The sequence below is a fragment of the Zea mays genome, chromosome 4 (assembly GCF_902167145.1).
Source record: "Zea mays cultivar B73 chromosome 4, Zm-B73-REFERENCE-NAM-5.0, whole genome shotgun sequence".
Classification (NCBI taxonomy): Eukaryota; Viridiplantae; Streptophyta; class Magnoliopsida; order Poales; family Poaceae; genus Zea; species Zea mays.
The window spans coordinates 50,092,739-50,236,917 of record NC_050099.1 but is presented as its reverse complement, the minus strand read 5'-3'; the positions used below and the strand labels follow the sequence as shown (position 1 = coordinate 50,236,917).

The following is a 144,179-nucleotide window of genomic DNA, read 5'->3' as shown; positions in this document are numbered from 1 at the left end:
GAGCTAAGTGGAACTAGAGCACATAACGACTAGTTATGCGTATACCCGTAATACGCCTCGAGTATACCTTTAACCACTGCGAGACCTTCCCTCTTCTCTTTCCAGCCATGGTAAATGCAATATCGTATGTCATACTCTATGCGTATTTAATCTATTTGTTCTCTTGTATGGTGTACTGTTTGTTTCCTAATTCGAATGGATGGATGTATGTATGTTTGCACTCGCATAGAGAACGATCCGGTTGAGGAGCCCGAAGAACTCGCAGGAGAAGCCCCTGAGCAGCAATCGGTTGGTGGAGGCAAGTGTCCCTTGACCTATCTCTGTCCTATACATACTTTAATTCACCTCCTGAATTACACATTTATACCTAAGGATTGATTAGCTTTTGTTATCCATGTCCTTGTTTACCTATTTGGGTTGGATTATTATTGCTTAATCTTATGCTATTGCTCAACTCTAATCAATGAACATGATGAGAATTATCAATGATACACTGTTTTCCCTTCTTTTATTATGATGTTATACTTGTGGTCTTCAAGGGGGCTCGAGCGGTTTCTCGAGTGCCTCTCCGTAAGGACCTGTTCGTTGGATGACCGCCCGGGAAAACAGTGCAACCATGAGGGTGGAATGGGGTGCCCTTAGCTGAATAATTAGAGGATCCAGGGTGTAGTTCGCTTCGCCGTCGTGCCGTCAATGGGGCTCGGTGTATGCGGCTCGCTCTGCCAAGGTTGATTTGTCCCTTGGGGAGGAGTGCGGTACATTTAGGAAACCTAACGGGTGGCTACAACCACGGGGAATCTTTGTAAAGGCTACGTAGTGAGACCCTGCCTACTCACCTTGGGAGTGTTCAAGGGTCCATACAACCCGAGGCAAAAAGGGAATCACGGCTTGTGGGTAAAGTGCACAACCTCTACAGAGTGTTTGAAAACTGATATATCAGTCGTGCTCGCGGTTATGAGCGGCCAAGGGAGCTCCAGTGATTAGTGGTACTTGATTAGAGATGTTCGGATTACAGATGGTGTTGAGAATGTTGGTTTTGGTATTAACTCTGGTAATGGTAAGTGGTACTCTTTCCGTTTGGAAAGGAGTACGTTTGGGTTAATAACGTGGGTTAATTCTAAAACTTGGCTTTCTCTACTAGTAATAATAATCTGACCAACTAAAAGCAACTGCTTGACTTACCCCCACATAAAGCTAGCCCACTACAGCCAAACAGGATACTTGCTGAGTATGTTGATGTGTACTCACCCTTGCTCTACACACCAACCCCCCATCCCCAAGTTGTCAGCATTGCAATCACTGCTCACGAGAAGATGAAGTCGTGGAAGGAGACTTCCAGGAATTCCAAGACTACGACGAGTTCTAGGCATGGGTTAGCGGTAAACCCCCAGTCGGCTGCCTGTGAAGGCCGCGTTTATCTATGTTTTGTTTTCGCACTTTGATTATTGTAAAGTCTATGTGGATGTCTCAGACATATGATGTAATCGACTACTATTTCCCTTTTTTAATACTATTTGAGCACTGTGTGATGATGTCCATGTTATGTAACTGCTGTGTACGTGAATTGCTGATCCTGGCACGTACAAGGTTCGCATTCGGTTTGCCTTCTAAAACCGAGTGTGACATAGGTGGTATCAAAGTCGTGCTGACTGTAGGACCACTAACCTAGAGTAGAATGGTCGTTCTAAGGGTTATAGACCTCTGTCCGTGCCTTGACTTTGGTATCCCTTCAAAAGTTGGTCATGTCGACCAAAACTATGTTCTACTATATATTATACCTTGCTGAAAATTGTGTTTTATTCTAATCCTTCATTTATTTATGGTTCATTACTTGTTGGTCATACTAGTTCTGTTCTCACTCTTTTGCTTGCGGTGTCTTTTGTAGATGGCTCGTCTTAGACACACCGCACGGAAGTCTGTCATCCCCTTCTTAACTTCCCGTCTCGCGGAGCGTCCGCTTCGCCGTCCCGTGGCCAGTCAGTCCAGTCACTTGGAGAGGCTGCACCACCGCCTGCATGAGGAGCAGGAACGTCGACGACAGGAGCAGCAGGGCTCTTCTTTCTCGCTCCAGCAGGAGATAGAGTCTGTGAGGAGCTGCTCCCCTGTGCTTCCCGTGGAGGCGCCCCCTGCACCACCACTGGGCGCCCCAGCATCTGGAGTAGCTGCTGGAGGAGACCCAGACGACGAAGGTGGCGACAGCAACTCGAGCCACGACACTGACTTTTTTGCTGACCAGGAGCCGGAAGGATGGGTTGCTCGACCCATCGCTCGCGACGCTGCTCGCGGGTGTCACTTCCACGATGCACTCGACACCCTGCTACGTCGTGCACTTGACCGGCGTACTTGGTCTATCGAGTATCGTTGTGTGGTCTACCATCATAGTCGCGGGGTCTACCCGGACCGCTGGGAGGTGACCTGCTTGGTGCGCCGTCCAGAGAACAATCTCTGGGGTGCTGAGGTCTGCTCGGAGCACTATTCCATCTCTGAGCGGGACTCAGCTGAGGCGGCCATGCAAGATGCCGCACGGCGTGCGCTTTCGCACTACTGCTCAGTGCTCGGTGGGGTAGCTGACGGTCTCAACCTGAAGTGTTACCCCTGCCGTCCATCTGGCAGCACAGGAGGCGTGATTGTTTCACCTGTTGGTGAGGACAATCCTAGGTTGAGCAGCACAGTCAACCTAGCCGCCGTGCTAAACACGGAGCTGGACCATGCGCTAGACGAGCTGAGTAGGGCTCGTGCTGAGATCACCCAGCTCCGTGCTGAGCGCGTGGAACGTCGTCACCTGGATGATGGTTCCCCCGCTCCCGTCGGGACTCAGCACCCGTATCGCTCACCTCGGCGTGGACACCAGTCTTATGGCAATCCCGACTGCAAGACCAAGATAGACTTAGAACCATAGATCATCGGAGTCGGATCTTGTAATTAATACGAAATATATACGTAGAAGCTACAGTCTTAGCGTTAGTCTCGCTTTTAGTTAGTCTTAGTTAGACAGGGTAGTTTGCTATATCCTGTGCATTTATGTTTGTCATGATGAACTATGTTTGATTTGGATCTTTGTAATGACTGTCACTAGAGTGTGGGTATCCCCTGTATTTTGGTTTACCTGTTATGTTAATGGAGTTAGTTATCTAGTTGGGAAGCCTTTTATTCCACTTTCCTCTTTATCTGAGAAGCTGTGTTGGTCTGTGTTGGAGGTCAGTGAAGATGCTCATCTGTTCAGTGTTATGGAGAATTCTATACTCTTTTCTTATGCTGCAAGATTTGCAAGATCAGTTCTGATGTGTGGTTGCATTCTGCAGATGTCAGAAAACAGGCGCAGAGGAGGAAGGCGTGCTCAGCAGGATGAGGTACCCCAGCAACAGCAGCTGCCGCCCCCGCCCCTGATGTCCATCGAGCAGATGTTTCTGATGCAGACCCAGGCAGTCCAAGCCATCGGTCAGACTCTGGCCGCCATTCAGCAGCAGCAGCAGGCACCACCTCAACCTTAGATGCCTCAGATGCCCAGGGACAAGCGTGTTGAATTCATGAGAGGTCATCCCCCAACGTTTGCTCATTCTTTTGACCCCATGGATGCTGAAGACTAGCTGCGCACTGTGGAGCGAGAGTTGCATACTGCTCAGTGCGATGACAGGGAGAAAGTTCTGTATGGCCCCCGTCTGTTGAGAGGAGCAGCCCAGTCCTGGTGGGAGTCTTATCTCGCCACTCATGCCAACCCCGACACCATCACCTGGGAAGAGTTCAGAGGTAGCTTTCGTCAGTACCATGTTCCTGCAGGTCTGATGACAGTGAAGAAGGAGGAGTTCCTGGCCCTCAAGCAAGGGTCATTGTCTGTCAGTGAGTACCGAGACAGGTTTCTTCAGTTGTCTCGCTATGCTCCTGAAGATGTCAACACCGACGCCAAGAGACAGTACCGTTTCCTGAGAGGCTTGGTTGACCCTCTACAGTATCAGCTGATCAATCATACCTTCCCGACATTCCAGCACCTGATCGACAGAGCAATCATGACAGAAAGGAAGCGTAAGGAGATGGAGGATCGCAAGCGCAAGATCAGTGGACCCTAGCCTAGAAGCAGCAATCGTCCTCGTTTCTCAAGCAACCTGAAAGGGAATTAGTCTTACACCTAGTTCCTAAATAATTTTGGTGGTTGAATTGCCCAACACAAATAATTGGACTAACTAGTTTGCTCTAGTGTATAAGTTTTACAGGTGTAAAAGGTTCACACTTAGCCAATAAAAAGATCAAATATAGGATTCAACAAAGGAGCAAAGGGTCAACCGAAGGCACCTCTGGTCTGGGGCACCGGACTGTCCGGTGTACACCGGACAGTGTCTGGTGCACCATCGGACAATGTCCGGTGCACCAGAGGACTCCAACTCTAACTTGCCACCTTCGGGAATTTCCAGAGGCGCTCCGCTATAATTCACCGGACTGTCCGGTGTACACCGGACAGTGTCCGGTGCTCCAAGGATGAGCCGCCTCAGGAACTCGCCAGCCTCAGGAAAACACAGCGGCTGCTCCGCTATAATTCACCGGACATGTCCGGTGTACACCAGACTGTCCGGTGAACCAGCAGAGCAACGGCTACTTCGCGCCAACGGTCACCTGCAGGCGCATTCAATGCGCGCCAGAAGCGCGCAGAAGTCAGGCACGCGCGCGCTGGCACACCGGACATTGAACAGTACATGTCCGGTGTGCACCGGACATCCAGGCGGGCCCAGAAGTCAGAAGCTCCAACGGTCGGAATCCAACGACATTAGTGACGTGGCTGGCGCACCGGACTGTCCGGTGCACCATACGACAGACAGCCTCCACCAACGGTCAAGTTTGGTGGTTGGGGCTATAAATACCCCAACCACCCCCACATTCAAGTCATCCAAGTTTTCCAGCTTCCAACCACTATACAAGAGCTAGCATTCATTGCAAAGCACACCAAAAGAGATCAAATCCTCTCCAAACTCCACACAAAGCCTTAGTGACTAGAGAGAGTGATTTGTAGTGTTCATTTGAGCTCTTGCGCTTGGATCGCTTCTTTTCTTCCGCATTCTTTCTTGTGATCAAACACTCACTTGTAATTGAGGCAAGAGACACCAATTGTGTGGTGGTCCTTGCAGGAAGTTTGATTCCCAAAGTGATTTGAGAAGAGAAGCTCACTCGGTCCGAGGGACCGTTTGAGAGAGGGAAGGGTTGAAAGAGACCCGGCCTTTGTGGCCTCCTCAACAGGGAGTAGGTTTGCGAGAACCGAACCTCGGTAAAACAAATCCGCGTGTCTCACTTCATTATTCGCTTGTGATTTGTTTTCACGCCCTCTCTCGGACTCGTTCTTATTTCTAACGCTAACCCGGCTTGTAGTTGTGTTTATATTTGTAAATTTCAGTTTCGCCCTATTCACCCCCCCTCTAGGCGACTATCAATTGGTATCAGAACCCGGTGCTTCATTAGAGCCTAACCGCTCGAAGTGATGTCGGGAGATCACGCCAAGAAGGAGATGGAGACCGGCGAAAAGCCCACTACAAGCCATGGGAGCACTTCATCGGAAGAGTCCCGCACCAAGAGAAAGGAGAAGAAGATCTCCTCCAAAGGGAAGGAGAAGAAGTCTTCTTCACACCAAAAGGAGAAGAAGGAGAAATCCTCTTCTCACAAGACGCGTCGGAGTGGGGACAAGAAAAAGAGGATGAGGAAAGTGGTCTACTACGAGACCGATTCTTCATCGCCATCCACCTCCGGCTCCGACGCGGCATCCGTCACTTCTAAGCGCCAAGAGCGCAAGAAGTATAGTAAGATTCCCCTACGCTACCCTCGCATTTCCAAACATACACCTTTGCTTTCCGTCCAATTAGGCAAACCACCAACATTTGATGGTGAAGATTACGCTAGGTGGAGTGATTTAATGCGATTTCATCTAACCTCACTCCACAAAAGCATATGGGATGTTGTTGAGTTTGGTGCACAGGTACCATCCGTAGGGGATGAAGACTATGATGAGGATGAGGTGGCCCAAATCGAGCACTTCAACTCTCAAGCAACAACAATACTCCTCGCCTCTCTAAGTAGAGAGGAGTATAACAAAGTGCAAGGGTTGAAGAGCGCCAAGGAGGTTTGGGATGTGCTCAAAACCGCACACGAAGGAGATGAGCTCACAAAGATCACCAAGCGGGAGACGATCGAGGGGGAGCTCGGTCGGTTCTGGCTTCGCAAAGGGGAGGAGCCACAAAACATGTACAATCGGCTCAAGACCTTGGTGAATCAAGTGCGCAACCTCGGGAGCAAAAAGTGGGATGACCACGAGGTGGTTAAGGTTATTCTAAGATCTCTTATTTTCCTTAACCCTACTCAAGTTCAATTAATCCGTGGCAACCCAAGATATACACTAATGACCCCCGAGGAAGTAATCGGGAATTTTGTAAGTTTTGAGTGCATGATCGAAGGCTCGAGGAAGATCAACGAGCTTGATGATCCCTCCACATCCGAAGCTCAACCTGTCGCATTCAAGGCGACGGAGGAAAATAAGGAGGAGTCTACACCAAGTAGACAACCAATCGACGCCTCCAAACTCGACAATGAGGAAATGGCGCTCGTCATCAAGAGCTTCCGCCAAATCCTCAAACAAAGGAGGGGGAAAGACTACAAATCCCGCTCCAAGAAGGTTTGCTACAAGTGTGGTAAGTCCGGTCACTTTATTGCCAAATGTCCATTATCAAGTGACAGTGATAGGGATAACGACAAGAAGGGCAAGAGGAGAGAAAAGAAGAGGTACCACAAGAAGAAGGGCGGCGATGCCCACGTGTGCCGCGAATGGGACTCCGACGAGAGCTCCACCGACTCCTCCGACGACGAGGACGCCGCCAACATCGCCGTCACCAAGGGTCTCCTCTTCCCCAACGTCGGCCACAAATGCCTCATGGCAAAGGACGGCAAAAATAAGAAGGTTAAATCTAAATCCTCCACTAGATATGAATTCTCTAGTGATGAAAATGTTAGTGATGAGGAAGATAACTTGCGCTCTCTTTTTGCCAACCTTAACATGGAACAAAAGGAAAAATTAAATGAATTAATTAGTGCTATTCATGAAAAGGATGACCTTTTGGATTCTCAAGAGGACTTCCTAATTAAGGAAAATAAGAAACATGTTAAGGTTAAAAATGCTTATGCTCTAGAAATTGAGAAATGTGAAAAATTATCTAGTGAGCTAAGCACTTGCCATGAGACAATAGGCAACCTTAGAAATGAAAATGCTAATTTGTTAGCTAAGGTTGATTCTCATGTTTGTAATGTTTCAATTACCAATTCTAGAAATAATGATGATGATTTACTTGCTAGAATTGAAGAATTGAACATTTCTCTTACTAGCCTTAGAATTGAAAATGAAAAATTGCTTGCTAAGGCTAAAGATTTTGATGTTTGCAATGCTACTCTTTCCGACCTTAGAACTAAGAATGACATGTTACATGCTAAGGTTGTAGAATTAAAATCGTGCAAACCCTCTACATCTATTGTTGAGCATGTATCTATTTGTACTAGATGTAGAGATGTTGATATTAATGCTATTCATGATCACATGTATTTAATTAAACAACAAAATGATCATATAGCAAAATTAGATGCTAAAATTGCCGAGCATAACTTAGAAAATGAGAAATTTAAATTTGCTAGAAGTATGCTCTATAGTGGGAGACGCCCTGGCATCAAGGATGGCATTGGCTTCCAAAGGGGAGACAATGTCAAACTTAATGCCCCTCCTAAAAGATTGTCTAACTTTGTTAAGGGCAAGGCTCCCATGCCTCAGGATAACGAGGGTTACATTTTATACCCTGTCGGTTATCCCGAGGACAAAATTAGGAGAATTCACTCTAGGAAGTCTCACTCTGGCCCTAACCATGCTTTTATGTATAAGAGTGAGACATCTAGCTCTAGGCAACCAACCCGTGCTAAGTTGCCTAAGAAGAAAACTCCTAGTGCTTCAAATGAACATAGCCTTTCATTTAAAACTTTTGATGCATCTTATGTTTTGACTAACAAATCCGGCAAGGTAGTTGCCAAATATGTTGGGGGCAAGCACAAGGGGTCAAAGACTTGTGTTTGGGTACCCAAAGTTCTTGTATCTAATGCCAAAGGACCCAAAACCATTTGGGTACCTAAAGTCAAGAACTAAACTTATTTTGTAGGTTTACGCATCCGGGGGCTCAAGTTGGATCATCGACAGCGGGTGCACAAACCACATGACAGGGGAGAAGAAGATGTTCTCCTCCTACGAGAAAAACCAAGATCCCCAACGAGCGATCACATTCGGGGATGGAAACCAAGGTTTGGTCAAAGGATTGGGTAAAATTGCTATATCTCCTGACCATTCTATTTCCAATGTTTTTCTTGTAGATTCTTTAGATTACAATTTGCTTTCGGTATCTCAATTATGCAAAATGGGCTACAACTGTCTTTTTACTGATGTAGGTGTTACTGTCTTTAGAAGAAGTGATGATTCAATAGCATTTAAGGGTGTGTTAGAGGGTCAACTATACTTAGTAGATTTTGATAGAGCTGAACTCGACACATGCTTAATTGCTAAGACTAACATGGGTTGGCTCTGGCACCGCCGACTAGCCCATGTTGGGATGAAGAATCTTCATAAGCTTCTAAAGGGAGAGCACATTTTAGGACTAACAAATGTTCATTTTGAGAAAGACAGGATTTGCAGCGCATGCCAGGCAGGAAAGCAAGTTGGTGCCCATCATCCACATAAGAACATCATGACGACCGACAGGCCGCTTGAGCTACTCCACATGGATTTATTCGGCCCGATTGCTTACATAAGCATCGGCGGGAGTAAGTATTGTCTTGTAATAGTGGATGATTATTCTCGCTTCACTTGGGTGTTCTTTTTGCAGGAAAAATCACAAACCCAAGAGACCTTAAAGGGATTCTTGAGACGGGCTCAAATTGAGTTTGGCTTAAGGATCAAGAAAATAAGAAGCGACAACGGGACAGAGTTCAAGAACTCTCAAATCGAAGGCTTCCTTGAGGAGGAGGGCATCAAGCATGAGTTCTCCTCTCCCTACACACCACAACAAAATGGTGTAGTGGAGAGGAAGAATCGAACTCTATTGGACATGGCAAGGACCATGCTTGATGAGTACAAGACTTCGGATCGGTTTTGGGCCGAGGCGGTCAACACCGCCTGCTACGCCATCAACCGGTTATATCTACACCGAATCCTCAAGAAGACATCATACGAACTCCTAACCGGTAAAAAGCCCAACATTTCATATTTTAGAGTCTTTGGTAGCAAATGCTTCATTCTTATTAAAAGAGGTAGAAAATCTAAATTTGCTCCTAAGACTGTAGAAGGCTTTTTACTAGGATATGATTCAAACACAAGGGCATATAGAGTATTTAACAAGTCCACTGGACAAGTTGAAGTTTCTTGTGACGTTGTGTTTGATGAGACTAACGGCTCTCAAGTAGAGCAAGTTGATCTTGATGAGATAGGTATTGAAGAGGCTCTGTGCATCGCACTAAGGAACATGTCCATTGGGGATGTGTGTCCTAAGGAATCCGAAGAGCCTCCAAATGCACAAGATCAACCATCCTCCTCCACGCAAGCATCTCCACCAACTCAAAATGAGGATGAAGCTCAAATTGATGAAATAGAAGATCAAGCAAATGAGCCACCTCAAGATGACGGCAATGATCAAGGGGGAGATGCAAATGATCAAGACAAGGAGGATGAAGAACAAAGGCCGCCACATCCAAGAGTCCACCAAACAATCCAACGAGATCACCCCGTCGACACCATCCTCGGCGACATTCATAAGGGGGTAACTACTAGATCTCGTGTTGCACATTTTTGTGAGCATTACTCTTTTGTTTCCTCTATTGAGCCACACAGGATAGAGGAAGCACTCCAAGATTCGGATTGGGTGGTGGCAATGCAAGAGGAGCTCAACAACTTCACTAGAAATGAGGTATGGCATTTAGTTCCACGTCCTAATCAAAATGTTGTAGGAACCAAATGGGTCTTCCGCAACAAGCAAGATGAGCATGGTGTGGTGACAAGGAACAAAGCTCGACTTGTGGCCAAGGGATACTCTCAAGTCGAAGGTTTGGATTTCGGTGAAACCTATGCACCCGTAGCTAGGCTTGAGTCAATTCGCATATTATTGGCCTATGCTACTTACCATGGCTTTAAGCTTTATCAAATGGACGTGAAAAGTGCCTTCCTCAATGGACCAATCAAGGAAGAGGTCTATGTTGAGCAACCTCCCGGCTTTGAAGATAGTGAGTACCCTAACCATGTTTATAAACTCTCTAAGGCGCTTTATGGGCTCAAGCAAGCCCCAAGAGCATGGTATGAATGCCTTAGAGATTTCCTTATTGCTAATGGCTTCAAAGTCGAAAAGGCCGATCCTACACTCTTTACCAAAACACTTGAAAATGATTTGTTTGTATGCCAAATTTATGTTGATGATATTATATTTGGGTCTACTAACGAATCTACATGTGAAGAGTTTAGTAGGATCATGACACAAAAATTCGAGATGTCTATGATGGGGGAGTTGAAGTACTTCTTAGGATTTCAAGTGAAGCAACTCCAAGAGGGCACCTTCATTAGCCAAACGAAGTATACTCAAGACATTCTAAACAAGTTTGGGATGAAGGATGCCAAGCCCATATAGACACCCATGGGAACTAATGGGCATCTCGACCTCGACACGGGAGGTAAGTCCGTGGATCAAAAGGTATAATGGTCGATGATAGGTTCTTTACTCTATTTATGTGCATCTCGACCGGATATTATGCTTTCTGTATGCATGTGTGCAAGATTCCAAGCCGACCCTAAGGAAGCTCACCTTACGGCCGTAAAACGAATCATGAAATTGCTAACTTGCACACATAGCTCATTTGTATACCTTTGATCATGTCTCTTTCATATGCTATGACTAATATGTTCTTCAAGTCTATTTCAAACCAAGTCATAGGTGTATTGAAAGGAAATTGGAGTCTTCGGCGAAGACAAAGGCTTCCACTCCGTAACTCATCCCTCGCCGTCGCTCCGAGCCACTCTCCATCTTTGGGGGAGAAAGCAAAAGAACTTCATCTTTGGTATAATCTTCACTCATTTATTTATGACCAAAGGGAGAAAGTAGTTCATAAGGGCTCTAATGATTCCGTTTTTTGTGATTCATGCCAAAGGGGGAGAAAGTATGAGCCCAAAGCAAAAGAACCGCACCACCACCCACCAATTTCAAAAACTTAGTTTTTCAAATAGTATTTTCAATTGGTATCCTATTGTGTTCAAAAGGGGGAGAAAGTAGTATTTCAAAAATGATATATCAAAACCCTCTTGAACACTAAGAGGAGGATCTCATTTAGGGGGAGTTTTGTTTAGTCAAAGGAAAAGCATTTGAAACAGGGGGAGAAAATTTCAAATCTTGAAAATGCTTTACAAAATCTTATTCATTTACCTTTGATTATTTGCAAAAGAACTTTGAAAAGGATTTACAAAAGAGTTTGCAAAAACAAAACATGTGGTGAAAGCGTGGTCCAAAATGTTAAAAACAAAGGAATGATCCATGCATATCTTGTAAGTATTTATATTGGCTCAATTCCAAGCAACCTTTGCACCTACATTATGCAAACTAGTTCAATTATGCATTTCTATACTTGCTTTGGTTTGTGTTGGCATCAATCACCAAAAAGGGGGAGATTGAAAGGGAATTAGGCTTACACCTAGTTCCTAAATAATTTTGGTGGTTGAATTGCCCAACACAAATAATTGGACTAACTAGTTTGCTCTAGTGTATAAGTTTTACAGATGTAAAAGGTTCACACTTAGCCAATAAAAAGATCAAATATAGGATTCAACAAAGGAGCAAAGGGTCAACCGAAGGCACCTCTGGTCTGGGGCACCGGACTGTCCGGTGTACACCGGACAGTGTCCGGTGCACCACCGGACAATGTCCGGTGCACCAGAGGACTCCAACTCTAACTTGCCACCTTCGGGAATTTCCAGAGGCGCTCCTCTATAATTCACCGGACTGTCCGGTGTACACCGGACAGTGTCCGGTGCTCCAAGGATGAGCCGCCTCAGGAACTCGCCAGCCTCGGGAAAACGCAGCGGCTGCTCCGCTATAATTCACCGGACATGTCCGGTGTACACCGGACTGTCCGGTGAACCAGCAGAGCAACGGCTACTTCGCGCCAACGGTCACCTGCAGGCGCATTCAATGCGCGCCAGAAGCGCGCAGAAGTCAGGCACGCGCGCGCTGGCACACCGGACATTGAACAGTACATGTCCGGTGTGCACCGGACATCCAGGCGGGCCCAAAAGTCAGAAGCTCCAACGGTCGGAATCCAACGGCATTAGTGACGTGGCTGGCGCACCGGACATGTCCGGTGTGCACCGGACTGTCCGGTGCACCATACGACAGACAGCCTCCACCAACGGTCAAGTTTGGTGGTTGGGGCTATAAATACCCCAACCACCCCCACATTCAAGTCATCCAAGTTTTCCAGCTTCCAACCACTATACAAGAGCTAGCATTCATTGCAAAGCACACCAAAAGAGATCAAATCCTCTCCAAACTCCACACAAAGCCTTAGTGACTAGAGAGAGTGATTTGTAGTGTTCATTTGAGCTCTTGCGCTTGGATCGCTTCTTTTCTTCCGCATTCTTTCTTGTGATCAAACACTCACTTGTAATTGAGGCAAGAGACACCAATTGTGTGGTGGTCCTTGCGGGAAGTTTGATTCCCAAAGTGATTTGAGAAGAGAAGCTCACTCGGTCTGAGGGACCGTTTGAGAGAGGGAAGGGTTGAAAGAGACCCGGCCTTTGTGGCCTCCTCAACGGGGAGTAGGTTTGCGAGAACCGAACCTCGTGTTGGGGGCCTTCGTCCTCCGAAGGTCCTCAAAAACATGATTTGACAATGTTTTCCAAGTGGATTATGTGAACAGGTACCTTCGGACTCAGAATTACGAACATGAAGTGCGGTCAGGACGAAGCCTGAACCAGACGAAGGACGGGCTGATTACCAAGCTCCACGAAGGATGGTGCACAGCCGAAGCTGTGCGCAGGGAAGCTTCGTCGCGATAGCAGAGAGGGGAACCGACTTAAAGATGAAAAGACTACGTGGACCTTGTCAGATTTCCATAAGTCATTGACAAATGTAATGGACATAAATGTAATTTTACGTGGGCTGCGTCCCGCGTCTATAAATAGATGAACAGTATTCCCGTACTGTTCACACTGACTTGGCATTTGCTTTTGCGTCACGCTTGTACTTTTTATCTTCTCTCAGGACCGAAGGTACATTTGTAATTTGAAATCATTTCTATTTTTCCATGTTAATAAAATAGAAATGATTCTATGATGATGCTTATATTATATTTCATGCTTTATATGAATCCTTCGTCATTACTTGTTATGTTTACGAAGGTATGTCTCTTATGACCTTCGTCCGAAACTCATTATTTCCCGAAGGGACATAATGCTTCGAAGGACGAAGGACTTTAACACTTAACACTTTTTATGTTGCCTTGTTCTTAACTCTTAGCATTTGAGAACAAGTCCCCAACATTGGCGCCCACCTCCGGTGAACTCACTTCCATTTCCTGAGCTTTTCGACACCTTCGGCAAGCATCAGCTTCGTCATGCCGCCGAAGAAGGCTTCAGCACCAGGGGCTGGCACGCTGCACTCTCGGACTCGTTCTTATTTCTAACGCTAACCCGGCTTGTAGTTGTGTTTATATTTGTAAATTTCAGTTTCGCCCTATTCACCCCCCCTCTAGGCGACTATCACAACCAACCTCAGCAGTTCAGGCAGAACCAGCGTCCACCCCAGCATCAGCAGTTCCAAAGGCAGTATCCTCAGCACCAGTATCAGAATCGCCAGAACAATCAGTCAGGAGGAGGTCAGTTCCAGAGGCAGAATAAGCAGGCACCTCGTCTTCCTGCCCTAGCAAACCAGCAGAACAGTCAGGCAGCACCAGCTCAGGATGGAAACAGGGCATGTTTCCACTGTGGAGAGCAAGGCCATTGGGTGATGCAATGTCCGAAGAAGGCAGCCCAGCAGCAGTCAGGCCCCAATGCCCCAGCAAAGCAGAATGTGTCTCAGCCTGGAGCAGGCAATCGCTCTCAGCCGCGTTATAATCATGGGAGACTGAACCACTTGGAGGCTGAAGCAGTTCAGGAGACCCCCGGCATGATAGTAGGTATGTTTCCAGTCGACTCCCATATTGCAGAAGTGTTATTTGATACTGGAGCAACGCATTCATTCATTACTGCATCATGGGTAAAAGCACATAATCTCCCAATAACTGCCATGTCAACCCCCATTCAAATTGACTCATCCGGTGGTAGAATTCGAGCCGATAGCATTTGTTTGAATGTAAGTGTGGAAATAAGGGGGATAGCGCTTCCCGCTAACCTCATAGTAATGGGTACTCAGGGAATAGATGTCATCCTAGGGATGAATTGGCTAGATAAGTATCAGACAGTTATCAGTTGTGATAAGAGGACAGTCAAGTTGGTGTCCCCGCTAGGAGAGGAAGTGGTGACCAAATTAGTCCCGCCTGAACTAAAGAAAGGAAGTTGTTATCAGATAGCTGTCGATAGCAGTGAAGCAGACCCAATTGAGAGTATCAAGGTTGTGTCCGGGTTCCCTGATGTGTTTCCAAAGGACCTACCGGGTATGCCACCAGAGCGGAAAGTTGAGTTTGCTATAGAGCTTCTTCCTGGAACCGCCCCCATATTTAAGAGAGCTTACAGAGTATCTGGACCGGAGTTGGTTGAGCTTAAGAAGCAGATTGATGAGTTGTCAGAGAAAGGTTACATTCGGCCAAGCACCTCGCCTTGGGCCTCCCCTGTCCTATTTGTGGAGAAGAAAGATGGCACCAAAAGGATGTGCATCGATTATCGAGCTCTGAATGAGCTCACTGTTGGGGACTTGTTCTCAAATACTATGAATCAAGAACAAGGCAACATAAAATGTTAAATATCAAAGCCCTTCGTCCTTCGGATCATTATTTCCTTTCGAATATAATGAATCTAGGACGAAGGTCATGGAGGTCATACCTTCATGATCATGATAAAAAATGGAGAACATTCATACAAAGTACAGAAAGTAACATAATTTTCGTAAACATTATTATTAATCTATTTCCATTTATATTACTTGTGTAAACAATAGTAAATTACAAATGTACCTTCGGCTTGAAGGAATGAGAATACAGGTGTGACGCAAAAGTGAATGCCAAGTCAGCGTGAACAGTACGGGAATACTGTTCACCTATTTATAGGCACGGGTCGCAGCCCATGCAAAATTACATTAATACCCTTTACATTTATCAATAAGTCTATAGTAATTCTTCGAGGTCTAATTTGGCTTTTCATCTTTAAGTCGGTTTCCCTTTCCTGTCGTTATGCCGAAGCTCTTCTGCACATAGCTTCATGATTGTCTTATCCTTCGTCGTGATCGCCGTCCCAGTCAAGCTTCGTCTTAACCATGTTCTTGTATACTCGCAATCTGACTTCAACGGTACTTGTTCACATATTTCTCTTGGAAAACATAGTCAAATTACGTTTTTGAGGACCTTCGGAAGCCGAAGGCCCCCAATAGTAGCCCCTCGCAATATTAATTTGCTGTAAAGATAAATTTATATTGCGATATGGACGAAGGCTATGAGTCGAAGGTCCGAAAAAACACCTTCCTTTTGCTAAAATAGCAACAGTCATTGACAAGCGGGACCCTCCAGTTTTCGACATACTGGATGTATAAATAAGGGCTCACCACAAGTTATTTGGCACGCTCTCTTGCCATCTGTTTTACCTGCTCAAATAGCTTTCTGCCCACAAATATTTGACTGCCTCCCTAGTTTTAAGCTTCGGAGCCGAGAGGCAGGATTTCCGAAGGGATGTCTGAGGAAAAGAAAGTTGCTGCCGGGGTGAAGCTGAGCCTTTCTGAGGAGAAAAATCTGGGCTTCATTGAATCAATAGCAAAAACAAATACAGAGAAAATTAGTAGGGAGATTTTGGAAGGCTTATCTGAAGATACTGGTGAAAGTGATAGTTATGATGCAGACAACGGGGGTGAGGATTCCGAAGATCGACCATGGCGACCAAGCCATTCAGTCTTCGGAAAATCAACTATTGGGCAAAGTCACCTTGAAAACATGAGGGGAAGATATTTTCGAGATATGTCCATCATGAGGGCAGATGACGGAGAGAGGACTGTGCCGACTCCCGAAGATAATGAAGTCGTGATCTTCCGAAGCTTTTTTAAAGCTGGGCTACGATTCCCTATAAGCAGGTTTGTGGTAGAAGTTCTGAAAATATATCAGGTTTACCCTCATCAACTTACCCCTGAAGCAATAATAAGAATGGGAGTCTTCATCTGGGCCGTGAAGAGCCAGGGCCTAGAGCCATGTGCGAAAAGCTTTTGCAATATACATGAGTTATTATATGAGACGAAGCCCTGGGGTAAAGAGCAATATCATAACAACTTTGGTTGTTACAGCTTCGGTGCTCGCTCTGGATCAAGCTGTCTCGTGCCAACCTTTCGGAAGAGATGGCCCGGGGAATGGATGAAGGAATGGTTCTATGTAAAAAATGATTTGAAGGTTCGAGAAGATATTAAGGATATCATCATGTGCCCTATCTGGCAGCGCTTCGGACTCCGGAAACCGAAGGTAGAAATGGATGAAGCAGCCAAAGAATGCCAACGAACCTTCAGCGTAGTCTGCTCTTTTATTGGGACAAGGGATTTAATACAAGAACACATTGCCTTCAGAGTGTGGCCACTTGCAGATAACTGGGAAATGCTGAAAGAAACTGTTAAAGAAACTGACGAAGGTGGGCTAGTCAGGCTGAAGTATGCATTCAAGTACGGAGACAAGTTCGTTGAACCAGATGATGATTGGTTAAAGAGCATTGAGACTGTAAGTGATGAATTGCTTGGGGTATATTCGAAGGCCGAAGACACTGCATTGTCAGCGGCCTTCGGAGGCCGAAAAAAGAAAAGACTCAACCGAGTATTTGATGCAATTGGTTTTGTCTACCCCGACTACCGCTATCCAGCGTGGGGGCAAAAAAGAAAAGGCACAACTTCTGCGAAAGAAACTGCTTCAGCCGCTCCTAGCGAGCTAGCGCCGAAGAGGAAAAGGGTAAAGGTTCTCACACACCGGTCACACTATATTGAACCAGCCACAGTGCCTGAGTTCGCCGGTGAGACCTCTTCGGCCACCGAAGCTAAAGAACCAACCCTGCTGCCAGAAATCTAAGAGTTGGCCAAAATGCCAGTAACAGAAAAGATGGAAGACCAAAGACTGAAGAAGCAAAAACATCAGCTGAGAGATTAAAAATATCAGAAATTTTAAGTCCTTCAGAAGAAATTGAAGTAGCAAAAATTAAAAAGGGGCCAACAGTGACCCCGAAAAGAAAAAGAATGGTTAATGTGTTAGATGTTTTGGAGACGATTAAATCTTCGAGCATAACTCCAAAGAAGACTGCTGAAACTTCTAAAGCGTCTGTCGAAGCATCTGTTGCTGAAGCTTCGAAGCAACAGACTGGAACTGAAGCCGGGCCTTCAGAGCCAACCAAGGTAAAACCTTTGGAAACAGAAGAAACAAAAATTGCAAAGGCAACTGAAAAAATGAAAATGTCAGAGCCAATTTTGGTTGAAGAAATTGATACTACTGCCCCCGAAGCACCTTCCAAAATATACGATTATATTGTGCGACACGCTTCGGGGAAAAAATTATCCGAAGAAGAAGTTTTTGAAGCTAATCACTATGCCAAAGAATTGAAATATCCGAAGGGGGCACTAGTGTTCAATGGGACAAACGAAGATGACTTCCTATACTGCCTCCCAGACAACAAAGAATTATCCGTCTGTCGGGAGATGGCTAGAAGTATGGGGTTTCCAAAGCTTGAAGCTGGAATCTGTGCTATGACGAAGGACGATCTTGCAGATAGTCTTGCATATAATAGCCTGAAGGTATGAGAACTGCGTGTTTGGAAATTTTATAATTTGCAAATCATTCTTTTGTTCTTATACCAACTCTTTTTACATATAGGGTTTAATACTAAGCCACGCGTTGAGAGCGCAAAAGAATGCCGAAGACGAGAGCTATGATATTGCTTTCAACAACCTACGATCAGAGGTTATTAAGCTGAGAAACGAAGCTCTGGAAAAGGATAAAATTCTGCTTACATTGGTGGACAAGATAAAAGAGGACGAAGCTGCCTCAAAGGCCCAGGCTGAAGCCCAAAAAAGCGAAATTAAAGATCTTCAGAAACAGCTAGCTAGAGCTAAAGAAGAACGTATACTTGAAGAGACAAAACGAGAGCTTAGTGATCAATGGGCCAATCATTTAGAAATAAATGTTAAAGAGCTTCGTGCATCCCAAAGAAGATGCTATGTTAAATCCATAGAGTGTGCTAAGAAGATAAAATCTAGCTTTGCCAACGTTGGCGCATTCTCTAGTGAAGAGAATTTCTCAAGGGGCAATCCTGAAGGTCCGATTGAATGGATCAGTCACGAAGGTGAGGCCTTCGAGGAAATCCTGAATAGCCGCGGAGACATATGTGCTTTTTCGGGTGCTAGAGGAATTGCTACTATTTTGGAGAGGAAAGGTTGCGAGTATGTGAAATCTTTAGCGCAGTCCGAAGCTACTTTGTCCTTGGAAGACATTAAAGACCCCTCAGCCGAAGCGAGCATGGTCGGCGGAAAATTTTTCACCGATATTTGGGACAACGGCGGACGAGAAATGGCTCAAGAAATTATTCAAAAGAGCGAAAAAGGCATCCACGATGCTAGAAAAATAGCAGAGGCTGCTGAGAAAAGTACAGAGCCCGAAGGGCAAATAGGTACTAATTAGTGATAATTGGCTCTTCGCTGTAATCTTTTGATTTTGAACTTGTTCATGGCTTGTAATAATATATTTGTACCTTGTCTTTTCTCAGAACCTGCTGAGCTAGCTCCAAGCCCTCAGACAAAGGGGGATGACGAAATTAGATAAATGGCAGAAGCCATCATGGATAGAGTTGTTGATCAACTTTTAAATGAAGTTGCAGAAGTAGTCTTAAAAGAAGATTAAATGCTACTGTAAAAACATTTAGTTTGTAATGTTTGTCGAAAATCGTGTAACATTGTGTAACATATTAGCTGTTTATAATTCTATTTTTGACGATGCATGAAACATCATACACATACCATTTTTGAGCCTTCGGCGAAAAAACACCTTCCCTTCATTTCATGCTTCGTAAAAATCAATAAACAATCCTTGTAAAATCAATAACCAATAGATCCTTTCATTTCAGTAATTGACGAAGGTATAACTCTTCAGCGGCTATTTCCTGTGCCTTGTCAGTAATTCTTTAAAACAATCTTCGGCCATCAATATCAAAACCCTCCCTTCTTGCATTGTTGATGCACTATGATGTATGATGTTATGCTATGTGAATGATGTAATGATGTAATGTTGTGCAAAATGATATTTGCCGAAGATTGATGAAATCAGCGGTTATTTTTCGCTGTAAGCCTCCCTTAGGAGCTTCTTCGCCTTTTACTTTCAGCAGAATCAGCGCTTATTTTTCGCTGTAAGCCTCCCTTAGGAGCTTCTTCGCCTTTTACTTTCAGCGGAATCAGCGTTTATTTTTCGCTGTAAGCCTCCCTTAGGAGCTTCTTCGCCTTTTACTTTCAGCGGAATCAGCGCTTATTTTTCGCTGTAGGCTCAGAAAACTTACACTGCGCTCCCTTAGGAACGGCTTTTTGTTGCTTCGAATAAATTGTACTTTGTTCCTTAGAACAAGTTTTTGATAACTTTGAAAATCCTCCTTGCCAACATAAATTCTCATGCTTCAGCAGCTTAGGCCTATGGAGAAGATATATTTTTATTACAGAAAAAGCGAAACTATTACAAAAAATTGAAATGCGATGAAAGACACTAAAACTACCCTTAATTGTTCCTTATTAAAAAGAAAGTAATAGTGAATATGAAAATGCAAAAGAGCTGCTGCTGAGGTAGGATATTTGTCAGTAAATGTGCTTCGACTCTGGCACAGTGCTATTGACTGTGCGAGCTTCGGACTCCTCTCTGAAGTCCCGCTGAAGGTTAATGCGCTGACTCCCTTCTGGCTGCTGACCTCTTTGTGTTGGTGGTGGCGGTGGAGGCTGCTGCCAAGATGCCTGGGGTTGGCTTGCCGAAGCAACAGAAGCTGGAGGGTGGTTGCCTACATATTCTGGAATATAAGGCGAATGAAACGAAGCAGTATGCATGACCTGCTTCGGCTGACTTTGTTGCGCTGCTGCTTATGCTATCTCCTTCTGCTTCTAGATGGTAACGTGGCACATCCTGGTGGTATGGCCCTTGTCTTCACCACAGAATAGGCAGTAAATTTTTCTTGGCTGATCTCCAAACCTTCCCCCGAAGCCCCTGGCGCCTCTGCCCCTTGGCGCTGACGGCCGAAAAGAATTTTGTTGCTGCCCCGAAGCTTGTGAAGAGTATTGTGGCCTTTGCTGCTGGCTCCCTCGATCATCACTTTGAGTAGAGTTATGAATTGACCTAACGTGCCTCGGGTGAAATCTTCCTCCGAAGCCCCTGGTCATTTCAGAGAACCTGAATGCTTCCTCCCTTCTTTGGTGGAAGTCATTGTCAGCTCGAATATACTCGTCCATCTTTTGGAGCAGCTTCTCCAAAGTTTGTGGTGGCTTCCTGGCAAAGTATTGCGCTAAAGGTCCCGGTCGAAGCCCCTTAATCATGGCCTCAATGACAATTTCATTGGGCACTATTGGCGCTTGTGCCCTCAGACGCAGAAACCTTCGGACATACGCCTGAAGGTATTCTTCGTGGTCCTGGGTACACTGGAATAGAGCCTGAGCGGTGACTGGCTTTGTCTGAAACCCTTGGAAGCTGGTTATCAACATATCCTTCAGCTTTTGCCATGAGGTGATTGTCCCTGGCCGAAGAGAAGAGTACCAAGTCTGAGCGACACTCTTGACGGCCATGACAAAATACTTTGCCATGACTGCTGTATTGCCACCATACGAAGATATGGTTGCCTCATAGCTCATCAAGAATTGCTTCGGGTCTGAATGACCGTCATACATGGGGAGCTGAGGTGGCTTGTATGACTGGGGCCATGGTGTAGCCTGTAATTCTGTTGACAAAGGAGAAGCATCATCAAAAGCAAAATTTCCATGATGGAAATCTTCATACCAGTCTTCCTCATTGTAGAAACCCTCCTGATGGAGCTCTCTGCGCTGAGGCCTTCGGCTCTGGTCATCTTGAACAAGATGATGAACCTCTTCCGACGCTTCATCTATCTGCCTCTGAAGGTCAGATAGACGATCCATCTTCTCCTTCTTCCGTTGAATCTGTTGCTGAAGCATTTCCAGGTTTTGGATTTCCTGGTCCAAGTCATCCTCCGGAAGTGTTGGACTAGTAGCCTTCCTCTTTTGACTTCGGGCCTCCCTGAGAGAAAGGACGTCCTGATTGGGATCCAGCGGCTGTAGAGTACCAGCCCCTGTCGCTGAAGCTTTCTTCGGCGGCATGACGAAGGTGATGCTTGCCGAAGGTGTTCAAGGCTCAAAAAATGGAAGTGAGTTCACCGGAGGTGGGCGCCAATGTTGGGGACTTGTTCTCAAATACTATGAATCAAGAACAAGGCAACATAAAATGTTAAATATCAAAGCCCTTCGTCCTTCGGATCATTATTTCCTTTCGAATATAATGAATCTAGGACGAAGGTCATGGAGGTCATACCTTCATGATCATGATAAAAAATGGAGAACATTCATACAAAGTACAGAAAGTAACATAATTTTCGTAAACATTATTATTAATCTATTTCCATTTATATTACTTGTGTAAACAATAGTAAATTACAAATGTACCTTCGGCTTGAAGGAATGAGAATACAGGCGTGACGGAAAAGTGAATGCCAAGTCAGCGTGAACAGTACGGGAATAGTGTTCACCTATTTATAGGCACGGGTCGCAGCCCATGCAAAATTACATTAATACCCTTTACATTTATCAATAAGTCTATAGTAATTCTTCGAGGTCTAATTTGGCTTTTCATCTTTAAGTCGGTTTCCCTTTCCCGTCGTTATGCCGAAGCTCTTCTGCACATAGCTTCGTGATTGTCTTATCCTTCGTCGTGATCGTCGTCCCAGTCAAGCTTCGTCTTAACCATGTTCTTGTATACTCGCAATCTGACTTCGACGGTACCTGTTCACATATTTCTCTTGGAAAACATAGTCAAATTACGTTTTTGAGGACCTTCGGAAGCCGAAGGCCCCCAACAGTCACCATCAAGAACAAGTACCCTTTGCCCAGAATAGAGGATCTGTTCGACCAGTTGAAAGGAGCTAGTGTGTTCTCCAAGATAGATCTGAGGTCAGGTTATCATCAACTCAGGATCCGACCTTCAGACATTCCAAAGACGGCATTCATTACTAAGTATGGGTTGTATGAGTTCACTGTGATGTCTTTCGGTCTAACCAATGCACCAGCCTTCTTCATGAACTTGATGAACAGTGTATTCATGGATTATCTTGATAAGTTTGTGGTGGTATTTATTGATGACATTCTGATATACTCTCAAAGTTAAGAAGATCATGCAGATCATTTGAGGATGGTATTGCAGAGATTGCGAGAGCACCAGCTGTATGCAAAGTTGAGCAAGTGCAAGTTCTGGATCAGCGAAGTTCTGTTCCTGGGTCATATAATCAACAAAGAAGGATTGGCTGTAGATCCGAAGAAAGTGGCAGACATTTTGAACTGGAAAGCGCCAACAGATACCCGAGGAATCAAGAGCTTCATTGGAATGGCCGGATATTATCGGCGATTCATTGAAGGGTTTTCGAAGATTGCGAAGTCAATGACAGCTTTGTTAGGCAACAAAGTTGAGTTCAAGTGGACCCAGAAATGTCAAGAGGCCTTTGAAGCGCTGAAAGAGAAGTTGACTACAGCGCCTGTCTTAGTCTTACCCGATGTGCACAAGCCCTTCTCGGTGTATTGCGATGCTTGTTACACGGGTTTGGGGTGTGTGTTGATGCAAGAGGGAAGAGTTGTAGCTTACTCGTCCCGACAGCTGAAGGTTCATGAGAAGAATTACCCAATCCATGACCTAGAGTTGGCAGTAGTGGTTCACGCATTGAAGACCTGGAGGCACTATCTGTATGGACAGAAATGTGATGTTTACACAGACCACAAGAGTCTGAAGTACATATTCACTCAGTCAGAGCTGAATATGAGGCAACGAAGATGGTTAGAGTTGATCAAAGACTATGAATTGGAGATTCACTACCATCCAGGCAAAGCGAACGTAGTGGCAGATGCTTTGAGCAGGAAGAGTCAAGTCAATCTTATGGTCGCTCGTCCGATGCCTTATGAGTTGGCCAAGGAGTTTGACAGGTTGAGTCTCGGATTTCTGAATAATTCGCGAGGAGTCACAATTGAGTTGTAACCTACCCTGGAGCGAGAAATCAAAGAAGCACAGAAGAATGATGAGAAGATCAGTGAGATCCGGCGACTGATTCTAGACGGCAGAGGCAAAGATTTTCGAGAGGATGCAGAAGGTGTGATATGGTTCAAAGACCGCTTGTGTGTTTCCAATGTCCAATCTATTCGAGAATTGATTCTCAAGGAAGCTCATGAGACAGCCTACTCGATGCACCCTGGTAGTGAGAAGATGTATCAGGATCTAAAGAAGAAATTCTGGTGGCATGGAATGAAGAGGGAAATCGCAGAGCATGTGGCTATGTGTGATAGTTGTCGGCGGATCAAGGCAGAGCACCAGAGACCCGCTGGATTGTTGCAACCGTTGCAAATTCCTCAGTGGAAATGGGATGAAATCGGTATGGACTTCATAGTCGGATTGCCTCGCACTCGAGCCGGCTACGATTCCATTCGGGTAGTAGTGGACCGCTTAACCAAGTCAGCCCACTTCATACCTGTCAAGACCAACTACAGCAGTGCAGTATTGGCAGAGTTGTACATGTCTCGGATCGTTTGTCTTCATGGTGTGCCAAAGAAGATAGTGTCAGACCGAGGAACGCAGTTCACCTCTCATTTCTGGCAGCAGTTGCATGAAGCCTTGGGCACACATCTGAATTTCAGTTCTGCCTATCATCCGCAGACAGATGGTCAGACCGAAAGAACCAATCAAATTCGTGAAGACATGTTGAGAGCCCGTGCGTTGCAAGATCAGTCCGGATAGGACAAGAGATTACCTTATGCAGAGTTCTCCTATAACAACAATTACCAGGCCAGCTTGAAGATGTCACCATTTCAGGCGCTTCATGGGAGGAGTTGTAGAACTCCATTGCAATGGGATCAGCCTGGTGAAAAGCAAGTGTTCGGGCCAGACATTCTGCTTGAAGCCGAAGAGAACATCAAGATGGTTCGAGAGAATCTGAAGGTAGCGCAATCAAGGCAGCGAAGCTACACAGACACAAGAAGAAGAGATCTGAGTTTCGAAGTCGGTGACTTCGTCTATTTGAAAGTGTCACCGATCAGAGGAGTCAGAAGATTTGGAGTCAAAGGCAAGCTAGCACCCCGCTACATTGGTCCATATCAGATTCTCGCAAGACGTGGAGAAGTGGCCTATCAGCTCAGCCTGCCAGAAAATTTGTCTGCTGTGCATGATGTCTTTCACGTGTCTCAGTTGAAGAAGTGTCTGCGTGTGCCAGAAGAGCAGTTGCCAGTTGAAGGTCTTGAAGTCCAGGAGGACCTAACCTACATTGAGAAGCCAACGCAAATCCTTGAGACTGCAGACTCACTCGAAGGAAGACCATCATAATGTGCAAAGTCAGATGGAATCATCACTCTAAGGAAGAAGCAACCTGGGAGCGCGAAGATGATCTGATGGCTAAGTACCCTGAGCTCTTTGCTAGCCAACCCTGAATCTCGAGGGCGAGATTCTTTTAAGGGGGATAGGTTTGTAACGCCCCGAATTTTGGAGTTAAATCTTTTCTTTTCTTCACTCACCAAATTTGGGTGTTACTCTTTCCTTTTTCCCTTTTCCCCTCGCTAAGCCTTGATCTTTTCCAAAGTTATAGCGGGACTCGGCTTGGGATCTCGTGTAAAGCAAAACCCTAAAATACTTTATTTTAGTTTGATGCACCATGTCGAACCATACATTTATTTTTTGATTGATTGAAATTGTGAAAGCATTCATCTAGAAAATAGACTTTAGAAAAAGGAAAATCCTTTTCTTTTCTCTCCCCCCCTCTCCTCCCCTTTTTGGCCCAACCCGCCCCCTCCCCTAGCGCGCGGCCCAGCCAGCCGCCCCAGCCGGCCCCCCACGCTCCCCGCGCCGCGCCCGCCGCGCATGCGGTTGGAAACCCCCCCCCCCCCCCCCCCCCCGCGGGCCCCACCTGTCACCCTCTTCCCCCTCCCCAAGCCCCTCTCTCCTCCCCTGCCTGACCCACCCCGCTCCCCTGCTCCGCTCACCGAACCACCGCCGCCGGAGCTCGCCCCCGCACGGTAAGTTCCTCCCCCTCATCTCTCTTCTCCCATCCCTCCTTTTTCCCGCCCGCGGCAGCCCCCGGCCCCGGCTCCCCCTCTCTCGCGGTGTCCCGGCGGCGCTCGGCCGCGGCGCGCCCGCGCGGCCCCTGCTGCGGCCCCGACGTGGCTCGGCCTCGCCCCGCCCCGGCGTTCCGGTGCAGCCCCGGCCCCGGCTCACCCTTTCACCCCCGCGTCTCGGCCTCGGCCGGCCGGCCATGGCGCAGCGACCTGCGGCCCGGCGTCCCGGCATGGCGCCCTCCCCCGGCGTCCCCGGCCCCGTCCCCGCCCTTGGCGCCCGCGGCCATGCCGTGGCGGCCCGGCGTGGCCCCGTCCCCTTCCTCGCCGTGGCGGCCTGGCGCGGCCCCAGCTCGCCGGCGCGCGGCCGTGGCGCCCCCCTCCCCCCGACGACCCCGCGCGGTCCCCTGTCCCGGCCACGGTGCGGTCCGCCCTCGGTATGGCCCCTACGCAGCGCGGCCCCGGCCCGGCACGGCTTCGGCTCGCGCGGACGCGGTGCCCCTACGTGGCGCGGCCCTGCTGCCTGCTTGTGGCGCGCAGCGTGGCGCGTGCGCGACTCGTTCACGACGCGTCAGCGCGGCCTTGCGCGCGCGTGCTCGCGTGGTGCACGGTGCTTTGGCGTGGCTCGCCGTGCCCTCGGCGCGACGCGTAGCGCTCTGCCACGTTCGCGACGCGCTCGTCTACCCCCTCCCTAGACGTGCCCGTCTACCCCCCCCTGTGTTTTCCATGCGCGTGATCGCGTTATTTATTTAATAAATGGAAACTCAATTTAGAAATCGGTTACGTTAGTTAATTCATGTAGATAATCATCTACCTTATCTAATATCGATCAACTGAAAATGGTCATGATTCGAGTAGTGCATGTGGCTAATCCTTTTTGTTAGAGCTAAGTGGAACTAGAGCACATAACGACTAGTTATGCATATACCCGTAATACGCCTCGAGTATACCTTTAACCACTGCGAGACCTTCCCTCTTCTCTTTCCAGCCATGGTAAATGCAATATCGTATGTCATACTCTATGCGTATTTAATCTATTTGTTCTCTTGTATAGTGTACTGTTTGTTTCCTAATTCGAATGGATGGATGTATGTATGTTTGCGCTCGCATAGAGAACGATCCGGTTGAGGAGCCCGAAGAACTCACAAGAGAAGCCCCTGAGCGGCAATCGGTTGGTGGAGGCAAGTGTCCCTTGACCTATCTCTGTCCTATACATACTTTAATTCACCTCCCGCATTACACATTTATACCTAAGGATTGACTAGCTTTTGTTATCCATGTCCTTGTTTACCTATCTGGGTTGGATTATTATTGCTTAATCTTATGCTATTGCTCAACTCTAATCAATGAACATGATGAGAATTATCAATGATACGCTGTTTTCCCTTCTTTTATTATGATGTTATACTTGTGGTCTTCAAGGGGGCTCGAGCGGTTTCTCGAGTGCCTCTCCGTAAGGACCTGTTCATTGGATGACCGCCCGGGAAAACAGTGCAACCATGAGGGTGGAATGGGGTGCCCTTAGCTGAATAATTAGAGGATCCGGGGTGTAGTTCGCTTCGCCGTTGTGCCGTCAATGGGGCTCGGTGTATGCGGCTCGCTCTGCCAAGGTTGATTTGTCCCTTGGGGAGGAGTGCGGTACATTTAGGAAACCTAACGGGCGGCTACAGCCCCGGGGAATCTTTGTAAAGGCTACGTAGTGAGACCCTGCCTACTCACCTTGGGAGTGTTCAAGGGTCCGTACAACCCGAGGCAAAAAGGGAATCACGGCTTGTGGGTAAAGTGCACAACCTCTGCAGAGTGTTTGAAAACTGATATATCAGCCGTGCTCGCAGTTATGAGCGGCCAAGGGAGCTCCAGTGATTAGTGGTACTTGATCAGAGATGTTCGGATTACATATGGTCTTGAGAATGTTGGTTTTGGTATTAACTCTGGTAATGGTAAGTGGTACTCTTTCTGTTTGGAAAGGAGTACGTTTGGGTTAATAACGTGGGTTAATTCTAAAACTTGTCTTTCTCTACTAGTAATAATAATCTGACCAACTAAAAGCAACTGCTTGACTTACCCCCACATAAAGCTAGCCCACTACAGCCAAACAGGATACTTGCTGAGTATGTTGATGTGTACTCACCCTTGCTCTACACACCAACCAACCCCATCCCCAGGTTGTCAGCATTGCAACCACTGCTCAGGAGAAGATGAAGCCGTGGAAGGAGACTTCCAGGAATTCCAAGACTACGACGAGTTCTAGGCGTGGGTTAGCGACAAACCCCCAGTCGGCTGCCTGTGAAGGCCGCGTTTATCTATGTTTCATTTTCGCACTTTGATTATTGTAAAGTCTATGTGGATGTCTCAGACATATGATGTAATCGACTACTATTTCCCTTTTTTAATACTATTTGAGCACTGTGTGATGATGTCCATGTTATGTAACTGTTGTGTACGTGAATTGCTGATCCTGGCACGTACATGGTTCGCATTCGGTTTGCCTTCTAAAACCGGGTGTGACAATCTTCAAGTTCAATTATCATGTGAGGAGTCCAGGCTGCTCATAACCGTGAGCACGGCTGATATATCAGTTTTACACTCTGCATAGGTGGCGCATCTTACCCATAAGTCACGATTCCCTTCTAGCACGGGTTAGCTAGACCTGTATTCACTTCCGAGGTGAATGGCTAGGGTCTTCCTACGAGGCTTTTCCCTAGAGTCCTCATTATGCAAATGCTGGAAATGGTCAAACTACATAGAGTACACCTAACGTAACCAACTTATAGACCAGTCTGCAGGGTAAAGCTTTGGGAACTATGCCCGTATCCATTTTGCCTGAGCCAGAACTATAAGCGCTTGCCAGATGCCCTCGTTCCGGTCGACCACGACCAGCACCCAACATAAGACTTCCCTAGTTATTTAGCTAAGGGCGTCCCATACCACCCTCATGGTAGAACTATTTTCCCGGGTGGTCACTCCATGTTCCAATTAAATCATATGATCTTGCTTAATCGTCGGATTAGCAACAATAATGTAAACTTACCATTTGGAACATTAATATCACAAACAGGAGTGACTGCATAAAGTTAAGTTGTAGAAATAGCATTGCTACGAAGCTAAAGTATAATACCCAAGTTTGATCAAGGAATATGGTAGAAAAGGTTAGGTGTATCCGAATAGGTAACCCATCAAATTATGCATATATATCCAAGAGTAAACTTTCTTAAATGTATTGTTGGAGGTCTTCTTCTTCGTCGAAGGTCCTCCAAGCAAAAACACCTTCGGCAGGGTGATATGCAAGCAAACACAACACGAAGGTAACTAGTCGAAGCTACAATCCAGGGAGCTTCAGCATGACGACACGCTTTGAGACGAAGGGCAGCACCGACTTAAAGAGTAAAAGACCGTTTAGTCCATGATAACTTGTGTTTTGGTTGTGATTAGTTATCAAGGACACAAATGTAATTTTGTCTAGGCTGCGTCTCGTGCTTATAAATAGATGAACAGTACCCCGGTACTATTCATGCTAACCTGTATTCACTCGCTCGTCACACTTGGATTCACACCTTCTCTTAAGCCGAAGGTATAAATGTAATTCGATATTGTTCATGTTTATTCATGATGATATAATAAAAATATCCTAATGATATCATATGATTATTCATGTTTTTATATGTATCATATGATTTTTAATTTCTGTTATATATTGAGATGATGAAGGTATGTCCTTCATAACCTTCGTCTGAAGATCATTATATCCTAAGGGAGATAATGCTTCGAAGGACGAAGGTCTTTAACCATTAACATTTTGTGTTGCCTTGTTCTTAACTCATAGCATTTGAGAACAAGTCCCCAACATTGGCGCCCACCTCTGGTGAACTCACTTCCACAATTGAGCTGATGGCTTCGTTCAACAACCAAGTTGTAGCACCTTCGGTTACGAAGCTGGTGCTCCCAATCACGGGCGGTTCAAGTTCAGAGCCAGCCAACAAGAAGCATAAGAAGGAAGCGCAGAGAAGAGTGTAGCATGTTGGGGTGCAAGGACCCTTCGTCAGGTCCAAGTGGTCCCACATCCCAATCACCTTCTCCCAGGAGAATCTTCAGCTAAAAGACTATCCTCACAATGATGCTATGGTCATATCTTGTGTCATCAAGAGATTTCTGGTCCACAATGTTTTGTTTGACACAGGAAGTGCAGCGGACATTATATTTGCAAAGGCTTTCAGGCAGATGCAAGAACCAGAGGACAAGATTCATGATGCTACACACCCTCTTTGTGGATTTGGAGGACGGCAGATTGTGGCACTTGGCAAAATAACAATGTCAGTTACCTTCGGTTATGTCCACAACACAAGAATTGAGCAAGTTGTTTTTGACATTGTCGACATGGAATACCCGTACAATGCAATCATTGGTCGAGGAACACTTAATGCCTTCGAAGCAATACTTCATCCAGCATACTTATGCATGAAGATACCTTCGGAACAAGGGCCCATTGCTGTCCATGGAAGTCAAGAAGCTGCCAGAAGGACTGAAGGTAGTTGGACAGATTCAAAGGCAATCCACAACATAGATGGAGCCGAAGCTTGTCAATAATATAAACACAAAAGAGAGAAGGCTGCTTCGGCAGATCAGCCGAAGCCTATGCTCCTATGTGAAGATATAGCAGATCAAAGGGTATTGTTGGGATCTCAGCTATCTGATGAGCAAGAAAAAACTTTGATAAGGTTTTTGTTCAACAACAAAGATGTCTTTGCTTGGACAGCCAATGATCTTTGTGGTGTCAATAGAGATGTCATCGAACATTCACTTAATGTGGATCCATCCTTCAGGCCAAGGAAGCAAAGACTTTGAAAGATGTCAGATGATAAAGCTGAAGGTGCTCAGAACGAAGTAAAGAGACTTCTCAGTGCTGGTGTTATCAGAGAAGTAACATATCCAGAATGGCTAGCTAACACTGTTATGGTGAAGAAGGCTAATGGCAAATGGAGAATGTGTATTGATTTCACAGATCTCGACAAAGCATGCCCAAAGGACGAGTTCCCATTACCAAGAATAGACTCCCTTGTAGATGCAGCAGCCTCTTCGGAGCTCATGAGTCTACTGGACTGCTACTCAGGCTATCATCAAATTTGGATTAAGAAGGAAGATGAGCCAATGACTAGCTTCATAACTCCTACTGGCACTTATTGCTACCTTCGGATGCCTGAGGGGCTCAAGAATGCTGGAGGAAGCTTCAGCAGAATGACAGCCAAGGTCCTTCACTCTCAAATAGGTAGGAATGTGTTGACTTATGTTGATGACATCATAGTAAAGAGCACAAAGCAAGAGAATCATATTGCTGACTTGCAGGAGACATTTGCCAATTTTAGGCAAGCTGGTCTAAAATTAAATCCAGAAAAGTGTGTTTTTGGAGTAAAAAGGGCAAGTAAAATCGAAGATAACCCAAATAAAATCGAAGCTATCCTTTGGATGGAGCCGCCAAATACAAAGAAGGGGGCCCAACAGTTGGCAGGAAGGCTGGCATCGTTAAATAGATTTATATCCAGATCAGCAGAAAGGAATCTACCATTCTTTGAAATAATGAAGTCAGTCGAAGTTTTCCAATGGGGCCCGGCTCAGCAAAGGGCTTTCGAAGAGTTAAAGCAATACTTGATCGACTTGACAACTCTAACTCCACCTTCGCCGGGGGCTCCATTGCTCTTATATGTAGCAGCCTCTCACTCTGCAGTCAGTGTGGCGCTTGTACAGGAGAAGCAAGATGGCCAGGTCAAAAAACAAGCGCTAGTATATTTCTTCTCCGAAGTTCTAAGCTTATCAAAGAAAAATTATACATAATTGGAGAAGGTGCTATATGCTGTGTTGATGGCCTCTAGGAAGCTTCGACATTATTTTCAAGCATATCATATAATTGTTCCTTCGTCTCAACCTTTGAAAGACATAATGAGGAATAGAGAAGCTACTAGGAGGATCAGAAAATGGGCTACCGAGCTCAATGAATTTTCTATTGACTATGTACACAGGTCCTCAATTCAGTCCCAGGCATTAGCAGATTTCATCGCTGATTGGACGCCAGGGGCTCAGGAAGAAGTAACAAAAGACGTTGAAGCCTGGACAGTCTTCTATGATGGTTCTTGGGGAACCTTCGGCGCAGGAGTCGCTATTGTCCTAGTAGCGCCCTCTAAAGTCAGAAAATGCTATGCAGCAAGACTGGATTTTAGTTGTACAAATAACATTGCTGAGTACGAAGCCTTTCTATTGGGGCTTCAGAAATTAAAGGCAGTGAGAATAAGAAGTGCGATCCTTAAAACTGACTCCCAAGTCATCTCTGGCCATGTATACAAAAGCAGCAGGGCAAGGGATCTGAAGCTTGAAAAATATTTGGATACAGTCCGAAGGTTGGAGGCCTCTTTCTAAGGTTTTTCTATAAAAAATATCCCAAGAGGGGAAAATGAGCATGCAGATCTACTAGCTAAGTCAGCAGCACAGGGGCTCCCTCTACCTTCGGAAGTATTCTTTGAGACAATAAAAGCACCTTCGGTTGAACTTATGGAAAGAGCAGTGCTCGCAATATCACCTGTACATAGTGAAGATTGGAGGACTGAAATCATATCTTCCCTCCAAGGTAACTGTCTTTCGGATGACGAAGTTTATAATAAAAGAATGGAAGTAAGGACAAGACCATATGTCATGATAGAAGAGGAGTTATACAAACATGGAGTTTGCTCTCCACTTCTCAAGTGTGTATCCAGAACCGAAGGTATAGAGCTAATGAAGGAAATACACGTAGGTTTGTGTGGATCTCACATTGGGTTCAGGCCTTTGCTCGGAAAAGTTTTTAGGCAAGGATTTTATTGGCCGAAGGCAGCTTCGGATGCAGTAGATCTGGTTCAAAAGTGCGAAAATTGTCAAAAATATGCAAGAGACCAGAAGCAACCTTCGTCGCTAACTCAGCTAATACAGCCAACCTGGCCATTGCAAAGATGGGGCTTAGATTTGTTGGGTCCACTCCCACCAGCACAAGGCAACTTGAAGTATGTTGTTGTGGCAGTAGAATATTTTTCCAAATGGATTGAGGCGAAGCCCTTAGCTACAATAACCTCGGTCACGGTCCAAAAAATCTTCTAGCAAAATATTGTTTGTCGCTTCGGTGTGCTGAAGGCAATAACTGTGGATAATGGTACACAATTTGATGCCGAAGCATTCAAAGATTTTTGTGACCAAATTGGTACAAAGATCCATTTTGCATCAGTTAGGCATCCAGAATCAAATGGGCTGGTAGAAAAAGCAAATGGTATTATAATGACAGGAATAATGAAGCTAATCTTCAACCAGCACAGAGGAAAGTGGCCAGATGAGCTGATTAAAGTGGTGTGGAGCCACAACACAACTGTGTCAAGTTCAACAGGATTTACACCCTTCAAGCTCCTATTTGGTCACGAAGCAATAACTCCAGAAGAAGCAAAAATAGGGTCAATAAGAACAATAGCTTCGGCAGAAGACGAAGCTGATTATCAAGTAACAAAAGATACTATAGAAGGGACCAGACTTCAGGCTATAGAACACATCAATAAATATCAGGCCGAAACAATAAAATGGCGTGACAAAAAAGTTCGATTGAAAAATATCAAGCCAGGGCATCTGGTGCTTCGGAGAGTGGCCAACCCAGACACAGTGGGCAAGTTGCAACTGAAGTGGGAAGGTCCTTTTCTGGTAGTATCTTCGTCAAGGCCCGGTTCTTATAGATTGAAGGATATGAACGGCACCGACATACCCAGATCTTGGAATGCAGATGAGCTTCGGCGATACTATGTGTAATATGATGTAATATTTTTTTCATTTTTTCTATGGCACCCTTTTCCTTTCAAGAGGGGAGAAAGGTTTTTAATGGGGCCATAGCTTGTAATGTTTCATTCTTATTTAGCCCTACGAGGGCTAAATCCCCCAAAGATGTAATATGTAAAATCTGACCATGCACCATCGAGTGCAAAAAGAAAAATAGGGAGAAGCTCAAAAGACGTCCCCAAGGGGATGCAGAGCATGATGAAGTTGCAAAAAGTCGTTCCTAAGGGAGCGCAGCGTAAGTTTTCTGCTCAAAAGTCGTTCCTAAGGGAATGCAGAGCCAAAAGCATGATGAAGCTGTAAAAAAGTCGTTCCTAAGGGAGCGCAGAGTAAGTTTTCTGCTCAAAAGTCATTCCAAAGGGAATGCAGAGCCAAATACCACCGAAATAGAAGGTGAAGAAGTTCAAAAGTCGTTCCTAAAGGGATGCAGAACTTAAATGCCACCGAAATAGAAGGTGAAGAAGCTCAAAAGTCGTTCCTAAGGGGATGCAGAGCTTAAGACTTAAAAGTCGTTCCTAAGGGGATGCAGAGTCTAGGTGTGGTTTCGTGTCTGTGTTTGGGACATTCATTTGCACATTACATTACATCATTCATTGCATTCATATACATTCATGTAGACATTTGTAGGATCATCATCATCATAATATAAAGCACAAACAGATACTTCAGCTTTCATAAAAATGCTTAGATGAGAACGAAGAAGCGAAGATATGCTTCGTTGTGTACGAAAAAGAAGGGAAGGTGTTTTTCGCCTTCGGCTCAAAAGATACAAGTTTCATCCACAGCAAAGCAATTTACACATGGATGAAAAGGTAAAAATATATTACAAAGTATGGACAAATATACAAAGTAATGTTCAATCCTCGATTACAATGTCTTTTACAGAGATAATACAAATGCTTCTAAAGATCTATGCAGGCAGGCCTAAGAACAGCTTCAGCGGCCTTTGGAATCTGCTTCGGATTATTAATCTTCGGCATCATCATCCTACACACAACAAGGCCATATAATGTAAAAAAAGGTAATCACAAGAAAAGGTAAGCAATAGGTATAAGTTTCATACCGGCTTAAGCAAGCTTCGGGCCTCGTCACCAGCCAAATCCCGACCACCCTTCGCCCAAATTTTTGTTATAAACCTACTCCCTATGCTTCGGGTCTCGCTGGGAATATCAACCAAATCTGTTGAAGATAGGCTGAAAGTTGGTCTATTGACAATCTTCCCGTGCGTACAGCCAGCTTTCAGAAATGCTGCACCCGTGCCGCGAGAAGCTAGCAGGGCACAGAAGTCACTGTGCCCCGCTATTACTTCGTCAAGCACCTCGACTTCGCCTTCAATGTGGTTGAAGGTGCTTGATATGTTTTCGGATGAAGGGGTAAACTTTTCAGTGCTGGCTCCAACTGAGTTAAAAACCTTTTTTAATCGCTGTACGCAGCGGCTGCCAAAACCCATACACATGTTCCGAAGCTCTTTCAAAGATTGCTGCAGCTTCGTATTTTCAACAGCTTTGGACTCGTATTTTGTCTGCAAGTTTTTTCTCTCTTGTTCAAAACTCTCTGATTTCTACAGAAATTCCCTGTTTAATCTAGTATTTTTGGCTTGCGCTTCTGCTAGGGAACCTTCCATTGCTTGGAGTAGGAAATCTTTCTTTTCAAGAGAAGCTTCGTATTCTTTAATTTTGTTCTCTAAGCCCTCGATTATAATTTCATTCTTTTTATCTTCGAGGTCTTGCTGCATTTGCAGTGCTTTGCTTAGCAACATACTCTGTAGAGATAAATCTTCATCAGCAAAATTGCTTCTTCACGAAAATAAAAAAAGAAGAAAAAATTTCACTTCATCACAAGAATTTTATCTTGAAGTTGGAATAAAACAAACTGCCGATGATATGTTGTCGTCGGTAGCTGCTAATATCAGCTTCGAGCTTCGGAAACCCGGCACTCTTCAACAGAGTGTCGATTACCTTTGCCCCGGTACGGTCGCGAACGTATCCCAAGGCCTCTTCATCGATCCCACCAAAGAGCATGGCTCCTGGCTGGTAGCCATAGAAAATGCCATATTCTTGTAGCTCATTCTTTTCGGCCTCAGATAGTTCTTGTCCGACCAGGTTCCAAAGGTCGAAATCTTTTTCTTCCGAAGCAGCATCGGTAATTTTCTTCCCTTTGTCAGGCACTGGGCCATGACCTATTCTATAGTCGCAGTTGTTTCTTCTGTAGGCATACCCAATATCAATTTATCAATTCCAGATAGGGTGACCTCCAAGTTGGCAGCTTCGGTGGCAGCTGCAGCTTCGGCAGAAATGTTTGCTTCGGCAGTGGCCGGGGCCGATGGTGGTGTCCGTTCAATGGCTTCCATTACGGTGCCGATCCTTCGCTTTTTCTGCCCATCCACCTTTTTTGTAGTTGAGGGCTCGTCCTTCTTCTGTAAAAGCTTCATCAGTTTCGGTCCCAGAGGAATTAGAAGCTTGATAGGTAAATATTCAGTCATTACCTTTAAAATCTCTTCCACTTCGGCAGCACGAGGTGTCGAAGGAGTCTCCTCTTCCACCTCAGTCACCTTCGGCTCTGGAGTTGCAGCTTTTCTTTTCTTCAAAGCCACCACCTTCGGCTCGGGACTGGATTTTCTCTTCTTTAAAATTTTCTCATCTTCCTTCACCATTTTGGCAGCCTGTCTGCTCAGAACGCTAACAATCCTTTTCCTTTTTGTCCCTTCGGCACCCTTGTTGAGTTGCTCATAATCAAGGTATTCAAATTTTAGAGCGTCTATTACCCGATTTAACCTTCATTTTGGCCGGGTGCCGAAGGCTGCTGTCATTAATTGGTCTTCTTTTTTGGTATAATTTCCCAAAATCTCATTACACATAGTTTCAATCATTTCCAGCCATTCTTGGCAAGGTTGCTTGAACTGTTTTTCAAATTTGAAGCGATAAGGTAATTGAACAAGTTCATATTTCTTCTTTGTTCCCTTCATCTTCGGCATCACAAAGTCACTTGACGTTGGGTACGTTCGGTTGGCTAGGTATTCTTGCACCAGGTCTCTGGTGCCGATTTGTTCAGCCACCACCCTGAATTCTACCTTGGCCAGCTGGCATGCTGACCCTGGCTGCATGTTGCATAAGGGCCTGGTCATTCCGAAGTTTAAAGTCAGCGGGCACATAACCATCGTCATCAGTTTCCCCCTCTTCTTCTCATCGGCCTTGATATAAAACCATTCACCTTTCCAGCCGGTTGGTCATTTGGTGCGGTAGCTGAGAACTGGAGCCTTCATATCCTTGCGATACGCAAAATTGTAGCAGCCAAAATTTTCATGCAGACCGTCTGCCCTAGCCTTCGTCTGGTAGTGCAATTCATGCACTCGGTAGAATGCTTCAGCATCTGGGCTCATCCCTTGGCTTCGGAGGGCCCAGATGAAGACGCTAAGCCTAACAATGGCGTTAGGGGTCAGCTGATGAAGATAAATTTCAAAGTTTTTCAAGACTTCTCCTATCATCTCGTTCAGAGGAAACCGCAATCCCGCTCTGAAAAAACTCTTGAAAACCACTACTTCATCATCTTTCGGCGTGAGGTGGTTTCTTCTCTAGCAAATCGAACAGGTTTCCTTTCAGCTTCTCCAAAGTAGCCCAGCTTCATCATCATGGGCACGTCGGCTTCAGACACTATAGATTTCTCAAAATCTAGATGGCTGGGTTTACTTGGGATCAAAATATTGTAATCTTCCTCTTCATCAATATCTTCTTCTTCAGCAACAGTATGTTCGGCTTCGGCAGCAGGAGCACCTTCGTCAGTAGCTCCCTCAATCACAACTAGACCTGATTGTTTCATAACTTCGGAAATTGGTGCTGTCTCAGCGACCTCAGTTTCTTCTCCCTCATGAGATACTCTTGCAGTCGAATGAACTCTAGCCATTTGTTTGATTTATCAAGATTTTAACAAAGTTGATGATTAATTTTGCAGTTTTGACGAAGCTCACTCTTTTGACGAAGTTAGCTCTAAATGATGAAGTGCTCGCTTGAGAGTGCAGTGAAAAAGCTTCGGCTGTGGTTAAATTTTTTAACAACACAACAGTGCAACGACAATGAATGTTGTGGTAACTCTGCACCAACCCGTCTGTTTATATAGTGCTGCAGGTGGGAATGCGAACCACCAAATCGACTGCACCCGCTGAAAGGTGGACCACTCGGCGCCTAGAAGGTGGACTGCCAGATCGCTCGTATCCGCTGAACGGTGGACCACCCGATGCTTGGAGTATTTTAATCGTTTCTCGACAACGAACTCAGGGAAGGTGTTTTCGGACCTTCGGCATTCCGAAGCCTTTGAGATTTTTTGCGGATCGAGCTCGTTACAAAAAACGATCTAGCACCGCGAAGGGGCTACTGTTGGGGGTCTTCTTCTTCGCCGAAGGTCCTCCAAGAAAAAACACCTTCGGCGGGGTGATATGCAAGCAGACACAACACGAAGGTAACTAGCCGAAGCTACAATCCAGGGAGCTTCGGCATGACGACGCGCTTTGAGACGAAGGGCAACACCGACTTAAAGAGTAAAAGATCGTTTAGTCCATGATAACTTGTGTTTCGGTTGTGATTAGTTATCAAGGACACAAATGTAATTTTGTTCAGACTGTGTCACGTGCCTATAAATAGATGAACAGTACCTTAGTACTGTTCACGCTGACCTGTATTCACTCGCTTGTCACACTTGGATTCACACCTTCTCTTAAGCCGAAGGTATAAATGTAATTCGATATTGTTCATGTTTATTCATGATGAAATAATAAAAATATCCTAATGATATCATATGATTATTCATGTTTTTATATGTATCATATGATTTTAATTTCTGTTATATATTGAGATGATGAAGGTATGTCCTTTATAACCTTCGTCTGAAGATCATTATATCCTAAGGGAGATAATGCTTCGAAGGACGAAGGTCTTTAACCATTAACATTTTGTGTTGCCTTGTTCTTAACTCATAGCATTTGAGAACAAGTCCCCAACATGTGTTGTTTGGGATCAAACAGAGTATGCAGAGGGAGAAGTCCACTTGCCTTGCTTATTGAAAACTTGAGTTTCTTCCACGGATCTGAATAGATCTTGATTCTTAACTACTAGATCAACCACTGAATATCACACAAACAAACAAGAAGAAACAAACACCACTCAATAGCATACAACATTCATCATACGCAAAGCTAAAAGAAAGCTTAACGAAAAGAGCATTTGTTTTCCAAGAACGTCGCAAGTAATGGTTATAATAAGAGGGTATTCTTTTCAAAAATGTGTGATCTATACTTTATAAAACAAGACATGAGCTTAAAAATATCTTAATTTAAAATATACAAATATTAGGTTCACCAAATTAATCTTTTATAAAATGTCATATGTGATATGTCTAAGATTAAGATGATAAAACACGTTATAACAATATTAAACCTTTTTAACCTTTTTTAGAAAAGATATATGTTATATATCTAAGGTTAATGGGCTACGAAATACGTTATTAATTTTGGAAGCATTATGGAACATCTTATAAATAATTGTTAAACATTCACTTATGATAAACTAAGATATAAGTCTAAATAGGTTTTATGTGAAAAGATCTTTATTATTAAACACCTATTTTATGAAAAGCTAGGTTATAGGCCCTTAAGTGGATTTTCATGCAAAAGATAATGAACAAATAACTATCTTTTAATTTCATTTGAAAACACATAGCCTATATTATTATATTCGAAGTCAATATATAAAGTAACATTTTAAGTTGTAAAAGAACTTAAACTCTTATTACTTTATTTTATCCTTTAGAAAAGGCTAAGTGATTCGTATATAATGTGGACTAAATTCTATGAAATCATTAATCATGCCATAAATCTAGTTAATAACAAACTGACTATAAGTTTGATTAATAAATTATGATAAAGTATAATTAATCTATTAATTATCTTTAATTCTATTGTAGGAACAAATGATCTAATTCATTAGAAAGGAAATTATCTATAAACTATCATTTTAGTTTATAAAAGCAATGACCCTTGTTATCTTTTATCTAAGAAAATATAAATAATCTATTAATTGGACATATATTTATCTTCTGTTTTTATTAAGAAACATATGGTCTACATATTCTTTTAAGTTTCTATTTAATACAGCTATACTTAAACATCTATAATGAACCTTGTTAAATATGATATCTATTAAAAGGTCATTTTAAACTAGAAACAAGTTATCTAATTCTTTAGTAAGAAACCTATGTTTACCAACATAAATATCAATTTCTTTATTAGAAAAGTATGAGCGCCTAGTTAAGTCATTTTAACATTATTATAAATTCTACTCTTTCGGTTTTCTCCTTTCTTTCTTAAATAGAAATTATACGTGTGGCTAAAATTGTTTACTTAATTCTTAGAACCTTAATATTCTAAGAAGTAATTGTAAATTACTAAATGGGACTTTTAATAACATATTCATGGTTGTTATGACATAGATAAATATCTTACTAATTCTAAGTAATTAAGTGCTATACTTATGAATACATTTATCATGAATAGTAAAATCTATATTTTAATCTGAACGGAAATACGTGGCCTAGTATTTCTTCTATTTTTCTTATATCAATAAAATTATACTTATATCAATACTAACCAATATAATTCCATGTGCTCTAGCGAGGTTTAATTGTAAACGTATTCTAGTATGAAAATCACCGAGGTAGTGAATAGTGATCGTAATCATTTTTAAAATTATAAAATCATACACATATTCAAAGCATTGTCGCGGGGTTCGATTTTGGCTACACGTATACATCGAAATCTCTAAAACCATACACATACAACATTCACCATACGCAAAACTAAATGAAAGCTTAACGAAAAGAGCATTCGTTTTTCAAAACCATCGCAAGAAATGGTTATAATAAGAGGGTATTCTTTTTATAAAGAATAGATCACACATTTCTTGCGATGATTTTGAAAAACGAATGCTCTTTTCGTTAAGCTTTCTTTTAGTTTTGCTTATGGTGAAAGTTGTATGTTATTGAGTGGTGTTTGTTTCTTCTTGTTTGTTTGTGTGATATTCAGTGGTTGATCTAGTAGTTAAGAATCAAGATCTATTCCTATCCGTGGAAGAACCTCAAGTTTTCAATAAGCAAGGCAAGTGGACTTCTCCCTCTGCATACTCTGTTTGATCCCAAACAATACATTTAATAAAGTTTACTCTTGGATATATATGCATAATTTGATGGGTTACCTATTTAGATACACCTAACCTTTCCAACCTTACTCCTTGTTTAACCTGGGATTATGATCTAATCAAGTAGCTATGCTATTGCTACAACTTTAAATTTATGCAGTCACTCCTGTTTATGATATTAATGTTCCAAATGGTAAGTTTACTTTATTGTTGCTAATCCGACGATTAAGCAAGATCATATGATTTAATTGGAACATGGAGTGACCACCCGGGAAAACAGTGCTACCATGAGGGTGGTATGGGACACCCTTGGCTAAATAACTAGGGAAGTCTTATGTTGGGTGCTGGTCGTGGTCGACCAGAATGGGGGCATCTGGCAAGCGCTTATAGTTCCGGCACAGACAGATTGGATACGGGCATAATTCCCAAAGCTTTACCCTGTAGTCTAGACTATAAGTTGGTTATGTTAGGTGTGCTCTATGCAGTTTGACCATTTCCAGCATTTGCATAATGAGGACTCTAGGGAAAAGCCTCGTAGTGAGACTCTAGCCATTAACCTCGGAAGTGAATACGGGTCTAGCTAACCCGGGCTAGAAGGGAATCGTGACTCATGGGTAAAGATGTGCCACCTCTACAGAGTGTAAAACTGATATATCAGTCGTGCTCATGGTTAAGAGCAGCCTAGACTCCTCACATGATAATTGAACTTGAAGATGGAAATAAATCGAGATCCGATGATCTGCCAATGGTTTGCTTAAGTGGTTTCACTTAAGTGTTTTTGATATACGCTTATACCTTTGTTTAATGGGAATACTTGGGATTCACACTTATTAGTAAAACAGGTGTTGTTAATAAAATGTTGACCAACTAAAATGCTTACTGATCAACCTTAGCCTCACCTTGTTAAACTTGCATTAATTTTCCCCCACTTGTTGAGCCCCGACCATAAGTGAGCTCACCCTTGCTTAATTTTGATCAAAAGTTTGCAGATGAAGTTATGATGCTGAGCTCCATGGATGCTAGTCTAGTGATACCCCCGGTCATCTTCCTGTGGATGGATGTCCATGTTTCGCTGTACTTTGATGAATAAAGGTTAAGACATTATGTCTGTTCGAAGCGTAATATGTAAATATAATCGTTATTTACGCTTTTATGCATTGTTCTTTTGATATATTACACTTGTGACGTCAACATATGTGTGGAAATAGATCCTGGCACACATATGTGATGCAACCAGCTCTGCCCCTTGAAAACGGGTGTGACACATGGTCGGCTGGTCAAAGCCGGCACTACTTTTGATCAATTGCTCTCCAAATATGCTAGCAAGAAGGTCATTCTACGTGATCGGTGTGAGCACCTAGAGGGGGGTGAATAGGTGATCCTGTAAAAATGGTTTAACAAAACAAACTTGGACTAATATTATATTAGTGAAAGCTAAGGCCAAGTTCGAGAGAGGAGTATGAGCGGAGATAACATCTTCACTTAATTGCTCTTCACAAGATGAGTATTAAACTTAGAGCAATTATGAAGTGAATAGAAGTAGAGACAATCACACAAGGATAAAGACAAGTGACACAACGATTTTTATCCCGTGGTTCAGTCAACTAGAATACTTGTCTACTCCACGTTGTGGCATCCTACCGGACGAGGGTTGCACTCAACCCCTTTCAAGTGATCCAAAGATCAACTTGAATACCATGGTTCTCTTCATCTCAAGTATATCTGTTTGTGAGGAATCTCCACACTTTGGAGTCTCTTACGCCTTACACAGACGATATCAAATGAACACAAGAGTAAGGGGGAATAGCAACACACACAAGAGCAAGAGTTGTAGTAGCAACACGCACACAAGACAAGAACGAGCACATGAAAGTAGCACAGCGGAGTTAAATCTCAGAAAAGCGTTCAAATCTCTATCACATTGAACCAAATGCGTGAATGTGAAGTCTTGGCGTCTTAGGATGTTCAATGGGTTCTTCATGTATTGTTCCATGTGCCTAGGGGTCCCTTTTATAGCCCCAAGGCAGCTAGGAGCCGTTGGAGCTCCATTTGGAAGGCCATAGTAGCCTTCTGTCTCTGGGCGCACCGGATAGTCCGATGCACCACCGGACAGTGAACAGTGCGTGATTTCCTTCCTTTTCTGTCGAAGCCGACCGTTGCAACCACGGCCCTCGTGGCACACAGGACAGTCCGGTGGCACACCGGATAGTCCGATGTGAGCTTCCGACCGTTGGTGAAGTCCACGTGTCGCCCGCTGATTGCACGGTCGACCGTTGGCGTAGGCGCGGCTGACTCACCGGACAGTCCGGCGAATTATAGCCACGACGTGCTGAATTTTTCCCGAGAGTGGCCTGTTTGCTGGGACGCCAGCCTGGGCACTAGAAACAGTCTGGTGCACACCGGACAGTCCAGTGTACCGCAGGCTGGTGCAAGTCTGGCTCGCCTGAGCCAAACTTCTCCAATCTGATTTCTCTCGATTTGACAAGGTTCCTAGCACTTAGTAGAATAATGTCAGTACCAAAAAACAATTTACTATGGCTAGAGTCATACCTTGATTTTCCGTTTGCATCTCTTTGATACTTAGCACAAAACAATATGTGTTGAGCATCTAATCACCAAAACATTTATAGAAATGGCCCAAGGGCACATTTCCCTTTCAATCTCCCCCTTTTTGGTGATTTATGCCAACACCTCAAAAGCAACTTAAAATGCAACAATATTTTCAAAGATGAGCTAAAGAGTGCAAATTGAAGGCCAATTAATCTCACATAGAATTTGGCATATTTGAATCACTTTTGCCACCACTTGGTTTATTTTCACAAAACTAATTCTTTTTCCTATCCCTATGACAAAACACTTGTTTTGGCATATCAAGAGATCTTTCAAGAATAGTTTTGATCAAATGCCAAAAACTCCCCCTTTTCCCATAATCGAATTTCTCCCCCATAAGAGAACTATTTTTGCAATAAGAGGGTTTTGATCAACTACCAAGAGTTCTAACTCTAAAATTTTAAAAATTTTAAATTTCATAAGTGGTTAGATGATCCAGTTGCTTTGGCCTTAATTTCTCCCCCTTTGGCATTATGCACCAAAACAGGAGAACTATTACGCCCCTTAACCTCATTTCCTCACAAAATTGCAAGAAAACCCAAAGGTAATGAGATAACATAGAGAAGAACTTGGGGCAGGGTACATTGATACCGGAATGCAGTGGAAGCCCTTTCTTTGTCCAAGTTCACCTCTTTTCTTTCAATTCAACTTTGAGACTATATCAAAGATACTCAAGCAAACATGTTAGCCTCAAAGGATCAAGTTGTAGTACATCCTCCCCCTAAACATGTGCATATGGACTTGTGAGGTCCGAGGATGACTTGTACAACTTGAGCACCAAAGATAATCAAGTAAAGACATCAATGCTTAAAGTAACATGATCAAAGGCATAAAATACATGTATGCTATAGATCAATCCAAGTTCCATGAATCTAAGACATTTAGCTCACTACGCAGCCTGCAAAACCTTTTCTCATCTAAAGGCTTGGTTAAGATATCGGCTAGCTGGTTCTCGGTGCTAATATGATAAATATCGACATCTCCCCTTTGCTTGTGGTCTCTCAGAAAGTGATGCTGGATGTCAATGTGCTTAGTGCGGCTGTGTTCAACGGGATTATCCACCAAGCGGATTGCACTCTCATTATCACATAGGAGTGGGACTTTGCTCAGATTGTAGCCAAAGTCCCGGAGGGTTTGCCTCATCCAAAGCAGTTGCGTGCAACACTATCATGCGGCAACATACTTGGCCTCAGCGGTGGATAGGGCAACTGATGTTTGATTCTTAGAGCTCCAAGACACCAAGGACCTTTCCAGAAACTGACAAGTCCCTGATATGCTCTTCCTATCAACCTTGCACCCGGCATAGTCAGAATCTGAGTATCAGATTAAGTCAAAGGTAAACCCCTTTAAATACCAGATCCTGAAGCAAGGCGTAGAAACTAAATATCTTAGAATTCGCTTCACGGCCACAAAATGACATTCCTTGGGGTCAGATTGAAATCTAGCACACATGCATATGCTAAGCATAATATCTGGTCTGCTACCACAAAGATAAAGTAAAGAACCTATCATAGACCGGTATGGCTTTTGATCAACGGACTTGCCTCCTTTGTTGAGGTCTAAATGGTCGTTCGTTCCCATCTGTGTCTTAGCGGGCTTTGCATCCTTCATCACAACCCTCTTGAGTAAGTCTTGAGTGTACTTTGATTGGGAGATGAAGGTTCCTTCCTTTGGAATCCAAGGAAGTAGTTCAACTTGCCCATCATAGACATCTCGAATTTCTACATCATCACCCTGCTAAACTCCTCACAAGACTTTTGATTAGTAGAACCAAATAATATGTCATCGACATATATTTGGCATACAAACAAATCACCATTACATGTCTTAGTAAAGAGAGTAGGATCAGCGTTCCCAACCTTCAAAGCATTAGAAATAAGAATATCTCTAAGGCATTCATACCATGCTCTTGGGGCTTGCTTAAGTCCATAGAGCACCTTAGAGAGCTTGTAGATGTGGTCGGGATACCTATCATCCATGAAGCCAGGGGGTTGTTCCACATATACTTCCTCCTTGATTGGTCCATTGAGGAAGGCGCTCTTCATGTCCATTTTAAACAACTTAAAAGAGTGGTGAGCAGCATAGGCTAATAATATGTGTATTGATTCGAGCCTAGCTACAGGAGCAAAAGTCTCCTCAAAGTCCAAACCTGTGACTTGGGCATAACCTTTTGCCACAAGTTGAGCCTTGTTTCTTGTCACCACCCCATGTTCATCTTGCTTGTTGAGGAAGACACACTTGGTTCCCACAATGTTTTGCTTCGGACGTGGCACCAGGTTCCACACTTCATTTCTCTTGAAGTTATTGAGCTCTTCCTGCATGGCCAACACCCAGTCCAGATCCTGCAAAGCTTCTTCTACCCTAAAAGGCTCAATAGAAGAAACAAACGAGTAATGCTCACAAAAGTTAGCTAAACATGAGCGAGTAGTTACTCCCTTGCTGATATCACCCAGAATCTGATCCACTAGATGATTCCTTTGTATTGTCGCCCAGACTGAGTTGGAGGTGCTTGTGGTGCTTCTTCCTCTTGATCCTTTTCTTCATGTGCTCCCAATAGATTCATGCCTTCATCTTAAGGTACCTGTTTCTTATCTTGAGTTGGGGGATGCACCAATGTTGAGGAAGATGGTTGATCTTGCTCTTGTTGTTCCTGTGGTCGCACATCACCTATTGCCATAGTTCGCATTGCGGCCGTTGGAACTTCATCTACATCATCAAGATCAATGTGCTCTCTTGGAGAGCCATTAGTCTCATCAAATACAATGTCGCTAGAGACTCAACTAAAGTCGATGATTTGTTGAAGAGCCTATACGCCTTTGTATTTGAATCATACCTGATGGGGGCCTTCCTCTTCCGAAGATCCTCAAAAACATGACTAACAATGTACTTTCAGTATAATGGTGATTATCACAGGGAGCTTCGATCCATGAAGGGAGTGTTCTCCTTCATCGAAGGACTTTGAGACAAAGGCATAGCCCGAAAGTGACGACAATGAACGACCGAAGCTATAGCCAAAGGGAAACAACTTCGGCTTAAAGCAATGCCAAAGATCAAAATGGAGTCGAGCCAAAGAGGAAAAGACTAGCTAGTCCCTAATGATTTATGTTACAATAATGAATAAATGTTAAGGTTATAAATATACTTTTACCCGGGCTACGTCTCGTGCCTATAAATAGGTGAACAGTACCACCGTACTATTCACGTTGGATGGTAATCGCTTTCGCGTCAGCACCTTTGAACAAGCCAAAGGTATCGATGTAATGTAAATTTTGTTAATGTTCATGTGTACATTATGAAATACATATGTGAATGAGCTGATGGATTACATTCACTATCTCTATGTACTCTTATTATTATAGATGATGAAGGCATGTCCTTCATGACCTTCGTCTGAAGATCATTATATCCAAGAGATAATGCTTCGGAGGACAAAGGTCCTTGACCTTTAACAATTGTGTTGTCTTGTTCTTGATTCACAACATTTGAGAACAAATGACCAACAATACCCTAGTAAAAACCCTTCTACAGCTTTGGGAGAAAATTTCGAATGTCTACCTTTCTTTACCAAGATGTAGCATTTACTCCCAAATACATGAAAATAAGAAACATTGGGTTTGTTACCAGTTAGGAGTTCATAGGACGTCTTCTTGAGGAGGCGATGAAGATACAACCGGTTTATGGCATGGCAAGCTGTATTTACAGCTTCTGGCCAAAACCGCTCAGGCATCATGTACTCTACAAGCATTGTCCTCGCCATGTCGATTAGTGTCTTGTTTTCTCTCTCTACTACACCATTTTGTTGTGGTGTATAGGGAGCAGATAACTCATGCCTGATGCCTTCCTCCTCAAGATATTCTTCCACTCGAAGATTCTTGAACTCAGAACCATTGTCGCTCCTTATCTTCTTCACTTTGAGCTCAAACTCATTTTGAGCTCTCCTAAAGAAGCGCTTTAAGGTACCTTGGGTTTCATATTTATCTTGCAAAAAGAACACCCAAGTGAAGCGGGAAAAGTCATCAACAATAACAAGACCATACTTACTTCCCCCGATGCTAAGATAAGCAACGGGCCTGAAGAGATCCATATGTAGGAGTTCCAGTGGTCATGATGTCGTCATCACATTCTTACTTTGATGAGTAGTTCCCACCTGCTTTCCTGCCTAGCACGCTGCACAAGGTCTGTCTTTCTCAAAACAGACATCGGTTAGTCCTAACACATGTTCTCCCTTTAGAAGCTTATGAAGATTCTTCGTCCCAACGTGCAAGACGGCGGTGCCAGAGCCAGCCCATATTAGTCTTAGCTATTAGACATGCATCTAGATCGGCATTCTCTTTTGAGAAATCAACTAAATAGAGCTTGTCGTCTAATACACCTTTAAAAGCTAATGAACCATCACTTCTTCTAAAGACAGATACATCAATATTTGTAAATAAACAATTATATCCCATATGACATAATTGACTTACAGAAAGCAAATTGTAACCAAGCGATTCTACTAGAAACACATTAGAAATTGAATGCTCGGTAGTGATGGCTATTTTACCCAAACCTAAACTTACAATCTATTCATTCAATATTTCCCTTTTTAGAAGACAAATTTTTGCAATTACATTATCTATCACATATAAAAATACCCTATCCTATCCATTTAGAAATCCTGGTTCAACTCCTTGAATACCGGATTCAAGATGTTCCCTGTTTGCATTTATTGCGATTCTTTCTCCACTATTATTCGAATTGGAATAGTTTTATTACTTCAATGAAATCCATTTTTCTTTTGAAAAAAGAAAATAAAGACTATTTCGATTCCTATATAACTCTTATGTATCAGAATATGAATTTTTCTTGTTGTTTCTTCATAAACGATCTTCTTGCTTACGATTAACATCTTCTGGAACCTTTCTGGAACAAATCATCTTTTTTGATCTTGCCTTGGTTCCCATCTCCAAAGATGATAGTGTCTTGGGAATCCTTGTTCTTGATGTAGGAGGTGAACATTTTCTTCTCCTCCGTCATGTGGTTTGTGCATCCGCTATCAATTATCCAGCTTGTGCCCCGGATGCATAAACCTGCAAGGTAATTTAAGATTGGGTTTTAGGTACCCAACTCTTGTTGGGTCCTACAAGGTTAGTCACATAAGACTTTGGAACCTATATACAAGTTTTGTCTCTCTTGCACTTAGGCCCCAAACTTTTAGCAACTACTTTATCATTTTTGCACAAGAGCACAAATGAAGCATCATATGTTTGGTAAAGCATGGTTGGTCCATTTGATGCATTCCTAGGCACATGAGAAGTAATATGATGGCGCCTAGGTCTCCTCCTACCATGAGCATGAAAAGAGTTAGATGATGCAAACATGGCATGAAAATTAAAAGTAGCATCATGACGTACAGGTAAAACAACATGATTATAACATCTATCATGATGAGCAATACTAGAAACATTCTTAACACGAACATAGAGATAGGCATGGTTCTTTTTGTCATATGAAGAATGAGAGATACAAGCCATAGGAGCCTTTCCTTTCTCCTTGTTGAGATTGGAGGTCCTTTGGCTTGTTAAGTTCTTGGTTCCCTTTTGGAAACCAAGTCCATCCTTAATAGAGGGGTGTCTACCAATGGTGTAGGCATCCCTAGCAAATTTTAATTTTTCATAATCACTCTTGCAAATTTTAAGTTGAGCATTAAGATTAGCAACATCATTATTCAACTTAATAATGGTAGAAACATGTGTATTGCAAGCATCAATGTCAAAATCTTTACACCTATTGCAAATAACAACATGCTCCGCAGTAGACCTAGCATCATTTACTTTTTCTAGCTTAGCATTTAAATCAGCATTTAAATTTTTAAGACTAGAAATGGAATCATTACAAGAAGATAATTCAGAAGAAAGAAGTTCATTTCTCTTAACTTCTAAAGCAATATATTTTTTAGCATTAACAAGTTTATCATGTTCCTCATAAAGAATATCTTCTTATTTTTCTAACAATCTATCTTTCTCATTAAGGGCATCAATTAGTTCATTTATCTTATCTACTTTAGATCTATCTAACCCCTTAAAGAGATCACTATAGTCTACATCATCATCAGATTCCTCATCACTAGAAGAAGTATACTTGGGGGTATCTCGTGTACGTACCTTATTCTCCTTAGCCATGAGGCATGTGTGACGTTCGTTGGAGAAGAGTGAGGACTTGTCGAAGGCGAAGGCAGCTAGTCCTTTATCGTCGGAGTCGGATGAAGAACAGTCGGAGTCCCATTCTTTGCCAATGTGCGCCTCACCCTTCGCCTTCCTGTAGTTCTTCTTTTTCTCCTTTTCTATTTATTTTCTTGTCCCTAGTCATTTTCATTATCGGGAAATTGTGCAATAAAATGACTGGACTTACCGCATTTGAAGCAGGAGCGCTTTCCCTTTGATTTGTTCTTGTTGGGATACTCCTTGCATCCCTTCAAGGCGGTCTTGAAACGCTTGATTACAAGCATTTTTGTCCTTATTTAGCCCGACAGCCTCCACCTGTGCCACCTTATTAGGTAGCCCCTCTTGCTGGTTGTTGCTTTGAGAGCAATGGGATGTGGCTCATAAATAGGCAGTGGTCCATTTGCAATATCATCCACATAACTTGCTTCTTTTACCATCATGCACCCACTCACAAATTTTCCGAGAATTTCCTCGGGCATCATTTTAGTGTGCCTGGGATTTTCATGAATGAGGTTTACAAGATGAGGATCAATAACAGTAAATGACCTTAGCATGAGTCGAACGACGTCATGATCCATCCATCTTGTGCTCCGTAGCTTTGGATCTTGTTCACCAGGGTCTTGAGCCTATTGTAGGTTTCGGTTGGCTCTTCTCCCCTTTTCATGGCGAACCTTTTTAGTTCTCCTTCCACTAGTTCCATCTTTGTGATCATGGTGGCGTTATTTCCCTCGTGAGAGATTTTGAGGTTATCCCATATTTTCTTGGCATTGTCCAAGTCGTTGACTTTGTTATACTCATCCCTGCATAGATATGTTAATAACACAGTATTAGCCTAGGCATTCTTATGAATTTGTTCATTAATAAATACGGGATTGTCGCTACTATAAAAATGCATTCCATTCTCAACTATTTCCCAAATGCTGGGATGGAGAGAGAATAAATGACTACACATTTTATGGCTCCAAAACGAGTAATCATCTCCATCAAAGTGGGGGTTTACCAAGTGGAATGGACAATAAATGAGCATTTGAATTGTGCGGCATGCGAGAATAATCGAAAGAATAATTCTGATTAACTGTTTACTTTTTCGTGGACGAGTCGTCGTCGTCCCTTGGTGAAGAGGAGAAGGCGTCGTTGTCGTAGTAGATGATCTTCTTGATGTGCCTCTTCTTCTTCCCATCCTTCCTCTTGTTGTTTGAGCCTGAGTCGGTGGGTTTGTCACCTTTTGGCTCATCAACATAGAATGTCTCCTTCTCCTTTTCTTTGTCGTTGATCACGATCCCCTTTCCCTTAGAATCCATCTCTTCGGGCGGTTAGTCCCTTGATGAAGAGAACGGCTCTGATACCAATTGAGAGCACCTAGAGGGGGGGTGAATAGGTGATCCTATAAAAAACAGCTTAACAAAACAAACTTGGACTAATATTAGATTAGTGAAAGCTAAGGTCAATTTCGAGAGAACAGTATGAGCGGAGAAAACTTCTTCACTTAATTGCTCTTCACAAGATGAGTATTAAACTTAGAGCAATTATGAACTGAATAGAAGTAGAGAGAATCGCACAAGGATAAAGACAAGTGATACAATGATTTTTATCCCGTGGTTCGGTCAAGTAGAATACTTGCCTACTCCACGGTGTGGCGTCCCACCGGACGAGGGTTGCACTCAACCCCTTTCAAGTGATCCAAAGATCTACTTGAATACCACAATTCTCTTTATCTCAAGTATATCTCTTTGTGAGGAATCTCCACACTTTGGAGTCTCTCACGCCTTACACAGATGATCTCAAATGAACACAATAGTAAGGAGGAATAGCAACACACACAAGAGCGAGAGTTGCAATAGCAACACGCACACAAGACAAGAACGAGCATACAAAAGTAGCACAGCGGAGTTACAGCTCAGAAAAGCACTCAAATCTCTATCATGATGAAGCAAATGTGTGAATGCGAAGTCTCGGCGTCTTAGGATGTTCAATGGGTGCTTGATGTACTGTTCCATGCGCCTAGGGGTTCCTTTTATAGCCCCAAGACAGCTAGGAGCCGTTGGAGCTCCATTTGGAACGCCATAGTTGCCTTCTGTCTGTGGGCGCAACGGACAGTCCGGTGCACCACCGGACAGTGAACAGTGCACGATTTCCTTCCTTTTCTGGCAAAGCCGACCGTTGCAGCCACGACCCTCGTGGAACACCGGAAAGTCCGGTGTGATCTTCTGACCGTTGGTGAAGTCCACGTGTCGCCCGCTGATCGCGCGGTCGACCGTTGGCGTAGGCGCGGCTGACTCGCCGGACAATCCGATGAATTATAACCGTGACGCGCTAAATTTTTCCCGAGAGCGGCCTGTTCGCAGGGACGCCAGCCTAAGCACCGGAAACTGTCCGATGCACACCAGACAGTTCGGTGTACCGCATGCTAGTGCAAGTCTGACTCGCCTGAGTCAAACTTCTCCAATCCACAAGCTTCCTAGCACTTAGTAGAATAGTGTTAGTGTAGGATTACGGGGAGGCTACGCTAGCGCAAAACAAAATTTTCAACCCCATAATACCAAGAACTACTGCGGTTATAGGTCATGGAGTTACCACTAGACGTGCAGAGCAGCGGAAGACGTCTCGATGTAGACGAACGCGTCGAGCAGTGCCGTGTAGTCGTCGGCGTCCTTCACGTCCTCGCACGGTTCGTCCTAGTGCTCCAGATGCAGCACCTCCGAGGTATCCACACGTACAGGGAGGAAGCGCCGCGTACCGAACTGCTAGGTTCGCGACGGCGGCTTAGCAAGGGCGAGAGGTGAGCGGCGGCTGCTTGTTTGCTGATCGCCGATTAGGTTAAAGCCTAACCGTGCCCCCGCCCCTCATTATATAGGCGTTATGGTGGGCTTCTGACACCGAGGCACATCATTAACCCTAAAGCCCAGTCTAATTTCGGATCTAATCCGAATTAGGCTTCCTTCCCCTTAAGTGTGTGACCCTATAGGTTCACGTACAAATAGACATGGCCCGAGTACTCTTACTTGGCCCAATAATTGACAGCGGCCTCTAGCAAGACATGTCAACTCCTATGCGCACGTAAAGATCATATCAGACGAACCATTGCAACATTACGTACATGTTGTTCCCTTTGTCTCACGATATTTGGTCTGGCTCTAAGCTGACCTCTCTTTCTCGATACTGTGAATTGGAATCCTCTCAATGGTTAACTCTTAACCCTAGCACGGACATGCATTTCTTGATCCAATCACTCGAGGGGCCCAGAGATATCTCTCTCACAAAGAGAGGGACAAATTCCATCTTGACTGACCATGCCTCATAGCATGCTTCCTGACAAACCCAAAACTACCTTTATAACTACCCAGTTACAGGATAGCGTTTGATAGTCCCTAAGTAAGTCAATTCACATCTTGAGAACATGCGACAATCTCAGGTCTAAGGATACAGTATTCATGTTGCAAGAAGAGAACTATATTACAATATCTCACGTTGGGTCGGTCCAGCCTCATGTCATACATGCGCCCACATTATTAGTTTAACATCTCCATGTTCATGACTTGTGAAATGTAGTCATCAACTAATACATGTGCTAGTCATCGACTCTGACTAGGGACATCATTTAGAATAACCATATAAGTAAAGAATCTCACAAACAATTCACATAATTGCTAATCAATACAAGGTGCCTTCCACGGATATTCAATTAAGCAATATATATATCATGGATACAAAGAAATATGCTCATCTCTATGATTATCTCTAGGGCATATTTCTAACAGTTAGTACCAAAAACAATTTACTAAGGCTAGAATCAAACCTTGATTTTTCGTTTGCATCTCTTTTGATACTTAGCACAAAACAATATGTGTTGAGCATCTAATCACCAAAACATTTATAGAATGGGCGAATAAAGCGGCCCGAATGGCGACACAACAGGAATCGCCAATCCATCATGTGATGTCAGGATACCTTCCACCCGTCTACTCATCACCAATATATTGTCTTGTTCAAATATGGAATGGTATGACGATGAACCCATGGTACATGCATAGTCCCTTTATCTATTCAGGCTGGGGGCACCTCCATTTTATACCTTTTAATCCGTTGATCAGATGGTCATGACCGAGAAAGATGCAATCCGAAATGGCCTTTATACATTAGAGCTCTATTGAATGACTAGATGTATATTGATTGATTGATCGATTGTTGGGGGTTCAATCGGTCGTATCCCTTCATCTATATAAAAAAGGGGAGGCCTAAACCCGTTACAAGTCGGTTACCGAGTTAATCCCGCAGATTTAATTAACAAATCCCGTCAGAAACTCGGAACGCAGACCATCCGCATCACCACTGTGGACCGTTCGGCCTATAGGGCCGGACCGTCCGCCTGCCCAAAGTGGGCTCAACAGTTTGGTATATTCGGATTCTATAAAATTCGGGTTCTAGAAAATGATAACCGAATCTAAACTTAAATTTATAGAAACCGAACTCAAATAGACCAAAAAATATGGTTCGGTCTATTCGGTTCCTGAGAACCCAAACAAACAGTTAAGTCTGTGAATTATAGCAAACTCATCTGATATATTAAAACGTGACTCGTTTTGCTGCGCTCTCCGCATTCGGTGGCTTCCCAGCCATCCGTCGCGCGACGCGTGTGCCACCGGTGGCCCGCTCGCCTTTGCTCGCACGACAGCATTTCACGGACCCGAAATTTTTCTTGAAGTTAAGAGCCGAGCTACATCACGTCCGCCCCTCCCTCTCCCTCTCCCTCTCCCTCTCTCTCTCGACGACACACCAGGCCACCACGCACAGGCTCTGTCCCATGGATGCCGGCCAACTCATGGTGTTCAAGACCGGCACCGTGTCGCGTCCGCCGATGACGAGGGCCCACCTGCCGGTGGCGGCGCAGCGGCGGCCGACGGTGGCGCTGCTTCTGGGCCTGGCGCTCGCCTTCTGCCTCGCCGTCCTCTCCATCCAGTCCTCCTTCTACACCACCCCAGGTACGGCCCTTCCGCCCCGCATTCCGAAGCCCTAGCCAGCACACCAAGCCGACGGGTTCGCCCTGCTCTCACGCAGGGGCGCCAGGCAGGAGGCTGGATCTGGACGCCGACGACGTGCGCGACCTCGCGGGGTTCCAGTCCCGCGTCCAACAGTGCGTGGTACGTTTCCTCAATCGGCTTCGTGCATGCCATTTGATGCTGAAATGCTATAGTTGTCGGACTGCCAGTGATGCTGTAGCTATCAAGGACTTAGTACAATAACACATAGGTTCTTCCGAAGTTACAGTAGTTTATCAACTGTTGATTCGCGCTACTCATAGAAACAAGTATCGTTTCATGTTATGTAGAGGAATTGTTCAGTTCTCTTTATCTTTCTTGTGATAAGTGCAGAGCATATTCCTTGGTTATGGATATGTGTATTGGGTAACTGGGCATTCACGTTTTGTATTTGTTGTTGCAAGGTCCATATGGATAGTCCGACTGATCTCGGTATCTCTGATAGGCTATCGTTCATTGCTGAAAACTTTTGTGCCCGTTGTTATCTCTGATAGCCTGTTGTTCATTGCCTGATATTTGTTTCATATATTAAAAGGTATCTGTTGTTTCCGCTATTTTCATTCTGTGATATATACTTACTTTTTCGGTGGCGATGATAGCTCTTTCTTGCCAAGCTAATTTGTGTAGTGGTCATCAGCCTGTCATTAAGAGGACAAAACATTTAAAATTATTTTGGTAGCCGTACAGGGAGGGGGTAGAGGATGAAATAGATGAGGCGCACCGCCGTGTTTGCCGGACGATCGATCTGCCCGGCCGGTGAGTTCACGGACAGTGGATCGATGTCGTGTGCTGGATTCCAGGTACGAGCACACTTGTTAATGTTAGGCTAGGCCACGGGCACCAGCCCAGATGAATTAGTAGAGGAAATGTAGCTTGATACGTACCGGACAGACGAGCTATATACGCCATGTTTTTGTCCGAAAAAGACGGCCAACTCTCTCTCTCTCTCTCTGTCTCTGGTACATGTTGTTCATTGCCTGATATTTGTTTCATATATTATCTTTGGTGTTTGTGTCTCCACATGAGTACAGGAGGCAAAATAATCATCCACTTTGAGCTCATTTTAATAAATCTTCTCAATGATTTGTTGAGCTGAAAAAAGAACATGAGTAGATGATTTTAGAATTACACAAGATGAGGTTATCTGATCAAGTGCTTTCTTTAAACATGGCATGGAATTAGCGTTACCTCTCCTAGAGTAGTTGCTTTTTTCTTGCAATGCTGAAAAGTATTTTCCAACTCACACAACACCATCTGCCAACAAATCACATATGAGAATGAGACTGGAAAAAAATGTAGCAGACAAAAGACTAGAATTAATAGAACAAGGGGTCAGAAGAGAGTAAGAAAGCTATGAAGGCTCTACGTTCTAGAGTGTTATGACATTTTACCTGTTGGTGCTGGGGAATACATAGTATGCTATCTACGACGGCAGACTTGAATGCTTTTGACAAAGCCATATCCATATGGTCAAATGTCACCTGTAGATATAAATATTAGAGTCCAATTTTCAAGATGATTTAGTCACTAAATGAGTCCATCACAAATCATTTGAAAGAATTTGGATATGATCAGTTAAAAAGTAAAATTCATTGTGGGAAGAATGTGTACAGGTTTATTTAGCAGAAGATAAAGAGGTTATTAACAACACTCAAGCCTGATGGTGCCTGTAATTCAATTTGCTTTCAATCAAAATACACAGCCAGATTTATCTAATCCTATTTGACGAAACAGTTGGCTAATTACAAGTCATGAAAAAAGCCGCCACCTCGAATTAGATTGACGCACTTGGGAATTCAGTTTAGTTTTGTAACTTTGTGTGCTATTCCACCTAGAAACCATTAGCACTCCTCCATTCAAACTTGTTAAAACAAGTAAGTTGACAATCAGAACTTTGTGTTGTCGGACCGCTGCGAGCTGCGACGAACCTCCTTCGGCTCTTGGCGCCTGTACCGGCGCTTTAGCTTCGCCTCCATGGGGGCGCCGCCATGGGGAAGACACGTGCGCTCCTCCTCGCTCTCCACCAAGTGATAAATTTTCTCAAATTTGTGAGGTTTTGAATGCCTTGTCCATTTGTGCCTTTTGATATTGTCACTCATGTCTATCTAATGACGGGCGCTGTTCACTGACTGCTAGCTACTTCTCCAGGTTTTCAAATGTATCTATAGATTTGTTTTTTCCCTGATGGTTAGAGTATTATAGGTAACAACTTTGCTTGAATTTATGAGGTTTTGAATGTCGTGTTTATTTTGCCTTTTGATATTATCGCTTCTGTATTTCTGATGACGGGACTAATGTAGGTTGTCAATATGGTGGAATTTCTTGATTAATGTCTTGGCATGGGGATTCAGTTGCTTGGGTACCAGATATAGCGATGAGCGAAATTTAAGGTGTGAATCCCAGGTAGCAAATTCACAGGAAACTTTTGGGGCCTTGATATCGATTCCCTAATGTTTGTTGGGATTGCTTTCATTGGATTTTTCTTTGTTGGATAGGTCACTGCCTTGGCGTATTTAGGCCCCAGAGAATCGATTTTACAGGTTATATCGGATTTGACTCAAGGTAGGGTATGTGTCCACTTATTTTTCCCCGAACTAAAATTCATGTTTACATTTAAGTTTCAGTTACAAATAATGATGGATATTTGTTGCTCAGAATTTCTATAAAAGAATTAGAAACAGTGCATGTTTTTTTATCTAGATCACATACATGCTTACAGCTTGTATACCCATTGTTTGCATTGTAAAACAAGAATATGTAAGCCATATAGACTGGTGAAGAGATTCACTCGCTATTGTTTGTTCTTCAGATTTCTTCATGGCTTTTCAGTCCTAGACACAGCCAGCCCTATTTGATCCACAACTGACTGTGAATCACATAGCTTATTTTCAAGATATAGCTTACTTGCTATCGACTATCGTAACATATGTAGTGCATTTCTCTGATCCTCGGTCTGCATGGCAGTGTGACCTGGCATATGACCATTTTCGTATCCCTTACCCTCACCCGTTTTCGTATCCCTTACCCTCACTATATCATGTAACTTTTCTTCCCATTCCGTGCCTGGCCATGGCATGCCCATATTTCTGCTGCCTTTCTTGAAAGATGTCCATATTTCAACTTTTTCTGAAAGATATTCTTATCTGTGATACTTTCATGTTAGCCATGTCTTTCCAGCCTTTTGTATTGTATTGTATCTATTCTTTGATACTGGATATTGATTAGTTCAATTGTTGGCATTTTCTAGAAAAAATAGCCATTACATGCTCCAAAATATTTAGCATTTGCATATGCTTGAGCTTCAGCTTGCTTTGGTGTTCATGTTGGAGGTTCAGAGTACATTCCGGCATCCCGCTGCTAGAATCATCAGCAGACCCAGACTATTATTTTTTGGGTGCCCCCAACTTTAACCAATGAATGTTATGAAGCAAGAACTAATTGAATTTTAAAGGATCTTAGATCGGTTTAAGGGCACTGGTTGTGTTAAGACTACTTTTAGATTCACAAGTTAGGTGTTTGATTTTATCGTTGGTTTATGTTGCAAGAACTAAAATCTCTTTTTCACGTTTAGGTTGTTTCTCATGTTTATCTTTAAAAGACTTGTTTGCCATCCGACATCTTATTTGTAAATTGTGTGCTTCGTGATGATAAATACTTTTCAGCCCTGTGTTTGACTAACCTTTTATGTGGCTTGTAGAAATTCTTTTTTTATGCTAATGATGAAGATGTTGCAGAAGATGGAGATCAGGATGCTGAATTGCTGATACTTCGGTTTGAAAAAGGTTAGATCTGAACATCTATGGTAGTACATTGTTATGTGACATTGCTAATTATTTTTGGCAATATAGATAATACTGCACACACATGCAATGCACCTCATATACTGGTTGTGTTGTGATTTGTTTACTAGAGGCCTGTAAATTAGTAATATAAAAAATTGACAAAGTTGCGGATGTGAGCACGTGTCCGAACTTAATTTTGAAAAATATTGGTTCCCTTGGTTCAATGGTTTGACTTTGTACATAGCCCAAAATATGTCATGGTCTTGTCCAGTGCCAGCGAACTACAATAACTGTGCTACCAAATTTTGGTTTCGGTATATGGCATGGTAGTAAAAAAATATAGTTTTCCTTTAGCAAATTGCCCAAATCTGCTGAAATCAGATCAACAGTTTAGGAGGACTTTTATTAGGAGACTTGATTAGTCGTGTTTCTATAAATTGTCTGAAATCATATCAGCAGTCTAGCATGATTTTAGGAGAACTGATTAGTAAGATAGATTGATCTATTTTCATCAATTAGATGGTTTCTATTTCTTGCTAAGTCTTTCCATTTAGATGTTATAGTCTTTCCATTTGTAGTTGGCCTCCTATTCTTCTCCTCTACTGTTGGTACCTGATTTAAGGAAGTTGATGTTGGTAGGATCCCATAAAGCACCAGAAGTAGCAGAAGTTTCACGGGAATGACATGGATGCCACCAACAAAGATTCGAACCAATTATTTCTATAAGTATATCAACAAGTTAGTTGCTACTACTTTGTATACTGATCTAATCTTCATCAGCTGAATGTTGAGATCTATTCTTCTATGAGGTTTCACGTATCATTTGATTTCAGATAGATTGTCTCATGCCGATAGAGCGCCCGACAGGGCGCTTTCTATTCTAGTACTCATACAAAGCTGGAACAGAGGCACACACCAATTGTCCAACACGTAGGACTGGCCGACTGGGCACCTTGCAACAAGCTGGAGCGCAGGACAGGACTGCAGGAGAGAGCTTGAGTACAGGACAGAGCTGGGAGGATCTTGGACGCAGTGGTCGACAGGTAGCAGATTGGGGGGGGGGGGGGGGGGGGGGGGGGGGGGGGGGCTCGACGACTCGGCGATTGTGCCTGTGGCACGGCGACGCTGGCCCTGGCAGGTGGCGGCCTGCAAATCTGGTGTCTGGACAAGGTTACTAGGGTTGGTACTTGCTCGAGCGCAGACCGCATGGACAGAAAAGAACCGCACGCAGGCCTTGGGCTATGAGCCGTGGCTCACTTCCTGTCGGCCTTGGTCTTGGCCTGTTGCCGGGGTTTGGGCTGAGGTGAAGGGTTTCCTGATTTTCGAATTTTTTAGGGTCTATTCGGGTTAGACGTAATAACAACCGAACCCTAACCCAATAACTGAACATATACAATTTGTAGACTAAACTCGAAACCCGAACACTGAAACCCGACCAATTTGATCTACTCGGGTTCAGGATTCGGTTAACAAGTTCAAAATACCCAACCCTATGCCCGATTCTAACCGACCTTGTTTGCTTACCAGAGGATTGAGGGTAGAAAGAGATTAAATCTTTTTTATTCAATTTTTACTATCAAAAATTTAATATTTTTTTATCCCGGGTTGCACTATTATCCCGGATTGTCACTTCCCAAACAGGTCATTATGGAGAGGTGCTCAGGAAATAGCCTGAGCTCCCTAAAGTAATCACAAGAACCTTATCGGAATAACATCATCGTATCATAAATAATCACATCATGTTCATTGATTAAGTTAAAGCGATAGCATAAACTAACCATGATTAACCCAAAAAGGTAAACAAGGGTAAGGTAAATACAAACTAGTCAATCCTTAAGTTTCAATAATGTAATGCGGGACAATGAATTATAAAGTAAAGTAGGACATGATAGGTCTGAGGACACTTGCCTTCACCAGGTTGTTGCTCAGAGGGATCTTCGGCAACACACTCAGGAACCACGAGCTGCTCGTTGTCTAAATAAAGCGATCATACATTCAATACATTTGGAAAGTATAAATGAACATCACATCAAACATATACAAACATTGGAACACAACTCAAACGATGTAGTATTAAATAAAGGAGAATGAGGTCAAGTTATAAAATAAACTAATCCTAATTAGGAGTTGATTACTCTATAAGTGTTTGGAACATATCTCAAAAAGGTAAAGTAGTAATTTAAACAAGAAAGAGATTAAATCATAAGATGGACTAATCTCATTTAGGAATTTGATTATTCTTTAAGTGTTATCCATAATTACATAACCTAAGTCTATTCATTTCATTGAGACCTAAAAGTTAAACCAAAAATGAAATCATATAATACATATTATTAATCCCACAAGATTAAATATATTTTAACTCCTAGAGCTTTCATTTTTATTTATTTCATTAAATGAATAAATCAACATATACATTAAACTTATACTCTAGGTGTAAAATTAAAGTGTACAGACCATAGATGAACATAATTTATTTGGACAGAGAATAATATTATGAACATTTTACAATTTGAACCACTAAATTTGGAGTTCATATGAAAAAGATATGAAATAAACAAGTTTTGAAGTTGAAATATGAAATTAGGGCTAAATTTGTGATTAAATAAAAGTACAGGGGGCTATCCAAAAGAAACCAGGGGCCTGCGCGCTAACACAGAGGACGGCGGGTTGATTTCCTAAAAGCCGAGGGTCTCTTAAGTAAAACTTACACGCGAAGGGGGTACGGGGTAACCTCGGCTATCAGATCAGAGATCAACGACCAGGATTAGATCGCGCGGGCGCGCGGACGCGACTGACAGGCGGGGACGAGGCGTCAGCGAGCCAGGGCGGGCTGACCAGCTGGGCCCAGGGGCAGGGGCGCGGGTGAGGCGGAGAAGGGAGAGCGGCCAGATCTAGATCGGATGGCTGCGATCAGATCCGCACTAATGAAACCTAAACCACCCGATCTCGGACGAACGCCCGAGATCTAACGGCTGGGGGCAGACATAAACGCGGTGGCGCCGCTCGGACCCGCGGCGAGAGCTCGTCGAAGACGAGGGGGATAGCCACGGCGGGGCTCCAGGGGCTTGGGGACTAGCTTGGGCGCGTTCAGGGCGGTCTGGCGGACTCGGCCATGGGCATCACGCCGGCGCGGGAGCACCAGATGGCGCTACACACGGCGAGGCGGGCTAATGGAGGAGCGGGGCAACTCCGGCGAACAATCACACGCTAACGAGGGTAGTAACGACCGAATTAAAAATAGGGGCAGGTTGCTCACTTTGAGGGGAAGCGCTGGAGTCACGGGGCAACGGCGGTGGCGCAGGGACACGACGGGGCGACGGTGGCGGAGCTCTGGTGAGCGCGGGCCGAGCAAACCAGAGAGGAGGAGGGCACACTAAAGGGTGTCCCGAGCAGCTAATGGCGAGGCGGAGCTTACCGGGGCCAAGGACTGGGCGCGGACGCGATGGTGATCGCAGAACGGGCCACGGCCGACGGTGAGCAGTGGCGAAGCTCTCTGTTCGTGCGAGCAGAGCGAGAGAGAGGGCGAGGGGGTTTGGCAGAGGGCGCAAGTGAGCGAGGGGAGGTGGGCGAGCAGGGCGCGGGGCTCAAAAGGGACGCAAACGCGGGGACGTGGCCGGAGAACGCGTGGACGTGGGCGCGTTCACCGCGGGGGATCGTGGGCGGGAGGTTGGGGATGACCGACAGGTGGACTCGGAGGGACAGAGAGAGAGCGGGCGCGGAGGGAAAGGAACGGCGCCGACAACTCGGTCCCACAGAGCAGCGAGAGAGAGGGGGAGAGAGGGCGCGCTGGAGAACTGACTGACGGGCGGGGTCCGCCTGTCAGCGTGGGCGGGTGCGGGCGCGCGCGCAAGCTAGGCCGACTTGGGCTAACTAGGCCAGATTGGCTTTTTCTATTTCCAGGGAATTTCTATTTGCTTTTCTATTTATTTTCTCTAGGGTTTTCAATTCAAATTCAAATCAAGTTTCAAATTCAAACCAAATCAAACATGTGCAACAATTCAAAGAATATTTAGGCTCAATATGATGCAACATTTCATGACTCATATGTTTTGGGCAAAATAAAATAAATAATCCCTCACTAATTAAACTAACCCTAATCAGAAGAGGAAGAGGGGGAGAGAAACTAGAGAGAGATAGAGAAGAGTAACACCGAACTTGGATGATAATAAGAAAGAAATTTTATACCCCCAAATTCAGGGTGTTACAGACCTATCCCCCTTAAAAGAATCTCGCCCTTGAGATTCAGGGATGGCTAGCAAAGAGTTCAGGGTATTTGGCTCTCAGATCATCTTCTCTTTCCCAGGTTGCTTCTTCTTCTGAGTGATGGCCCCATTTGACTTTGCACATACTGATGGTGTTCCTTCGAGTGACTCGATCTGCTGTCTCCAGAATTTGAGTTGGCTTCTCGATGTATGTCAGATCTTCCTGAACTTCAAGGTCTTCCATTGGCAACTGCTCTTCTGGTACTCTTAAGCATTTCTTCAACTGAGACACGTGAAACACATCGTGCACTACGGACAGATTCTCTGGTAAGCTGAGTTGATAAGCCACTTCTCCACGTCTTGCTTGAATCTGATACGGCCCGATATAGCGAGGTGCTAGCTTGCCTTTGACTCCAAACCTTTTGGTTCCTCTAATGGGTGACACTTTCAAGTAGACATAGCCTCCCACTTCAAAACTGAGTTCCCTTCTTCTGGTGTCAGCATAGCTTCGCTGCTTGGACTGTGTTGCCTTCAGATTTTTCCCAGACCATCCTAATATTCTCTTCAGCTTCAAGCAAAATCTCTATACCAAACACCTGCCTTTCACCAGGTTGGTCCCAATGCAACGGAGTTCTGCAATTCCTCCCATAAAGCGCTTCGAATGGTGACATCTTCAGACTAGCTTGATAGTTGTTGTTGTAGGAGAATTCTGCATACGGTAGCCTCTTGTCCCAACCTAACTTGTCTTGCAAAGCACAAGCTCTCAACATATCCTCAAGAATCTGGTTGGTTCTCTCAGTCTGACCATCTGTCTGCAGGTGGTAAGTTGAACTGAATTTCAAGTGAGTACCCAAAGCTTCATGTAGCTGCTGCCAAAAGTGAGAGGTAAACTGGGTGCCTCTGTCTAATACTATCTTCTTTAGAATACCATACAAGCACACAATCCGAGACATGTATAATTCTGCCAACACTGCACTATTATAGGTGGTCTTGACTGGTATGAAATGGGCCGCCTTTGTTAAATGGTCCACTACTACCCAGATGGAGTCGTAACCAGCTCGAGTGCAGGGCAGACCGACTATAAAGTCCATTCCAATCTCATCCCATGTCCATTGCAGAATCTGCAATGGCTGCAACAAACCTGCGGGTCTATGATGTTCTCCCTTGATCCTCTGACAACTGTCGCATCTGGCCACATACTCTGTTATCTCTCTTTTCATACCGTACCACCAGAATCTCTTCTTCAGGTCTTAGTACATTTTCTCGCTACCAGGGTGTATAGAATATGCTGTCTCATGAGCTTCCTTGAGAATCAGTTCCCGGATCGATTTGATGTCGAGAACGCACAACCTATCCTTGAACCATACCACTCCTTCTACATCTTCACGGAAATCTGGACCTTTCCCATCTATGATTAGCTGTCAGATCTCGTTGATCTTCTCATCATCCTTCTGACCTTTCCTGATGTCTTGCTCTAGAGTGGGCTCTAGCTCATTTGTCACTCCTTAAGTGTTGTTCAAAAATCCAAGACTCAGCCTGTCGAATTCCTTCGCTAGCTCAAACGGCATCGGGCGAGCGGCCAACATATTGACTTGACTCTTCCTGCTCAGAGCATCTGCAACCACATTTGCTTTGCCCGAGTGATAATGGATCTCTAGCTCATAGTCTTTGATCAGTTCTAGCCATCTTCGCTGCCTCATGTTTAACTCTGACTGAGTGAATATATATTTGAGGCTCTTGTGGTCCGTGTAGATATCACACTTCTGCCCATAAAGATAATGTCTCCATGTCTTCAGTGCATGAACCACTGCTGCTAGCTCTAGATCATGAGTGGAGTAATTCTTCTCATGAACTTTCAACTATCGGGACGAGTATGCCACTACTTTCCCTTCCTGCATTAACACACATCCCAGTCCGGTGTACGAAGCATCATAGTATACTGAGAATGGCTTGTGAACATCTGGCAGAACCAATACTGGTGTTGTTGTCAACTTCTGCTTTAACACCTCAAATGATTCTTGGCACGCTGGGGTCCACTTGAACTCAACCTTCTTTGCTAGTAATGCTGTCATTGGTCTGGCAATCTTGGAGAAACCTTCAATGAAACGCTGATAGTAACCGGCCATTCCAATGAAACTCTTGATTCCTCGGACATCTTTTGGTGCTTTCCAGGCCAGAATCGTTGCTACCTTATTTAGATCCATAGCTAGTTCATCTCGGTTTATAATATGACCCAAGAACAGAACTTCGCTAATCCAGAACTCACACTTGCTAAGGTTGGCATACAACTGGCAATCTCGTAGCCTTTGAAGTACCTTCCTCAAATGTTCCTCATGCTCTTGCTCATTCTGGGAATATACAAGAATATCGTCAATAAACACCACTACGAACTTGTCGAGGTAGTCCATGAACACACTGTTCATCAGGTACATGAAGTAAGCTGGCACGTTCGTCCAACTGAATGACATAACCATGAACTCATATAGTCCATACTTGGTGATGAATGCGGTCTTCGGTATATCTGAAGGTCAGATTCTGAGCTGATGGTAACCTAACCTCAGATCTATCTTTGAGAACACACTGGCTCCTCTCAACTGATCAAATAGGTCTTCAATTCGAGGCAGGGGGTACTTGTTCTTGACAGTTAGTTCATTCAAAGCTCTATAATCAATGCACATCCTCTTCATGCCATCCTTCTTCCAGAAATAACACTGGGGCTGACCAAGGTGAGGTACTTGGTCTGATATAGCCTTTCTCTAACAACTCATCAATTTGCTTCTTAAGTTCCACCAACTCTGGTCCGGACACTCGATAGGCTCTCTTGGAAATAGGGGCGGTGCTTGGGATAAGCTCTATGGCAAATTCAACTTTCATTTCCGGTGGCATGCCAAGTAACTCCTCAGGGAATACATCGAGGAATTCTGACACAATTCTAATTGCCTCAATCGGATTGGACTCCTTATCATCTACTAATAAATGGTGATAGGCTCCTTCTTCTAGTTCAGGTAAGTACAACTTGGTTACTACTTCCTTTCCGGATGGGGACACCAACTTAACTGTTCTCTTGTCACAACTGATAGGGGCTTGATTCTGTGTAGCCAATTCATCCCTAGGATGACATCTAACCCTTGAGTTCCCATTACTACTAGGTTAGCGGGGAAGTCTATCCCCCTTATTTCAATCCTTAGATTCGGACAAATCCTATCGGACTGAACTTTTCCCTGACTGAATTAACTCTTAAAGGTGGAATCATTGGTTCTATGGGGATGTTATGTGATTCTACCCAAGATGTAGAAACAAAAGAATGTGTGGCACCAGTATCAAATAATACTTTTGCTGGGTAGGATTCGATTGGAAACATACCTACTGTCACGTCCTGAGCATCCTGGATTGCCTCGGCCTCTAGGTGGTTCACCTTTCCATGGTTGTAGGCCTGACCACGGACTCCTGGTGCTTGTTGTGGTGCTTCTTGTCTTGCTGGGGCATTGACTGCTAGCGACTGCTGAGCTGCTTTCTTTGGACAGTTCTTCGCCCAATGGTTTTGTTCTCCACAGTAGAAGCATGCACGACCTCCTACTTGCGCTGGAGCTGCTTGGCTATTCTGGTTGGTTACTGGGGCAGGAAGGCGAGCTGCCTGATTGTTCTGACGCTGGTACTGATTTCCTCTCGATTGGGTGTTCTGACGCTACTAATGCTGCTGCTGCTGAGGAAACTGCCTCTGGTACTGGTGCTGATGCTGACGCTGGTGCTGGTGACCTTGCTTGAATTGCAAGGGTGAGTTGCTTGAGTAGCGGGGACGGCTGCTACTCCCGGCCTGAGGTCCACCAATCTTGCGCTTCCTATCCTCCATATCCCGACGCTTCCTTTCTATCATGATTTCTCTGTCTATCAAATGCTGGAAGGTGGGGAAAGTGTGGTTCATGAGCTGGTAGTGGAGGGGATCAACCAATCCTCTGAGAAAGCGATACTGCCTCTTAGCATCTGTGTTGACGTCTTCTGGGGCATAACGTGACAACTGCAAAAACTTATCCCTGTACCCACTGACGGACAGGGGACCTTGCTTCAGGGCGAGAAAATCCTCCTTCCTCACTATCATTAGTCCCTCGGGCACATGGTAGCAATGGAAGTTGTCCCCGAACTCCTCCCAAGTGATGGCTTTAGGGTTGGAATGGGTGGTGAGGTAAGACTCCCACCAAGACTATGTTGCTCCCCTCAGCTGTCGGGGACCATACAACACCTTCTCACGATCGTTGCACTGGGCAGTGTGCAACTCACGCTCCATGGTACGCAACCAATCTTCAGCGTCCATGGGATCAGCACAGTGGGCAAAGACAGGGGATGGCCCCTCATGAACTCTGCCCACTTGTCTCTAGGCACCTGCGACATCTGGACTTGCACTGGAGGCTGAGGTGGGGGTGGCTGCTGCTGCACCTGCTGCATCGCTACTGAGGTCTGGCCAATTGCCTGAACTTCCTGAGTTTGCATCATGAACATCTGCTCAACTGTCATCGGGGGTGGCGGTGGCAACTGCTGCTGCTGGGCTGCATCCTCCTGGGGTGCCTGCTGTTCCGGCTGAGCACGCCTTGCACCTCTGCGCCTGTTCTCAGACATCTATAGAAACCACACACATATCAGATCTGACTCTGCAGTCTTTCAACATAAGAAAATATATACGAAAATCTCCATAGCATTGAACAATTTATCATCTTCATTGACAACTTCTCAGATAAAGAGGAAAGTGGAAATAAATGGATTACCCAACTAAATAACTGACTTTATTAATAACTACACCAAGTTGTAGGGGATACCCACACCTTGATGACAATCATTACAAAGATCCAACTTCATTACATGTTCATCATGACAAGCATTCCAACGTATGATAAGCAAACAACTCTAACTAAGACTGACTAGACTAAGACACTGAATTAAGCATTATTACAGACTCCGACTCCATCGATCTATAAATCCAAATCTATCCGGGTCCTGCAGTCAGGGGTACCATAGTCAAAGCGACAATGGGGCGGTGAGCGATAAGGGTGCTGAATCCCAATAAGGGTGGGAGAACCACCATCCAGATAGTGGCATGCTGCGCACTCAGCACGCAATTTTGCAACCTCCGCCCGAACCTTGCCCAACTCGTCAAGGGCGTTGTCCAACTCCGTGTTGAGCACGGCGGCCAGGTTGACCATGCTGTTCAGCCTGGGATTGCCCTCATCGATGGGCGAGACAATCACACCTCCAGCATTGTCGGTCAAACGGCGAGGGTAGTACTTCAGGTCAAGGCCGTCAGCTACTCCGCTGAACAACGAGCAATACTGAGAAAGTGCCCGTCGTGCTGCATCTTGTATGGCTGCCTCAGCAGTATTCCTCTCAGTGATAGATTAGTGCTCTAAGAAGGCCTATGCACCCTAGAGATCATCGTCTAGACGGCGCACCAAGCAAGTAGCCTCCCACTGGTCCGGGTATAACCCGTGACGATGCTGGTAGGCTATACAACGGTACTCGATAGACCAAGTGTTTTGGTCGAAGGCCCGACGCAACAGGGTATCGAGAGCGTCGTGGAAGTGACACCCACGAGCAGCGTCGCGAGTGATGGGTCTAGCGATCCATCCCTCCGGCTCCTGCTCCTCTGAGAGCTCCGTGCCATGGCTCGAACTGCCACCGGCGTCGTCGTCGTCTCTGTCTTCATCTCCGTCAAGGTCTCCTCCAGCAACCGGGATGTCCTGTGGTGGTGTAGGGGGCATCTCTGGCTGGGGTGCAGGGGAAGGTGGCCTCTCAGACTCCACCTCCTGCTGAGGCGAGGGGGAAGAGTCCTACTGCTCCTGCTCCTGGCATCAGCGCTCCTGCTCCTCGTGCAGGCGACGATGCAGTCTCTCTAGGTGACTGGACTGACCTGGCACCGTACAACGCAGTGGACGCTCCGCCAGGCGAGAAGGCAAAAAGGGGATCATAGACTTACGTGCAGTGCACCTGATACAGGTCATCTACAAAAGACACCGTAAGCACAAGAGTAAGAGTAGAACTATGAGGCCAGAAAGTAAACAGAAAGAAAGGTGAGACAAAACTTTTGAGATAAGTAAATAACATAGAGTTGGTCAAGATGACCAACTTTTGAAAGGACACTAAGGTCAAGGTAAGAGTAGGGGTCTATAGTCCTTAGGGCGACCATTCTAGTCTAGGTTAGCGGTCCTACAGTCAGCAAGGCTTTGATACCACTTATGTCACACCCGGTTTTGGAAGGTAAACCGAATGCGAACCATGTACGTGCCAGGATCAGAACTCACGTACACAACGATTACATAATTGGACATCATCACACAATGCTTGAAAATAAATAGCGGTAATGTACTTTAATTACATCAAGATGTCCAAGATATCCATAGAGTCTATTACATATCCATAGTGTTCAACATTAATATCAAAGTGCGGAGAAACGAAACGTAGAAGATAAGCCTACACAGGTAGCTGACTGAGGGTTTGCCACTAAAGTAAACTAGAACTCGTCGTAGTCCTGGAACTCCTCAAAGTCCTCCATGTTACCAACATCACCTCCTGAGCACTGAGTACAGTGGGGACAACCTGGGGTGGGGTGGTTTGTAAAGCAAGGGTGAGTACACATCAACATACTCAGCAAATGTCCCGTTTGGCTAAAGTGGACTAGCTATATGTGGAGTTAAGGTTAAGCAGTTGCTTTTAGTTGATCAAGTTTTATTACTATGAGTAGAGCCAAATCTCTACTACTTATTAAGGCTCTAAGGGTAGCCTGCCGTTCTGCCTTCGCTCAATCTGGATCATCCATCGTTGTTGTTCAATCTGGATCGTCCATCCGCATCGCTGTTGTTCAATCTGGATCGTCCATCCGCGCGCACAAAAATTCAATACATGTTCACAATATACCACTAACTGATTACAAGAGCTGATTGCTTTCTCTATAGCAGCCACGTTTATAAGTTGCTACTGCACTCTTTGGCTAGGCGATATGGTACCATTTATTTGCGCCGCGGTAGAAAACATGGAATTTATTTGGCTGGCTTGTATAAGGCCCATCTATCAATTCAATCGTAAACGGCCCATCTAAGGAAAAACCCTAGAGATGCCCGCGCCGGCGCGCCTGCAGCCTCTCCGTCGGTCGCCCGCTTTCTGCGATGCGATGGAGTTCCATGCCCCTCCGGCAGCACATCCCGTCATCATGTTCGTGTGCGGCGCCGAGGTGGGCAGCCTCAGCCGTGACGAGTTGTGCCCTCCCCCGCCAATCTCGCATCGGCGCCCACCCCATCCCCGCAGAGGTCGCGTCCGTCAGCCTCTTCCCCACCGCGTCGAAGCCATTCCACCGCGTCCGTCAGCCTCTTCCCCACCACGTCCGTCAGCCTCTTCACCAGCGCGACGCCATTTCCTCCCCGTCCAAGCCCTTCCCCACCGGAGACCTCTCCCTTCCCCAATTCCCCACTGTGGTCCCCCCTTCCCCACCCACCGAAGACCGCTTCCTCCAACCCCATCTCGACCCTCTGCCCTCCTCGGGTTCCTCGAGCACGGGAGCAGGGGAGGGTTCCACCAGGCCGAGGCGCCGTACCGGTCCGCTCCCGCTGCACGCGTCGTCGCGTGGGCCGTTAACTTCATCTTCTCCTTCCTCCCCAGCCACCACCACGTTCGTGGACCTCACACCATGCGATCCCTTGCACCGCCGGTACGTTCAGATCCCCACCATCCCCAACGACCACTTGTCCTCCTTCGTCGTGTCGTACCAAGACGACGTAGATCTGGAGCATTTCCTCGCGCCGGATCCCAGAGAGGCGAAGGACGAGTCGGCGTCCAGATGATTTGTAGTGCACGATTGTGGTCTTCGTCTTCTCCTTGGCCACCTGGAATTGGTCTGGAGCATTTCCTCGCGCTGGAATTGGTCTCGTGTCGCCTCCGTTAGCTCCCACTCCGCCTAGAGATCAAAGATCCCAAGGCGCTGGTGCGCTACTACGCATGCGGGCTACGGCTGCTTCTGCTAGGTGAACACTTGGGACCGCCACATGCTCGTGCTTGACCCGCATAGCATGGAGCTGTCACTGGTGGAGCTCGTGCTTATCCAGACCACTCGACGCAGAGAGCTAGCCGTTGTCGATGCAGGGGAGCACATGCTTTGCGTGGTAGGTCTCGGTATTGTTATCTTTAATACACGCGAGCACATAGTTAGATATATTCCTTTGTTGCCTTTAAAGTGAGAGCATCTATGATATCTGAAAGTGACACAATTTTAGCACTAATATTTAACTATTCATGATTCGTGATTTACCTCCACTTGGTTTTGTAGGTGTTGCACATAGTTGATAAACTCATCTAAAGTCCAGGGCTTTCCAGTAACCTGTCTAAATATGCATATTTGTTCCTTCTCAAAGTTACTACTTAAATGACCTACAACATGATGGATGCTGATGTTGGTTAAAACGGGTATTAATATGATGGCCTAGAGTGACCTGATGTTGGTTAAAACATGATGGATGCTGGTGTGTTTGAATGCAATAGTTCACCCTGCTTGTCCATGAGTCATCATCATTGTTTCTAGCTGAATTTTTTTTATTCATCCATCGATTTATGTTGCATTTGGTTGGTTCTTGCAGGCTAAATGTGAATTGTCTATCAAGAAGGGTTAACATAACATAGAAATGTAATTAGCTGGATCTTCACGACGCGTTACTAGGTCCGGTAAGTCCTCCAATGTCCCTCCCGAGCTAGGATGCACGGATTATTGTGCCCATGCTGTTAAGTAATCATATCTTTACTATCATTAGCTCGCAGAGACAAGTTACTAGATTGGGTGGCTATGATCGGTACCCGTCTTCAATATTTATGCCTTTTTGGGTTCTTAAAGAAAACAAGAATGATTCTATTCGTAAAGGAATGGTTGAATTATGAGTTATATTTGCATCACACATATTTGCTCTTTTAATATTTGTTTCTGCTGAAAATGAGCACATTAGGTCTGGAACATGTCTGAAAATGATTCTATTCGGCACTGCCCCTTTCAGCCTTACCCCCACTCGATCCCTCAACCTCTCCTACAACACCTTCTCCGGCTCGCTCCTCGACGACATCGCGCACCTCGCTTTCACAGCGGCGAGACAGGGAAGATGGACATTAATTTTACCTTAATGTTTTTTAATACACGATTTAGACTTTTCATTAATATAATCTTCATTTTCCTTGCAGACAGCAAGTGTGGAGTAATCTATAGTTTATTTTCTGGTATACTGGTTCCATTGAAGAAAGATCCTCATGCTCCATTTCACCATATCCAGATGCCATCTTCCAACAATAGCAATATGGTTATGCAGGTAAAATTAATGTCCATCGGCTACATCAACTCTAAGTTTTCCTTATATGTCATATATAAAGTATGGACTGTTTTTTCTTCCACCCGCTGCAGGAGCTCATAGAGTGAAATGCCCAAGACAGGGAGAAGTTTGGCTTCGTCTTCATGATTTGCGTCTCTGGGAGGACTGCACCTGAGGTCTTGGCCAAGCTTAAGGTCTGAACACGTCATGTTCATTTTTAGATTCAGTGTCCACTTCATATTTTTCCAATGAATTTCTACTTCGAGAAGGACTAAAACTTACAAAATTGTGTTAGATCCTTGCTATTGACTTGGGTAATTACTATTGACTAATGAGGTGTTGTATCGTCTAGACCTCTAGAAAAGTTAAAACACCTATGTATTGTTGTTTAGGGATTGATGATAATGCATGATAATTATGACGTTATGAAATATGCAGTGGGTTTAGTGTACGGTTTACTCATTTCTTTTAATGTGAACTCAAAACATTTTTTACTGTTGAACAGCAGAGGCAACTGTTGGACTGCAGCAGGTAAGAAACTAGATAGCTTTAATATGTTTGGTCTATTATCCCTAAGACATCACTGGTTGTTTATTACTCGATCGTTTATTTTTACTTCAAGTTCTCGCTTCACCCTTCTCCGCTTAACAGAGACAGTTGCTTCGGGCTTCGGAGTGTCAAAAGGAACACTGGATTCACCAACAGCATGATCTCTAATAACCAATAACTAGATCTCTGGAAGCACTATTGTCAATTTTGCATAAGTTAGAAACATGAAACATTACACCAAACTGTAATGCAATAAACTCCCTGGATCAGAATACAATGTATGTTCCAAGACAATTCAATTATTTTGCTAATAAAATAGAGTACTTGACCTTGATCAAAATGTTGTAAATAAACAGCTACCTAGAATGTGCTTATTGAACAACTACCTGCATTTTCTTTAATTAGATTAGATGACATCATATATGTATCTCATTAATTGTGATATTCAACCGACAAGCTTGTATTTTCTGCACCTATGTTAGCAAAATCAATAGACTTTGATTATTCATGATTCGGTATGATGAATGAACTGTTCGACTAAACTTTGTAGATCTATACTACTTATTAAGGCAGCAAGGGTAGCCTGCCTCCCCACTGTTCTGCCTTCCAACCATCTCAACCGTCCGTCCACGCCTCTCTTTTCGTCGTCCGTCGGATGCTGCCCACGCCCGCGTGCATCCCCTGGTCGTCAGCCCCTCCCATCCGTGCGAGCGAGCAACCCCTGCAGCCACCATCGCCCTGCCTACTCACCCCCCTCGGCGCGAACAGCCGCCGGACCCTTATCGCTCGCCCCTCGCCCGTGCCAGCAACCGCCGCCGCCGCCCTGCCTCTCGTCCGCCCCTCCGCCTCGAGATGTCGCTGGCCCCTCACTACTCCTCTGTCCACAGCGCGCGGGGCGCACTCCCCCTCTGGCGCCGCTCAAGGGTGAAGGGCCCATCCGTACCCTGATGCTGGCCTCGCCATCCGTCCGGATCCACAAACGCAATCCTTGCTCTCTCCTGTCCGCCGCTTCCTCCAGATCTCTCCAGCAGTGACGAATTGTGTCCGCTTCCTCCGCCCGTTCCCTATTCTCTCCATCCGCGAAGTTCGCTACCTCCTGGCGCAATCCTCTCCATCCGCGTCTGTGCCGCGCTATCCATGAAGGCGAATCAGACGCCCCAGATCAACGCACTGGCTCTCGATCCGCGCTCTCAAGGGAAGGTGAGTCGCCTTGGCACCGACCGGCCTCGCCCCCATCAAAAACCTTCCATGTAGGATGAGGCAGACACAGGTACGTCCGGATCTGTAGTGAGACTGTTCTTTTCCTATGAATTTCTGTTGGTCAGCTACAATTTCAGTATTTTGGTGTTTCAATAAGGTTTCAGTATTTTTGCTATTTAACTGTTCTAGACAAGCAGTGTTGTAGATATATAGAACCTGCGCTCATTTTGTCCAAGAGAAACTGTTTTCTCTGCCTGATATATTGTCTAACTGTTCTAGATAAGAAGTGTTCTATGTAGAGTAGTTTCTGAAAACAGATTCAAATGACACTAACATAATCAAGTTCACAAGAAGATCATAGATATGTCTTCCCTCACGCACTAAAAACATATGCACACCTTATTTTTATTTTGTTTTGTAAACTGCTTCTTAAGAAATTATTCAACTAGGAATGTGTACTGAATATGGGATTTAGGTTGAAATAAAGCGTATATTTTCTGTTTGATGTTGAATGTAAATGAAGATAAATATGACATTTGCTCTTAGCCTTTATGTCATTCTTTTTTTAATGTGATAATGATAATGTGAGTGAATGATGGCAACATGACCTGCAAGTCATCATAACAAGAAAAAATATTTATAATGTTTCATTTGGAGCTACACACAAGAGCGTTTCAAATAACCTCGCTTGGTCTGTATGATTCCCTCACCTGATCCCTTCGTTTTTTTTGAAACATTTCGTTGGATTTTGCATTCATTGCTCTCATGGACGACGAATCTAAGGAATGAACATCTACGGCGACAACAGCCTCGCCTGCCTCACCAAGATCTCTGGCGCCTCCTCCGCGTCCACGGTCTCGCCGCTGCCCCACATGTTCGTCGTCAAGGACCTGGTGGTGGACATGGACCTGGTGGTGGACATGACCAACTTCTACAGCCAGTACAAGAGCGTCGAGCCATGGCTCAAGCGCAAGGACCAGCCCCCGCAGCAGGGCAAGGAGATCCCGCAGACCAAGGCCGATCGGGCCAAGCTCGACGGCATGTACGAGTGCATCCTCTGCGCCTGCTGCTCCACCTCCTGCTCGTCCTACTGGTGGAACCCGGAGGAGTACCTCGGCCTGACAGCGCTGCTCCACGCCAACAGGTATACCACCATCACTGCCACATCGCATCCTTTGTACTGTGATGGATGACTGCTGGGTGGTGTATGTTGGATCTGTTTGTTGGTGCTGAATGATGTGTGATTGATCGATTGCAAGTCATCCTCTGAATGTCTTGATGAACTGTTTTGGTCCTTAGATGTGATGTTCCAATGTTGTATATCTTGCTAGCAGTAACACTCATGACAAGTGGTATCATGACTGAGTGGCTGTTGTGACTCTGATTTCATGATCTTAGTATCACAAATGAAGGAAATGTGTTGAATAGATTACTTAGACATATTTAAAGGCATCATGGTTTTGATTGTTCTTCTGGTATCTACCTTATGAGTAACAAATACATCACACTGGAACGTAGAGTCTTAAATTTATAGTGGATTTTTTGGTGAATCTATTCCTCTGATATTTTTTGGCAGTGGTGTGTTGAACTACTAGCACTGTCTGCTGATCTCATATAGTTATACTCCAACTCATGATTTATTCTGTGATGTACTGGCGTGGGAAACGAAACAATTAATTCTTGAGTGCCCAGTTCTAGGCATGAGAGGACCTACGGGAGGGTATTTTGTTTAGGTTGAGTTTAAGTTAAAGAGTTGAGTAGGATATTCGCCCCTAAATTTCCCCAATCATCATGTATTGTTGCTTTATAATTTGCTCTTAGAATTATTGGTCAAGCTGCTTCTTGTATCTTGGATTGCGATATTATATTGGTTAATATAACAACCTGCCCCTTTGAATTTTAAGGTGAACAGGGCTTCAGCAGGGACGCTGGTTTAGCAATGGAGGCGATCCATTCCTTGTCTGCTTCAAAATCAAGTTACCCAATGGTTGATCTCACCCAACTCTTCATGACAGCTACCCAGGAAGGGAAAAGATTATAATCGCAAGGCCAGATTCTCAGGGTGGTAAGCCTTTTTTGTAACTCTGTCTCCTAACTTTGTCCCTCCACCTTAAGGGGTAAGACCATAGCTTCCATTGCTCTTTACGTTATGTAATATATTTGCATTATGATAATTTGATTCACCATAATGCTTACCATTCATACTATTATGCTTGTTTTTTCTCTTTCGTAATCATCGAAATGGTCCACTTTTGAAAGTTCAATACCAACTTAATTTTAAAGCAAAAATGTAGCAGTACTTAAGGTTTTATCTGTAATTTTTCAATGGATAAGTGAGTTCTATTGCTCCAGTTTAGTGAGAGTCTAAACAATTTTGAATATTTTGAAATTCTAGATGAGCTATAAATTTCCTACAAGATTATTGGGTTAGAAGTTCACGTGTAGGCATCACATCGGTGTGCTTTTGGGTTACCCACTTAGGTGGATTGTCTGAGTCACTCATGAAATATTATTGTGTACCATCACAACACAGGATTTCTAAGTGTGCAAGCAAGCTAACGACGACTTCGACTAGCTTAGCGCCATGGTCACCGCGCCGCTCAACCTCGTCAACCTACCCCTCCGGTGAAGCTGGCATAGCTGGATACTTAGTAGTGGATCAATAATGTACTCTGCAACTGATTACCTTGGTTTTGTTGCATCGCGTACACCTAACTATCAATTATTATGCTAGCACAAAAATTGAGGAATGCAACAGATAAGTTGGGCTTCTCTCACCTATCTTGTTAATGCAGTCTGACAAGTACTTGAGAAATGGAATGGTAGTATGTTTTTGTTTCTTAGGTAATTAGTTCACCTTATCCTTAGATCTCTAAGTTTATATTTGAATTTGCTTGAAGTGTATGCTCCCTCATCATAATTTTGCCACGTGTAACCAGTGTCATTGCCATTAGAATTCTCCTATACAGACATCTATGCATAAGGTTAGCCCTTCCATTCTTCTATTCAGTGTTGTTTCCTTTATTTTGTTTTCGGTCTCTTTGAATGAACAATAGAAATTTTGCCCATTGTGTCCCATCGGTAAAAGAATATAAGGCAACATGGCGCTCTTAGCTGTTAGATCCCATAAAGGGAAAGGTAAGTCAAGTTAGAATTTATTCAGACTGTCATGTCATTGTTGTAGGACCTTTGTTTCATTTTTTATGCCACACGATGATTTATTTTTCCCCATGACCATGTCTTATCACACATGCTACTGCTGGGTTGTGAAAAATAATTTCATTTTGTCAATGTGCCTCAAGTCAATCTTTTGAATTTTATTATCAGTCTAAATTACTTATTTGTTGTTTGTTTACAATGGCTGGAAATATTCATTATTACTGACCTGACCCATAAGACCTAGCTGATTGCTCAAGATAGTTATGCAATTAAGGGTCTCATTCTAAATATTCATAAACTTGGGATTCCTATGTTGCATGGCAAAGCACCCAAAATCATTTTGACTTTATGCTTGATAAATTGATAACTGGCATATTAGTTGTTACAGTCAAGCATCATGATTATGAATCTAGATTTTATTAATGAGTCAAGCATCAAGTACTTATGTTAAATACTCTTGCTTGCATGGACTTCTTGAGCAAAAATACTATGTGACGTTGTTTGCAGGAGACAAATACTTTGCTACAGATTCTCAAGGAGACAACAACACAAAATCATGTATGATGCTTTCTTTCTTCATTGATTTTACATAAATGCTTGAAATTTCTTCAACAATTTTTTATGTAGATAAAACATAGTACCAAACATGAATGGCTTCAAGGCTAGCAAATGTTCGAGGACACTTGATCTGCACCAACGAGGACACTTCAAGGTGTGTTTTTAACTTGTTCATCCTAAAATCTGTCATATTTTGTTGTTTGTAATGGATTGTTGTATCCATTTGTAGTAGATTTCATGCTTCAATCGCTGAAATTAGTTTGGGCCAACTGCTGTATCAATATGTACTTAATGTCATGGTTTGAAATAGCTATGATTTGAGTAAATTTTGTATTCTATTTTTAAATGGGTTGTTGTATGTTATGCTTGAATGCTGAAATGGTTTGGGTTAGCTATTGTCTCAATCTTTCCAGTTGACCTTTGGCGAGCAAAACACAAAGAAGCAAGCACATGACATTCTCGCTTATTCTTTGGATTAAGGTGTCAGTATCCTAGACACAATATAAATTGTCAGTATCGATTCCTTCCTTACTATTATTAACTATCCCTCTCTCTGTTTTCAAATCAAGTGATGGGATATACTTCTCCATTTTTCCTTTTGGCTTTTACTACCCAGTTCCAACTAACAAGGAAAATCGAGGGACAACTGATCTTTATATTATCAGGTGGATGCAATCAAAACCAAGATGCAAGGTAACCTAAATGGATTTTAAATTTTATTTTGGATTGTTAAATCTTTATTTCTGACTACTATTGTTTTATGTCAGTTCTGATTACAATGTGCATGTACTCCATATATTACCCCACATATTATTTAATTATCACTTTATCAGATATAGTTCATTTGGTTAATTTAATGCTACCTCGTTGTAGTTGCAAGTCTGGAACGACCGACTACCATTCACTGTTGCAAGTGATTTCTATTGTTAAGAAGCTATGAGCGAAAATTTTGTGTCTCAAGTATGAACGCTTATGCTTTTCTCGATTAATTGAAATGTCTTTCATCTTCTATGACTATGCATGTGGTTTTTAGGCAATACTTGGTACTCGAGCATCAGAGATCATAAAGCTTGCTCCTTTTTGTCTCCATTTATCAGTCGAGGGGGTCACCAACGAACGACCCACATTTGGTAAGCCTCGTTATTTGACTGGATTTTTTTACTTCGCCTCTAGAGAATACTTCTCATTACCTAACCACTTTGTTCTCTTGCCATTTCTGATTCTGCTGTTGTGATACTCGATTGGGCCTGAGAAGCTGATGGAATCCTCATTCACCGCTGCTAAGGAGTTTGAGCAGGACCAGAGAGGAGACGTCAGTTCTTCCTCCTCCGCTCAGTGCGACCATTCTCCCTGTCCCCCAACTCTGAACTCTTAGAACAATGATGATCACGGCCACTCCTCTCTCATTTTTTCTGAAGGGGAAATATCTATCTTGTTGTTTACATCTTATTATTGTTGTTGTATGCTTGTGTGCTTAATTTGTTGTTTCTATAGATTAATGTGAGGTATAATCTTGTTTTCGGCTCTTCTGATGTTGCAGGTGTTGAGTGCAAGAAATCGCATGCAAGCTGGATTATGTTAGACAATTAATGGTCAACTACTAAATCAGTAGTTTCTTTAATACATCATGCATTATCTAATTGCTATTTTTTCTTATTAAATTGTATGTTGTTGCTGCTCAAGAATTTGAAGCATGAGAAGCGTTGTGGGGGAGAAGCTTCAGTGCAACATTGTTGTTCTATAGGGATCAACATCCTCAAGATAACTTGGAAAACTTTCACGAAAAACTCGTAATGCAAGCATATGTTTTATTGGAAAAGTTTTCCAAGCTGAATTTCTGAAAGCCTCCTCACTGCTTTAGTTATGCTGAATTGGAGTTTGCAACTAGGGGTTTCTCACAAGTAAATTTTTTAGCTAAAGGTGGATTTTGGTCTGTTCATCGACATGTCCTTTCTAATGGTGGTGGTGTTTGTTAGCTACAAAATCATCAATCAAAGATTGTAATTATATTGCACCACTGTTTTGTATCAATTTTTAAGCTGCCGTAGCAACGCACGGGCACACTACTAGTTTTAGTAATAAACCCAGTTATTACCCAGAAGTACTCCCTCCAGGAGGAAATACCAGAGATCAGAACTGTAATCATCTTTGTTAATTATCATCATAAAAGTAACCACAGTTCTTCTAATCGAAAAGGATCCCAAGGCTGCTCTTAACCGTGAGCATGGCTGATATACCAGTTTCTAACACTCTGCAGAGGCTACACACTTTACCCACAAGCCGTGATTCCCATTCTGCCTGGGGTTCTAGCCTCCCCATTGATCACTACCAAGGTGACCTAGCAGGGTCTCACTACATAGCCTTTACAAAGATTTCCCAGAGGTCATAGTCGGCCGTTAGGTTTCTCCAGTTTGATAAACACAGTACATCTCCCCAACGGAAGGGTGACTAACAAAACCAAATCAAAGAACCTCTGCAACCAGCCTTAGCAGAGCAAGTATTGTGTCCGGACCCCATTGACGGTCCTACGTTGAAGCCAACTACTCCTCTGATTCCTCTAATTAATCAGCTAAGGGCATCCCATTCCACCCTCATGGTTGCACTGTTATCCCGGGTTGTCACTCCCCAAACAGGTCCTTACGGAGAGGTACTCAGGAAACAGCCTGAGCCACCTAAAGTAATCACAAGAACCTCATCGGGATAACATCATCGTATCATAAATAATCACATCATGTTCACTGATTAAGTTAAAGCGATAGCATAAACTAACCATGATTAACCCAAAAAGGTAAACAAGGGTAAGGTAAATACAAACTAGTCAATCCTTAAGTTTCAATAATGTAATGCGGGACAGTGAATTATAAAGTAAAAGTAGGACATGATAGGTCTGAGGACACTTGCCTTCACCAGGTTGTTGCTCAGAGGGATCTTCGGCAACACACTCAGGAACCACGAGTTGCTCGTTGTCTAAATAAAGCGATCATACATTCAATACATTTGGAAAGTACAAATGAACATCACATCAAACATGTACAAACATTAGAACACAACTCAAAAGATGTAGTATTAAATAAAGGAGAATGAGGTCAAGTTATAAAATGAACTAATCCTAATTAGGAGTTGATTACTCTATAAGTGTTTGGAACATATCTCAAAAAGGTAAAGTAGTAATTTAAACAAGAAAGAGATTAAATCATAAGATGGACTTATCTCATTTAGGAATTTGATTATTCTTTAAGTGTTATCTATAATTACATAACCTAATTCTATTCATTTCATTGAGACCTAAAAGTTAAACCAAAATGAATTCATGTAACACATATTATTAATCTCACAAGATTAAATATATTTTAACTCCTAGGGCTTTCATTTTTATTTATTTCATTAAATGAATAAATCAACATATACATTAAACTTATACTCTAGGTGTAAAATTAAAGTGCACAGACCATAGATGAACTTAATTTATTTGGACAGAGAATAATATTATGAACATTTTACAATTTGAACCACTAAATTTGGAGTTCATATGAAAAAGATATGAAATAAACAAGTTTTGAAGTTGAAATATGAAATTAGGGCTAAATTTGTGATTAAATAAAAGTACAGGGGGCTATCCAAAAGAAACCAGGGGCCTACGCGCTAAAACAGAGGACGTCGGGTTGATTTCCTAAAAGCCGAGGGTCTCTTAAGTAAAACTTACACGTGAAGGGGGTACGGGGTAACCTCGGCCATCAGATCAGAGATCAACGACAAGGATTAGATCGCGTGGGCGCGGGCGCGTGGACGCGACTAACAGGCGGGGACGGGGCGTCAGCGAGTCAGGGCGGGCTGACCAGCCGGGCCCAGGGGCAGGGGCGCAGGTGAGGGGGAGAAGGGAGAGCGGCCGGATCTAGATCGGAGCGCTGCGATTAGATCCGCAATAATGAAACCTAAACCGCACGATCTCGGACGAACGCCCGAGATCTATCGACTGGGGGCGGACACAAACGCGGTGGCGCCGCTCGGTCCCGCGCCGACAGTGAGCGGTGGCGAAGCTCTCTGTTCGCGCGGGCAGAGCGAGAGAGAGGGCGAGGGGGTTTGGCTGAGGGCGCAAGTGAGCGAGGGGAGGTGGGCGAGCAGGGCGCGGGGCTCAAAAGGGACGCAGGCGCGGGGACGTGGCCGGAGAACGCGCGGACGTGGGCGCGTCCACCGCGGGGGATCGTGGGCGGGAGGTTGGGGATGACCGACAGGTGGGCTCGGTGGGACAGAGAGAGAGAGAGAGAGCGGGCGCGGAGGGAAAGGAACGACGTCGACAACTCGGTCCCACAGAGCAGCGAGAGAGGGGGAGAGAGGGCGCGCTGGAGAGACAGACAGACAGGCGGGGTCCGCCTGTCAGCGTGGGCGGGCGCGGGCGCGCGCGCAAGCTGGGCCGACTTGGGCTAACTGGGCCAGATTGGCTTTTTCTATTTCCAGGGAATTTCTATTTGCTTTTTTTATTTATTTTCTCTAGGGTTTTCAATTCAAATTCAAATCTAGTTTCAAATTCAAACCAAATCAAACATGTGCAACAATTCAAGAATATTTAGGCTCAATATGATGCAACATTTCATGACTCATATGTTTTGGGCAAAATAAAATAAATAATCCCTCACTAATTAAACTAACCCTAATCAAAAGAGGAAGAGGGGGAGAGAAACTAGAGAGAGAGAAACTAGAGTGAGATAGAGAAGAGTAACACCTGAATTTGGATGATAATATGAAAGAAATTTTATACCCCAAATTCAGGGTGTTACAATCGCTGTGCACTATTTTTTGCGCGCGCTGCACAGGCGCTGGGCGTGGGGAGGGTGAAGTCGTGGTAGCATCAGGTGCCCACATTAGATTCTTAATAGATTATTATTACTAGTTGGTTGCTCATACTTTGCTACGGTTATTATATACTCCATCCGTTCCATAATATAAGGCGTAACCATTTTTTGTTCTTGTCCCCACAATATAAGACATGCTCTCTCTATGCATACGTACATTAATGCAGTGATATAGAGAAAATTAAATATATTTCTTGGTATTTGAACCAGAGGTGGTTACGCCTTATATACTAGGACAGAGGGAGTATCATATAAATAGGTATTTAGATATTTATTCAAATGTAACTATTGTTTATTTCTAAACACTAAGGTATGTGTGGTCTGGTGGTTAGCTCCAAATTTCTGAAGCAGGGGGCGTGGGCTCGAGTAGTTGCCCTGCATTTTTTTGCGCGGTGTGATGGGTGGGCCTAGAGTGTCAGAAGGTGAAGCTGTGATATCATCATGTGCCCACATTAGATTCTTAATAGATTAGTATAGATTATTAATTATTACTAGGTATGTGTCCGCTTGTTGCCACGAGGCTGAGAAGCGTGGGGAGGGGCGCCTAAGCTACAAATATAATTTTTGTTTATTTGTAAACACTAAAGTATGTGTGATCTGATGGTTAGCCCTAAATTTTTAGAGCACAGGATGTGAGTTTGACTGCTCGTTTTGTACTATTTTTTGTGGGCTGGACGTGGGGAGAGTGAAGCCGTGGTAACACTAGGTGCCCACATTAGGTTCTTAATAGATAGTAGATAGATAGATTGTTTATTTGTAAACTATATGTGATCTGGTGGTTAGTCCTAAATTTCTAAAGCATAGTGGTGTGGGTTTGAGTGCTCGTTCTCCACTATTTTTGCGCTGGACGTAAAGAGAGTGAAGTCGTAGTAGCACCAGGTACCTACATTAGATTCTTAATAGATAGCAGGGGAGTAGAAATATATATATAGAACTTATATATATATGCCGAAGCTTTGTTTTATACATTATTCTTAACCGTTTATTTTTAAATAACATATATTTTTAATAGCACGAAATAGATGCAAATATTTTTATGGCCTTAAACAATTTAAATAGATTTTATTTTAATTTTTAGGACTTAATTATACGACTTTTTGAACGCTATAAGTAAACGGTAAATAACAAGGGCTTATCCGCAAAACGACACGGACGTATTTCCGCTTCCACCTGCGCCGAGATCTCGGAAGAGGATTCAGAAGAAGCAGGCTTCCGCTGCTGCTTCCCCCACTCGAATCCAAGCAACCACGCCCCCACGCCCAGTCCAACCCCAACCCGCGAAGCTGGCGCGCGAGGCGGCCGACGCGAGCGCCCGCAAGCGCAAGGCGGGGGACGGCGGCGAGGTCCCCGACGCCACCGCCTCGGCAGAGGTGGCCGCAGCGCCGACCCCCGGAGAGGACGCGGCCATGGGCGACGTTCCACAGGCGCCGCACGCTGCGGGAGGTGGAGAAGAGTGGGCGGGGCCGGACCCTAACCCTAGCCCGAGCCTCGGCGGCTGCTCGGACCCCGTGTCGGTGGAGCTCTCCATGGGCGGGGACTACTACCGCGCCTGCTGCGGCGAGCCCGATCCCGACATCCCCGAGGGGCCCAAGCTGCCGTGCGTTGGGGACAAGGTGAGAGAGGGAGGGAGAGCGAGCCCTCTGTCTCCCACCATCCTCACATGTCCGCGATCGGGTATTGGTTAGCCCGCCGTATGGTGGGATGGGTCTCCATCACGCTTTAGTGTTTTACAGGCCTGCACCTGATCTAGTGGAAATATGCTAGTCGTGCCCATTTCTACGGCTCTGGTCTTGTGGGATCAGATTGCGGGGACAGTGCTGCGGTGCAGTTGAGTGTTGGTTACTTGCTGTTCGATAAGCATGAGTGATGTGGGTTTGGAGATGACTCGGGGTGTTTTGTTCTAGTCTAGGACAAACAGGAGGTTATGGCTCAAAAGGTGTGGTTTCAGTGAGGACCTTGCATTTACTTCAACTTTAGACTCACATATTTGTTGATAGATGACTACTCAACAGAGAAACTGGTACACCGTTTTTCTGTATGATCAAGTTCAAGTGAAGTGAAAAAATTGTTGGGTATAAGTTGGCCGAGCACCACATGGTTGCCACTAAAGTATGTTATTCCTTTTTAAGTTCAGAAAGTGCCAAATAGAGTTATGTGTTCGATAACTATGGAGACTTTTGTTGCCTACCCTTGTTTATGTCTACTTTTTGGTTCATTTCCACAACATTTTAATTGCTCTGCTTATTCTCGATACTCAAGCTTATGTAGATGGATTCATTGTGTAACCAAAAACCTGCCATGACTTTCTTTTAGCATATGAAATAGTATGTGGAGATTGACCTGTTATTTAAGTCGACGAGTCTCTGATTTCAGCTTGTCTTGCTGATGTGCTGAAGTTTCAGGTCTTCTTCATAAGTTCATAGTCTGTACCAGGATTAAGTTTGGTTGTGTTTTTTTTACGCCAAGTTGGATTCTGTTTTGCTTACGCTTTTTATGATCACCTGTTGATCAGTGTTATCTGTGGGCTTTGCCAAGTTAGTAGGTGGTTTGTTTTTCTTGTTTTTAAAAAGGAGCATGTTGTGATGATGGTTAAGCACCTTTCCTGATTGATGAGAAACATTTCTCAGCTGTTATGAAGGCTAACATGTTCTAATTATCATGGTCGTTTCCATGCTAATTATTATGCATCTTGTAAATGTTGCAGGAACCTCTCTCCTCTTTAGCAGCTGAGTTTCAGTCTGGCAGCCCCATTTTACAAGAGAAAATTAAGGTTATTGTGTCTCTGATTAATCTAATATGTAATTACTGCATTTTTATGTGGATACGTAACATGCTGTTGTCTAGTTTGTTCAACTAGTCACTTTTGTTTGTAGTTGCTTGGCGAGCAATATGGTGCTTTAAGACGTACACGTGGAGATGGAAACTGCTTTTATCGAAGCTTTATGTTTTCCTACCTGGTAGTATCTGCAGTGTACTTTTCACAAGTATATTATATCTTGCATTTCTCAGTACGGTGTTCATAATTGTGGCGACAATCCTATCTTATGCTGTCTTCAGCAGCTTACCCATTCTATCTCCCATTTCATCTTCTATTTCAAACTCCACTCGGTGAACAATACAGTCTATAGTGCAAAATAGTGTTTTGCACACCATATGCACGATCTACTGAAGACGGCCTTATATTTGCTTCCAGGAACACATCCTAGAGACACAAGACAAAGCTGAGGCTGATCGCATCATGGTAAAAATTGAGGAATGCAAGAAAACACTCCTCTCTCTTGGATATATTGAGTTCACTTTTGAGGACTTCTTTTCGGTAAGTCTGCAACGATTATTTTTGCATATTTCTCAGTCATGTTTTCTGTTAGGGTGGTTTTCTAGTTCATTTGCTATGCATTGTCTACTGTTTGTGGGTTTGTCTACTTATGTGCCACGGTCGTTTCCAGATGATTTTTGGGTTTTTGCATAGATGAATTGGCATATAAGCTGTCTGATGTCTGTATCCGTAGAACAGGGTTGGTTTGGGTTATTGTAGTGCATGCTTCTTGTCATTCATTTGAGGCTCAGATCAGTGTTATTAAAACTACGTTTAAACGATGTTTAAACTACTTTTAAACGTCAAAACTCTAATTAGAGGTTGAAACTGCGTTGTGGCGTTCTAAACTGTAAACCACAGTGTTTCATGCGTTTTATGGTAAGCTACTAACCTCGCTGTTTTGGTATTTAACTTCATGTTATTGTCTGAAATTATGATATATTGGTATTTTTTCTATGTTGTTTAAAACTACGTTTAAACTTCATTTAAACGTTTAAAAGTCAAAACTTCACCCATGAGCGTTTCAACGTTTTATCATTTTAATAACCTTGGCTCAGATATGCTGATTTTCATGTGGAAAATTAACTAAGATGCAACCTGTTTTAGTTTAGTCCGGAATGCTAACCAGCCTGTCTTCCAAAGGACATAAGCTATCAGCTGGAGGCAAAGTATGTCACACAAAGTTCTATACTGTACTAGTGTAAAATACAGCTGCTATCGGCTAGAGACAAAGTTTGCCACACAAAGTTTTCTACTGTACTTGTGTAGAAGGCAGCTGGATGACTGTGATTCATGTTTTGGTGTTTAGTTGTTTGGAAATATGCTGGTGTAGTCTAGATAAAATAAAGATAGTTGAAAATTGCTGGCTAATATATTTCTAGAATTGTATGAAATATGACTTTCTTGAAACAAAATACTCCACCCATTCAAATTTTAAGATCTTTTGCATTTCTAGTACATTGTTTATACTTTTTAGAATGTATCTACATGTAGGGTATATCTTAGTGCAAATCAAAAGCTGCGTATCTAGAAAAGCAAAAACACCCTATAATTTGGAATGGAGGGAGTATCAATTTATTCCCTCTTATCACAATATATGTTTGTCCTATGTCAAATCTTTTAGCTTTGACCCTAAATAGTTAAAAATTGGAAAAAAGTAATCTAACATAAAATTTATGGTACTAGATTTATCATGAAAAGTAAAAAAGGGGTCAAAACCAGTGCCGGAGGCTCCCACATCTGTGGTATCTAAAGAAGGGATAAACTGAGGCAGGCCTTCATCCGCAAATGTGGAGAGGCTGCTGCGAACTGCCGAACCTGTGAAAAGTTACTATTTGAAATATATATCTTTAGAGCCAAGGTTTCATTTCACCTAGACCTAGTAGACTATGTTGATGTCCTAAACTGTTTATATTTGTGATTGGAGGGAGTCTTCTTTTGCACCTCATAGATTTTGTATCTCTTCGACTCTTCCCTTACCGAACCGTGTTCTCTGATTTTGTTCAGATATTCATTGAACTGCTGGAAAGTGTTCTGCAGGGACATGAAACTCCTATAGGGTAAATATCAGAGTTGTATTTCGTCTCATGAAAAATACATAATGAAGAAGCATTGAGTTGTTGATATCAAACACACGTTTTTCTTTGAACCTTCCACAAAATATGACACAATGCCTGTAATCATGTTTGTGTATCTTTAGTAAATCTATTTGTTCTCCTACATCTTTAGGCCTGAAGAGCTTCTAGAAAGAACCAGAGATCCACAAGTTTCTGATTATGGTTTGTATACATTCAGATGTTCGAACTCTAGTTCTGCACTATCTTGGTATTGTTATCTAACACTGTCGTCTTCAGTTGTCATGTTCTTTAGGTTTGTCACTTCTGGTGAAATTCAAAGGAGGTCTGACTTCTTTGAACCGTTCATATCTGGCTTGACAAATTCAACCGTGGTTCAGGTCAGTTCCATATTCTGCTGTCACATGTTGTATATGTACTACATATATTATATTCATGGTCATTTACGTGCATCAAGCAGCATTAATCTGTGATCCTATTTGTTGCTCCCTGGTGAATAGTGTCTGGTGATTGGCAATCACAGTATGTTCGTTCATTGTTGGCTTAAATTATTCTGGGGCATGTGTAGCCATTATTTATAGAGGCGGTTCCCCTTAACTAAAGTTCAGATATAGATGATTAGATATCATGATGTAGCAACTCTTTGAGCAATTTTTTCCCTAATGGTGTAGTTTATCATAAATCTGTATTCTGTGATGAATGATAAGGAAAGATTTATGCTGCTGCCCATGTGGGTAAATAAGCTACTTCTTGGTCTTAAATAATTGTTGAAGTCACACTGTTATTTCCAGCGCTGTTATTTCCATGTTATATATCATGATGTAGCAACTCTTTGAGCAAAACTTTTTTCCCTGATGGTGTGGTTTATCATAAGTCTGTGCTCTGATGCCCATGTGGGTAAATAAGCTACTTCTTGGTCTTAAATTACTGTTGAAGTCACGCTGTTATTTCCCGCACTGAATCTGTACCCTATTTCAGTAAACATTTTGGTAAATATTTAGATACTAGAATGGCCCTGATTTGTAATTTTTGTTTGCAGTTCTGCAAGGCTTCTGTGGAACCTATGGGTGAGGAAAGTGACCATGTGCACATAATTGCCCTATCAGATGCACTAGGCGTACCAATCCGTGTTATGTACCTAGACCGAAGCTCGTGTGACACTGGCAACCTGAGCGTGAATCACCACGATTTCATCCCGTCGGCCAATGATTCGGAGGGTGATGCGGCCACGACACCTGCTCCTGCCACAGAGAAACCGTACATCACTTTGCTCTACCGTCCTGGCCACTACGATATTCTCTACCCAAAGTGAATTTTGCGCATGGTTAGTTTCACGACTTCGGTTGAGAAAGCACACTGCCCAGAAAACTCGTCATGTTTCGCCTGTGTGCTGCCAAAGGTGGCAAACTTGCTTTTGAGTGCTTAATGCCAATGCCCTCGTTCAATCTAGATGTTCTCTACCTGCTGTAAGTCTTACTCTGGTACAAGGATTTAACATTGTGTTGACTGCAGAGAAGTTCCCGTGGATATTTGCTACTCATCAGTTATTCGTTCATGTTTTTTTTTTCTTTTACCTTGATCTGTCGTTGCAAACCAAGTTCATAAAGTTTAAACCTCGTTGAGGAATGCTAGTCTTTCATCGATGCATGAATACCTGTCAAAACAGTTCCCTACATTCGTTCGTCGCGGCAATTTTGTCTGTTTTGTCAACAGATGCACAGTTGTGGTTGTGGTGAAGCTATTACGAACGGAAGGCCGAGCAGCTAGCAGCATTCGCCAAATATTTGTTGAGAAGTTGGGGGTTATGCTGTGCAGGAAGGAAGTATCGCTTGGGGTGGTGTTCCTGAGGCTGGGCATGAAGTGACACAAAGTTACAGGTAGAGGCCTAGCTATGTCAAAAACTAAAGAGACGGAGCAAATGTAGGGGGTGACCTGCTTCTCGGGGCCACACGGCAACCAATGAGCTTTTGATGAAGGCATGTCCTCTGCGATTGGGAGAGAAAGAAAGGGGGTCGACAAAGGCTGGGGAGCTGGCCCCTCTGCGTTGCAAAGGCACTAGCTACTCTGTGCGAACATGCCTACTCAGCGTACAAAAGCAAAACCTTTTTCTTCTTTCGTTTTGTTCGGAGCTCAAATAGGCCATGTGCACTTGATGGTGGTCTTCTTGTGAGCGCACCTGTACCTGGATTCTCCAATTCTGCTTTGGCAAATGACGTTAACGTCGCGGTGTACACTGCCTCATTTTCCGGCAGGGAATTAGCTACACTGAGTGGCGGTCTCATAATCACTGTCGCATTAGTGGGTGCAATGTAGCCACTCGTAATCTAGTAGAACTATGGAGATGAGGCTTGGCTCGGAGGATGCAAATGGTATACATATTATTTGTCCGTATTCGAATTCGACTCGTTTAAAAGGCTAGAGATCCGATCTATGTTCAGGTCCCAATACTATATATCTGATCTTTATTTATATCTGTATTCTTAAAATTAGATATTTAAAATATCAATATTTATGTAAATCCTATCGGATATAACTTACCAGGAAGAGGGGTACTTGACTAATAGGGTTAAAATGGCTTGATGAACCATTCCGTTCACACGCACCGGTCCCATTCACTTGCAACTCGTAGAGGCTGTAAGTAAAGTAAACAGTGCCCCACTAAATTCAAAGTGACGGTAGGGTTGAAAGATGAGTGTGCCTACCCCGAGCCGAGAGTGCCCGCCCTTTCTGTCAAGTAGGCTACTTTTTACGGAACGCTTATACTCCGAAGAGAAAATATACAAACACATATTGGTACCCGATTCGATTAGACCTACCGGCTCCACATCTCTCCATCGTCAGGAGCGCTGCACAGTCGTGTGTGCCCGTCTCCGCCCGTCCTGGGCGGGCCCAGCGCACAGTCAACTCCTTAACGCAGCGGCGAATTGGCAGATCACCAACCCCTCCATTTGTCAGGATGCCAGTATGCCACTCACCCTGACCCTGACCCGCACCGGTGACAGAACGGCATTGTCTTTAAACAGAATGTCATTTCTGCTGACGGATTCTTTTAAAAAAAAATGCGCATTTCATATTTTTTTTCAAAAAGAAATTCCTGCATTTCCCGCTCCTCATTACAGGAAACAGTTTTGCTGAATAATGTCTGCGTCCCGGCCCCACCACTAACCCTGAACTGAATGCTAATTAAAACGGGATTAGTACTCAACAGTCAACATCAACTTAACTAAGTGCCTGTTTGTTTCAGCTTATAGATTATATAATCTGGAATATAATATAGATTATATAATCCATATTATAATTTATATGTACCTATTTGATAGTCTAGATTATACAATGTAGATTATTTACAAAGATAACAATACCCTTATTTGTTTATTTGATATTTAGTATAGTTAGGACATTCTATCACTAGAAACAATAAGGGGCGGTGCGATGAACTGCCATGGGGGTAAAAAGATTAACAACAAGCCAGAGTCATAATGGAGAATTTGATCGTGTATTAGGTGAGAAAAGAAGGATGACATATATTATAATTTTTATTTACATAACGATAAGTAGTAGGTCTTTTGCCAAAAATAATCTCAAATAAGTTATTCTCGAGGAGAGTATGAGATTACCATAATCTGGCTTTAGATTATATAATTTGGATCCATAATCTAAGTGTTTGTTTATATGCTGGATTATTTGCGTTAGATTATATAATCTAGAGAGATTATAATCCGAAACAAAGAGTGACTAAGGGCCTGTTTGTTTACCCCCCAGATTATATAATCTGGATTAAATAATCCTAAGAGTCAAACAAACAGTCCAACTTATTTGCCCAGATTATATAATCTAACCCCTTGGATTATGATAATCCATAAGCAAGTGAGGAGGTGCTTATTTCAGATTATTTTTTTCCCACTTCCCTACTACCCTTTCAAGTTTTCTAGAAATTACCCACCATTGCCATTATAATCCACCGAATCGTTTTTGCGCCTAGTACTAGTCAATTTGGGGATGAAGAAGGTGACATGAATGCCTTCCGTGATAATATTGCTAATGCAATATTTGCCAATGTCAATTGAATTATTTTTTTTCATATATGAGTTTCAACCTAGTACAAATATAGAGAGTATTCTTGTCTTCCTCATACAAAAGAACCCTATTAACAACTCAAATAATCTGGGTAAACAAACAGGACTACTCAGATTATATAATCCAGATTATATAATTCAGATTATATAATCCTCCAAAAATAATCCAGATTATATAATCCATGGGGGTAAACAAACAGGCCCTAATAATCGTTACAATTTGGACCAAAATTAAAATTAACTCGGCGGTTACCTGTTGCCACCCGGATCCCTTCTTCTTCCCTCCCCGAACGAAGAGAGAGAGAAAGAGAGCGCCATTCCACCACCACCACCTCGCTCCACTCCTCCTCCCCCTTTTCCTCCTTCCTCGCCTCGCTTCTCGCCGAGCCACCCGATCAACACCCGCGCCCTCCACGCGCCCAGACCGCCGCCATTCCCTTCCCCGCCCAGCCGCGACGAGGCCGCTGGCACCGCACCTTCTCCCCTCCCCAGCTGCCTACCTTCGCGCGGCGGTCCCGGCGGCGAACAGGCTCGAGGCGGAGCTCCGCGGCGTGCCCGCGGATGGGCTGGTAGGAGGTGGCGACACTGCGGCGGCAGCCATGCATTTCGCCAAGCTCGATGACTCGCCCATGTTCCGGACGCAGGTGAGAGGCACGCTACCGTGATCCCGGCGGATCTCGGCCCCTAGCGTTCCCGTGCGTGCGTGTGTCCGTGGGCGTGTGCAACCGTTCCCTGAATTCTGTCGCTGTGGGCGGGTGGGCTGTGGGCAGGTTTTGATGATCCCTGCGTGGTGCGTGCGTGTCTGTGTCTGTGTCTCCGCCCCCAAATTCTATTGTTTCTTCCTAACCTCCTTGGCGACGCTGCTGCACGTGGCTGGCGGCGGACTGCGGCAAGGGAAACGCTGCTAAGCCGCCCACTGCTTCTCTTCTCTGGAGTATGGTCCATGGTTGATGCGCTGCGCCGGCGCGTTCCCGGGAGATCTCCTTATTTGTTTGTTTATTTGTTTTGTGAGTACACGTGGAAAGCGCAATTCCTTCCCTGCAATCTGCCCTCCGGTGGATCGGCATGTGGTTGTGGTTCCATTTTATTATGACCGCTCCGCGCATGTATTGTCGCATCTATTTGTTTCTGCTATGTGTGCCCGTGCTTTCGCATGTGTATGCTGTGCGTCTGCGCTGCACTTGCATGTCGTTGAATTGCCCGTTAGTCAGGTTGGTTTCTTTCTTTCTTTGCCATTACTTTGATGTTTCCATGGCACCACGATGAGTGGTCCGGAATTAGCTTCCCAAACAAACCCTTACTGGTTGCAGTCATGAATGAAACTTTGCTTCTTTGATTGATGATTAATTGTATGCACCTTTCTGTTCTGTTGGAAACAGATACAGTCACTTGAGGAGAGTGCTGAATTGTTGAGAGAGAGATGTTTGAAGTTCCATAAAGGTTGCCGTAAGTACGCGTAAGTGACCATTTATTTTGTAACTGGGAGTATGGTTGAGGCGTTGAGCTGCAATTCACTCCCCTGCGCCATATGCCCTTTTGTTTCAGTGAAGGGCTAGGGGAAGCATACGATGGAGATATTGCATTTGCCAGCTCACTTGAAACATTTGGAGGAGGCCACAATGATCCAATTAGTGTTGCTTTTGGTGGTTAGTCATGTTATTTTCTTAGTCTGCTTTTCCCAGCAGCATTTATTATCTTATCATGCATGCATGCAGCAGGATTTTTTATTATTTTTGTTTTGCTTAATTATTCTTGCTACCATGTCTTGGTCCACGAGAACAATAATGTTCAATTCTTTAGTATTTTACTGTTTCTTTTAGTTGCTTTCATTTTTTAACCTGCCTACGTTACTTGTTTCTCATTTCTTTATTACTCTTTCCCCACATAAGAGTAGAGTTGAGCTTAATGTCGTCAGTTACTCTACTGAGCATACTGAATCTTCATCTCCTTTATAGGGCCTGTAATGACCAAATTTACAATTGCCTTACGAGAAATTGGAACATACAAGGAAGTCCTGCGCTCCCAGGTAGTGCGTTTCTTATTTAGAATGTGATTATGTATATTACTTAGGTCATAATACTTGTTTTTCCTCATGATGAGATGCTTATACAAGGAAGGCCTGAAAGTGACTGCACCTTGAAACATCCCTTTATAGTCGGTTATTTAAATATTGAAGTGTCAATGTGAGTTACTAGATGATATATATGGCTGGGCATACCATTATACTATTAAGTTTCTTATACCCTTTTCTCTTCTGAACATGCACTTTGTGTAAGGATTTGGTCTCCCAAGCATAATTTCATGCTGAAAGTACAATGCCATATGATTAGGGTGGAATTTGATATTTGCTGTTCCCTTATTGAAAGCCTAATTTATATAAGGCCATGACACATCTAACTTTCAGTAATTTACCTGCTCTAATTTCTGATTCGGTTTCCTGACAGGTTGAGCACATGTTAAATGACAGATTACTGAATTTTGTTGACATTGATTTGCATGATGTGAAGGTACTAATATTATTTCCCATGAACACAATCATGAAAATCCATATTGAGAATAATTGAATGATATAGTGTTCTGCTCAATACATTTTCAGGATGCTCATAAGCGCTTTGACAAGGCTAGCCTCTCATATGACCAGGTAAGCTATCTTATTATGCTGTTCCTAGTGTGTGATGTATTTTTGTGTGTCTGTTTCATAGGTAACAGCAAAAGCTTTCTCTTTCCTCACCCATTAATAGTTGTGGAATTTAACAAATTTCTGCCTGGGCATAACGTGTACATGTGATTCCTATGCTGTCTGTTTAGTGGTTGATAACAAGACACCTGATCGAATTTAGAACTGTACATTACTCAATGTTTCACTATGTTTCTATTATTTTTCTGCCAATTTGTTGTTCTTTCATATTTTTCTGCCAATTTGTTGTTCTTTCATATTTTTCTGCCATACTTGCTTTGCTGCATAAAACTGTAATATTATTGCTTGCTGAATTCCTAAGACAGAGTGCGCTGTTAACTTGTGAACTTGTTGGTTTTGTTATAGATTCGTGAGAAGTACCTATCATTGAAGAAAGGTACCCGACCAGACATAACAACGGCAATTGAAGATGTAAAAACCATTCTTATTCAACATTTTACAGTGTTCACACAAATAAAGGCTTCTCTAACTCCCCCCTGAACTAAATAGCATTTGGTAATAACCAGGAGCTTCATAGTGCTCGATCTTCATTTGAGCAAGCCCGTTTCAACCTGGTACGATTTGCATTGTCCATTATTTGCTCCTTAGTTTCTGAGCTTATATGCTTACCATGCCATTGTTTGCCATGTCCATGTTAATTTCTCAGGTCACTTCACTTTCCCATGTCGAGGCAAAGAAGAGATATGAATTTTTGGAGGCTGTTAGTGCGACGATGGACTCACATCTTCGATATTTTAAACAAGTACCTCCTTGCATATTTTGCCTTGTGGTGTAGCTATGTTATGCATGAATGTGATTAATCCTATCAATTTCTATTTTTTTCTCGAACGCGCAGGAGAACTGCGCCCCATTATATATTAAGCAGAGGAATAGAAAAAACAGAACAAAACAAAAAAGGTTTTACAGTCCTCCTTACGGAGGCCAGAAACAGGCATACAAATAAAGATCCATAAGGGGATCAAAAAAATCAAACTACTCAAATCTTCCTAAGGCTCTACCAAGGGTGCAGCCAGATGTGTGAGGCCTTTTGCACCAGCCACTTCCCATCTTCTTCTTTCCTCATCAGCAGCTCTGAGGCTTGAAGACATACTTGGGTTGCAGCCATCAAAAATGCATTTATTTCGATGATTCCATAAAGTCCAAGCTCCTAGAATGATGAGAGAGTTAAGGCCCTTTTTTGTGAGACCATGAACTGCTCCTCCCACCACTTCCCACCATCCCAGGAAGGAGTTTGTAGTCGGCTGTGGTGCAAGAGAATGAAGACCAAATTTCCTGAGTAAAAGGTACCAGAACTCTCGGGCAAAAGAACATTGCACAAGGAGGTGGTCTATATTTTCTTCCTCTTGGTCACATAACAGACATTTCTCTGGATGATTTAGGCCTCGCTTTGCCAATCTATCAGCCGTCCAACATCTCTTATGGGCCACCAACCAAAGGAAGAAGCGACATTTTGGCAAGGCCCAGGACTTCCAGATTCTTTTATAATGCTCAAATGTCACAGATCCTAGGAACAGTCCTTCATATGCTGATTTGGCTGAGTACACACCATTCGAGGCAATACTGAAAGTATGCTTGTCGTCAACCTCCGGCTGTAGCTCGATGCCAGATAGCAAATCCCAAAGCTGAAGGTAATCTGTCAAAACCCCTACTGACAAAGCCCCTCTGATGTCAGAAATCCATTTGGCGCTAACAATTGCTTCTTGAACTGTCCTGCAATTGATTACCCGCTTCGGAATTGTGCCAATCAGCCTTGGAAACAGATCTGCAATTCTTTTTCCATTAAGCCATTTATCCTTCCAGAATTTGGTATTGTTTCCATTCCCCACTTCAGTGGTCACTACTGCAGAAAAGAAAGCTCTAGCCTTTTTTGGGACTTGTATTTGAAGTCCAGACCAGGGCCGAGAGTGGTCAGTCTTTTGTAACCAAAGCCACCTTAGTCGAAGTGCCCAACATAATTCTGGAAGACTAGAAATACCAAGCCCTCCAAGCTTTAGGGGGCGACAGACTTTTCCCCAGGCAACAAGACAGTGGCCACCTCTAGCTTCTTTGCGACCTCTCCATAGAAAACCTCTTCTGATTTTATCAATAGCTTCCAAACCCCACTGTGGGATATCCACTGCCATTGCTAAGTATACCGTCATGCTAGTAAGAACATGCTGAACTTGCACTCTTCTTCCAGCCCGTGTCATTAAGTCAGCCTTCCAATTAGGAAGCTGATCAGCTATCTTATCCACAAAAGGTTGGAACTGTTGCTTTGTCAACTTGTGTAAGGATAAAGGGAGCCCCAAATAACGGCACGGAAAGGTTGAGATTTCACATGGCATCAGGGTCTGGACTTCGAGCAGCACCTCCTCAGAGCATCTAATAGGATACACATTTGACTTTTGCACATTATTGTGTAGCCCCGAGGCGTCTCCAAACAGTTGAAGAATGCTAAGAGTGAGGTCTATATCTGTCAGTGCTGGGCATAAGAAAAGGACCACATCATCGGCATACACGGAGACTCGATGGAGCTTTTTTGTACTAGAAAGTTGCTGCAGCAAACCATCATTTTCTGCCTTGGAGAACATGTAGACAAGGACATCCATAACTAAAATGAATAGCATAGGGGAGAGGGGGTCTCCCTGCCGAAGTCCCCTGCGATGCTTAATATGATGACCTGGAAATCCATTTAAAAGAATCTGAGTAGAGGAGGTAGCCAGAAGCCCACAAATCAAATCCCTCCAAATCTGTCCAAAACCCAACTTCTTCAATACCTCAATCAAAAAAGGCCAAGAGACAGAATCGAAAGCTTTTGTAATATCTAATTTTAACAGCAGGCTGGCCTTGTTTTGCTGATGCAGCAACCTGGCGGTTTGTTGAACCAACATGAAATTGTCCTGAATGAATCTCCCTTTTATAAATGCGCTCTGATTAGGCGACACCATCACGTTAAGCTTGCTGGCCAATCTGTTAGCAAGGATTTTGGTGACCAACTTGGCAAAACTGTGCACCAAACTGATAGGCCTGAAATCTTTAATATTGTCAACTCCGTCTTTTTTGGGGATCAATGTGATATAGGCTGTATTCAGGCGCCCAAAATTGTTAAATTTCCTGCCCCAAACAGCCGAGATGGCTGCCATAATATCATTCTTGATAATTGTCCAGCAAGCCTTGTAGAACCTTCCTGTGAATCCATCAGGGCCAGGGGCCTTATCTGAGGGCAGACATTTGATGGCATCCCAAACTTCCTGCTCTGAAATGGGGGCTTCCAGATCGGTCAGATCAAAACTGGGCATTCCAAGAGCCTCTAACTCAATTGCCCGTATCCTGTCCATACTGTTTCCCAATAGATTGGTGTAGAAACGGTCCACACAGGCAGCTTTCTCCTCATGGCTGGTTAGGTTTTGATCCCCATCAACAAGACATGCCACAAAATTTTTTCTTTTACGGTGACGGGCGTGAAGGTGGAATAACTTTGTATTAGCATCTCCATCTTTGAGCCATGAAATCCTCGCTCTCAGCCTTGCCATAGTTCTCTTGCAAGATGATAAAAGTAATGCCTGTTTCTTGAGTCTGAGTTTGAGCCAGCATTCAGCAGGGCTGAGCACTCTACCATCCTGCGCTATTTCCAGCTTATGGAGGATTTCTTTAGCAAGGGCAAGTTGGGACCTCACGTGCCCGATATGCTTTTCGCTCCAGGCCTGCAAGCTTTTTGCAGTTCCTTGAAATTTCATTTCCAGGGATTTAAAAGGACATGTAGCTGTCTCAATAGAGTTCCATGCAGCAAGGACAATATCCTGAAACCCCTCAAGCTTGGTCCAGAAGGATTCAAAGTGGAAACGCCTTTTTCCGGATTTATTATCCCTAAGCCCCAGGAGTAAAGGACAATGATCTGAATCTTGTGAGGCAGTACTCTGAAGAAGAACATTGGGGAAGAGCAATTCCCAATCTACAGAACAGAACACTCTGTCTAGCTTGACCAGTACAGGCACATTTTGTTGGTTGGACCAAGTGAACTGCCTGCCATGTAAGGGGATTTCCTTCAGGGCCATATCCTCAATTAAGCTTCGAAACCTTCCCATCATTGCTCTGTTGAAATTATTGTTGTTCCTATCTGAGTCTCTATAAATGAGGTTGAAGTCTCCAGCCAACATCCACGGTCCCAGACACTCAGCCCTTATTTCTCTGATTTCTTGTAGGAACATAATCGTCTCATTGCTTCCTTGAGGACCATAAACACAGGTCAGCCACCAATCAGTCCCCCTGTCATTACAAAACTGAACTGATACACTATAATTATCCCATCTTTTTTGTCCAGTGAAACCCACATGTCGCCTCCAAGCCACAAGAATGCCCCCGGCTGCCCCAACAGAAGGGAGAAAAATAAAATCACTAAAGTCTGTCCCCAACAATGAAAGAATGAATCGATCTGAAATAACTTGCATCTTGGTTTCCTGAAGACAGACCACATCTACTCTTGAAGAATCAATAAGTTCTCTCACAGAATCTTGACGCATAGACGAATTCAGACCTCTAACATTCCAAACCAATATTTTTGAAGGATCCATTTATTACAGTAAAAGTAACACGACACCAAGGAAACAGCCCTTAACTGAACACCAGATCAGGCGGAGTGTTCCAACCAAACAAGGCTGAAAGGGCTTCAATATGACATTGAGACAGAGGATGAGTGAAGAGTTTTTTATATTCTTCGATTGCCTCTTGGCTAATTCCTTCATATTCTGTGATGATTTGTAAAGTCCTCATAACTTTCTTTGTTGATCTGCTATCCTATCAATTTCTATTTGTCAGGGATATGAACTATTGCATCAAATGGAACCATATATTAATCAGGTAACTCTTAAACTATTTCTCCTTGTATTATGGTGTTAATGTTTTGCTCTAGTAGTTACATATCTTATTTCTGCTTTTAATCCAGTAGTTGGGAGAGGTGATCTTTGCATGAGTCCAGTTCTCAGCGCACCTTTGCAGTTACTTTTTCATATACTGATGATCCTGATTATTATGAGAAAATAATTAGATTGAGTTATCCCGACGTAACTAAGAACTGGTACCTTTTTTGAAATAGAATGAAATTATATTACATGGATCAGTTCTATAACAAAAGGCTCTGTTGATTTCGGCTTACACTAATATTATCTAGACGGCTCATTGGCTAGTATTTACCTCATCGATCAACTCTGTCACTTTATTTTACTTTTTCTTGTTTTGTTACTGGCATTATAGCAGAAAAAAAATGTTATGTCAACCAGCCATGCTTACTAAGATTTCTTTGTTTCTGCTCTGCTTCATTAAGACACACAGTTTTTCTTGTTTCTTCAATGTTTCTTTTCTTCTATTTAAGCTACTCATAAATATTGACAAAAAACTTTTCCTTTGGCCTGTTTTTAAATTCTTCTCCAGGTTCTTGCTTATGCACAACAATCAAGAGAAAGGGCAAACAAGGAACAAGCTTCTCTTGTAGAGAGGATGCATGAGTACAAAAGGCAGATAGACCGTGAGACTCGGTCTTCTATAAATGGTTTGAATGATTCTTATAATGGTGATGGAATACAGACTATTGGCAGAAGTTCACATAAACAGATCGAGGCAGTTATGCAGTCAACTTCAAAAGGCAAGGTAAGGCACTAATACACTGGAGATCCAAAGCAGGTTTACAGTTTGAAAAACAAAGTTAAATTCGTAATGTACTATTTCCAGGTTCAGACCATTCGTCAAGGTTATCTTTCGAAAAGATCTTCAAACTTGAGAGCCGACTGGAAAAGAAGGTTCTTTGTACTTGATAGTCGAGGAATGTTGTACTACTATCGGAAACAAATTACTAGGCCACCTGTAGGTCTCTGTTGTAACATTCGCTGTTGAAATGCTCATTAAATTGGCACAATATTTTGTTCCATGATGCATGATATATATATTTAATTCAGATACTTTCCTCAACCATTTGCCTTTGATCATATAGGCTGGTTGCTCCATGCAAAGAAGTGTTAACCCCCCTGAACATGGTTCTGGGTTGTTGAGCAGATTGTTCTCATCTCATTACCATGGCATTGTACATGATGAAAAGTCTGTTGCACGGCATACTGTAAATTTATTGACATCAACCATTAAAGTTGATGCTGACCAATCAGATCTGAGGTTCTGCTTCAGAATCATTTCACCCACAAAAATCTACACATTGCAGGTACACCACATGTTTATGGTGCAGTCTGCCTTATTGAATCTGATTAAGATTTCAATACTTCATGAACACATATGCTATTTATGCAGGCAGAGAGTGCAGTAGATCAGATGGATTGGATTGAAAAGATAACTGGTGTTATTGCCTCTTTGCTGAACTCACAATCCCCAGAACAGGTTAGTAATGGATGGCCTCTGTTTGGATTGCATGTATTCTGGAATATTCAGTTTACAATACTTGGCTGTTCTGTTTCAGTGTTTTTTGTCAAGCCCTAAGGGCAGTGGTCATGATAGGAGTACCAGCGATGGAAGCTCTTTTACAAGTTCAGTAGAATTTGAACCTTCTGTAAGTGATGATTTAGTACTGGAGAAGAAATCTGGAAATGGGCAGCATGATGTCAGAGGCACACATCATCACAGAACCAGCACGAAACCTGAAAAACCAATTGACTTGCTTAGGAAAGTTGATGGCAATAATATGTGTGCTGACTGTGGTGCTTCAGAACCTGATTGGGCATCATTAAACCTTGGCGCACTTCTATGCATAGAGTGTTCTGGGGTGCACAGAAATCTTGGAGTGCATATATCAAAGGTATCTACAAAACCTTTAATTGTTATTCTTTTAAATGGACTCTTGTTTCTCTTGATGGTCATGCAATATTGATTTCTGCATTCATTTATTCTTTAAAGTCTAGAGGTTGAAACTTTAAAGTCTAGAAGTTGTTTCAGTGTGTGCATGATATCAAATAAACTTGGGCTTTGGTGCAGTGGTGCTATCACACCGACAGCTACACCTAAAGCTACAACACATGTTTTGCATAAAGGAAGTGAAACAGTTTTTTCTCGAACACACAGAACTCGCATCATTATATTAAGGAAGTGAAATATGATTGTACTTTTGCCGAAAAATAGTGTATCAAAACTTAAATTGCTAAAGAATCTAAAATATAAACCTGTCGCTCAAAACAATTATTTTCAGACTTGTATAGTCTATAAATAGGTTTTTTATAGCTTAGTATCATTTTTCTATTGCTAATTTAGGATAATTATATATTTATTTTGATAGAATAGTAGCCTAAACACATGCATCTTATTTCAGGTTAGATCTCTGACACTTGATGTCAGAGTTTGGGAGCCATCTGTAATCAATCTCTTTCAGTCATTAGGCAACATGTTTGTCAACAGTATTTGGGAAGAGACGCTGCCAGATGATAATTCAAGGTAATATTATTGTTTTGAATCTCTTTATGAAGTAATTCCATGTCTATTGCTCTTCAGGTAACAAACTCTCAACATTGTTTCTTTTGCAGTGCTGATGGATCAGACACATCACAGTACCTCTCTGTTAGCAAGCCTAAACACAAAGATGTATTCTCTGCCAAGGAGAAGTTTATTCATGCCAAGGTATTCACTACATTCACAACTGCTTATATTCCTTTGTTCTTTAGCAATGTATGGGGTGTTAAAAACCAAATTATCTCCATGCGAAGGATGATTGCACAAATATGACTCCTTAACAGTTTACTAAATAGAGAACTCTAGTCCCAACATGGATAGTGCCAATTAGGATGTTGTGCCAGCTCTGGACATTCCTTCTGTTGATCCAATTCTTTTCCACATAATAAAAGGGATTTATGGGTGCTGGCTGGTGCCAAACACCTCAGAAGCCTTCGTCTTGCTGCTGCTCTAGGCGCAGCAAGCTCGACTTAATTTTTTTCATTGGTCGTCTTTTTGTATTTTTGTCCTATGGACAGTTTTATTTATGCATGTTGCTGGCCACCATAGGGTGGTTTTTGTACTGGTCCTCTTGGACCTTAATTTCCCTTCTTAATATAAAGATGCGCAGCTCTCTTGCGTTTTTCGAGAAAAAAAAATAAAAGGGATTTAGACATTCACCTGTATTTTTTTAAGGAACAATTGGATCTATACCATTAAAAGATCCAAACTTTAGATATATACCATGGACCCCACATGTCATTGACTCATGTGGACCCACATGTAAGTGAGATAGTAATGATATGGATCCAAAGTGGTGATCTTTTAATGGTATGGATCCAAATTTCCCTTTTTTTAAAAGGCTATGTTTTTCTTAGATCACACAATTAGCTTGTGTATCTCATTGTGTAAAGATTATCAGGCAAGGAAACTTTGTATACCTTGCTAAGAAAATCTCACATGATGTTCTGTAGTGTTTCACACAAGAACCCTACTTCATGATCATAGAACCCAACCTCAAATGAATCAAGAATGTTAATGCCAAGTCCTGCATAGACTTTTGTAGAGACTGTTAGATGCCTATGCATGTGTCCTTTGTTGTATTTGGTCTCATATATAGAGTCCTTGTGTTATGTTCGGCAAAGTGTACAGCCGAAGGCCCAGAAGGGCAGCTGATCGGGCCATAGTAGGGGTCGATGTAGATAAGAGATTAGAGGAGGATTATATATGTTTTGTTGCAGGATTGTTATGCAACAAATCCAGTCCTTAAATTAAGGAGTCTGTTAGCTAAGTCTTAGGAGATAAGTCTCAAGATGTGGAGTCTGTTAGGAGGACTCGGACTATATAGTCCTTTTGGTTGTAATCATGAATGTTAAGCAAGTATTAATCTAAAGAAAGGATTACTCTTGCCTCACCTTGTTCGCCTGTTCACCTGTTCACCGCTGGGCGTGGAGCTTCTATGATCATCACGGCTCCCGCACGGCCATCCTCTTCCCATCCCATCTCCACCAACCATACGTACAATCTTCGCAGTAGGGGAGTTCCTACCAACCTGGTATCGAATATGCCGAGATCAAACGCTGATGACAGCGTTTCCTCTACCGCCCAATCACCATCCTTGGAGTCGGTCACGACGTCCCTAGTAGAGATCCAGCGCCAGCTAGGGATTTTCGCCACCCAGATGTCTTTGATCTCCTCCCGCGTGGCTGCAGTCGAGAAGCCGCCTGAGCCAGCCACCGTCTTACCTTCGCCATAAGGGCCCTATGGCATGCCGGATTATGGGGGTCTTCCTCCAGCCACGACAGGGGCCACCGCCGTTCCACCACAGCAACCCACCATCACCACCAACCCAGCCACCACCTATTCCACCATTGCTTCCACCACACCACTGCCACTCCATCTGCTGCCTTTCCTGCATTCCCCATCACCCATACCACAACTGCAGCCAATGCCACACAGTGGCCAGTACCCAATTACAGTCCGCTACAGCAGGCGTGCCCTGTTTCCACCGCCTTGAGTTTGCCATGTTTGATGACAAGGAAGATCCTCTCCAGTGGTTAAATCGGTGTGAACAGTTCTTTGAAGGACATCACACGTTAGAGGAGGAGAAAGTCTGGCTTGCCTTCTATCACATGACAGGAATTGCCTGGACATGGTACACCCAGCTTCAGCGTGACAAGCCTTCCTTGTCCTGGGGAGTTTTCAAGCAGCACTACCAACTCCGATTTGGGCTGCCACTACGCAGCAATCCTCTCGGCGAACTGGCACGCCTTCCCTTCTGCGTGACGGTGGATGACTACTAGGAAAGATTTTGGGACCTGCTAGCCCAGACAGCCCCACTCTCCCAGGAGCAGAAGGTGCACCTGTTTACAGCTGGCCTTCCGGAGCGTATTAAGATCGACGTGGAACTCATGGCACCACAGCACAATGGAGTTCGATCAGAAGGCACAATGCAGTTGGAAGTCTCTATTAGGGGAAGGGCTCTCAAAGCACTGTAGACACGGGCTCCACGCACAACTTCATCAACTTGGGCACAGCGAGAGCTCTGCAACTGGAGTACAGCCCCAGCAATGGTCTCCAGGCCATGGTAGAAAATGGTGACAAGGTCACCTGCTGCAGGTTTCCCAATAGCATCGGCATGACTATCAGCCTAGAAGAGTTTCTAATAGATGCATAGCATATGCTATTCCACTTGACTCCTTTGATGTTATTATCGGCGTCCAGTTTCTGCGTACATTGGGGCCAATTCTTTGGGACCTAGAAGACTTGTGTCTCGCCTTTTGGCGAAGGGGACAGAGGATTTTGTGGAAAGGGTTGGGCTCATCTCTGGACGACATTCACATGCACCCTGCAGTCCGGGCAGTCAAAACAGCAAGTGCCAAACACAGGCCTATGATGGATAACATACTCCACCAGTTCCAGGCGGTTTTTGCAACACCTACTGGCCTTCCCCCAGCAAGAAGGTGTGACCATAGGATCCACCTATTGCCAGGAACAGCCCCAGTAATGGTGCGACCATATAGGTACCCGCAACTTCAGAAAGATGAACTTGAGGCACAATGCATGGCTATGTTACATCAATGCATTATCAGATTCAGCACCTCATCGTTTTCGGCAATTGTCCTTCTAGTAAAGAAGTCGGATGATTCATGGCGATTTTGCATCGATTACAGGGCACTGAATGAGAAAACAGTCAAGGATAAATACCCTATACCGGTGGTCGATGAGCTACTAGATGAGCTTCATGGGGCCCATTTCTTCACTAAGTTGGACCTTCGCCCTGGTTATCATCAGGTCCGAGTCCACCCAGAGGACGTGCACAAAACAGCCTTCCGGACACACCATGGGCACTTCGAGTTTTCGGTTATGCCATTTGGCCTCTCAAATGCTCCTGCAACTTTTCAGGCTTTAATGAATGAAGTATTGGGTCAATTCCTCCGTCGTTTTGTGCTCGTATTTTTTGACGACATTCTCATATACAATGCAACGTGGTCAGAACACCTCATACATGTCAAGGCAGTCCTGAAAACTCTTGACACCAACCAGCTCTTTGTCAAACAGTCCAAATGTGACTTTGGGGCTACTTCTGTGGCATATTTAGGACACATAATATCAGCCAAAGGGGTGGCCATAGACAGCAGCAAGGTTGAGGCAGTAGCATCATGGCCAATACCACAATCACTACGATGTCCATGGCCAATACCACAATCACTACGAGGTCTGCGGGGTTTTTGGGATTAGTAGGCTATTATCGGAAGTTCATCCAGGATTTTGGAATCATCGCTGCTCCATTAACCAAGTTGCTTAAGAAAGAAGGCTTCAAATGGTGCCCAGATGCAGACTCAGCATTCCAAACACTCAAAAAGGCCCTCTCGTCAGCCCCGGTACTGCAGCTGCCAGATTTTGAGCAATCCTTCATAGTGGACTGCGACGCGTCAGGCTCCGGGTTTGGTGCTGTCCTCCACCAAAATCAGGGACCTATAGCCTTCTTCAGTCGGCCTTTTGCAGCACGCCATGTCAAGCTAGCAGCATATGAAAGATAACTCATAGGATTGGTGCAAGCATTACGACATTGGCGTCCATACCTATGGGGCAGGAAGTTTCTGGTGCGCACTGATCACTTTAGCCTCAAATATATGCTGGACCAGCGGTTATCAACAGTGCCCCAACATCAGTGGATAAGTAAACTATTTGGGTTTGACTTCAAGGTGGAATATAGGGCAGGGAAACTTAACACAGTAGCTGACGCATTATCGCGGTGCAACTCACCAGAGGAATCTGTTTATGCTCTCTCAGCACCCACATTCCAGCTATACAAAAAATTAGAAGCAGATTGTGCACAAAACAGGGAATGGCAGCACCTACATGCACAGATCCAGGAGGGCAGCTTGGGGGTTCCATGGCACATGAGGGATGGATTAATATTGCATGGCCAACAGATTTTTGTACCAGCCTCCTCACCAATTATCCCAGCAATACTTGAGGCTGCACACTCTGCAGGACACGGCGGAATTCAAAAAAACCCTCCATCGGTTAAGGACAGACTTCTTGCTTACCAAGGATAGGGCACTAGTAAAGAATTGGGTATGCTCCTGTGTCATTTGTCAAAAGAACAAAACTGAAGCTCTACAACCAGCAGGCCTGCTTCAACCATTGGAGGTACCAAAGCAAATATGGACATATATTGCAATGGATTTTGTTGAGGGGTTGCCAAAAGTCCATGGAAAACCAGTCATATTGGCAGTGGTAGACGGGTTCTCTAAATATGCACACTTCATTGCACTAAGTCACCCGTACACAACAGCTATAATAGCCTGAGCATTTTTTGATGGTATAGTCAGACTACACGGTTTCCGAAGCTCAATAGTCAGTGATCGGGAACCGGTGTTTACATGACATGTTTGGAAGGATCTCTTCAAGCTAGTAGGGGTCACAATGAGAATGAGTACAACATTTCATCCCCAAACAGATGGTCAGTCTGTGGTAGTCAACAAAACCATTCCATGTATCTGAGGTGCATCACAGGGGATCAGCCTAGGGCTTGGGTGGACTGGCTAGCTTGGGCAGAGTATTGCTACAATACATCCTACCATTCAGCTCTCAAAACAACCCCATTCCGTGTAGTTTATGGTAGAGGTCCTCCACCACTCATCCCATATCAGCTTGGGACTGCTGCTACTCAAGTCGTGGACCAGATGCTCCATGAGCACGGTCTGTTCCTTGGGGAGGTCTGAGACAGGCTACTACAAGCTCAAGAACATGCAGGCGTTTTATGATGGGACGCACCGCGAGCTCGAGTTCAGTGTTGATGATTGGGTATGGCTTCGTCTCCTACATCGACAGGCTCAGTCACTAGTCAACCGTCCCAAAGGAAAACTGGGACCACGCTATGCAGGACCCTTCCGTGTGATTGAAAAGGTGGGCTCTGTGGCGTATAGACTGGAATTGCCAAAAGGGGCGCACATCCATAGTGTCTTTCATGTGGGACTCCTCAAACAGATATACCACCAATGGAGAATGGGCGGCTGCTTCCAACTCCAGAGAAGGTCCTCAGAGCACGGATGAAGTGCGGGCAATGGCAGGTGCTAGTGCAGTGGAATGGAGCGCAGCCAGAAGATGCCACTTGGGAGCCTCTGCAACAGTTCACAGCATCGTACCCTCTTTTTCAGCTCGAGGACGAGCTGTTCGTCGAGGGAGGGAGAGATGTTATGTTCGACAAAGTGTACAGCCGAAGGCCCAGAAGGGCAGCTGATCGGCCCATAGTAGGGGTCGATGCAGATAAGAGATTAGAGGAGGATTAGATATGTTCTGTTGCAGGATTGTTATGCAACAAATCTAGTCCTTAAAATAAGGAGTCTGTTAGCTAAGTCTCAGGATGTGGAGTCTGTTAGGAGGACCCGGACTATATAGTCCTTTTGGTTGTAATCATGAATGTTAAGCAAGTATTGATATAAAGAAAGGATTACTCTTGCCTCACCTTGTTCGCCTGTTCACCTGTTCACCACTAGGCGTGGAGCTTCTGTGATCATCACGGCTCCCGCACAGCCATCCTCTTCCCATCCCATCTCCACCAACTATACGTACAATCTTCGCAGTAGGGGAGTTCCTACCACCTTGTTTGATGTCTATGCATGTGTCCTTGTTGTATTCGATCTCATATAATGAGTCTTTGTCCTATATCATTATATATATTCAGGCCTAGTGCTCTCATATTGAATATAGCGCAATTCATAATATGGTATAAAGATATAATTTTTAGGGTTAGGGTTCTTTATGATTTTTTCTCACGTGTCACATTTGCACATGTTATGGTCTCACACAAGGACGTCTGCACTCTCTCTTGCGCGAGGCCAAGTTCTACTCACACTTACCGTCCGTGTGCTACTGTGTTCCGGTCGCGCCTTCAGCCCCCCCTTCAGATCCGGCTTAGCAAATCTGTTTCTAACCGTTTTTGTTAGGTTTCGATTAAAAAATTGCAACTTGTGTCCAATGTTTTCGAGTCGAGAAGTCGAGTTAAGTCATGCAGCTGCCGACTAGTAGACTAGTCGTGACCAGGACATACTAGTTGAACATTTTTTTCTTTTTTTTTCGAACGCGCAGGAGAGCTGTGCATCATTATATAAAAAAAGAGATCTAACATAGACCAAATACAGGATACCATCCTCAAACCAAAAGGATGGAAAAGGAAAAGAAAAGAAAACTAAAGAGTAAAACAAAACAAAGCCACAAAGCTAGGCTACGGCTAACTAAAAAGACAAGGGTCCAAATGACCAGATAGAAAGCTAAGACTAAAGCCTCTCAATAGAAGCAGTGAGGAAGGTGATTCCTTTTGTTCCAGCGCTCCCAACAAAGACGGTCCTCACCAGCTTGTACTAAAACTGTAGACAAGCTAGGAGAAACCCCATCAAAAACACATCTATTCCTGTGATTCCAAATTGTCCAAGCTCCAAGGATAATCAAGCTATTGAAGCCCTTCTGCCTCTAAAGTCTAGAGAAACAGCAACCCTGCGCCACCATTCTAGGAAGAATCTATCATCCGGTTGAGAGGCTAAGAAGTGTAGCCCAAATTGCCTAAGCCAATGAAACCAAAATTGTCTAGAAAAAACACAAGTGATTAGGATATGATTAATGTTTTCCTTCTCTTGGTCACAAAGCGGACAAAACTCTTGGTGGTTCAATCCTCTCTTTTCCAATAGGTCAGCTGTCCAGTACTTATTATGCGCCACCAACCACAAAAAGAAACGACATTTCGTTCGGTGCCCATGTCTTCCAAATTTGCTCACAATGTTCAAACTGGATTGAGCCAAAGAAGAGAAAATTATAGGCAACCTTAGCAGAGTATTTGCCATTGAAAGCAAAACAAAAATATGACAATCATCAACTTGTGGCTGCAGCTCGACATCTGAGAGGAGATCCCATAACTGGAGATAATCTGTGAAGATACCCACTGTGAGAGCGCCCTGGATATCATGAACCCAAGCATTATCAGTTAAAGCCTCAAGGACAGTTCTCCTGCTAGCCCTGCGCTTGGGAACAACAACATGTAATCGCGGAGCAAAATCAACAATCTGTTGTCCATGAAGCCAACGATCATTCCAAAACAAGGTGGTGGCTCCATTTCCCACTACAGAGACCATAGTCGCAGAGAAAAAGGCCCTCACTGGCACTTGGATAGGTAAGGCCGCCCAAGGTCGAGACGGTTCGGTTCTGGCAAGCCATATCCATCTCATGCAAAGGGCCCAACACATCTCTTTGAGACTGTAAATTCCAAGCCCATCCAATTCGAGCGGGCGACATACCTTCCCCCAAGCTACAAGGCAGTGACCGCCTTTTAGCATATTTGCGACCTCTCCAAAGAAAAGCACGACGAAATACTAGTTGAACATAAGTAGATGATTATATTTTTATAATTTTCCATATATATGCTAAGACTAAAAATATGGCGAAACACTAAAAAACACCTTGTTTAGTATATCTTCATCCATCTCCATCTACAATACATCATTAAATATTGAACGGAGTCTTGTAGCAAGTATTCTATTATTCTGTCACACCCGGTTCTGGGGGCAAAACCGAATGCATAGCATATGTGTGCCAAGATTCATTTTCCACACATATGTTGACGTCACAAGTGTAATATATCAAAAGACAATGTAATAAAGGCGTAAAGAAAGTAGAATAGTCTTTATTACAACATCCAGATAATAGTATCTTAAAATGTATCATCAAAGTAAAGCGAAAATAACATGGGTAATCTCCCACAGGAAGATGACCGACGCATCGTTAGACTCCGTATTCATCGAAATCTCCATCAAGGTCTTCTTCATCACCCTCTGATCAAAATATTAGCAAGGGTGAGCTCACTTATGGTCGGGACTCAGCAAGTGGGGGAAAAATTAATGCAAGTTTAACAAGGTAAGGCTAAGGTTGAGCAGTAAACATTTTAGTTGGTCACTATTTTATTAGCAACACTTGTCTTACTAATAAGTGTGTATCCCAAGTATCCCATTTAAACAAAGGTATAAGAGTATATCAAAAACACTTAAGTGAAACCACTTAAGCAAACTATTGGCAGATCATCAGATCTCGATTTATTGTCCATCTTTAAGTTCAATTATCATGTGAGGGTCCATATTGCTCTTAACCGTGAGCACGGCTGACATATCAGTTTTACACTCTGTAGAGGTGGTACAACTTTACCCACAAGCCATGTATCCCATCTAGCCTGAGTTGATCAAACCCATAGACACTACCAAGGTGAACGGCTAGGGATCCATTATGAGGCTTTCACAAAATACACTTAATACAAAGCAACCCGCTAAGGTTTCCAAGTCGGTGTGGAGGCCCTCTGGGCGAGGTACCTTAGCCAAGAATACGTCCCCATGTTAACGTGAGCTGCCACCACTGCCGCTCCCCCTCTTGCCCATATTTCAGGTAAGGTTGCTAGGTACTAAGCATATAAAGCTAATTACCAAAGCCAGAGCCATGATAGCACTCGTGGTTGCACTGTTATCCTGTGTGGTCACTCCAATGTTCCAATTAATATGAAATAATCTTGTTTAACCATCGGGTTAACACCATAATGCCAATTTCATTTTTGGAACATTAATATCAAATAATGAGTGACATCAAAATTATCAAGTTGAGCGGTAGCACAAATTTGCAAAGCATAGTATTTTCCCAGGGTAATCAAGGAATACAGTTGGTAAATCTAGGAAATCCTTAATTAGGCAAATCCCATCAAATTATGCAGTATATCCAAAAAAGTAAACATTATTATATGCATTAATTGGATACAAATAGAATATGCAGAGGGAGAATCCACTTGCCTTGCTCAAAAGTTTCCTGCGGGTCGTCCTTGAACGCGTTTGGCTCGTCTACCTCACAGTCCACTTCTAGCATCGATTTGCGTATCACACATACAAAAGAATACGTACGCCAAATAAATAAACATACACCAGTACAGGGGTCATCATTCACCATTACATTCTTTTTTTTTTTGAACAAACGCAGGAGAGCTGCGTGTCATTAAATTAAGAAGAAAAAAAGAACATAGGAGAGACAAGACTTGTCAACCCCTAATTACAAAGGCCCCTAGGCCGAGACCCCTCCGGCAATAACACAGCGCACCACACACACACAAGGTAACAACCCGACCAAAAACGACTACCAGCAGGAAAACTGCTAAGGTCCCCTAGGGAGCTGGCGCAGCAGGAGGTCCTGCAGAGCTGATGCACCAGCCAAACACCAGACGTTGCCCTCCTCAATCACAGCACTCTGAACTCGCTGGGTGCAGGGCACAACCCCCTCAAAAACACAAGCATTACGGTGCTTCCAAATCTCCCAAGCAACCAAAATGATCAAGGAATTAAGACCTTTTCTTAGACTCTTCTCCACTTTCTTGATACTTTGACACCACCAATTTGAGAAACGAGTGCATCCATGCTGAGGCACAATGGCAAGGAGGCCTAAATTGTGTAGCATGGACGTCCATATCTGCCGAGCGAACACGCAGGAGACAAGAATATGCTGGATGGTTTCCTCGGCCTGATCACACAGAGGGCAAGCAACTGGATGGGGCAGACCTCTTTTTGCAAGTCGATCAGCTGTCCAAACCCTGTTTTTGATTGCCAACCATACAAAGAATTTGCATCTTAAGGGGGCCCAGGTCTTCCAGACACGTCGCCAAGGGCCAAAAGGGATAGAGCCAACAAAGAGAGCATCATAGGCCGATTTGCTACAATAAGTACCATGAGCAGAGAGGCGCCAGATGTGTTGGTCTGCGATGTCAGGTTGCAGAACTATCCCATCAACCAAGTTCCATAGCTGCAGATACTCTACTAGGACCGTTACAGACAATCCTCCCCGAATATCTGACACCCATTGACGATTTGTGAGCCCCTCAGCTACTGTTCTTCGCTTTAAAGCCCTTCTAGAAATCACTTGGATAAGAGTTGGATAGTGTTCAGCCACAGTTTTACCAAGGAGCCAACGATCAGACCAGAACTTCACAGATTCACCACTGCCTACCACTGAGGTAATAGCCACATCAACGAGGGCCTTTGCATTACGGTGCACTCGGATAGGGAGACCAGCCCATGGCCTTGACGCGTAGGGCCCATCCAAACATCTCCAGGTTGAGAATACCCAGACCACCATACTTGAGAGGCCGCTGGACAGCTTCCCAGGACACGAGACAGTTACCTCCATTTGCATCACCTGCCCCTTCCAAAGAAAGCCTCGTCTCCTCTTATCGATTGCCTTAAAAACCCATTTAGGGAGTTCTAAAGCAAGCATAAGATAGATAGGGACAGAAGACAACACTGTCTTAACCATGACAAGACGACCAGCCCGGCTGAGAAGATTAGCTTTCCATCCTGGAAGTTTATCAGCAACTTTATCAACAAGCGGCAGGAGATCAGAGTTAGCAAGCCTATGGATTGATAGAGGAATCCCCAAGTAAGTGCAGGGAAAATTTTTTGTAGCACATGGTAATAAGGCAGAAATGGTGGTCAGCTCATTCGCTCCACATTGAATGGGTGTAACAGAACTTTTGGAGATGTTCGTTTTTAACCCAGTAGCATGACCAAAGATGTCTAAAATGCTGATAATTGCTGAGATATCCTGATGAGAGGGCCGCATGAACAAAACAACATCGTCAGCATAGAAGGAGATACAATGTTTGGCATGTTGATTTGCAATCGGCTGCAGCATATGTTCCCTGAAAGCATAACTGACCATAGCATTCAAAGCCTCCATGACAAGGATAAACAGCATGGGGGACAAAGGATCGCCTTGCCGAAGACCCCTATGATGCAGAATGTATTCCCCAGGCTCGCCATTGACAAGGATCCGTGTAGAGGAAGTGCAAAGCAACAGACTAATAAGGTTGCACCAGCTTCGACCAAAACCCAAGTGTTGTAACATGTCAAGCAGGAATGGCCAGGATATCGAGTCAAAGGCCTTTGAAATATCCAACTTCAGCAGGATGTGAGGCTCTTTTGAGTGGTGTAATGATCTGGTAAGTTGCTGCACCAGCAGGAAATTGTCTTGTATACTCCTTCCTTTGATAAAGGCACTTTGGTTGATAGAGACCATACTTGGCAGGTGGGGTGCCAACCGAGCTGCTAGCACTTTGGTCACCAACTTAGCAAAGCTGTGAACAAGGCTTATTGGCCTGTAATCCTTGACCAGCAGGGCATCCACCTTCTTAGGCAGGAGGGTGATAAAAGCCGTGTTGAGGAGTTTGAGTTTGGAGACATGCCCACATTGCACAGCAAGCAAAGCACCCATCATATCCTCCTTGATGATATCCCAGCAAACCTTATAAAAACGACCTGTGAAACCATCTGGCCCAGGAGCCTTGTCCAAAGGCAGATCTTTTACAACTGACCAAACCTCCTCCATAGAAAAAACAAGCTCAAGATCCCCCAAGTCGTACAAGAGTTGGAGAAGACCTTTCATTTGACCATGTAAATTTGCAACCATGCAGTGGAATTTCCTTAAGAAGGCAGTCATCAAGAAACCTTCGAAATCTGCCCATCAAAGCTCTATTCAGGTTAGCATTATTTTTGTCAGCAGCTTGATAGATCATGTTAAAATCCCCAGTCAACAGCCAAGGACCACTGCAGAGGGTTCTGAAATCAAGAAGCTCCTGAAGGAATTGAATTTTCCTATCATCTTCCTGCGGACCATAAACACCAGTGAACCACCAATTCATACCATCCATCACAGCAAACTGAACTGAAACCGAGAAATTATCAATACGAGAGGAGATGACTTGACAAACTGCTCCCTTCCATGCAATTAGAATGCCACCACGAGTACCAACAGCAGGCAGGGTCAAGAACTTATCAAAATCTGAACCACACACAGATAGGAGCAGATGGGAAGAAAACGACGCCACTTTAGTCTCTTGGAGGCAAATAATATCAGCTTTGGAGGATAGAATTGTGTCTCTTACATAATCTCGCCTAGCCTTATTATTAAGGCCACGGGCATTCCATACAAGAATGTTTGATAGATTCATTGAAAAACAAATAAACACGACCAAGGACAGCAGGAATTAACAGCCTGCCAGGAGAACTGGGCTGCTGGAATCATCAAATCACTCATCACATTCATACATCACACTTATCACACTCATAAATACATTTTAAAGCGTAAATACTTATTAATTCATTATGACTATTACTGCGAGTCATTATTGATGAAATTATGAGTAGGTGGCTATAATAATAGTTTCATCTAGTATAATATGTATTAACATTCTTTATGAAAATAAGGGCTAATTATTTTCTTTATTACTAATAATAGACTAATAGATTTTATTCCTTTTATTTCTAAACAGAACTTATGTGTATAGCTAAAAATGGTTTATCCATGATTCTTCTAACATTAATATTTTAAGAATCAATATAAATCACTAATTGGACTTTTTATAACATAATCATGGTTATTTTGACATAAATGCGTATTTTACTAATTCTAAGAAGTTAAGTGCTATACTTATGAACACCTTTATTTTGGCTAGTAAAAACCTATTTTTATTACGACTAGTGATATTCTTTTAGTTTTATATTTTCTTCCTAAAAGAAAGTACCATTAATAATAATCAGAGATAAATCATCTAATAACCTATAATATCTGTATTGCCATGAATTCTATACCATTTACTGGTTCTGTGCTCAAGAATTTCCATTGTTTATTTAGTGAGGCTAAATGCCTATGATAATCAATTTCTAGATAACTTCTAAAACCCATCGCAAACTAAATTAACTATGAAATTACTTATCTAGTGTTCTTACTACTAACATGCGTCTACCAAATTTTGTCATTCTTTATTCAAATCCTTAATTCTAAATAAATCGCAAACCAATAACATAATAATAATTCACTAATTCATCGCATACCAAAAATCAATAGTTCACATACGTATGAATTCCGAATCACAACATTCACATATTACCACATAATAATTACAAAAATTCATAAACTAATTCAAAACGTGCTTTGGAAAATAAATTAACATTTTGGGGTTGTCTTCCACCTTGGGCTTGCTCGTGTGAAGGGGGAAAGATCGACGGGGGGGGGGGGGGGTCGGCCGAGTGGAGAAGGGCAGGGGCTCGGCTCCGGCGGGTGCTGCGCGGTCTACGAAGCTCCGGCGACAGCGTGGGCGAGCTCCGGCGGACGGTCCGTGCACGGCACGACAGCGAGAGCGAGGAGAGTGAGAGGGGGCGAGCTCGGGTAGGGAGGGAAAGCTCCATGGCGCGACCGACTTTTATAGAGAGAGGGAGGGGAGAGGCGCCGGTGGCTCCATTACTCGGATTAATGGCGGCGACCGTTTCTTCTCATGGCATCAATGAAGAGGAATGGGGGAAGGGAGAGAGAAGGGACGGCGGTTTCGGTTGGCGTCGAGGGCGCGGGCAGCCGGGTCGTTGGCCGTGGGGTCGGGGTGGCGCGCGCGCGCAGGCGCGGCCGGGCGCTCCTAGCGGCGGCGACACGGGAGGGGAAAAGGAGGGAGAAGAGGAGGGTGCGGGTGGGCCCGCGCGGCAGGGAGAGCGGGGGAGGAAGCCCCTGGCGGCGGCTAGTTGGATAGGGAGGGGCGTGACGACTGCTAGTTTAATGGGCCCCTAGTGGGCCGGCTAGGGTTAGGGTTTAGGTTTCTTTTCTATTTCTTTTCTATTTCAAAATATATTTTTAAATAACCCTAAAATTCATAATAATTATGCCAAGATTATTTATAACTAAAATATTTATGTTTGGACTAATAATTATTATATTATTTAATTGGATTTTCTTCATTAAGAAGAAAATTCTACTAAATATCAAAAATCAAACATGAATAAAACCAAAATTTATTCTAGATGCAACATAAAAATCAATCATTAGAAAGAAAATTTATTACCCTAATTACCATTAATAAACTTAAATGCATTGTTTTAGTTGATGGTTTTTATAGTGTTACATGTTCTCATTGATTTCAAAGAAATTGCTTGGATTCAAAAACAACGCCGCCCCATACAGATTGGTATCCATCTGACTATCCTACCTCCTGTCAACAATAGAAATTACTTCATCCATTAATTTTGCTCTCTGTGTTCCAAAGCTTCGATGATACTCTTTTTTGCATGGTCCATGACAACTCACATTTCAACTATTGTTGGTCTCTCATCACCATCAACTATCCTCAAGAATATTAGAAGAGGTCGTGAAGCTCTCATGCAATCTTCTACTGCTTGCCAAAATGCAACAGACAAAACATGCTTTTCCTATTTTAGTGTTCTTCAATTTGCTCTCACATCACTAACAAAGAGAGCTTTCAACCCTTGTCTTTGTTTCCATACACTAGCCAATGTTAGGAAGGATGTTGCCAACCAAATAGTTGCATGCCTCACAAGATCTCTACCATTGTCTTGGACTCTTGGTCCTCATAAAGTTATGAATCCTTCCATGTTCATAGATAAATCTGATTATCTTCTTTGGTTTAGCAGTGCAGCCACTAAACTCTTTTATTTTCCCAATACTTTCCAGCATGAGATCCAAGCAGTGGGCAACACAAGACGCCAAAATAGGCAGGAAACTTGTCCATCAGCAGCCTCCTACTAGGGTTGAGATGGCTGGCTGGGCTCATATTTTTATACCTAGGCCCAAATAAGTCGCCTGACTAAACTGCTACGACTAGTTGTGACTAGTCGATGAGTCGAGCGACTAACAGAGAAAGTCGAGTCATTCAGATCGACTATCACCTTTGCACTGACTTCTCGACTAGTTGTCGACTTTAAAACCTTTTGTGCCACTCTTTTTTTACGCTCTTGTCGTTGCCTGTCGCTGCTCCACTCTGCACTCTCGCCGTTGACCGCTACTATGGCCTCATATTTAACCTCTTCGTCTGGTGTTGTTTTAGTTCTAAAGTGTCTGGTGCTTTTTAATGGCACCATTTACTGTGACTGGGTTCCACACATGCGTGGTTTGTGTCTTTGGGAGTTCCTCACTAGTGATCTGTCGTGTCCTGTGATTCTAGGGAAGGCTATGGACGAGAAGGAGTTGCTTACCAACTATAATGCTCAGATGCCCTCTTATGACTCCCAGTTTAATGCTTACATGACTTGGTTAGATGAGGATGTTCATGCCCATGCTATTCTTGCCTCTAGTATGGAAGACTGTCTTGCTGCTGATTTTGAGTTCGAGTTTACAAATCAGATGTGGGCTTTTGTGCATGATCGTTATGAGCCTACTGGTCAGTCTACCTATCTTGATGCTATTCGTCAGGAGTAGCTTTTACAATAGGGATATTCTATAGTTGATGAATTCTTCACTCAAATGTCTGTTATTTGGCATTAGCTTGATACTTGTGGTCCCTAACTGTAACCAGATACTTGTCAGTCTTGCCAGGCTTAGCAGGCTACACTTGAGCCAGCTTGTGACAAGTTTGAGCCCCTTTGTGCTCAACCGCTCGCTCGTCATCCTACGTCTATTTGATGAATGTTCTTGCTAGTGTCTGTAATAAGGAGACTTGTTTGCGTGCTGCTGGCCTATTGCAATCTTTGTCGGTCTTGACTGCTTGTTCTTCATCTGCTCAATCCCATGCTACTCCATCGACAATGCCGACTTCAGATGCGCCTCCTTCTGTGCATGGGGGCGTGGTGGTCTTTATTGTGCCTATCGTGATCATGACGGACATGTGGAAGCCTACTCTTCTAGGAAGAAGGCTCAGGCTTGCTGTTCTTCACAAGATACTAGTGGTGCTGGTACTATAGGACCTTAGAGGAGTTTGGCTATGACTATGGAGGCCCAATTGCTCAAGCTGCTTTGTCGCCTTGTGGCCTCTACACCTTTAGGAACTGTTGGTTCTATGACTCAATCCTCTACACCTATATTATCTGCTATTGGTTCTCTGTCTTCCACTAAGGGACATCTTCCCCTTCCACTTTAGGTACTTATCCATGGATTCTAGACTTTGGTGCTTTTTTCATATGACTACTCATTACACATGCCTTTCGTCTAAGAGTCCATCTTGTTCTCTCACTGTTCATACCGTTGATGGATCTCTCCTTTTTGCTGTTGACCTGGGTACTCTTTTGTCTGACTCTTTTCATGTTCCTGATGTTTCTTTTATTCCTGATCTAACCATACAACTCATGTTTGTTGGCCAAATTACTGATCACGACTATTGTGTTATTCTTCCCGATTTTTGTTATGTCCAGGATCAAGCACTGGTCGCTTGGTTGGTACTGGCCCTCGTTGTCGTGACTCTCAGTGTCTTTAGGAGCTTGACTGACTTTGTCTTCCTTCCGCTGTGTCTATCAGTCTTACTGGGTCCATTTTGGCTGCATTGACTTCGTCTTTTGCTCAGTGGCATTATTGTCTTAGCCACATTTGTGGCTCTCGATTACCCACTTTGATTAGTCAGGGTCTTTTAGGTTTGGTTTTAGGTCGTGAGTCTTTACATCAATGTCAGGATTGTCGATTAGGAAAGCAGATACAACTTCCTTACTATTCTCGTGAGTTCGTGTCCCAGTGTCCTTTTGATCTTGTTTAGTTTTATGTATGGGGTCCTTTTATTCTAAAGGGATCCATCGATATTATATCTTATAGATGATTTTTCTCGCTTCATTCGAATCTATATCATGAAACATCGTAGTAAGGCTTTATTCATTTATAAGACTTTATCTGCTATGGTTCACACTCATTTTGACACCTCTATTCATGTCTTTTGTGCTGACTCTGCAGATGAATATCTCTCTTATGCTTTTCGTCGGGTACTTTCTAAGCAAGGGACTCTTGCCCATTTTTCATGTCGTAACGCTCATGCTCAAAATGGTGTGGCTGAGCGCAAGCATCATCATCATCTTGAGTCTATGGGGGCTCTTATGCTTGCCTCTTTTGTTCCTCCTCACTTTGGGATGAGGTTGTTTCTACTGCCACTTAACTAACATTCAGGCTTCCTCACTCTTTAGAGAGGGATTCCTTTTGAACATCTTCGTGGCAAGATACCTGACTATTCAAGTCTTTGTCTGTTTGGCCGTGTCTGCTATGTGCTGCTCCCACCTCGTAAGTTCACTAAGTTGACTGCTTAGTCAGTTGAGTGTGTTTTTCTTAGGTACAGTGCTCGAGCATAGGGAATATTGTTGTTGGGAGCTAGTTTCTCGTCAGATGATCTCTCGGGATGTTGTCTTTGATAAGACTCGTCCTTCTTATCCTTGTCCTTGTTTCGATGCTTCATCAACATCTTAGGTTGATCCTCTTTCTTTTCTGTTTTTCCTAGATGCTCCTGCTCCTACTGTACTTGCCTCACACTTAGAGCAACCTTGTATAGAGTCCTTACCTACTTTAGATGTGCCTTCTTCAGTGGTACCTCCTTTGCTGTCTTCTTTAGAATCTCCTTCCTTGGTCCTTGACTACACTTGGAAGCCTCTAGTGACACATGTCTACACTCATTGGATCGTAGATTCTTCCTATACACCATCTTCCTCTGTTGAACTGCCCTCTTTTGTTGCACCATCTTATGTTGTTGACTCATCTTCCTCTAATGATTCACCTTCATATAATGAGACATCTCCTGCTAAGCAGGATTCTTTTGCTAATTCTTCACCATAGCTGATTCTTAGATAGAGTTCTCGCTTTCATCAGCCACATAACCGGTACTTTCCTTTGGGGTTTTCTGCTACCTTTCTTTCTGAGCCGGCCTCCTATCATGATGCTATCCTTCATCAGGAAAGGCAGCATGTGATGGCTGAGGAGATTGCCGCTTTTGAGCGTAATGTCATGTGAGAACTTACATGCTCCTATAGTTAAGAATTTATTGGATGGTTTTATTTTGTTTTATCGGCTAATACTCTCACCTCTTTTTTTCCTTATAAATTGAGACCCATTGTATGGGGGTTCCTTTTATAATTTGCTCTTCATGATGTTATTGAGTTGAAACTACTCCCTCCATTTCAAGTTGTAAGTCGTCACCATATAGATATGTAACCAAAACTTTGTACCTAGAAAAAACTAAAATGACTTACAATTGGAATGGAGGAGTAACTATCGAAACAACATCAACATCAACATAGCCTTCCAGTCCCAAGCAAATTGGGGTAGGCTAGAGTTGAAACCCAACAAGATGTTACCAAAAAGAGAGAGACAAAGGGGAGGGGAAAAGCTTTTGAGAGCACTAAAAGGGAAAAGGCCTAATCGCGGTTCGGGCACGTGGATAGCTTCTTTCCAAGCACTTCTATCCAAACACAACTCTATTGGGATATTCCATTCCTTCAAGTCCCTTTTGGTTGCCTCCTCCCATGTCAAGTTTGGTTGACCTCTACCTCTCTTCACATTATTGTCCCGTCTTATGATGCGTCTATGCACCAGTGCCTTTGGGGGTCTCCGGTGGACATGCCCAAACCATCTCAACCGTTGTTGAATAAGCTTTTCTTCAATTGACGCTACACCTAACCGATCGCGTATGTCATCGTTTCTCACTCGGTCCAATCTTGTGTGCCCATATATCCAACGCAACATACGCATCTCTGCGACACTTACTGTGTGATTGGTTCCGTGAATGTCCAGCGCTTGGCTGGCTCGAACCTGGCTCATCGGATACGCTCATGTGCTGTGTCTCCACGGATGCAGTCAAAGTTATTCAATTTGGCTTGGATTGCACCCACAGATGCAGGTGTGGTCTGTCCCGTACAAGCAACCAAACACAGACCGAGGCCTGGTCATTGCATATGCAGAGTCTGGTTGTGCTCGTGCATACAACCAAACATATGGTATAACGTTCGTTGAAGACTGGGAGTTAGTTGTTGGATATGTCGTCTCTTATTAGACCAACACTCAGCCCCATATAATATAGCAGGCCTAATCGCTATCCTGTAGAACTTGCCTTTCAACTTCTGTGGCACTAAAGGAAAAGGAAAAAATAATAGTTCATCCTGCAAACTACTAACACTTATGATGTACTCACAACAGTAGTGTTTTTGGTATTATGATCAATACTCGCTCTAGTCAAGAAAAAAATTCCATCAAGAATGTGTTCATTCAAACCATCCTAACTTTGTCCAAATATATTTTTATAGCGAATTATACGGTCGACCCTTGAACTTGTCAGGTCCATCTACTTTTTTTTCTTTCTTTCTTGAAATACGCATGAGAGCTGCATGCCATTTTATTAAGATAGAGAAAGACACGTAAGAGTCGGAATAGACCCAACTAGAGTACAAGAAAACCACAACCCCCTACTATAGCGCCTAAACAGATGCGCCACAAAAAAAACAAAAACAAACAAAAGGTTTAAAACTCCATGGCCGACACCCCGAGTCCCTGACCAAGAGCTCCTGGAGCTTTTTTGCTCCAGCCCTACACCATAGAGTGCCTTCAGCGCTGACAGTCCTCAGTACTTCCTGGATGCTTGGTGTAGCATTTTCAAACACACATGAGTTGCCGTGTTTCCAAACTTTCCAAGCCACCAAAAATACCAAGGAGTTAAGATCCTTCTTCATTTCCTTGGGAACTGCTGAGATTGTTCACCAGCGTTTAGAGAAACGAGATGATACAGGAGCTAGCATAAGAGCTAGAATCCCTATGCGCTGAAAGATTTTGGCCCAAATTTGACGAGTGTGGACACAACCGACCAGGAGGTGATGAATAGACTCCTCAGCCTGATCACATAGAGGGCAAGCCGATCCGCGGTCCACAAACGGTTATGGAAAACTAGCCAAATAAAGAACTTCCAACAGGGGGGCCCAAGTTTTCCAAATCCGTCTCCAAGGTCCTACTTACAAATTGCAGTTTTAGGCACAACATTTTCAAGTGGTTCACCTCCAAGATCAGGGGTCCAGAAAATGCAATTATAAGTTGATGGACCTCGATGGTACAACCTGACAAGTTTAAGGGCCACCATGAATTTTACTCATATATTTAATATGAAATAGACCATGCAGAAATGGTACAAATAAGCTTGTCTCAAAACTAGCTTTCTATACAGTTTCTTTTGGTTTTAAAAAATATAGTATAGTAGAAATTGGTGGCAAAATATGTGTCTGGACAGGATGTGCTCCTAAATGACAATTAGTAGGGGACTGGAGGGGCTACATTCTTGGCAAGACTCTTGAAGTTTCATAAGTTACTTTAGGCACTACCCAATGCTCATCCATGATCACATGCTCATGAAACCATCTGAAAACAACACCGCATGAAGTAGAATCTGTATAACGTGAAACATGGTTCAGTGCGTGTATTCATAGGCCTATTTGAAGATCTTCAGTTGTTGGAACATATATTTAGTGCCATATATCCCAATTTGGTTGCTGATTTTTTTTTTCAATTTTTTCTTTGTAAATATTGCAGTATGTAAACAAAGAATTCTTACGGAACCGTAGCATGGATGAGAATCAGCTAGCTCAGCAGATGTGGAATAGTGTAGCTGCAAATGACAAGAAAGCAGCATACAGTCTCATTGTGAGATCACGCGCCAATGTAAATTTAGTTCATGGAGAGATACATTCTAGCCCATTTTTGACTCTCGGAAAAGCACTTCAGCAAGAGCAACCGGCTTCACCACCTGTTGGAAGTCCTAGATTTTTCGATTGCAACTCGCATGACAAGATTTCTCGAGAGCCCCTTTCCCCTGCTAGCACGAGTTCATGCAGAGATGGCATGGAGGACGGTTGCGAAGGTCTCTCCTTGCTCCATCTTGCATGCCGTGTTGCAGATGTTGGGATGGTTGAATTACTTTTGCAGTATGGTGCTAGTGTAAACATGAATGATTCTATGGGTCGGACACCCCTTCATCACTGCATTCTGAAAGGAAGACATCGGCATGCAAAGCTTCTCCTCTCCAGGTATGCAAGAACCCGATTTCTCAGGAATATGATCTTGGACTACATGTTTGATTTGTCAACAAGGTTTATTCGAATCACTACCAGTATAACACTGTATTTAATCATCATCATCATCAGAACTCTGTTTTGTTCAGCAAAATGTGCTTTCTGCTTTTCTTTATGGGCAGAACACTGAAATGGTCAATCAAAGCTGCAGGAATCCAAACACGAAGTCTCATTTTCTTTTCTTTTTCCCGTTTGTATGCAGAGGTGCTGATTCACAAGCCATGGATCGAGATGGTAGGACAGCATTACAGTATGCAATCAATGGCGGAACAAGTGACGAAGACATTCTTGCGTTATTACAGGATCATAGTAGATAATCTTGCAACCAATACCTTCAGTAAATCGAGGCACTCTTGGTGTGGTCGACTCAACTAACAAGGCACCAGCCCCGCCAGGCCCCAGCTTGTCGTGCAGACAATCCTAAATTTATGGCATGAAAGCAACCTATGTACATGTCGTTATAGGGCTTCAGTATCATGACGCGCCTGTTGTTTCTTCCCCCACCTTGTGCTTGTTTAGGATAAGTCATCCATATTTAGTCATCTGGCAAACGGTTTGGTTTTGTTTGCTGCAGGTGATGCATAGTAAGCCTGTAAATGGAGTTATTTCTCTTTATTTTCTAGTCATCTTCCGTCACGAAGTAGATTTGGCATTCTGATGAAAGATGATTGTACATATCGAGATGTGTGATGTTGGGGACTTGTTCTCAAATGCTATGAATTAAGAACGAGGCAACATAAAATGTTAAATGATTTTGTCCTTCGTCCGTGAAGCATTATACCTTTTGGGATAATGGATCTTAGACGAAGGTTGATAAGCGTTTTATTACGAAGTTGAACCTTCGTAATAAACTTTCAATAAACGTTGTAGAATAATGCAAAGTAAAAGGTAAGAATGGATAAATGATTCACAGATGCATTATATAATATTCACTTAATATATTGAATCATAAAATACAATGATACCTATGCCTTGACAAAGGTTGTATTCCGAGAAATGCAATTGCAAATGTCAGAATGCGTGAACAGTAACGGAATACTGTTCACTATTTATAGGCACAGGACACAGCCTGTGAGGAATTACAAGTATGCCCCTTATAAGAACTTACAACGTTGACTCAGACCTTTATGGACTAAAAGGTCATTCTATCTTTAAGTCGGTTTGTAATGCCGAAGCTCTGCGAAAAGGCACCTTCGGCTATCTTGTGCGAACAGCTTCATCCGAGGATCACTTCTTTCTATAAGACCTTCGGCGACGAAGCATAGACCCAACAGTAGCCCCTTTCGCGGTGCTAGATCGTTTTTCGTAACGAGCTTGATCCGTGAAAAAAGTTTCTTAAGCTTCAGAGCGCCGAAGGTCTCAAAAAACACCTTCCCTGAGCTCGTTGTCGAGAAACGATTGGATTTCCCTGCGCGCAGCGGCCCCACCTTGCAGAGTTACTGTTCGGTCACTGCGGTCCACCGTACAGCGAGTGCGAGCGGGTGTCCGCCTGGTGTAAAACTCCTGGCGCTTCACCTTCTTACCTGCGGCACTATATAAACAGACGAGTAGGTGTGAAGTTACCACAGCATTTACTGCTATTTGCACTGTTTTGCTGCCAAAATTTTTAACCATCGCCGAAGCTTGTTTGTCAGATTTGAACGAAGCTCCATCTTGAAGCCTGCTTCGGAGAAAAAAGTATTAAAGTTTCACAAGTTCATAATTAAATGGCCAGAGTTCGCTCTACAGCTAGGGTTGAGCGTGAGGGGGACGAAACTGAAGCTTCGGAGACTGTCCCTATCTCCGAAGCCATGCAACGATCCGGGTTAGTGACTTCGGAGAAGATTCCTGATGATGATGCGGAACAAGCTATTGCTGAAGCAGAAGGAGAAGATGCTGGGGAAACTGACCCCGAAGATGATTATCACCTTGCCACGCCAAGCAAACCCAGTCATTTGGACTTCGGGAAATCTACTGTTTCGAAGGCTGATCTGTCCAAGATGGTAAAATCAGGCTATTTTACTGAAAATCAAAAGAAGCTATTACGCTTCGGGGGAGAAGAGACTACCCCGAAGCCGGAGAAAGATGAGATTGTTATTTTTAAGAGCTTCCTAAAAGCTGGATTAAGATTCCCCCTTCATGGGATTATTGCAGAGATATTGAAAAATTTTGTAATCTATTTTCACCAACTCTGCTGGATTGGTCCCCATTGAAAGACTTCGGCCGACTTCAGCACTTCGAAGAATGGTAAATTTCTCTCTGCTGATCTGGATATGAATCTATTGAGAGATGTCAATCTTCCTGTCAATCTTTGAGCCCCCTTCTTTGTAGTTGGTGGCTCCATCCGAAGTATAGCTTCAATTTTACTTGGATTGGCTTCAATTCCCTTTGTTGAAACCAAGCATCCAAGAAATTTCCCCTTCTTCACTCCGAAGACACATTTTTCTGGATTTAACTTTAAGCCAGCTTGCCTGAAACTGGCAAAGGTCTCCTGCAAATCAGCAATATGATTTTCCTGCTTCGTGCTTTTGACAATGATGTCATCAACATAGGTTAGCACATTTCTGCCTATTTGAGATTGAAGAACCTTCGCAGTCATTCGGCTGAAACTTCCTCCAGCGTTTTTGAGCCCCTCAGGCATCCGAAGATAGCAATATGTGCCACTTGGAGTGATGAAGCTAGTCTTCGGCTCATCTTCCTTCTTCATCCAAATTTGATGATAGCCTGAATAGCAGTCTAACAGACTCATGAGCTCTGACGAAGCTGCTGCATCAACTAAAGAGTCTATCCTTGGTAGAGGGAATTCATCCTTCGGACAAGCCTTGTTAAGATCTGTAAAATCGATGCACATTCGCCACTTGCCATTGGCCTTTTTTACCATAACAGTGTTAGCCAGCCATTCTGGGTACTTCACCTCTCTAATAACTCCTGCACTGAGGAGTCTTTTGACTTCGTTACGAGCACCTTCGGCCTTATCATCTGACATTTTCCGAAGCCTTTGCTTTCTGGGTCTGAAGGATGGATCAACATTGAGCGAGTGCTCGATAACATCTCTATTAACTCCACAAAGATCATTGGCTGACCATGCAAAAACATCCTTGTTATTGAACAAAAACCTTATCAAGGTTTTCTCTTGCTCTTCGGATAACTGAGATCCTAACAGCACCTTCTGCTCTGCTATGTCCTCACATAAGAGCATAGGCTTCGGCTGGTCTGCTGAAGCTGCTTTCTCCCTCCTGAACTTGTACTGTTCACAAGCTTCAGCTCCATCTATGTTATGGATTGCTTTTGAGTCAGTCCAATTACCTTCGGCCCTTCTTGCAGCTTCCTGACTTCCATGGATAGCAATAGGTCCCTGATCCGAAGGTATCTTCATGCAAAGATAGGCAGGATGAAGGATTGCTTCGAAGGCATTAAGAGTACCACAACCAATAATTGCATTGTAAGGATATTCCATGTCAACAATGTCAAACACAACTTGCTCAGTTCTAGTGTTGTTGATGAATCCGAAGGTTACTGACATGGTGATCTTGCCCAGTGCTACAATCTGTCTTCCTCCGAAGCCACAAAGAGGATGTGTAGCATCATGAATCTTATCTTCTGGCTCTTGCATTTGTCTGAAGGCTTTAGCAAATATGATGTCAGCTGCACTGCCTGTATCGACCAAGACATTGTGAACCAGAAATCCTTTGATAACACAAGAGATAACCATGGCATCGTTGTGTGGGTAATCTTTGAGCTGAAGGTCCTCTTGAGAGAAGGTAATAGGAATGTGAGACCATCTTGATTTGATGAAGGGTCCTTGCACCCCAACATGCTGTACTCTTCTCTGTGCTTCCTTCTTCTGCTTCTTGTTAGCTGGCTCTGAGGACGAGCCACCTGTGATCGGGAGCACCAGCTTCGGGTCCGAAGCAACTCCAGCTTGGTTGTTGAACGAAGCCATCAGCTCAAAAAGTGGAAGTGAGTTCACCGGAGGTGGGCGCCAATGTTGGGGACTTGTTCTCAAATGCTATGAATTAAGAACGAGGCAACATAAAATGTTAAATGATTTTGTCCTTCGTCCGTGAAGCATTATACCTTTTGGGATAATGGATCTTAGACGAAGGTTGATAAGCGTTTTATTACGAAGTTGAACCTTCGTAATAAACTTTCAATAAACGTTGTAGAATAATGCAAAGTAAAAGGTAAGAATGGATAAATGATTCACAGATGCATTATATAATATTCACTTAATATATTGAATCATAAAATACAATGATACCTATGCCTTGACAAAGGTTGTATTCCGAGAAATGCAATTGCAAATGTCAGAATGCGTGAACAGTAACGGAATACTGTTCACTATTTATAGGCACAGGACACAGCCTGTGAGGAATTACAAGTATGCCCCTTATAAGAACTTACAACGTTGACTCAGACCTTTATGGACTAAAAGGTCATTCTATCTTTAAGTCGGTTTGTAATGCCGAAGCTCTGCGAAAAGGCACCTTCGGCTATCTTGTGCGAACAGCTTCATCCGAGGATCACTTCTTTCTATAAGACCTTCGGCGACGAAGCATAGACCCAACATGTGATATTGTGTTATATTAGATATGAGCATGCCGTGGATGGTTTATACGATAGTTGTGCCTTGCTTACTCGAAATAGATTGCATTATTGCAGGGATCTTTTCTTATACTAGCATTTTGAATCTCAACCAGAGCAGGTCGAAAATAGCGCAAGATTGTCAGAAAAAAACTACATCCCAGCAGAAGCTAGACGTTTTTTTCTTCTTTTTCTAACGTTCTTTTACACATGATACTGCCAGCTATCAGGGTCTACTCTAACGTTCTTTCAGGCCTTTTTTTTTTGGTAACGTGGTATTTTTTTTGGAGTTACTGAGACAATACTACGGTATATAGGAATACTATAGTATTTTAGCCCAAATACTGTTTGGTTGATCATGCAAAAACTACGGTTTCAATACCATGGTCTAGTCAATATTGTAGTATTTTTAGGGTATTTGATATTCCACTCAAACCTAAAGTTTCTTCTCTGTCTTACCCACCGCTTTGACCAATGCATCTAGGGATGGCAACAGGTACAAACCTGTTAGATTTTGCCATCTCAAACCCATAACCGTGAAAAATATCTATACCCATTAAAAAACCCGTACCTATGACGGATTTGAAATTTTGCCTAAATCCGTACCCATCAGGTTAGCGGGTACCCACGGGTTACTCGGGTTTCATCTCCAACATGGTAGTTCTCATAGTCAATAAGTATCATAATTATTAATAAGATCATGGTCCAGATTATTTTCCATATTCTTCTCACTAGTCTGTTACTAAAATCAGATTGTCCATATTATTTTCCATATTATGCAATAATATAATATAATATAATATAATATAATATGTGGGGGCTTTGATAGTATAACACCCAAAATCATATTTGGGATTTATAAGAGTTTCTCCTAAAGGTTTTGAGCTAAAATATCTTTTAATAGATTCATTTCTTTATAAAGTATATATCTTTGAAGTAAATAAATAGTAATATTAAGGGTTGGTATTCAATACCTAAATCCAAAACTTAAGACTAAAAGTTAGAACAATAATTAAAAGAAAGACTTTCAATCTATTCATTATTCCCTATACAAACTATATAGTTAAAGCACTCTTTAAAAATATTTGAAGTAAAATAATTCATGTTAAAGAAGATGTATTAACTTATTCTAAAAGTAGATAAGTCAGAAATATCGATTTTTGAATGTACTTTAATTTTGATATACATTCAAGGATATTAAGTTCCTAAAATAAATAATGTAGGTGTATATCTCATATTTGAAACGTTTCCTAAATAAATAAATAGAATAATTAATTACATGAATATATTTGCATTCATGCTGAGAACTTTTGAAATGTGCATTTACTCTGTGTTTGAAATCCACAACAAGATTTCAATTTGAATATTTAAAACAGAAAACAAAAAATGAAAATAAGAGAAAAGAGACCCTCACCTGCATGCCGGGTCGAAAGCTCGATGACCCACTGAACCCCGCGCCGTGCGGCCCACTCCTGAGCACGCGACGACAGGTGGGCACAGTCTGCCTATCTCTCTCCTACCCCATTCGTGCACAGGAAGTCCTCGCTGACTGGTAGACCCCAGTTGTCAAACACATCTTCTAGCTCTAGACCAGTCTCGACCGACATGTGGACCCACCTCGTCAGCTATGTCTTTCCCCATCGTAAAAGAACGAAACAAACCGCGTGATTCTTTGTAGCATCCCTATGCTCAGACCCGTTCCTCCGCAAGGGTATAAAATACTAGCCCTGTAACCCCCTTGCCCATCTTGTCGACATCCCAAGAGCCGCGTCAAAAGAGGCAAGCGGGGAGGCGTCAGTGCAGAGTATAGTGTTGGTTGTAATTACTGTGATGGGGTTACAGACCATGGAAAAAGGCCTATGCTTCCTTCGTCCTGAAACTGCAGCGGGGTTTCTCATGCTAGTGGAACTTTGTAAAGGCCTAGTATCGTCCCTATGCCACCACATGTGGTATTGTGCTTGGCCGGCACAAACGTGGTTGGGTGCAAAGTTCTCTGAACTTTTACGCGACTTGTGGGTAAATATATGCTCTATAGAGTGTAAAACTGATATATCAGTCGTGCTCACAGTTATAAGCGGCTCGGGCCCTCACATGAGTAACTTATGGAGTTAAACTTAACCTGTCATTTGCATTGCATTGTGAATTTTATTATTAATTGTGATTAATTCTTTAATTGGGTTTGTATACGCTTATACTTAGTAATTGCTAATAAATTTTTGACCAACTTATTAAAAGTAATGCTCAGTCTTAACCATTTTCTTTGGTAAGCCTTACACTTCACATGAGCCCCCACCGTAAGTGAACTCATGCACGTTATTTTCCACACTTATTCAGCAATGAACATATATATGTGAGCTCACTCTTGCTATAATCACATCAGGAGAAGAGCATGTACCACTGGAGGAGGACTACTACGACGAGTTCAATGAGATCTAGGTTGTAACGCCCTGAATTTGGGGGTAGAATTTTTTCTTCTTTTCACTCACCAAATTCGGGCATTACTCTCTTTTCTCTTCCCGTTTCGCTCCTTCTTCCCAATTTCAAACCAGTATAGTGACAGGTGTCCGTGTCATGTATAAACAAAACCTAAGTGTCATGGGTGTTGCATCATGCTGAAGCGCATTTCTTTGTCTGATGTCGCGTGTTCGTCTCGTTCCGTTTCGAATTTCGGTTCGCGATTGGATTCCGTTTAATGGTTGTGCGTGTCGTGGGTTTCGATCCGCGGTGTGGCCCAGTCCGGCCCAGCCCGGCCCGGTCTGGCCCGCGCGCCCCTGGCGCCCCTGCCCTCCCCATGCGCGCGCCTCCCCCAGATCCGTTTGGCTCATTTGATTTCTCCCGCGCAGTAATCTCCCTCTCCCTCTTCCACCTCTCTCTCCCCATGGTGCCCTAGGGTTTGGAGTCGAGATCACCGGAGTTTGGATCCCCGGAGGTGAGTTTTCCCCTCCCCTTCCCTTCTCACTCTCTTCCTCCCCCTCCCTTTCTTCTTCCCCTGGCTGCGTGCGTCCCGCGCCCTAGCCGCGCCGCCGCCTCGGCCCCCGCGCCCCGGCGAGCCCCTCGGCCTCGCCCGCGCGCCCTCCCGCGGCCGCGCCGCCCCGGCGTCGCGCGCCCCGGCGTCGCGCGCCCCGCGCCCCGGCGAGCCCCTCGGCCGCGCCCGCGCGCCCTCCCGCGGCCGCGCGCCCTCCCGCGGCCGCGCGCCCTCCCGCGGCCGCGCCCGCGCCGCCCCGGCGTCGCGCGCCCCGCGCCCCGGCGAACCCCTCGGCCGCGCCCGCGCCGCCCCGGCGTCGCACGCCCCGCGCCCCGGCGAGCCCCCTCGGCCGCGCCCGCGCGCCCTCCCGCGGCCGCGCCCGCGCCGCCCCGGCGTCGCGCGCCCCGCGCCCTGGCGAGCCCCCTCGGCCGCGCCCGCGTGCCCTCCCGCGGCCGCGCCCGTGCCGCCCCGGCGAGCCCCCTCGGCCGCGCCCGCGCCGCCCCGGCGTCCCGCGCTCCTCCCCCGGCGAGCGCCCCTCCCCGCACCCAACGAGCCTCCTTCCCCGGCGAGCCCCGCCCTCGCCGCGACTGCCCCCGCCGAGCCTGCCCCCGCGCGCGCCCTTCCCCTGCCGTGCGCCCCTCCCCTGGCCGCGCGCCCCTCCCCTGCCCGCGCCCTCCCCGCCCCGGCGAGCCCCGCCCTGGCGAGCCCCCGCCCCCGTCGCGGCCCCCCTCCGGCGGCCTCCCTGCGTGCCCTCCCCCACTCCCCAGCGAGCCCCCTCGGCCGCGCCCGCGCCGCCCCGGCGTCGCGTGCCCCACGCCCCGGTGAGCCCCCTCGGCCGCGCCTGCGCGCCCTCCCGCGGCCGCGCCCGTGTTGCCCCGGCGTCCCGCGCCCCTTCCCCGGCGAGCGCCCTTCCCCGCACCCAGCGAGCCTCCTTCCCCGGCGAGCCCCGCCCTCGCCGCGGCTGCCCCCGCCGAGCCCGCTGAGAGCACCTAGAGGGGGGGGGGGGGGTGAATAGGTGATCCTGTAAAAACTTGAAACTTAATGCCACAAAACTTGATTAGTGTCACACCCGGTTTTGGAAGGCAAACCGAATGCGAACTATGTACGTGCCAGGATCAGAACTCACGTACACAGCGATTACATAAATGAACATCATCGCACAATGCTCGAATAATAACATAAAAGGGTATTAACTTATTACATCACAGAGTCATAGACATCCACATAGTCATTGTCTCAACAGGTAAATCAAAGTACTAGCGAAACGCAGTAAAGATAAGGCCTTCACAGGCAGCTGACTGGGGGTTGCCGCCAACCCACACCTAGAATTCGTCGTAGTCTTGGAACTCCTGGAAGTCTCCTTCCACGGCTTCACCTCCTCCTGAGCAGTGGTTACAATGCGGACAACCTGGTGTTTTGTGGTAAAGCAAGGATGAGTACACATCAACGTACTCAGCAAATGTCCCGTTTGGCTGAAGTGGACTAGCTTTATGTGGGGTTAGGCTCAAGCAGTTGCTTTTAGTTGGTCAAGTATTTATCATTAGTAGAAGCCAGATTTTAGCATTAACCGACCCGTAAACCATTTCCTCATCGAGGAACAACATCATCATAGTCGAACCAAAACCATAACATAATCCTTGTATCTCGAACCATCTGCATCTCTAATCAAAGAGGATCCCAAGGCTGCTCTTAACCGTGAGCACGGCTGATATACCAGTTTCACTACCCTCTGCAGAGGTTGCACACTTTACCCATGAGTCATGATTCCCTTTCTACCCGGGGAGAGCTAATCCCCATTGACCACTACCTAGGTGGTCTGGCAGGGCATCACTACGTAGCTTTTACAAAGATTCCCTAGTGCTCATAGCTGCCCGTTAGGTTTCTCCAGTTTGATAAACACAGTACCCCTCCCCGCAGGAGAGTGACTAACAAAGAGCAAAACGAAAGAACCTCGGCACTCAGCCTTGGCAGAGCAAGCACTGTGCCTGGACCCCATTGACGGCACGACGGCTAAGCAACTACACCTCTAGTTCATCCAATTAATCAGCTAAGGGCATCCCATTTCACCCTCATGGTTGCACTGTTATCCCGGGTGGTCTCTCAACGAACAAGTCCTTACGGAGAGGTACTCAGGAAACAGCCTGAGCCCCCTAGAGTATCACAAGATCATCAACATCATCAGGATAACAGTATCATAAATAGTCACATCATGTTCATTGATTAAGTTAAGGCAATAGCAGAGTGCTAACCATAACAGCCCATAAGGTCATCAAGGATAAAGTAAAGTGTAAAGCTAGTCAATCCTTAGGTTTCAAGTAAGTAATGCGGGGTAGTAAGTTATAAATGAATAGGACATAATGGGACAGAGGACACTTGCCTTCACCAAACTGCTGATCAGGGACTTCCTCTGCAACCTCCTCGGGAAACACAGATTGCTCGTTGTCTATGTAAAGTAATCATTCACACTATGCACATGGGAAGATAACAAACAAAAGCAACATACCAAACATATGCAACAAAGAGATCACAAGTTCATAGTAGAAAAGGGATAGGCACTCTGGTGTTCCCTAGGTCTGGGGTAGAGGACTATACAAAGTGATTCATTATCCACTAATTAGGTTTAAGTCAGTGGTGGGATTAAATCATTACATGGTTTTAAGTCCCTAAACTTAGGTGTTTAAGTCCATAAACTTAAGTGCTCCAACTTTTATTAAAGTCTACCAACTTCTAATTATCTCAAATAGGGTTCCAATAGCCTTAATCCTATCCTAATGATTAACTATTAATTGGTACATGGAAACAGCAGGGAAACATTGTTTAAATAGGTAGACAAAAATACTATGAGCATTTTGCAATTTGAAGCACTTAATTTGGAGTTCATATGACAAAGTTATGAATTTTACAAGTTTAGGGGTTAAAAATATACCCTAAATACCTATTTTGAATTAAATAAAAGGTCCGAGGACCTAACTGAGAGAAACCAGGGACGGCGGGTTCAAATTCCATAAAACCGGGGGTCTCTTTAAGAAAACGCGCGGGCGAAGGGGTATCGGGCTACTACGGCCGTCAGATCTAAAGCGAACGGCCAGGATTAGATCCTGCGGGCGGGCGCGCGAGCGCGCGGCGGCCTGGGCGGCTGACAGGCGGGGCCGGGCGGACAGCGCGAGCACGCGGCTGACAGGCGGGGCCCAAACGGCAGCGCGGGCACGGGCGGGCTGACAGGCGGGACCGGCGGGCAGCGCGAGCGCGCGGGCGGGCTGACAGGCGGGGCCCAAACGGCGGGGAGGCGGGGTGTGGGGGAAGCGGGCCTGGGCCGCTGGATCTCTGGCGGACGGCCAGGATTAGGCTCGGCCTAATTAAAACGGGGCCGCCCGATCGGGGACGGACGGCGGGGATCGGGTGGGCGGCCTGGGCTTCTCCTACGGCTAGCTGGGGCGGCGGCGCTCGTCCCCGCGGCGGAGGACTCGCCGGAGACGAGGGGCGCGGGCGCTTGGCGGGTCTATGGGGCGACCTGAGCGGCCGGGAAGGTTGGGGAGGGCACGGGGAATCCTCTGGTGAGGTCCGGGTCGGGGCAGGGGCACCGGAGGGGGGCGGTTCACGGCGGAGCGGCTCGGCGGCGGCATAAATCTACTCCGGCGAGGAATTAAACGCAGCAGAGAGCAAAACAAAGGCCGATAGGGGGCGGGAGAGGTTCTTTACCTCAAGGCGGGCTCCGGGGACTCCTCGGCGGCGGCAATGGCGCGACGATGGCCCGGGGCGACGGTGGCGGACCTCCGCGGCTGCACGGGGAACGGCGGGTGAGCGCGGGCAGAGAGAAATAGGGAGGGGGAGAGGGAATTGGGGCGCGTCCCAGGTTGCGGACGCCGGGGCGAAGCTCACCGTGGCAACGGACACGGCGGAGCTCCAACGGCGGCCGGGAAACGAGCTCGGGACGGCGGGGATTTGTGGCGGCGGCGCTCGGGCGTGCGCGTAGCGAGGGGGAGGTGGAAGAGGGGTCTGCTGGAGCGCAAATGAGGGAGGGGGAGAGGGCGAGTGGGGCTCTGGGCTCAAGTGGCCAGGGGCGGGGCGGTTGCGAGCTCCACGCGCGACGTGGGCGCGGAGAAGGCGGCCGCGCGCAGCTCGGGCGGCGGTTACGCGAGGACGACGAGGCTGACAGGCCGGGCCCGCGAGCAGAGAGAGAGGGGAAAGCGGGGGCGGGCGCGCGGAAGGCGGCCGCGCTGACGGGCGGGCCCGCCAGGGCAGAGAGAGTGGGGGGGGGGGAGAGAGGCGCGCGCGTGGGATGGGCTTAGTGGGCCGAAAGGCCGAGGGGGCGGGGGAGTGGGCTTCTTTCCTCTTTTCTTTTATTCTGGAATTGTTTTCTCTTTTCTTTTTATTTTCTCTATTTGATTCAAATCCAAATAAACCACAAATTCAAATTAGACTTTCTAAGAATTATGAACCAAACAAAAGTAGGATTTAGGGTTTGACATGATGCAACAATTCATATTCCCTTAGGGTTTAACCATATTAAACTATAATTACAAATAAAATAAGCACTTTTCTCCTATAGAAATGAGAAAGAAAAGAATGAGGAAGGATGAGAAAAGGGAAGTAACACCTGAATTTGTGGATATGAGCAAAGAAATTTTATACCCCCAAATTCAGGGTGTTACAATTAGGAGTTAGCACAATAAAGCCAAGTGGCTAGAGAGGAGTTCTTGCAAAACACAATAACCACAAGAGGATCAACACAGATAGGCACAGTGGTTTATCCCGTGGTTCGACCAAGTCCAACGCTTGCCTACTCCACGTTGTGGCGTCCCAACGGACGAGGGTTGCACTCAACCCCTCTCAAGCGGTCCAAAGACCCACTTGAATACCACGGTGTTTTGCTTTGTTTCACTATATCCCGCTTGCAAGGAATCTCCACAACTTGGAGCCTCTCGCCCTTACAATTTGATGTTCACAAAGAAACACGGAAGTAAGGATGGGATGAGCAACGCACACAAGACACAAAAATCAGAGCACAAACACGCACACAAGTCACAACTCGAGCTCACAACACAACCCGAAGAGTTCTCTACTCAAATGGAGCTCTAGTTGCTATCACAAAGAACCAAATGCGCGGAATTGAAGTCTTGGTGCTTAGGAATGCTTGGTGTGTTCCTCCATGCGCCTAGGGGTCCCTTTTATAGCCCCAAGGCAGCTAGGAGCCGTTGAGAGCATTCCAGGAAGGCAATTCTTGCCTTCTGTCGCCTGGCGCACCGGACAGTCCGGTGCACCACCGGACATTGTCCGGTGCAGATTTCTTTCCTATTCTGGCGCAGCCGACCGTTGGAGACTTGGAGCCGTTGGCACACCGGACACTGTCCGGTGTACACTGGACAGTCCGGTGCCCCCTTCAGACCGTTGGCCCGGCCACGCGTCACGCGCGGATTGCGCGGCCGACCGTTGGCTCACCGGACAGTCCGGTGCCTCACCGGACAGTCCGGTGAATTATAGCCGTACGCCGCCGACGAATTCCCGAGAGCGGCCTTTTCACCAGAGCCAGCCTGGCGCACAGGACACTGACCGGTGCACCACCGGACAGTTCGGTGCTCCCAGACTGAACTGTCTTTGGCTGAACAAAGCCATCTCTTTTCCAAATTGATTTCTCCTGTTTCCAGTACTTAGACACAATACATTAGTCCTTAAAACAAAGTACTAATTCTTAGAAACATACCTTTATGTTGATTTTCACTTTGTCCATCATTTGGCATAGATTAACACATGACCACTTGTGTTGGCACTCAATCACCAAAATACTTAGAAATGACCCAAGGGCACATTTCCCTTTCAATCTCCCCCTTTTTGGTGATTTATGCCAACACAACAAAAAGCAACTAAAATAAGTGCAACATCAATGCAAATGAAAACACAAGTTTGTTTTGATTCAAATTTGGCATATTTGGATCATTCTTTGCCACCACTTGGTTTGTTTTTGCAAATCAAACTCAATTTCCTATCTCTAAGTCAAATTCACTTGTTGAGGCATAGAGAGAGGTATTCCAAGAGAAATTGATCAAAGATTCAAAAACTCCCCCTTTTCCCATAATCGCACATTCTCCCCACAAGAGACCAACTTTTGACAAGAAGAGACATTAAGAGAATTTTGCCAAAACAAAAACTCTAACTCTACTATTTTCAAAATTCTCAAGTGGTAGCTGATCCATTTCTTGCTTTGGCCTTATTTTCTCCCCCTTTGGCATCAAGCACCAAAACAGGATCAATCTTGGCCTTTAAACCCCATTGCCTCACCAAAATTGTCAATTAAGAGCAAAAGGCAATAAGAGACATGGAGATGAACTTGGAGTAAGTTACCCTCTTATCCGAGTGCAGTGGAAGTCTTGCATGGTCCAAGTCCACCTTTTCCCTTTCAAACCTCCTTTGAGACTAACTTAAGAAAACTCAAGCACATGGTTAGTCTCAAAGGGTCAAGTTGTAGCACATCTTCCCCTAAATATGTGCATCACTCACACATGGACTTTTGAGGTCCGGGGAGTGTTTGTACAACTTGAACACCATAAATAAACAACAAGATGCATAATGAACATGATCAAGGCATAAAACACATGTATGCTATAAATCAATCCAAATTCCGCGAATCTAAGACATTTAGCTCACTACGCAGCCTGCAAAAGGTCTTCTCATCTAAAGGCTTGGTAAAGATATCGGCTAGCTGGTTCTCGGTGCTAACATAAAACACTTCGATATCTCCCTTTTGCTGGTGGTCTCTCAAAAAGTGATGCCAGATGTCTATGTGATTTGTGCGGTTGTGTTCAACAGGATTATCCGCCATGCGGATAGCACTCTCATTATCACATAGGAGTGGGACTTTGCTCAGATTGTAGCCAAAGTCCCGGAGGGTTTGCCTCATCCAAAGTAGTTGCGCGCAACATTGTCCTGCGGCAACATACTCGGCCTCAACGGTGGATAGGGCAACAGAAGTTTGTTTCTTAGAGCTTCATGACACCAGGGACCTTCCTAAGAATTGGCATGTCCCCGATGTACTCTTCCTATCGACCTTACATCCAGCATAATCGGAGTCTGAATATCCAATTAAGTCAAAGGTAGACCCCTTTGGATACTAGATCCCGAAGCAAGGTGTAGCAACTAAATATCTAAGAATTCGCTTTACGGCCACTAAGTGACACTCCCTTGGATCGGATTGAAATCTAGCACACATGCATACACTAAGCATAATATCCGGTCTACTAGCACATAAGTAAAGCAAGGAACCTATCATAGACTGGTATGCTTTTTGATCAACGGACTTACCTCCTTTGTTGAGGTCGACGTGTCCGTCAGTTCCCATTGGAGTCTTTGCGGGCTTGGCGTCCTTCATCCCAAACCGCTTGAGCAAGTCTTGCGTGTACTTCGTTTGGGAGATGAAAGTGCCATCCTTGAGTTGCTTCACTTGGAACCAAAGGAAGTAGTTCAACTCGCCCATCATCGACATTTCGAACTTTTGAGTCATCACCCTGCTAAACTCTTCACAAGACTGTTGGTTAGTAGAACCAAATATTATGTCATCGACATAAATTTGGCACACAAATAAGTCACCATCACATGTCTTAGTGAAAAGAGTTGGATCGGCTTTCCCAACCTTGAAAGCATTAGCAATTAGAAAGTCTAAGGCATTCATACCATGCTCTTGGGGCTTGCTTAAGTCCATAGAGCGCCTTAGAGAGCTTACACACGTGGTCGGGGTACTGTTCATCCTCAAAGCCAGGGGGTTGCTCCACGTACACCTCCTCCTTGATTGGCCTGTTGAGGAAAGCGCTCTTAACATCCATTTGGTACAACCTGAAAGAATGGTGAGCGGCATATGCTAACAAAATACGAATCGACTCTAGCCTAGCCACAGGAGCAAAATACGAATTGAGAGCACCTAGAGGGGGGGGGGTGAATAGGTGATCCTGTAAAAACTTGAAACTTAATGCCACAAAACTTGATTAGGAGTTAGCACAATAAAGCCAAGTGGCTAGAGAGGAGTTCTTGCAAAACACAATAACCACAAGAGGATCAACACAGATAGGCACAGTGGTTTATCCCGTGGTTCGGCCAAGTCCAACGCTTGCCTACTCCATGTTGTGGCGTCCCAACGAACGAGGGTTGCACTCAACCCCTCTCAAGCGGTCCAAAGACCCACTTGAATACCACGGTGTTTTGCTTTGTTTCACTATATCCCGCTTGCGAGGAATCTCCACAACTTGGAGCCTCTCGCCCTTACAATTTGATGTTCACAAAGAAACACGGAAGTAAGGATGGGATGAGCAACGCACACAAGACACAAAAATCAGAGCACAAACACGCACACAAGTCACAACTCGAGCTCACAACACAACCCGAAGAGTTCTCAACTCAAATGGAGCTCTAGTTGCTATCACAAAGAATCAAATGCGCGGAATTGGAGTCTTGGTGCTTAGGAATGCTTAGAGAATGCTTGGTGTGTTCCTCCATGCGCCTAGGGGTCCCTTTTATAGCCCCAAGGCAGCTAGAAGCCGTTGAGAGCATTCCAGGAAGGCAATTCTTGCCTTCTGCCGCCTGGCGCACCGGACAGTCCGGTGCGGATTTCTTTCCTATTCTGGCGCAGCCGACCGTTGGAGACTTGGAGCCGTTGGCGCACCGGACACTGTCCGGTGCACACCGGACAGTCCGGTGCCCCCTTCAGACCGTTGGCCCGGCCACGCGTCACGCGCGGATTGCGCGGTCGACCGTTGGCTCGGCCGACCGTTGGCTCACCGGACAGTCCGATGAATTATAGCTGTACGCCGCCGATGAATTCCCGAGAGCGGCCTTTTCACCAGAGCCAGCCTGGCGCACCGGACACTGTCCGGTGCACCACCGGACACTGTCCGGTGCTCCCAGACTGAACTGTCTTTGGCTGAACAAAGCCATCTCTTTTCCAAATTGATTTCTCCTGTTTCCAGTACTTAGACACAATACATTAGTCCTTAAAACAAAGTACTAAGTCTTAGAAACATACCTTTATATTGATTTTCACTTTGTCCATCATTTGGCATAGATTAACACATGACCGCTTGTGTTGGCACTCAACCACCAAAATACTTAGAAATGACCCAAGGGCACATTTCCCTTTCACCCCCCCCTCGTGCGCCCTTCCCCTGCCGTGCGTGTAACACCCCTGGTGTTACTATAAATAAACTTGAGCATGGCATCATAAGCATTGGCATTGCATATGTTTGACACACCTAGAGTGCATTCACTAGGCAAAAATTTCAAACAAGTTGTATTGTTTTAATGTTTTGCAAATAGGACCCTGGATAGGAAGCTTTACCCTAAATAGGGATTAAGGGGTAAAACTTAACCCAAATTGAGAAAACCTAAATACCTTAGGGAAATAGTTATAAAATATCCCTAAAAACAAAGTTGAATCACCTTTATACCCCTAAGATACCAGAAACCCTATTTGGAACCCTGGAAAACCCTAAAACTAAACCCTAGGGGCTTATGTGCAAAATTGGTCCACTTTTGGGCTAAAGTGCAAAAACCAAGCCAAATAAGTATATTAAGTCATTTGGTTCACAAATATGTGGACTTGAAAGCCAAACCCTAAGTTTTGGACTCATTTGCAAAAAGGACCCCAATTTTGATTCCTATGCTAAGTCTGAAATCAGGGTTATAGACCCAACTTTGGGGCTGTGTAGCTTTCAAAATAGTGAGAATTCATATTAGGTCACCACATAAAAATTATAGCCCAATCATAGGAGAACAACTTTGCTTAAGGTTGTGAGCATAGTTATTAAGAAAAAGTCAGAGATAATTAAGCCTCAAGTTTGGCTGTCAGGCGGTTATGGTCTGAATTTTCAGACTAGCAGTGAACTAACCTCGACTTCAAGCTAAGTTTTGAGCATGATCCAGTGGAAATCTACCTATGGTTGCCATAGCAAGTTTGTAGTGGGTATTATACTCTACAAGTTTGCTGCAAGGATTAACTCGTGTTACCATGGAAAATTGAGAGAAAATCAAGCTTCAACTTGCTCTGTCAGTCGACTGAATACCATTTCCCATGGTACAGTGTCTGCACCGGATCAGACCGCCAGCGCGGCTGTCTTCACCGCCGACGACCGGTCTTCGCCGTGATTCGCGCCACCGCCGTTGTGATTCACGTCGACGATGACCCGATAAGGCCGCCAAGTAAAAGCCATGCACCTGGGGATAACTCCGGTGACTCACCGCCGTACCCCTCGTGCTCCGCGGCTGTGGCAGATAAGTTCACCGACGAGAGCCGCCTTCCGGCCTTGTGCCACGTGCCTGAGTATCTCCACCACATCGTAGTAAGTCTTAGTGACTCTCCGTTGATCGCCGGAATGACCGCCACGGTAGAAGCCACGAATCCATTGCGCTAGTACTTTCTTCCACCTCCGGCCGCCGCGCGTCCTCCTCAAAATTCACGGCCACCGTCTTACCCCCCCTATAAATTGAGCCCGTGACTAGCTCCGTGAGGTCGTCAGCTAACTAGCCACCGCTAATCAGCCACAATCATCCACCAGCGAGCTTGAATTTCACAGTTCCCCCAAATCTCTTTCCGCCACCGTGAAACAAGCTTCCCCGTCGTCAGCCCTTTTTCCGGTCAGTCCAACCCTCCCTCTGCTTCGTTTAAGCTTCTCCTCGTGTCTGTGATGCTTACTGAACCGTCCAACTGGGCTAGAAGTCCCCTGACCGTCGGGAACGCATGGATCTTTGGTCCATCCGTGCGCTCTCCGTGGCCAGACCAAAGTAATCCACCAATTGTGCAATTAACTTAGGGGAATCGTTGGCTGGGGTGTGAATTCGGTTTCGACTGAAGAAGGACGTCAGTCCTTGCCCCAATCGGCCGGCACAGACAGCTCGCCGGAGCTCGGCCGTGCTCCACGCCGCCGGGGACCGTGAAACGTAAAGGAATAGAACTCGAGGGACTTTCTTGCAAAGTGTCAGTGACTCTGTTAAATAGTGAGAGAACCCGTTCGCAGTTAGTTAAAACCCCAAGGGCCTCTGTGCAATTCTGCCATCACGCGCGGACGCGGGCGCGCGCTTCCTGCGTTGTTGGGCCGGTTCAGGCTGGAATCAGCCCAACACTATTGAATATTTTCCTTTTTCTTTTTCAGGAAAACTTTAGAAATATGTAGAAAAATGTAGAAAAATGCTAAAATTGTGAAACTAATTTTCCTAGGCTTGTTATTTTCCCTAGAAGTTAGTAAAAATAGTTTTGTGATTTTTAGTGGAAATAAGAAATTTTAGGGTATTTAAAGTGGTTAAAAGTATTAGTTATAGATTTTTAGAAAATAATTGGTAAGTCCAAAAATGCCCAAACCTTTTATAGGAACTTAAAGCAATATTTAGAAGCCTTGGGTAGGGTTTGAGTTGATTTGGACCATGTTTGATAACTAGAAACCAAAACCACCTCCCCTGCTCTATGAACTCCTTTACCGACTCCGGAAACCCTAAGTTCTCGGAGTACCATGAAGGAAAGTTGTACTCAAGACATAGATAATAAGTTTATATTATCTTTGCATCCTCATGAGCATCCCATGGCATCCATTCTTATACCTATGTATGGTTATGATTAGAACATGAAGAAGAAATAGAAGTCACCGAAGACAGGACACCACCACCTTCGGATTCGCAAGCATGCAACTGCTTCTACTTCGATATCTGTGGATCCGAACCCGACTCACCTGTAAACGAAGGCAAGCCCCGGTGCATTTGCCACCTTCCTTTATGTTTTTAAATCTTTCTCACTTGATTGCTGCATTAGGTGATAGGAGTTGCTTGATAAAACCATTCCTGCATTACCTTCCTTGATCTTGATTACCCTCCTTGAAACCCTGTTTTTACAAAAAGGTTTTACTATGCTTAGCCTTGCTTTAGAAAACAAAATGTTTTGTTTTTACAAAATATGATATGGCAAAGGTGGGTGGGATGTTTTCGAAAATAAAACTTGATGGTGAATCCATCACGACCGTGATGGATTCAACATCGGAAAAGATGTACCTCTGCCAGGTACCAAGTTTTTGGGTTAAAAGATTAAGCTGAGACCGGGCGGGTGACTTGCACGAGAAAGGAGTCTCGGTGTAGTGTCTCCGTCTGAGTCGATTAAGGACCTTGTCGATGTAGGCTTGATGATCGAGGACCCTTTAACTGGTCACATGCCTCGTCATGGGTAAGCCTTGCCTCGGGCAGACTAAGGCCAGAATAAGATAACACGAAATGGGCGTGGAGCGGTGGCGAGAGTAGCGTGTACCCTCTGTGGCAAGAGGCTGGACGGTGGTGTATCTGTGCTCTCGGTTTGCGTGAACCTGATCTGGTCTTAAGAACCCCGGTGGCGGGTTGACATATGCAAGGGTTAAGTGCTACATATGTCGTGTGATTGGAGATCCTCAGCTGAGTATAATCGATTCGGATCGCCGTACCTTCGCAGTTATGAAGACTTGGTCACTGACCTACACGTAGCATTCCACTAAAGATGATGGGTTTTTGTTAAGAAATTGGCTAGTGCAGGACCAGTGATTGAACTAGGGTAGAAAGAACTCTAGTTACAGGTAACTCTACTTAACTTGACAAATAAAATTGGATTTTTAAGGATCCACTTTAGTAAGCATTTCTGCAAAACAAAGTCTTTGATTATTAAAAAGCCTTACCTTGACTCCCATATAACCAGCATACCCTTGAGAGTCTTTTCTTTAGTCGGGTAAGACTTGCTGAGTAATTCCATACTCAGGGTTTATCCCTTCGTTGTTTTTAGGTGAGGAAGTAGCAGATTTCTGCTGCTTCTGTGCCAAAGGTGGTTCCCAAAGAAGAAAAACAAGACTGAAGTGCGGGAGGACTCGGTCCTCCACATAGGATCTTTTTCTTATAACTTATCGGGAGGAGTCTGTGCCTCCCTTGGTTTGTATAATATTACTACTCAGCACTCGCCTTTTTAGTTCTGGTCTGTAATAAAATAACTTAAGCTTGCTTTTAAAATAAATGTAATTTATGTAATCGCTTCCGCATTTCTTTATCTCTGATGTTCTGTAATGTCTGCAAGACGGGTGAAACGTTCCTGGTAAGGTAAGGAAAGATACCGAACTTGTCAAGTGACTTAGGAACATCTACAGGGTGTCTGATGTCTGTTAGACAAGGACAACTGTAGGTGGGCCTAATTACTTGGGAGGTTCCGTCACAGCTGGTATCGGAGCGTAGCACTTCTTTGCAGATATTATGAGGCATCTTCAAAAGGATTTTCAAAAGTCTTACCTAAAAACTCTTTTCTCTTCTTACCTAAGTATTCTGAAGAGTCTATCTTAAAGACCAGATAGGAAGAGTGCAATGTATAGAAGGTTGAATCAACTAAGGTTGATTCTGTAATTACACATGCATCATGCTAAGAATTATACTAATAAAATTTCCCCCTTAGAGAAATGTTGTCGCGCATCAGAAAGACCGCGGGCAAATCTACTAGACCCATTGGCATACCCTGCCCCAAGACATGAAGAAAGTAGCAGTGGTAGCAACGATCCTATCAGGATCCGGAAGCACAAGTCGAACTACTTCAATCAGAACTCCGTCACAGGAATGATCTATGGGTCGCGGATGCAGCTATCCGCTACTTGCAAGACCAATTCGCGAAACGAGATTAGCGCTCGATTGGACGGTTAACTCTCGTTTACTCGCCTGGGCTAAGGAAGCCAAAGCTCGAGCCGTGTGGAGGAGCTTAGCTTAGCCATGGATAACTTGCAAGTCTGTTATAATACACTACATGTTCATGTGTTGTATTCACAACTGCACCCGAACGTCCCTGCGAATCCTGTCAGGATGGAAGCCGGACCTTCTCATGTAGCGAAAGAAGCACTTAATGGTGAATTGGACCTTTTTAGGCCCCTCCCTCTATGAAGTTGGTTGACGAATGGTCTTCTACGCCCGACAGTAAAGCTACCAAAAGTGAAAAGAAGTGGCTTACCAGGTGCCCTTAACATTGGCCAGACAGGACTTTCCTACTAATATGGTTGTTCTGAAAAGCCAAGACATAGATGTCATCTTGGGCATGAACTGGTTAGTCCAGCAAAAAGCAATTCTCAACCCTGATCTGAGAACCATCAGGTTGAGTTATGGCCAATAGAGAGTTGGTAACTTGATTGCCTAAACCCAAGATTAGGCTATAGTCGTAATTAGTGAACCATGACCCGACCCAAAGACAAATTTTCCGTTATCA

At 44.2% G+C, this 144,179-nt stretch overlaps 3 protein-coding genes and 1 long non-coding RNA gene across 9 annotated transcripts; all 4 read left to right on the top strand.

The window, feature by feature from the left end:
• Positions 1 to 74,224: 74,224 nt before the first annotated feature.
• Positions 74,225 to 74,632, top strand: LOC109945721 (succinate dehydrogenase [ubiquinone] iron-sulfur subunit 1, mitochondrial). The gene has a single exon (XM_023302265.1). The coding sequence runs from the start codon at positions 74,225 to 74,227 to the stop codon at positions 74,630 to 74,632; it is 408 nt and encodes a 135-aa protein (XP_023158033.1).
• Positions 74,633 to 77,675: 3,043 nt separating this feature from the next.
• Positions 77,676 to 78,262, top strand: LOC103653237 (uncharacterized). Its single transcript, XR_565347.2, has 3 exons — positions 77,676 to 77,849; positions 78,030 to 78,116; positions 78,190 to 78,262. It is a non-coding gene; the product is annotated as an uncharacterized lncRNA (long non-coding RNA).
• Positions 78,263 to 82,954: 4,692 nt separating this feature from the next.
• Positions 82,955 to 88,535, top strand: LOC100217258 (uncharacterized). Of its 2 annotated transcripts, NM_001366423.1 has the most exons (8): positions 83,154 to 83,619; positions 84,711 to 84,776; positions 84,880 to 84,963; positions 85,200 to 85,322; positions 86,829 to 86,881; positions 87,051 to 87,100; positions 87,176 to 87,276; positions 87,936 to 88,525. In NM_001366423.1, exons 1-8 carry the CDS (start codon positions 83,413 to 83,415, stop codon positions 88,206 to 88,208), a joined length of 957 nt encoding a protein of 318 aa, NP_001353352.1. In that variant the 5' UTR covers positions 83,154 to 83,412; the 3' UTR covers positions 88,209 to 88,525. The 2 variants fall into 2 exon arrangements, with proteins under 2 accessions (XP_035822620.1, NP_001353352.1); XM_035966727.1 differs by lacking the exon at positions 87,051 to 87,100 and having other exon boundaries at positions 82,955 to 83,619; positions 87,192 to 87,276; positions 87,936 to 88,535.
• A 2,592-nt stretch (positions 88,536 to 91,127) lies between these two features.
• Positions 91,128 to 123,188, top strand: LOC103653236 (ADP-ribosylation factor GTPase-activating protein AGD3). 5 transcript variants are annotated; one of them, XR_004857745.1, is made up of 20 exons: positions 91,128 to 91,616; positions 92,352 to 92,428; positions 92,518 to 92,618; positions 92,928 to 92,998; positions 93,417 to 93,479; positions 93,569 to 93,613; positions 94,016 to 94,081; positions 94,177 to 94,224; positions 94,317 to 94,412; positions 98,465 to 98,506; positions 99,077 to 99,292; positions 99,374 to 99,505; positions 99,633 to 99,854; positions 99,941 to 100,027; positions 100,107 to 100,442; positions 100,950 to 101,071; positions 101,161 to 101,254; positions 116,589 to 116,804; positions 121,898 to 122,391; positions 122,639 to 122,875. XR_004857745.1 is itself a non-coding variant. In XM_020552540.3 (19 exons), exons 4-19 carry the CDS (start codon positions 92,936 to 92,938, stop codon positions 122,751 to 122,753), a joined length of 2,241 nt encoding a protein of 746 aa, XP_020408129.1. In that variant the 5' UTR covers positions 91,128 to 91,616; positions 92,352 to 92,418; positions 92,518 to 92,618; positions 92,928 to 92,935; the 3' UTR covers positions 122,754 to 123,188. The 5 variants fall into 5 exon arrangements, 4 of the variants coding, with proteins under 4 accessions (XP_020408129.1, XP_020408126.1, XP_020408128.1 ...); XM_020552540.3 differs by lacking the exon at positions 116,589 to 116,804 and having other exon boundaries at positions 92,352 to 92,418; positions 122,639 to 123,188; XM_020552537.3 differs by lacking the exon at positions 116,589 to 116,804 and having other exon boundaries at positions 122,639 to 123,188.
• The last annotated feature ends 20,991 nt before the right edge of the window (positions 123,189 to 144,179 follow it).

Excerpts from the sequence above, each read along its gene's own strand:
- LOC109945721 (XM_023302265.1), top strand. The coding sequence starts at position 74,225 with ATGAACATCTACGGCGACAACAGCCTCGCCTGCCTCACCAAGATCTCT.
- LOC100217258 (NM_001366423.1), top strand. The coding sequence starts at position 83,413 with ATGGGCGACGTTCCACAGGCGCCGCACGCTGCGGGAGGTGGAGAAGAG. Across the intron at positions 84,964-85,199 it reads GCTTTATGTTTTCCTACCTG|GAACACATCCTAGAGACACA; the intron begins GTAGTATCTGCA and ends ATTTGCTTCCAG. Across the intron at positions 87,277-87,935 it reads CAAATTCAACCGTGGTTCAG|TTCTGCAAGGCTTCTGTGGA; the intron begins GTCAGTTCCATA and ends TTTTGTTTGCAG.
- LOC103653236 (XM_020552537.3), top strand. The coding sequence starts at position 91,155 with ATGGGGGTAAACAAACAGGCCCTAATAATCGTTACAATTTGGACCAAA. Across the intron at positions 92,999-93,416 it reads AGGAAGTCCTGCGCTCCCAG|GTTGAGCACATGTTAAATGA; the intron begins GTAGTGCGTTTC and ends GTTTCCTGACAG. Across the intron at positions 99,855-99,940 it reads CAAAAATCTACACATTGCAG|GCAGAGAGTGCAGTAGATCA; the intron begins GTACACCACATG and ends CTATTTATGCAG.